The following is a 139,829-nucleotide window of genomic DNA, read 5'->3' on the forward strand; positions in this document are numbered from 1 at the left end:
TCAATCACTTGACAAATGAAGTTTTAATGCATTTGATTGGTATTTCTCCCTCACCCCTAACTTGTCTGTCTACCTTCAACAACTGCAGCTTTTGATTCTTCACTAGCTCTTCTTGTGAGGCAACTCTTTTAGTTTGCAGGTCTTTAAATGTTGATGGTGCTCTTATAGGTGAAATTCCTGTAGTTATGCAGTTTATAGGACTTCAGTATGTTTAAATACTTATCGCTATGGTGCTTCTAATTCTTCTAATACTTATTGCAATGTGTTGTCCCTTGTCTCTATGGAACTCTCATTAAAAGTTGTCTACTGCTAGTCCTGGCAGTATCTAGTTTTTCTTATTGTTTATTTTTTTTTCCCAATTCGTATATTTATTCGTGAAGAGTCGCATATACAGTTAATTTCGTTTGATATGCAGGTTCTCTGAACACCTGACTTTTGAAATTGCAAGGCAGCTCACGAAGTTAAAGAACGTGAGTTTCTTAAGATATCTATTGCACATTGAATGTGCCTGCATATTCATAAAACTGTATAGGTTTCTGGTCTTTTTTCAACTGACAGGCTCTGGCCAGCTGCCTTCTTTGTTTGATTCATGAACCAGGATTTTGGCTGCGGCTTACTTTTTCTTGAAGTTTTGTTGCTTTGCATTTTAGGAGCCTAATAGAATGTCTCATTTCATAAATCATTCTATGATGAACGTTGTAGAACATGAAAATAAAAAACAGTCTAGCCACTATATATAAGCCGGCTAAGTAACTTGATGCTTTCTGTTAGAAGTTTGACAATTATCCTGATGATGGGTACTGTGCTACTCTGCATCAATTATAAATAGAGATAGCAATTCTTCTTGTGAAACCAGGTATTTGGCTTACCCTTCGCTAAATAGAGAAGAGATTTCTCAATAAAAACGGGGACGGGGCAAAGATAAAAATAAATTACCTTTCCCTACATATTTCTTAAACTTTTAGATATTGAATTACCCTTAAAAGTTTTAAATTATTATAAATATATCTTAACATATTTATAAAATTATTTTTCTAGCAAGAATGGGGAGGGGAAACTTTGGAGAATTTTCCCTGCAGAGATGGGGGAAGAGGAGAGAAATTTTTCCCATGGGAGGGGTCAGGACAGGTTGAGGATGGGAAAAGGTATTCTCTGTGTCTGTGGGGACGAGAACGGAGATTAAGGTATTCGGTCTCTACTTACACGGTTGCCATCTCTACTTGTATATATATAGGGTTTTTCCATATGCGAATATAGTGTGTAATGTCTTTGAAAGCATATATAAAAAGGCATGTACGTTCTGCATGCAGAGATGAAGCTTATAGTAGATTTGTACAGAGATGATTGCTGAGACAGACCAAATTGAACACCAAGAAGGAAAACAATCCAAGCTACTTAAACCCAAAATCTCTCCGGAGCAATCATTGGTAAAGAAGCCTCAAACACCTTCATTCAGCTCAGAGAAGAAGAATGATGTTATTGGCCTGAGTTGGGAAAGCTATATCGTGGGTGGATCAGTCTTTGGTTGCAACTTCACCGCCTTTTCTAGAAGTAAACCAGTTTATTATGGAGTAACTAAGGAGTCGTTTCGAAGGAGACTTAAGAAGTAAGATCAGTATTCTGCCCATAACAAGTGAAGTTTTTGATGACTAGAAGTTAGTTTACAAAGTAGCTGCCAATAGTTATGTACACACTAAATGGTCCGGACCAGTATGTTTTTACTATAATTAAAATGGGTAAGAATTATTTTTGATGAGAAAGTAGAGTGTTCATATGATTTTCCTTCTAATTCTTTTTCTATTGTTGATTTTGTTGTTTAAATCATGATTATTGTTGTCTTAGTAATTATTCAATCAATAAAGCTATATGCATTCAGTTTTGAGTACCTAAATGATATATTATCATATGATTGGATGATTTTTAATTAAAAATAAAGTAATATCTAATCACATGATAACGTATCATCTTAGTATTCAAATAGGTACACATAACATTGCATGTGGGGGAAGAGTAGTTCATGAGGTATCTCTTGCATTAGAGTAGTTAATGGTAACTGGGAACACAGAAAAGTAATCCTAATTATTGCAATTCTGTGAAAAATGACCTGCCTTCTTTTTCACTTGATTTCACTCTATCAAACATATCATCCCACTCTACATATCATTACTAAACATCAAAATTTCAAAAAAAGATTAAAACAACTAACTTGTTTGTCAAATTCCAGGGATGCAATTGTCAAAAACAAGGCAAACCTCACACGATGAAGAATGTTATCAAACAATGCTACATACCGCATAGTAAGCCTTGGCTCATCTCCGAAACCACCTGTGCGGTCAAAACATTTAAAAACACACAATCACCTCACCTTTCAATAATGAAAATGCAATTCTGTTAATTTAAGATTAGTATAGAGTTGTTGACTTGCTCATCAGTGACAGTGAGGTTGTATTTTGTCTGTTTAGGGGTCCTCAAGGGAAAAGACATTCAGATAATTTCTGTAAACATTAGAATAATGATTCAAAATGGGTTGGTTATCAAGGCATATTTGTCTTGATAATATGAAAGTTAATCACAAATGAACAAGGGGTCCATAGCTCAGTGGTAGAGCAATTGACTGCAGATCAATAGGTCACCGGTTCGAACCCGGTTGGGCCCTTTAGTTTGTATATAAATTTATTTTTCCATACTAACAATGAATATTGCAATTTAAAAAAAATTTAAGTGATAAATTAATTTTTAAGTTGGTAAAATAAATGTATTTTGGTTATATTTTTTAGGTGTAATCTGGTATTAAATTTATAATATATATTTTTGTAAATTGGCAAAAATAACTTTTGACCGTTTAAACAAACATTTGAATTTTAATAATGTTGAAAAAACTGATTTTTTTAATTTATAGAATGTGTAAATGTCATCAGATAAACTGAGGGTGGGAAAGAGTAGGTAGTTACAATTTATTTAGATTTTACCGTCTTTAGTATTATTCTGACCTAATCGTATTATTTGAAGTATGATATAACTAAGATCGTATATGACTAATTTGTAATGAATGAAAGTCATGAATGACTTATAATATATATCAATTTGGGTATTTATAAGATTTATCATTATATGATTAAATATTATTTTATCATTAATTTAAAATCAATTAACTACATAATAACACATAATTATTAGAACTCAAATTGATATTTCTCGTAAGTGTATATAGCTTTATTTAAAGTGAAAACCACGGTTGCATAGAGGTAGCTAACAAAGAGATTGAAGGGCTTTTGTGGGTTACAATTTTGATATGCACTCATTCGAGGCTTGGTAGCGTACATAGCCAAGGCACAAGCATTTGCTAAGAGACTTTGTTGGCTACAATCTGGTGTGCACTAATTTGAGGCTTGGCAACATAGACCAGGCACAAGCATTAGTAGTGATTATTCCCTTCAATTTTAACATCTTTTCACATCCATGGTGACATGAAAGTTGAAATGGCTTTCGTGGGCTACAATTTGGGCATCCACTTATTTCAGGTTTGGTAGCATGGACCAGGCACTAACTTTAGGTAATTTTGTGGGCTACAATTTGGGTACGCACTCGTTTGATGAGGCTTGGTAAGATAGACCAGGCATCAGCATTAGTAGTGATTTTTTTTTTTTTTTAAACAAGTAAATCTTACTTGAGTAAGATCATTTATTTGGGATAGATTCAATTAAGATTGAATTGAAAGAGAGTTTTACTTGAACAAACTCGAAATTGAATTCGAACTAAAATATTTTTTAAAATCAATCACAAGCTTAAACCCATGTTTAACATATATGAGCCTGAGCTTGTGTTTAAATATATTAAAAAAATTTTTGGACGATGTCTTACAGTCACAAGAGAACTAAATTCGAGTGAACGAGTTCAATGAGTCTGAGTTAAGTTCAGCATATTTATACAAACACTCGATCCATGTAGTGAGCTGAACACAAACAAACTATTCTCCAAGCTTAGTGAGCCCGAGCTAAACATCTTGAAGACAAGCTGAAAATGAGTTTCACCCTATTTGGATTTGATTCGGTTCGAATTTAATCATAGATTTGATCATACCAAATAAATGAAATATTAAATTTAGTAATTAATTCAATAATCACTATACTAAATAAATCAACAATTTAATTTTAAAATATAATTAGAAACGTGGACCCATGTTTTTATGTTGGACGTCACACCAAGTAGTGATTATTGCTTTCAATTTTAACGTTGACAGGAAAGTTGAAAGGGCTTTTGTGGGCTACAATTTGGGCATGCACTCATTTGAGGCTTGATAGCATTGACGAGACACTAGCATTACTAGTGACTATCCATGGTGAAATATTGATGTCTCCTCATTCTCTTTCAGTCATTTCGTCGTGTGAACTCAAACAAGAAGTTAATTAGCAGTATAAGGGTGAGCCTGAAGAAGCTAAATTGAACATTGTTAATGGAAATTGGGATCTAACATGCAGAGACTGCAATGACCATATTACTCTTGTTATTTGACATAACCAGTCACTCAAAGATTGCAACCACGACGATGTCAAACGGCGTAAACTCTTTCTTCAAATCTTTGCTGGTATCCTCATTTTCATTTTTATTGCCTTATCACCATTCTCCTCACTTGGGTCACTCTCCACCTCACCAAACCAAAATTCATCCTCTAAGTTGCCACCAATTTACGCCTTCCATGTCTCCTCAGCTAACTTTATTACCTTCACTTTCTAAGTCGCCATCTCTTCGGTAATCCAACGACAAATTGGTGTTTCTTTAAACACCCAAAGTCACCCTTAAAGTCTGTCTAGATGTCATTTTGTCAAACACCCAAAATCACTTTATAAGAATTCAAATATCATTATTAGAAATTGAACTTGGACTTTCATCTTTTGTAAAGCATTGAAAAGTCACCAGTGGGTCTAGGGTTTAGGGTTAGTATAGTTTTTTCAGTACTAACTGAAACCTACACTGATTCAAAATTTATATAGTCTTCACCTTATTCCTATTGTCATCAGAGCTCCTAACATAAGAACTTCTAACATAGTAATAACACCTACGGTTAATAATTCCTACTCCTAACATAATAATAAAACTTCATTTAATTAAATTAATTAAACAAGTACTTAAGTAGTTTAAATAAAAGACTCTACTAATGACTATTTAGTTTCTCAATAAACTTCTAACATAAAGTAAGTGGAATTGGTCAACTTGGTGAAGTTTTGGAAGAAAATAATAAAAAGTAGATTGGAATGGAGTGACAAAGAGGGAAAAACAAAAAGACCCTACAAGCATCGAATCCAGGAAACATATTGACGTAAATGGATGGCGATCTCGTCAAGAGATAATGCTCCTGCCAGTAATTGTTTGTGGATGTGATTCCATCTTGGTTAGGTTTCACATTAACTCCCAACACGTCACATGATCAGCATGCTCCTGTTTATTTACACTTCCATGCCAATGCCTTCTTTCATCACCATCTTCATCATCATCCTGATGGTGCTTCATGGTGGGTTTCCTTTTGTTTTTAACCTAGCCACACATTTGATGACAAACTATTAAGCCGTGGATTATTCTCTCGCACAGTCCAGTCACTATGCAACACATTTTCATGGTGGTGACAAGGCTCTTTTCACCTTTTTTCTCACTTTAATTTCTTTGAAAGCAATACGTTGAAACACATTGCACAAAAAGCTTCTTTGTGGGCTACGTTGCACGCGTGAAAATAGAAATATTCAAACGTATTTTTTTATGGGAAACGAAAGTTTTTTTTTAATAAACATCAAATTTTATAAAAAAAATACAATGACCAACATTTCTTTAAAAATTTGAAAAATATAACTTTTTAATAATAAGATATATATTAAATCAACTTAGTTTATCAATCGATAACTAGATAAATATTGTATATCAAACCTAATAAAGAAGATTTTTTTAGCATTCGCCAACATTTGAGAAATTCGAAAACGGAGAGGAGATGAGTATTAACATGCTAAAGATGAGAAAAACTTCAAATGTTAAAGAGGAGAGGAAACAAAATTAAAGTTTAAGGTTTGAAAATGTGAAAGAGAAAATGGATCATTAAATTTATTTTTAATCAATTAAGAAATAAAGAAAGGAAACACGTTTTGAATTTTTTTATATTTCTGAAATGTCCCTAAATCGTTTTGTACTAGTTTCAAGGTGTATATCTATGCTTCCTAGTTTGTGGGTATAATTTGTTGTTTGGTTGCAACTCTTAATGGCATTAACATCATGTAAAGTACACAAATTAATTAATTAGAGTCTTGTAAAGAACGTAATTATCCGGATATAAAGATAAGATGATGATAATTTAAAGAAAGAATAGAACTATAATTTTATAAATAAGGTCATTTTCTGTAATGGACAAAGTGCTGAGTTTTTTCCTAGCACCATTAGTTGTTTGATGGGAACTCTTACCTGCCATAATTAGAACCAAAATAATAACTCTCTCTTTAACTTCTCTCCTTATTACTAACCTACCCATGTGCGTAAATGCTGAGGCTTCAACTTTAAATCCTTCAGTTTCAATCTTTGCTTTAAGAAATTAGAAAAGAGATCTGGAGAATTCCATATACAAATGAAAGTGGTTTCTTTCAGACGAAAAAAGGTGTTCCCACTCAAATTTCCATCTATTTTCTGCCTTTATTAAAGTTGAATTATTTTGATTATATACAAGCAAGTATAATGTGTGTGTGTGTGTGTCTCTCTCTCTCTCTCTATATATATATATATATATATAAACACCTATTGGCTTTGGTTGAGAAAATTCTTACTAGACTTGATTGTTTGTGTTACTTGATCGGGGTTTTATCATGTCAATTCGAATTTTAAGTTAAAAACATTTAATCTTAACCTAACCGTTATTAGAATTATATTAAAATTTTCAAATTCTAAATTCGATCTAAATTATATTCAAATTGATCTGACACAACTCAAATTATCTTAAAATTATCCATTGTTTTCACTGTCATGAGTGTGTTTAGCTTTTTAATTTCTTTTTCAAATTATCTCAATTTATACTATTAAGTAAACAAACAATATAATATTCTACCTTGTTTACAAAGGCCCAAAAATAAAATCCAACAGTAATTAGAGTAAACACAACTATATAGAGATATAACTATATACAATATATAAGGATTTACAATAAAGTGACAAATGTTTTCCTCGTGAGTTGTAAGCTTAAGTTAGTTTTATGGTGATGAAGATGATCAATACATGAAATCTTGGGAAGATGTCATGTTATAGTTTAAATCAAGGTTTTGAAGTTGTTCCATTAGTTGCAATCTTTTTTTTATTTTGAAGAAATCAAGACGAGTGCATAATTTTACATGAGCGGAAGTCATCGTTGATGTTTAACTAGTTATTTTTATTAGGCAATTGCTTTTACTCTAGTAGAATTAACCACTCATATTGATTTCTTCAAAGAAAGATTATCACAACTAATGGAACAACTCCACAACGTTGATCTAAACTATGACTTTCCAAGATTTCATTTATCAACCATGCTCACCACTATGAACTAATAAAAAATGATAACTTGGGAGGAAAAATGTTTGTCACTTTGATAAATCTTTATATGTTACATATAGTTATATCTTCATGTAGTCATGTTTACTCTAATTATTTTTTGTTTTCATTTTAAATTTTATTTTATTTTTAAATAGTGAGAATGAAATTTAACTAATTATTGACCGTAGGGTCTTAGTATGACATCTTTCGAGTCATTGTAAACAAGGCAAAATATTATGTTTTGCGTTTTATTAATATTAAACTAAGGTAATTTGAGAAAAAAAAATTAAATACTAAATACACTCGTAACAGTGGAAACCAATGATTTTTTATCAATTTTGAATTGTATGAGATCAAACTAAATATAGTTCATATCAAATTAGAACTAGAAAATTTTGAAAATGATTCAATTTCAGGTCATGTTAAAATTGAATTTTTGACCCAAAACCCACACTAATATAACTTGATAACATAAAGTGTCAAGTCTAACTCGAGATAATTAACATATGAAGCCATTAATGTCCTCTTGCATATGGTACCATTTAAGAACAACATATCACCACAAATTTTCACTCTGCATGATAAAAATCAAGAGACCTAGAAAAAATTTTTCTATAGTGAATATGAATAAAAATCCCCTACTAAAAAATAAGTTTTACCTTTGAAGACGCTAAAATCTGAATGGAGATATTATAGTAATCTCATAGAACGAAGGGAATATTTGAGGCTGTCTAACTTGGAACCACAGCAAGTGCGTGAACACATGACGTGCGTAACAGGCTATAGCCAGCCAAAAACAGCCCACCTTTCTTCTATCTCTTGTCTCTATAAATCAACAAACTTGCTGCCCACCCACTTCCTCAAACTTTCCCCTCTTCAAACTAAACCTCTCTTTTAATTATAAATCAACAAAATTCTACACAAATCAACTGAATTCTCTATAAATCTTTGCTTTTATTTAAGGTTTTAGTGCAGGTGGAGAGTTCCAAAGGGATCGCATTGATCTAATGCACTTACTTTGGAGGTATGCAGGAAAATATATAGATTATGTTAATTTGTTTATCGATTATTAGATCATGCGATCCCTTAGGAATTCCCCATCAATAGCTCTAAATTCATGTCTTCTCATCTCTTCCAGGTATGCCTTTCAGATTTATTTTTTCCCATTAAAAAAATTGCCCGGAATATATATGTATCGTATATACTTCTTTCTCCTGTGAAATATATATGTCTGATATAATCAGAATTGAACATATATATATATACATATAGAGAGAGAGAGAGAGAGAGAGAGAGAGAGAGAGAGATAGATAGATAGATATTACCACGAGTAATATGCTTAGCATGTAGATGTAGCTGATTTTTATGGAAGATTGATACTATAGTCTGTTGAGAAAGAGAAATATTCTTTCTTGCCTTCTGAATCTATGCTTGAAAATTTTGCATTATCCTTTGATGTTTTATTACCAGATAGCTATCCTTTTAAGTCAATGAATCCGCTGCTTTTGAGCCACTAAGTACGTTGGTTCACATTCTAATAGATAAGATTCTAGTTATTAAAATAATTCCCACTTCTCCTTTCATATACATGCCTGGTAAAATGATGTAAATGGTTTATAAATCACATCAAGATTTATCCTCTTTTTTCCCAGTTTTATATTTTGAAATCTGAGAATTGGTTTGTTAAAAATAGAGTATTTAAGAATGATTTGCCGTCTGAAACCATTGGCCAACTATAGGGCTTTATGTTAAACTTTATTCAGAACCAAGGATTTAAAAACCGGACCGGACCGGCCGATCGGACCGGTTGATCCGTGAACCGATACTGTAGCCGAGTACTATTGAAGGCAGAACCGGTATAAGGTTGAAATCGGATTGAACCGCGGTTGAACCTCCGATTCGAACCTAAACCGCGGTCCAAACCGGTCTAGGCGGTTCCACAAAACCCAACTGCAAAACCTCAAATTATCGTGAGAGAGGAACAACAACGTGGTGGACGACGAGTATCAAAGATCGAAGGATGATGGTCAGGCGACTGTGGTGGTCGTCGGAGAGGCAACGACGACTGCATAGATGGAGCTGGATGTGGCGTCCAGAAACCAACGATCATCGCAGGAACACAGACTTGCTCTTCCAGCAGCCACGACCGGAAGCAAACACAAAAATCATATATTGAAAGAGAATGCAGTTGTGCTTTTAGATTTTATATTTGAATTGGGATAGAAGTTGTATTGGTTTTCGCTTATGATTGCTGGAGATTGGTAATATTCTGTGGGTGTTTGATTTCAGCATTTTCAGTTGTGGGAGGTTTGTGGTTGTGTGTTTGTTGAATATCATGTGAAGATTTGCCCACCTTGTGTTTGATTTTTTGCCTGACTAAGGTGTGTTTTGTTTGGTTGGTGAATCATGCAGAGATACTTGCTTTATCATAACTTACAATTATCTACTTTACATGGATGGATAAAATAATATTAAATTATATAATAATATATATAAATATGTATAAAATTATATATACAAAATAAGAACATATAATATTATTCATATTGGATATAATTGTTTTCTATGGTAAGATATATGTTGTAACAATTAATAATGTATGTGTTTATAGAATTGGATTTGTTTAATGCATATATTTTGTTTTGATGTAAAGTTAATTGTTATTACTTATTACATTTATGTTTAATAATACATATATTTTGTTAATTGTGAAAACTGAAAAGTATGCATAGTATAAAATTTAATGTGTCAAATATATGTAATTACTAATTAGACATAATTTTTTATGTTTTTACATAAAACTGTAATTCCGGTCTAATCGACCGGTCCAATCGGTCCGACCGAAACCGGTACTTAAAACGGTTTTTATTCCGGTCCGGTTATGAAAACCTTGTTCAGAACAATCATAACATGCATAATATATAGAATACCCAATTATAGGTTAATTCAAAACACAGAATCAAAATTAAGAATATAAAACTATATATGTGAATCATGTTTTTGAATTTGCCGAGTCTTTGAGAATCACTTGAAAATTATAAATATGTAATGACTGATATTCTGCTCCTAAAACCTCTTTGATGATAGCTTTTAATGGAAAAAATTTTAACATTAAGATTTCAAAAAGGAGACTTAATAAATTTATAAAAGATTATTAAATAAATTCTCTCATAAAATATCTGATAACCCAAAGACCTGCTCTAAGCTACCAACTTAAATCATAATATGTAAGATATATTGGACTTATCTTTAATAATTACTTTATTTAGTTTTATTAACAGCAGCAATGTTAATTAATGTTGGTTTATATTGAAAATTTTCTAATGCTTTAATCTCCTGCTTGAATAAGACCTTGATGGGAATATAGCAAATCCAGCCTTAGGGCCTCAAGGGCATATTCAATTGTTTAATTTTTCTTTCCACGCAAACTCAGACTTTCAATTATTGTACTGTAAAATCACTTTTAGTCCCTCAGCTGATGCAGTCCAGTGGACTGCTAAAGATATTTTGGGTTATAACTTAATTTTTTTTTTAAGCTAAAAATTATATTTGAATTGAATTATCATATTACAAACTCCAAATCACTAGTTTGGTAATGATATATTATTAGAAAATATTTAAATTTATTTTTATATATATAATATCTTTTTTTATTATTTAAATTACCCAATTTTACTGTAATAAAAACCTTCCAAAACGCTAAAAGATATTCTTCGACAAACCCTAGCAACATCCAACAGAAGCATGGTCACGGGCAAGCCTCTGAGTCGCAATCAGGGCTGTCACGTTTTTTATTAATTTCCAGTGGCCACATGTTTATTTTACCTGTACTTGTGCACACTTGCCATGGAAACTTCAAAACATATATATATATATATATATATATATATATATATATATATATATATATATATATATCGCTAAAAAAGATTCTATTACTGTTTCGCAATAGTTGACATTAACAGTAAAATTAATAATTTCAGGTTTGCCTGGGACTCAAAAGCGCTTTCAAACAGTCGAAAGCAACATTTAATTATTGATTGTTTTTTGTGTTGTTTATGTACGGATGAGGACACATTTTTGTTTTTGGAAATTGCAATTTACGGGGTAATTTTATGCAACAAGTTGAAATAGAGGTGGAAGTGAATTAAATTAGATTGATCTGGCATGACGATTCACTAGACCCATGTATTGGGTCATATCAAGGCCTGTTACTTGATGGGTTTTAGTCTTTGACGGTCTGACAAAAATTCAAGATTTGGGACACGGCTAAGGGTTTTAAATTGTGTCTCTATGACCCTTTAAATAGTGGGTAATTAAGTATTTTGCAGGTTGGCCCAAAAAACAATTTTTTATTTTTTAATTATGTAAAATTAAAGTGATGGGTCATACCAAATGGATCAAATCATCAAAAAAATTAATTAAAAAATTAATACAATATTATTTATCTGTATCAAACTAATTTATAAGTCTTATCTCACAATTTAAAACATAACCTGTTAAGTATACAAGTTTGACATGCCTACTTTTTTTAATGTCAAACTTAGGCATGTTATGTCAAAATGCTCAAACCCAAATTGAGCTATGAGTAGATTTAACTTATTTGACACCTCTATATCAAATTAAAATTGATATTGGCGAACTAATAATTAAATATAAGGTTACCGTTTAACTTTAACAGTTAACCCAAAATAATTATAAAAATTAAAAGGATTTACCTCAAGAAATTGTAGAATTTTCATTTAATCCATAATATTTTATCTAGTTAAAAATGAGTTGCCTAAACAATTAGATTTTTTTGGCTTTTATACCCCCTAAACTATCAGTATTTAAAAAAAAAAAAAAAAAGGGAAATGATCAACTTAGTCCCTATAAATTAATGTTTTTCTCTATTGGTTCTTTAACTTCACATTTTGTCCCTTAGAAATATGAACTTTCTAATTCTTTCGATGCCACCTCATTTTTGGTGTTGGCACGGTTTCTTGTCACCAATCATAAGGCATATGCCATTTAGAGTTTCGATAATATTATATGCATAAATAATAACATGTCATTTTGTTGTTGGTTATTAGTTTATTTTTAATTTTTAATTATTTAATCATATAGTAACACATTATTATTTGTACATAAAATTATATATAAAAATTATGTATGTAGCATTACTCTTAGGGGGCGTTTGGTTTGGGTAATGTTTGATTACTAAAATATAAAGATTACCTTGAAGATAGATTACTTAGAATATTACTGGGTATAAATGATTACTATGTTTGATAAAATTTGATAAGTATAAATAATTATTGTGTTTGGTTAAAGGTAATAAAAGATTACTAGTAAATTATTTTACTTAAATGCTTTTAAATATAATTATTTTTAAATATTTTTTATATTATTTGTCATATTAATTAAAAATAAATTTATTTTTATCTCAAAAAATTAATGAATAATAATTTTTCTATAATAAACTCAAGATTACTCCAGTAATCTTTAAATACCTAAGGTGAAGGTGGTAATCAGATTACCACCTATATTACCTGTCACGTCAGCATTGGTAATAAAAGATTACTGTAATCTTTTATTACTGACAAACCAAACAAGGGAATAAAAGATAGATTACTAAGGTAATTTTAAAAACCGTCAACCAAACGCACCCTTAGAGTTTTGTGCAATACTAAAATAATAATTATTATAATTTGAAGAGAATTTGATATGTCTATAACTATGTTATACGAATGTGAATCAAATACATCATAAAAAAGAAAAAAAAAATCAAGACACAATTTTAAGCCTGCTTTAGCTTCCCGGTATGTATTTTGTAAGGAATATAATATGAGGGATTACCTCTAGTATCTACTATTTTGCCTCTGTTTGATCATACCTTCTTCTATTTCAATTTAATTAGAAGAGAATATCAACAAAATCGAAAATGTTTTGATTAGGAAAATGGATATATCTTTCTTTTGCTATTATGAATGCAGAACAGAAGAAATTCTATAGAAGATTTTAGACAGATTCTTTATTTGATGGATGTCTTCTTGTCATATTGAGTCGAGGAGTTCTCCTGCTTCCACAGTTTGATATTAGATAGGAAACAACTACAATGTTGTTGGGCTGTTGATTAGCATCTAATCACTAGTCTTGACACTAACTCATGCAGAAGTATGCCTTGGATAGAAATTCTCTCTGCGCATTTTTTTATGTTGCCATGGTTTTAATATTTTATCAAGTAAAATTAATATAATATTAAAATTTTTAAGATAAAAATTTAGGTTTGAATCTTTGTTACGTTTGTAAAACTTTGACTTATCTGATGCAGTGGTTGTAGGTCTGATCACTGTATTTCAAGTTTATCTATCTGACAAATACAGGTGTAGTTATTGATTATCAAAAAAATATAACTATATTTTATCGAGCACAAGCTATGACAATAGAGATGTAAAGAAAAATATATTTTTAAAAATTTATGTTTTTAAATAAAAGAAAATATGAAAATAAGTTGAATTGTAATGAAAAGGAAAAGTATAAAATTATATAGAGCGAGTGAGGTGAGTTTTTAGAATCTTTCGTATTGGAATTAGTTTGAGTATTTATTTATAGCGAGGAGAATGAATGGTTAAAGCATGTCTTTCCCATATAAGATTTTTGCCATCTTAATTCAATTTCCTTCCATGTTTCCTTTTATTAGGAAAAGCAAATTTAAAAAAAACTACAGTATAAATTCGACTCAGTCAAAACTCATCAAACTTGACTCACTTAAGCCCATTCAAACTCAAACAAATTCAAACTTAAACTCTATTTAGTTTGAATCTAACCTTATGATAAAGACTTTATTTATTAAGCCTAGTTTGAAATTTTTTGCTCCTCTTGTTATTTGATGTGATAATCAGAACACAAAAGCTTTGACCTCTAATATTGCTTTTCATACTCTTACTAATCATATCGAGATAGATGCATATCATATCAGAGATTAGGCTACTACTAAACAAATTGTTATCAAGAATATTTCTAGTGAATTACAAAAGGCTAACATCCTAACTCAAGCCTCAACCGCTCATAAATAATACTGTGTTTGATTGTGTTGAGGCTAATGACTTTGTTGTTCTTGATGGTTGAAGTCCAGGCTGTTCTTGTGTGATTTTTGAATGGATTGGAGGATGATGTAGTGACGGCTACAATTTGATATACTTTGTTTCCGACCATGTTAAGCATGCACTGCACTAGGTTAGTCTACGTAGTAGCACGGAAACAGAAAAATGAAAATGCATTTACTTAAAAAAAATAAAAATGTGAAAAAACTTATAAATATAAAAAATATTAAAGTTTTTTTTTTTAAATATCAAATTTTTTATTACAAAAATGCATAAATTTATATGGTATAAAAATAAATAATAATAATAATAAGAGGAAAAATACTATAAATAGGAATTATAGAACTTATTGTAAATTATTATAGTGTAAGCACATATAAATATCTAAGAAAAAATAATAATACACACCAATCCATATAACATGTCAGAGAAGAGATGAACAACACATCAAAGAGTGGACAGAAGATAAATTTAATATAAGATTTAGAGACACTTAGAGTTTGAAAATATAAAATATGTATGTTTAATTAATTTCATAATTTTTCTTTTAAAAGAAATGTTTTTTTTTTGCGGAAACGCATTTCAAAAATTCTGAAACGCCCTTGAAACATTTCATACAGGTTTTACAAAGTTTCGGAAGCCAAAACATTTCCAAAACACCGGAACGCACCCTATGGTGAGTTTCCATGCTTCCTATAGGTTAGTGAAAAGTTTAATTTTAAAATATCATCGGAAGGAATTTCAATCTTTATTCTCTTATACTTAAAATCTCTTCTATTATCACTCAAACTACCATTTAGGGGGCATGTTTTGTCTTATTGGTATTATTGTTTTGTTGTTCTTGGGAGTTGAATTTGAGACTAAAGAATGGTACTGCAATTGTTGTAGTCTGGTGATTGGAAGATGCCATTATTGATTGCTGAAAATTGTTGGTATAGTTGCAGCAGCTTGGTGGATATGGTATAGATGGTAGCTTTGAAAGCTGAAATGGTTGATATAGTCTGGTGGTTGGTGTTTATGTTAAAGATGTAGTCTGATGCTTGGTCTGTTGCGTTTCTGGCAATCTGATACTGGGTTTTCTGGCAATCTGACACTGGGTTTTCTGGCTGCTGAGTTTCTGGAGATGTTGTGTTAATTAGATAAAGTTTCGAGCTTTGTCTGTTATGTTTCTAACATTGTTTTCATGTTTTCAGAACTGGACCAGACGCAGAGAAAACCCAGTATCAGATTGCTAGAAACACAACATTTTTATTTTGTTATTGATTTGCCATCTCCAGAAACTCCTTCCAAGGCAAATAATTGACACATCTGTCCGAGTTTGCTGTCATTGTGGACTTGAATCAGTATGACAAAATTGACATATCTATTTGGGTTCTGTTGTCATTTGTACATAACCAAATTTGACTTCTTCATATGCTTTGACATCATTAAAAATGAATTTGGGCAGAACCCTACTCGACTATTAGGTAGAATTCTATTAATTTGAGTTAGTAAACAATTACATCATAGATAGAGAAAACTGACAAGAGAAGAAAAAAAAGAGAAAGCACTGACATGTCAAGTTTTGATGCAAATCACCAGTCAAGCACGAGCTCAACAAATTGAAAATATTTCAATTCGAGTTTTAGTTATTCAAACCAAATAATAATCCAAATTCAAGCAAATTAAACCAAATCCACACATTGGGGACAAAACTCACCAATCTAACCGGCTGTTGCTGTAGTCATTATAGTTACTGTTTTCAAGTTTTTGGGAAAAGAATTAAAAAAATTGATTTTTTATGTATTAAAAAATACTTATTATTTCCACCCAAGGTTTATAGCAACTCCCACTTCTTATTGCTATGTTTTAAAAATTCAAATATTCATCTATTTATTAAATATTACAGTTAGTATCATAAGTAAAAATATTATTTATAGATTTTATTTTAAAAAAAGAAAAATTTATCCCCTTTCTCACCTTAGTTTTAAAAACTAAAATTTTTTTAACTTAATTTTAAAAATCACTTTTTCACCCCTACTATCTAGGGTTTTCATATTTTAAAGTTAACAATTACTCCTTCAAAGTTTAAAACATTGACTTATATCCCAAAAAATACATTCGCCCTTTTTAGTGATCATTCTTCTCGATAATTCACTCCGATATGTCCACCCTTTCTCCCTCCCCAATGGTTTACTAGTATGGAAACCACTAGTCATCCGATTGAAATGGCTAGATGACGTTGTGCAAATCTATGCAATGAATCACACATTGTGCACCCTCTTTCACTCCTTGGAGTGAATCATTAGAAAAAACAGTCGTCAGAAAGAGAGAATATATTTTTTAGAAGTGTAAATGCAACATTTTGAATTTTGAGGGAGAGCAACTGTTAAACTTAAAATATGAAAATCCTAGATAATGAAGGTGAAAAAGTAACTTTTTAAAACTAAGATAGAAAAAATTGTTAGTTTTCAAAACTACTATAAGAAAATGGGATAAATTTTTTTTAAAATAAAATTTATAAATAATATTTTTACTTTTAATACTAACTACAAAATTTAATAAATAGGTGAATATTTGAATCTTCGAAACTTGATGGATGAGAACATGCGAATGCACTAAACCTTGGGTGGGAGCAAAGTCTTTTGGCCTTCTATTTTCTTGGTTAAGGTGCAACTGAGACTTTAGTTTTTAATTAATTAGAATGGAATCATAGTATTAAGGGTGCGTTTGGTTGGGGGAATTTATTATTACCTTGGTAATCTATTTTTTATTCTTTTGTTTGGTTTGTCAGTAATAAAAAATTACAGTAATCTTCTATTACCAATGCTGACATGACAAGTAATATAGGTGGTAATCTGATTACCACCTTCACCTTAGGTATTTAAAGATTACTTGGGTAATCTTGAGTTTATTATAGAAAAATTATTATTTATTAATTTTTTTAGGATAATAATAAATTTATTTTTAATTAATATGACAAATAATATAAAAATATTTAAAAATAATTATATTTAAGCACATTTAAGTAAAATAATTTACTAGTAATCTTTTATTACTTTTAACCAAACACAATAATTATTTATACCTATCAAATTTTATCAAATATAGTAATCATTTATACCCAGTAATCTTATAAGTAATTTATCTTCAAGGTAATCTTTCTATTTTAGTAATCAAACATTATCCAAACTAAACGCCCCTTAAATGTAATATTATATTCCCACTGAATCAACCTGATGGCCTTTTAAAGGTCAAAAAAAGAAAGAAATTTTTTCAAAACCTGTTATCGCATGATTTGTCTAGTCTTGAGAACCTGAATCCCGAGAATCAATAAAATTGACCCCTGGTCTTTTGGAACCGCCTAACTTTGAATTCCTTTATTTAATTAATCGTAATTCAGCCCGCTAATCACGGCTTAAGAATATAATTATTTTACTTGAATTCCTCCATAAATGACAAAATTTCACTGTTTTAATATAACAACCTCACTTCGCTACATTGACTTTATATCATTTAAAATTATACTTCTTTTTTTTAATGAAGTATTCTGCTTAAGTTAAAATGATATTTTTTACGATAAAATCAACCATATTAAATAGAATAAATATCAAATATGATAATTACAAATATATGTTATCTTGATTCATCTTAGTTTGAAAACTGTCATTTTTTTATGGTTTTAATAATAAATTTAATTTTACAATAAAACTATTTCGTTTTAAGTATTTAATTGGGTGTTTAAATAATATATCATTATGTGATTGAATGATTTTGAATGAATGATAAGTAACATTCAATTACATAATAACATATCATATAAATACTTAATTAGATACTTAAAATTAGGTATATATATTACAACTTTTAATTTTATTATCTATCATTTTAATAGAGTGAATACTTACTCTTGAAAGATTCATTATTAAGTTATTTTTTCATAACAAATTTTGTTGAAACTATTTCTTCGTACAATCAAAATATTTCAATCGGGCAAGGAAACTAGTATGAAATTTATTTATCAACAAAACTATATATACTAATTTTGAATATTTAAATGATATATCATCATATGATTAGTGATTTTGAATTCATGATTAAGAAACTATCACCCACATAATGACACATTATTTAAGTACCCAATTAGGTAAATAAAACTGGTTGCATATAACATTGCTATTCATTTATAAATAGCTTCATAAATTAAAAGAAAAAATCCACTTGGATTTTTTTTTAAAAAAAAAAAAAGACATGTAAAACTATGCAAGAAAAAAAATTGAACTGTTAAAGCAAACAGTTTTATATGGTAAGTTTTACACCAAAACCGTAGAGCATTATCATTATACATTCTAATCCCTAAACGGGTTTATCATTAAAAGGCATTTTTCATAAAATTATAATGTAAAAAATTTCATAATTTATATAAATAAAAAACATTCATTTACTTCAATTTTACATTGTGAATTTATGTTGACATAAATATTATTTCATGAAAAAATCAAGCATGATATGAAAAACCTCCATAAATTTCATAAAATTATATGTACTCACTTTGAGTACACAAATAAATATATATTAATATGTGTTATCATATAATTAGATGATTTTAAATTAAGCATAAAGTAATACTTAATCACATAATAATATATATAAGAGTGTATTTATTTATATACATAAAATAAGTAAATATAGTATTATTCTTATAAATTATTGCAAGAAGAAAATGAGGAATATATTATGAGAAAGCAAAAGAAATTATAAGACTACTAGCAACCTTTGTTTCATCTTCTAACTTCCAAGAATGATTAAAGTGTGTAAATTCAACAACAAAGTTAACATGCTTTCCTTGACTATTTCTCTTCTAACGTTGACAATATTTTCTGATGAAAATTAGCATTCGCGATGTCTATATGTTGTGTCAATTTTCTTCACCACCACCCAACACGTTTGAGGAAAGATATGATTAGAAGAAGACTAGCCCACAACTCCTAACGATTTCGAAGACTTTTTAAGAGTCGTATTAAGCTCAAATTACAATTTTAATAATCTAATCAATAATAATTCAATAATAAAATTATGGTTAGGAGTAATGTAATTTTATTTTGATAGGTATTTATCGGCACCAACAAGAAATATACAAGGTTAAACCAAGTGCATGAATATGATAGTAGGGATTGGAGTTAGTAAGATAATTTCATATTCACTATATATGATGATAAATGCGAATAATGATAAATAAATAAAACCCACGAGATTGTGTGATTAAGCGATAAACACAAGAAAATTTTTAACGTGGTTCAACCATTTGCTTAAGCATATGTCTATAATTATGTTACTGATGCACCTAAAAAGATTTTCATAAGAGTATCAATGAGCAGTATAATAAAATTATAGAGACGGGTTATGTGTGTCTCTTGGTAAGGATTTCGAATCCCCTTAACTATGTGCAATCCTGACAAAGAGCTAAAGTTACATATAAATAACATAGGATGGAATGTCGAAAATCTTTGTAGATGCATAAGAGTTAAAATATTAAATAATGTTCTTTTCAATGTCTTTGAATGATAAGATTTCAACCTATTTTGCAAACTGAAAGACAAATAGATAACATATCTAATCAGTGACTCAATAGTTTGTCATTTACTAGTTGTTTTTAGTGTGTCATTTTATGTGAGTTTGGTTAAAGAGATAATTATTGATTCGGCATTATTATGTTAACGATAATATTTTTTAAATTAATATTGTGGAGAATAATTTGGGTATAAAGTTAAATATGGTAGTTTTGTATAACATTACATAATCTAAATAAATAAAACAAAATCATGCATTTCGTTTAGTTTAATGTAATAGCATGTTTTCGAATTAAAAAATAATTGTAATATTATAAATAAAATATAATTTAATTTTTAAGTTAAAAAACTAGAAAAATGTGTTTCATATAAGCAATTGAAAACTTAAGATTGCATGAGTAGGTTGTAATTATTAAGAATAGCAAAAATATTTTTATTAAGAGTTTAAATTTATCATACTTATAAAAGTTTAACTTATCTGTTATAGTGATTGTAAATCTGATTACTGTAACTCAAATATATCTATTCAACTAATACAGACAATGTCTGTGATATATATATATATATATATATATATATATATATATATATATATATATATATATATATATATATATATATATATATATCCTTTGGTTCATTTCTAGGAACAATTTCTCATCCCACTACCCTTCTATTGGTACGAATTTCTTTGCAGCGTGGAAAGTAATGTTTCTAAACTACTTAAAATTACAAACATCCATTTTTCAAAATATGTTTGTAATGTTAAGCATGCTCATAAAATCTGGTTACAGTCTAAAGTCTAGTATAAAGAAGATTTTATATTGTATAATGTTTTTCAAAAGAGCCGAGTTAGATGACAAGTTGGTAGGGCGAAGTTGGCATTGCGCAACATGGTGTAGGTAGGCAAGGGAATGAATGGAGGAGAATGCTAGTTGCTTCGATTTTACCAACAGATAAGTAACTAAGCGAGATGTGCTTGATAGAATTAACATCAGTAAGGGAGTCTTGTTGTCGTCGCGACTATGAAACATGCTAGGAATTTAAATTTTATTAGCATGAGATATGTTTAGAAGCTCACTACTTTCTACTTGAAGTTGCTCTAACATTTTATAGTTGAACAGTAAAGATAAGTTGGTTGTGATATGATTTGTCGCACCTGAATCCATGTACCAAGAGTTATTTTGAAGAGCAACAAGAGTGGTCGATTGAGTTTCGAGCCTCATTTCATTTTTTTTGAGGCAAATAAAGAGCATTTTGTAGAGTTACAATGTTAATTTTGGAGTCAATTCGAGAAAGTAAGCTTACTACCACTAAATCATAATTTAAATCTAATCGATTTAGTATACAACTAATAAGTATTTTTTTCATAAATAACTTGTCCTCAAACAATCAACATCTTGGCGTAACCTTTCATGTTAAGTATGTAACTACTTATACTCAAATCATTCTTCTTGTTATCGTGAAGTAAATTTTGTATTTGCAACAATTATGACCTTACTTTAGTAAAAAATTTAGTTTCTCGACTTTGACTCCAAGGGTTGACTTGAATTGATGAGCTGTAGAATCCTTAGATAAAAAGATTTGATTTGAGAACCGATGATATCATGTCAAACAAAACCTTGAATTCACTAATGCAGTGATTATTCCTAAGGTTAGATTTGAGCTAAACCAAGCTCGAATAAAGTGAAACTCATTTTTAAGGAAGCTCAACTCAGGCTCGTCAAGCGTAAAGAATAACTTATTCGTATTCAGCTCGTTTCATGAACCAAGAGTTCGTGTTTGGCTCATACAAGGCTCGGGTTCGCCAAACTTATTCACTTAAATTTAGTTCCCTTGTGGCTTGTGCGGCGTCATTCAAAAAATTTTTTTAATATATTTTAGCTCGGGTTCAGGCTCGTAATCAGTTTTTAAATTTTTTTAAGCTAAGGTTCATATATGTTAGATTCAAGTTTGAACTCGTGATTAATTTTCAAATATATTATAATTCGAATTTGTATATATCATGCTCAAATACAGATTCATTCAAACAAAGCTCGTACCAAATCCGAAAAAACTCACTTTAAATCAAACTCTAGTTATCCCCCTCTATAAAAACAAGTAGCTACCTTTTGATAATTATACTAAAGAATCTACAGCTAACTTCTTCACATCTTCTCTATTCAAGAACTGTGCATTAAAAAATTGCCACTCACTTTTCCATCAACCGTAATCACCGGCGTAACATAAAAAAAAAAAAATTCATAATATTTTTCAATTTTCACTTTATCTTTGTAAAATTTTCGTTGCTCCAACAGTATTGTAATAGACCCTATTTGGAAACCGAAAATTAAGCAGTAGAAATGGGATTTTTTAGCATTACTATTTTTGTTATGACAGAGCTGAAAAGTAAACGTGCATGTTAATTTTATCAAACACGAGAACTAAAAAACCAGGCAGCCGGCATTGATAGCGCAAGACAAATTGACTTAACTGCTAAATGATGACTTATTTTGAATAGAAATCTAACCTACCAACCGCTTCCGTTGCTCCTAATTTTGTCGTAAATATATATTTCGTTATCAATATTTTATGTAATAAAATTATGTGTATTTATTTCATATATTATATATATCATTTTATAATTAAATAATTTTAAATTAATTATAAAATAATATTTAATCATATACTAATACATATAAAATATATATATATATATATATATATATAATTATGTATCTAAAATACGTGTTCATAGTATTATTCTATTTTATAATAAATAATACATATTTTATGATATTATATTATATTATATATGTAAAATATATATATATATAAAAGATATATAAAAATAATAAAATAAAATAAATATATTAAATAATATAATATGTACTTTATAATATAGTACATAAGATTTATATAGATAGATATATTTAAAAAAATGGATAATGTAAAAAATTGTATATATAAGAATTTTTATATTTTTTTAAAAATATTTATAATAATTTCTTAAATGTTAAGGTGTTAATCGAGTTTTTACACCTGGGCTATTTCAGAATCACAGTGGGGCATACAGGTAGACGACACCTTCGCGAACGTCTAAAGGAGGCAATCCCCAATCATCATTCAGCACGTTGCCTCCAAGTCCCCCATTATCTTCTTTGATTATTCTAAGCCACAGTGCCGGATGAAACAATATAAATCACCCTTCTCACCTGCCTATGAATCTTCACCCACACATCCCGAGCACACAGCTGCACCTGCCAACTTCTTCGTCCTTCATTCTACATTATAACTCTTCTCATGGCATCTTATTTGGGCCTCAAGACCTTGGCAGTCATCCTTGCAGTTACCTTCTTTGTTCAAGGAACTCTCGGTAAGCTTTTCTTCACTGAAAATCACAACTGGGTCGTTCATTATTGCAACACTTTTAGGTTAATCCCACACTGATAAAGTGGATGAGCATGTGCGTATTCCACAATAGTTTATAGGCTGTTAAACTGTCTAAATATGTTTTCGATAGATAGTATCTTAACTTCTTAACCTGTCAAAACTCTTGTCTTTGTTGTTACAATTATTCGCAGAATGGTCGACATGCATGGATGAATAAAACAGTGTTATAGATAAATGTTGATCATATATAAGTTTTGCAGGAGAAATAACATGTGAAAACCTTGACCAAGACACATGTGCGTACGCTGTATCGTCGTCGGGCAAGCGCTGTGTGCTGGAGAAGCGTGTGAAAAGGAGCGGCGAGGAGGCGTACACCTGCGGCACATCTGAAATCAAAGCCGATAAATCGACCAACCACATCGAAACTGACCAGTGCCTCTCCGACTGTGGCCTTGAGAGAAAAGTTCTCGGCATCTCCTCCGACTCCCTCCTCGAATCTAAGTTCACCCAAAAACTCTGCTCCTCTCAGTGCTACGACAACTGCCCCAACATCGTCGATCTTTACTTCAATCTCGCCGCCGGTGAAGGTGATTAACGTTCATTAACGCTTTCCTCAAAATCATTATCATTAACGTGTTTTAACATAAGTTTGAACAGTAGGATTTATTTTACTTAATAAAACTAATTCAACCGATTACCGCGGGACCTATGCATGGTAAAGGGTTTTAAGAATGCCAGCAACTTTCATATAATCTGAATCCGTAAAATTTTCGAAATTACCTATATTAAAATAGTTAGTTTTCTACTTCTCAAATCTCCTTTAAATGACAAGTATACTATATCGGTTTCAAAAAGAGAAATTAGTTAATATATAATAGATTAATAGACAAATTAATCAATATCTAATAAGTTAATGACCTCATTAAAGGTCTAATAAACATTAAGGTTCATATCAATATTGTCTACTTAAATCATAATCTAATGATAACTTTCAATCGATGGAAAATATTATATTCATTTTATAGAGGAATTTATCTAATATATAGTAAGATCACATCAAAACCCTAAACTGTAAGGTTCATACTAATATTATCTATTAAAATTATAACCTTTAAGTATATTTGATTAATTTTTTATTATTCAATTTTATTAAACCGAAATCATAATTAATGTTACTCTATCTCACAAAAATTTTTAACATAGACTAACTAAATTTCAGGTGTGTTTCTTCCCAAATTGTGTGAAACAAGAGGGAGAAACGTTCGAAGACAAATGTCAGAAATCCAAAGCTCTGGTTTTACTGCAGCTGCACCTGCCCAGGCAGTGAAATTCTTGTCTGATCCAGTTGCAGCTGCACCTAGCGTTTGATCTGATAGAGCAATGTGCTCTGGAATAGCCCTAGTTTTATACATATAGCCGTGTGTAATTTTATAATAAAATGGTGTTGTAATGAGAGTTTGACAGAAGAACTTGAGTGCAACTCCATTAACTTCAAGATTTTGTCTTCAAAGGTCACTTCCCAGCGATGGAGCTCCAATTTTAATGTATTTTAGCAAGGTTGCACAGTGTGCCATAGTTATCTCTGTTTGTTTTGTTCATGTAGTTGGCTTGCAAAACTAAGTTAATAAAAATTTAAAATCCTGAAGAGTTTGCTAGTATTATAATTCTATCCAAAATAGAATATCAAAAATAATATCTATGAATCAGAATCAAGGAATCAAAATCATATCAAATCAAAATAATACTTTTTATTTAACATATCCTTTATGAACACGTAAGACGGAAATCTTAATGTTAGATGGAAACATAATATACAATGAATCAAAATTACAACCATACATTTTTTTACGAAATAATATACATTTTTCACCACATAAATATAGCGATGATTTGAAAATTTCATTTTGATATCTCAAAAGAAACACATTGGTAGTTCGAGTAGGAGCTTTGAAAGCAAAATTAATAATTTTGAATTAGAGATAAAATAACATGTAATCATATTATTTGTATACTGAATTGTTTACCAAAAAATGTGTAAACATATCATTCTCTTTTTTTAACATATTATTAATTTTTTTCCATTAAGTTTTAGGAACATTTAATTTTTAATGTACTCAGTTTTAAGTATTCAATTATATACTTAGATGATATGTCAAATGTAATTAAGTATTACTTTATCATTAATTCAAAATCATCTAATCAAATTGTAACACATCATCCAATACCTAATTAAATACTCCGAACTGGATGAACGTAGTTTTGTCAATTTTTATATGAGCAATGCTATATGTATACGTTTGACACATAATTTGTGTATACATATAATGTGTAATCGTATAATTGGGCATTGTTTTATTTTTCATTCAAAATGACTAATCTCATGATGATATATCATCTGTATACGTAAATTATGTATAAAAAATTATATATATATATATATATATATATATATATATATATATATATATATATATATATAGTTTTATTATTTTTTATATCTAAGTGCATCTAAAATATTTTCAACAATGATGTATTATTATGGTGCATCCACGAAACACACATTCTTTTTGTTCAATCAATTTCCAACCACTACCAACTCAGCACCTTCTTTCCTAAAATATAAGCCTTACGGGCTGACCCGGCCAACAAAATTTTGTAGAAAATAAATATTTTTATTTCTTATTGAATTTAACACATTTCACACTGAAATTTCAATAGGTTAAGCATCAACTGCTTAACTTTTTATGTTTTAAACAATTTCAATCAGTTGAGAATCATCCGTCGCCTTCACTTTATTTCAACTATCAATGAATGTGTCAGATTCTAGAAAAACAACTGACTCTTGAATATGAGTTGAGCTCAAAATTCTATTTAAGTTTGAATTAGGGTTTCAATTTAAATAAAGGAATCAAATTTAAGCTTAATTTTATATAAATTAAATTGAACTTAATTTTAATTTAATTCAAATCGAACTCTAAATCTAGTGAAATTGCATTTTGTAGGAAGATTTTCCAGTGAAATTGCATTTTCTAAGAAATTTGGAAAATTCGTCTCCACTAAAAGGATTCAAGAGTTTTTGGGCCATCAATACTCGATTTTGGCCCAAATCATTAAATGTAAACAGAAGAATCAATGATAGAAATTCAATTGTATTTAAAATAATAAGGTCAATTTATTTATTTATTTATTTTTAAAAACGAGAAATCTCTTTTGAATTAGATTATCATTTTATGAGATTGAATTAATCACACTAGATATAATAAATCTGGGTCTAATGGTTAACCTTATAATCACTAAACTAACGAAGGTCAATTTTATTAAATTAGACATCTCATCGTACAATAATTAATTTTTTTTAATAAAAGTTTTTAGATAAATACAAAATTTAACTTTAAAATAACGTTAATAAGGATTTGCACCTTTCTCTTATGTTTGAAATCCATTTTCTTTACTACTCAAGCTATTCGACAGTTATATGATAATTAATTATTACAAATTTGGTACAATTTATGATTATTAGATTATGAATTACGATTGTTTGATAAATAATCTAAAAAGTTGATGGTTTGTATTAAAATGTTTAATACTTAGAGTAAAAATGTAAAAAATGTATTAAGCTAATAATCCAATAATTTAAAAAAATGAATAAATTGGTGATCTTTTATTTCTTTATATTTATATATTTTAAAATTTTATTTAAATTTTACTATATTGTATTATTCAAGGTCCCCTAAACCCTACTTTCTTAACAGCAAAAATTCCTAATTTTTTTCTTATGATCAAAAGACTATTGCCAACACTAGGTTTGCTAAAATGACAATTTTTCATTTTTTAAGTTTCAAAAGTACCGAATGATTATCTGTCATCCAATTCTATTTGTGAATTATATTAAGTCAAAGGGTAAGATAGTCATTTTACAATGATTTCTCTATTTTATATTTTCTTTTCGAAATGATGTCTGTTTGAGGGTAAACTGTAATTTTTTAAAATATTAAGAGTGTAAATGAAAATTTTTAGAGGGTTATTAGCAATTTTAAAAAAGTTATGGGGTTTTTTTATAGTTTTAAAAATTTTGATATACCCCTCAATAGTTTCAACTATAACAGTTATATCTTAAAAAAATTGAATAAAACATAACACATTATGGTTAGTTAAATTTCTGACATTTTTAAGGTTTGAAGGATTATTTTTTTAAAATTTATAATTTAATATTATATTAATTGTTAATGAAAGTTTTATAATTTCAATAGGAGAACAAATCAGTTATTTATAGAAAAATCAAATAGAATTCACTAACAAAAATAAATAGTAAGTAAGAATTTGTTTTTTGAAATTTATAAGGTGAGACGTTATGATTTTATCAAACCTTGGGTGGGAAATAGTCATTTGGTCTTATCTTTACATCCAAATGTGTACACATGTTAATAGAAGTTTTGTTTTTAGTAATAAAGAATCTCATCCAAATCAGACTATCTTTTGAAAACCAAACGAACCACACCCTAAGTTTAATGATTGGACTCACAACTATTACAATATATAAGTTAAGAGTTAAATATTGAAATATCATCAAAAAAAATTTAAACTTATACTCTTTTACATATAAAACTTCTCTATTACCGCTCAAACTAATTTTTACAGGTTAGATAGAAGTTATTAGATGAGATGTAAAAGTTGCCAAGTGCCTCACATTTATAGCAAGCATCGTTAATCTGGTGAGAAATATTAGTTTGTCAAGGGCTTTTTTATGAGCACCCCAATACTTTTTCTGAACTAAATGGCACCCCTAAATGATCTCCTTTAAGCATCAAATAACAGAGTATTTTATTTTGATCCCCTAGAATCAGAGTTTGTTATGTTGAATTTATAAATTCAAAATATTTAATCATTTCATCAAGCTTTAATAAGATTTGTAGTATATTCTCCAAATATCATCTGTGTCTATAATATTATATATGTCAGACTGGTCATGTTAGGCACCGAAAAAACAGCATGTTTGTCGAATTTGGCTTTGATGGATATGAAAAAAGTGACACGAGGTTCTATCAGGCGTTGAGATTAGGTCTGCCCTTACAGTTTGCAGGCGATTGTTGGGTAGAGGGGAACAGGAAGAAAAGAAAAATAAGTTGGGTTGGAAAGTGAAAGTTAAAAAAAGTTAGGGATAGGATGACAACGGGAAGGAGTAGGACGGGATCTCAATTCTTGTCCTCGTCCCTAAAGGGGATATTAATCCCCGTCCCTGACTCATCCTTGTTATGGGGATGAAAATGATTTGTTGTCTCCTTCTTGTGAAGAAAAATTACCTCCCTGTCCTCGCAGGGAAAAATCTCATCAAATATAAAGATGATTCGTTATCTTCGTCTTGATGAAAGCTGGAGATAGACTAAAATAGAGAGAGAACACAGTTGTAGTCATCTCCACCCATTAGTAGTGGAGATTGAAAAACCCTTATAAGAAAAAATGTCATTTTTCAAACTTTAAGTGGGATAAAATTGTTAGATTTTTAAATTAAAAAATGTGATATATTTTTAGTTTTTTTTTTTAATTTTACTCTTAACCTTAATAATAAATTTTAGTAAAAAAGTGATTGAATTTGTAAAAATTAACTGATGAAAACTTTGAAAAATAAACAATGATTTTAAAATTGGATTGAATTGGTCGGTTCAGCCGGTTGAATTGGAAACTGGCTCTAAGTTTGACCCGATTAATATAAAAAATAGTTTTTCATTGACTCGGTCAAACCCAGTCAAAAACTAAGTTTGACCAAATGAACCAGTCAAAATCGAGTTTGACCAAAATTTTTATTTTTTTAATTTTAATTATTTTTGAGTAATTTGGTTATTTTTCATTAGATTGAATGAATTTTTAAAGATTTGTAAAGAAAAATAAGCTCAAAAATAAAAAAAAAATAAAAAAATATTTCATATTTATTAAAATATCTTCTATAGGTAATAATTTATAAAACTATTATTTTTTTGAATCATGAGATTAAAACTTTTTTATTTTAATTGTTTTTATTAAAATCAAATAAATAATTATTACTCGTTAAAAATGATATGTTCTAATTTTTATATGTGTACGTATCTTAATTATTTTATATTTTTTACAAACTTTTAAATAAAATCTATTTATTATAATTTAATAATAAGATAAATTAATTAATTTTCTGATTAAATCAATTGAATCATAAAATAATGCTATAATTGATTCAATCACCAATTGATTTTAAAAACATTGAAAGTAAGTAAACTTTGAATAAGTTGGCCATCATTATTAGTTAAAAAAATACACCGTTGTCCACATCGTCAAACTTGCAACCAATAATTATCATAGCTTTAGGGACACGTGTAAGAATCTGTAACTACAAGTAAACTTATTACGTAAACCCAGTTCCACCAAATCACATCTTAAATTGGATCATTTTTGGAATCTTACAATTTTAAATTTTAAATTTTAAATCTAATTACTGTTATAAATATTGTTCATATTCATAAATTTTTTGATTTTATAAAGAATATATTAGGGTTAATCTTTGAAATTTCAGATTTAAATATTATCTCATATTTATAAAATAATTGATTTTACAAAAAAAATATTTAAATTAATTTTTTAAACTTTAAGTTAATATATTATCTTATATTTATAAAACTTCTAGTTTTATAATTAGTATTCAGAATATTATAGTATTTAAAACTTTAATTTTAATTATATTTCGGACTTTGAATCCATATTTTTAACAAGTTATGTAAATTTCATGCTACAAATATGATATAATCAATATAAAATAAATAAATATTTTAATAAAATTTGAGACTTCAAACTCATGTGTGTGTGTATATATATATATATATATAATATTCAAAATTTCAGGTTCAGATTTATAATTTTACAAATTTCATATAATAAATTATATTCAAGACTTTAAGTCTAGATTTATAATTTTATAAACTTCAAGTTATAAATTAAATTCAATTAAAAATAAAAAATTAAATAAAATATTTACTATTCATATTTGATAAATATGATAATATCATAAATAAGGTATTTGTATTTGTTATATATAAATAAAATAATAATATAATTAAAAAATAATTAATATTAAAATATATCTAAACTCATCCTATTAACACTATATTATAAATATGATAAAGAATTACATGAAAATGTTTTTGTAATTAAACAAAAGTTTAAACAGAAGAAGACGACAAACGAAGTAAACGTAAGAAAGAATGAAAAGAAAACGCAAGAGAGATGAAATGACAGGGGCAGTTCAGTATGCATTAAATACAGTCACACGAAACTTTCAAATTTTCCTCTCACGTGGCGGAAAAATCCACATATGTAACAACTACATTATATTCTATTAAATGTTTATGATAATTAAAAAGGACTGAAATTAGAATCAGGAATTTAAAGTCTGCATAGGGCTATTTTGAATTGCCACGTGGCTAACCCAGGCCAAATCCTGCCAAAACCAAGATATGGGCCATGTTGGCCCAATTCTCTCCAACACCCTGCGTATATAAAGAGATCGTCTCTGCCGAATGCACTTACCAAATTGTTCTCTGCTTTGTTGTCTATCTCTGTTCATTTCGGTGCTCTTATCCCTGGATCTTCTTCTGTTTTATTTATTATTTTAATTTTGAAAAAAATAAGATTTTTTTTTTACTGTATTTATAAATTAAAAGGATGGAAGGTGTTACGGTCAGTGGATTGTTTAAGCAGGCAGTCGAAAATTTTCCGTCACGGAGAGCTGTGTCGCTCTCCGGCAAGTTCGATTTGACGTATTCTCGGCTTCATGAACTTGTTGAACGCGCCGCTGCTTGCCTTGCGGCTGCGGGGATTAAAGCCGGCGATGTTGTTGCACTCACCTTTCCAAGCACAGTCGAGGTTTGGTTTTATTTATTTATCTAGGTTGAATACGTTCAACATTTGAAAATCTAAAAGACTGAATTGCAGATTTTGTTGTTACAGATGGTGATAATGATTTTGGCCGTAATCCGAGCACGTGCCACCGCCTTGCCGCTCAATCCAGCGTATACGTCCGACGAGTTCGAGTTTTACTTATCAGACTCAGAAGCGAAGCTTTTATTTACACCAATTCAAGGAAATCCTCAGGCTCAAGCCGCAGCTTCCAAGCTCAAAATTCAACAAGCCACGGCGCATTTCCCAGAGCCTGAATCAGAACTCTCTCTTTCACTGCCTCTGTCCCAGTCAAACTCCAACTTAATCGATAAACTCATCAATGATCCATCTGACGACGCAATTTTCCTCCACACTTCAGGCACTACGAGCCGGCCGAAAGGCGTCCCGTTAACTCAGCTCAATTTAGCTTCCTCTATGCAAAACATCAAATTCGTTTACAAACTCACCGAGTCTGACTCAACTGTTCTGGTACTCCAGCTTTTTCATGTTCACGGCTTGGTGGCCGGCTTACTGAGCTCTCTCGGAGCTGGTGCCGCCGTGGCTCTTCCAGCCGCTGGCAGGTTTTCGGTTTCAACATTCTGGAAAGACATGGTCAAATATAATGCCACATGGTACACAGCGGTCCCCACCATACACCAGATCATATTAGACCGCCACATGAATAACCCGGAAGCTTTTTACCCGAAAGTCCGATTTATCCGGAGCTGCAGCGCCTCGCTGCCGCCGAGTGTATTTACCCGGCTAGAAGAAACATTTGGTGCTCCAGTTTTAGAAGCTTATGCAATGACTGAGGCGAGCCATTTAATGGCATCCAATCCATTACCAGAAGACGGCCCACACAAGCCCGGGTCGGTGGGTCGACCGGTGGGTCAAGAAATGGCGATTTTGGATGAAAATGGTGCGCATCAGAAGACAGAAGTTCGAGGTGAAGTGTGTATTAAGGGACCCAATGCGACCAAAGGGTACAAAAATAACCCTGAGGCTAATCGGTCCGCCTTTCTATACGGGTGGTTTCACACCGGCGACATCGGGTATTTTGATTCCGATGGATATTTGCATCTGGTGGGTCGGATCAAGGAGCTTATCAACCGTGGAGGTAATTATATGATTTTTTTTTTTTAATCTTTAATTTTTCAAATATATGATTTAATAAAGAAATAACATGCAACAACTTTTCATTAAAATGCAATTGTAAAGTCCTAATGAATTTCAGGGGAGAAAATATCACCAATTGAAGTGGATGCAGTCCTTGTATCTCATCCTGATATTGCCCAAGCTGTTGCTTTTGGAGTCCCTGATGAGAAATACGGTGAAGAGGTAAGAACAAGAAACCGGACAGGCAGATTCGAGTTATCAAATCGTGTTGGTTCAGGTTTTAGGATAGACTCTAATTCGAACCTGATCATTAAATTTTTTAACCCTAACCCAATATAAATTATGTTATGATTAATCTAACACGGCTCGGACTCAGCTTGAATAAAAAAATATAAATAAAGAATAATTAAAGTAATCACAATAATACGAAGGCAATTTGGAAGGATTTTATTGATGCTTCAACATTTTTATAATCTGTCGCTAAGAAGGTAACATTGGTCAATTCGGCTTTAGATTAGTTCGATTATTTTCGTCTTAACACTATCACAATCCAATTTAGTTCATATTATATTGGGTGGACCCAAATTAGATTTCTTTAGAAAACATCAATCCCAATTCAATTCTTGTTATATTATATTAACAGATTGTATTGAAAATTAACACTTTATACGAATTGAGATGATTTCTCTCTTATTCCTTTCTAAATGTGTTTTTGTGATGGTTTGTTTCCAACAGATAAACTGCGCTGTAATTCCTCGACAAGGATCAAAGATTGATGAAGAAGAGGTGGTGAGTTTTTGCAAGAAAAATCTTGCAGCTTTTAAGGTCCCTAAGAGAGTTTTTATCACAAATTCATTCCCTAGAACTGCCACTGGAAAGATTCAACGGCGGATTGTGGCAGAGCACTACCTTTCTCAAATCTCAACTGCCAAAAGTTCCCAAGTTTGGAGCTTAACTTTAGAGAAAGTCGACTGATGGAAAGTGATCTGATGGGGGAAAGGATTGTATAATTTTTTTCGTATTGAATTTGATGGTCTATATAAATAATATAATAATGAAAATATTTCAATTCAAATTTGTGACCAAGATTTATAATTCGAATCCATAACTCATTAACAAAATAATGATAAGTAAAATAATATCATTTTAACTATTATTTAATATAATTCAAATCAAACCATAAAACATATCAAGTCATCCATCTGACTCTTACATCAAACCGAACCAAATTTTCTCAAACTAAAGTTTAACTTGATTTCAAAAAGCTTTACCAAACCTATTGAGACAAGCTGAACTGATTTTCAAATCCAAACTCTGTTTAAGTCCAACCCTAGAAGTAAACATCGAATTAATATTGAATTAAACCAAATCGAGCCAATTTTCAAACCTAAACTAACTCAATTCAAGTCTAGTTAAGTAAATTTAGATCTGGGCTTATAACACTACCTGATAGAATGCAATCAATCATACAAGTTAGAAGATTAAAATGAGAATGTAGCACGAAAAATTGCCAAAAGCATGCCCAGGGAAGAGCCAAAGGCAAGCGTTGAAACTGATTCTAAACACAAAATAGAGGGAGATGCCCATAGCCACTTACTATTAAAGGTGAATATGTTCTCTATAACCCAACACCCTATAAACTACAACACTAGAACCAAACAAGAAAACACACCACATAACACTAATCCAAAAATCCAAATAAGGTATTCGGATACGAAATCAAGTTCTCAACATAAATGCAGTAAATTGAACATCCAGACACTGAACAGATACAATACCTATCAATCCTCCTCTTGAACTTCATCCTCATCTTCATATTCATAACCTTCCTCATCTGCAGTTGCATCTTGATACTGTTGGTATTCAGAAACCAGATCATTCATGTTGCTCTCAGCCTCAGTAAACTCCATCTCATCCATTCCCTCTCCTGTGTACCAATGCAAGAAAGCTTTTCTGCGGAACATGGCTGTGAACTGCTCACTCACCCTCCTGAACATTTCCTGGATTGATGTGGAGTTACCAATAAATGTTGAAGCCATTTTGAGACCAGTTGGGGGGATATCACAAACAGTAGACTTCACATTGTTGGGGATCCACTCAACAAAGTAGGATGAGTTCTTGTTCTGTACGTTGATCATCTGTTCATCAACTTCCTTGGTGCTCATCTTGCCACGGAACATGGCTGAGGCAGTCAAATACCGACCATGGCGAGGATCAGCAGCACACATCATGTTCTTGGCATCCCACATCTGTTGAGTGAGCTCTGGAACAGTGAGGGCCCTGTATTGCTGGGATCCACGAGATGTAAGAGGAGCAAACCCAACCATGAAGAAATGCAGGCGAGGGAATGGAATAAGATTAACTGCAAGCTTGCGGAGATCAGAGTTAAGTTGACCAGGGAAGCGAAGGCAGCATGTCACACCACTCATGGTGGCAGAAATAAGGTGATTCAAGTCTCCAACTGGATGTAAACAGGAAAGATTGTTAGATTTGATGATTCTTTAAGCATAACATTGATCACAAAAACCTAAAAAAAGACAAATCAGAGATAACCATTCTATATAGAACAATTCTACCATCTCCCTCAACCCACAAAAAAAATGTTGCTCCAAACTCATTAGAAGTACCAACTACAGCAGCAAGTGTGCAGCATAGAATAAACATGTGAACCATTTAATGTAAGCATGCTAAAAAACTCTCTAATTTTCTTTTACAATGAACTAGTCAGCTAAAAACAATAGATGTATTAGCGAACTACAACCATTCATTTGGATATACTTATATATCTAGGCCAACTTACTTAAGTCCCAAGTCAGGATTCAGGTATCTACAAGTGGGAGAACAAACAGCACTATTTTCTAATGGTGCCTTCTGACACAATATATGCAGATTCAAGAATAGAAGAAAAGATATCTATTTTCCACACCATGAAGTACCCATCTTCTGACTTTTGGCTGCTATTGACAAGAGCATTCTTACAAATCATCACAAGAAAAATCAAATAATGAATCTTTGACAACACAAAATAGATAACATTTTCTCAAGTGCTAGTGCAATGCCACATATCAGACACAGCAATGAATTGAACCCTGCATAAGTTGCAAAACAGTAGCACCATCCACAATATACAATTAGCTTTTTAATGAAGCTCTTCAAACCTAAATTGAAAAGGTGAGATTAACTTACAGCTAGGAGTAGTGAGCTTCAGGGTTCTGAAGCAGATATCATAAAGAGCTTCATTGTCCAAAACCATACACTCATCTGCATTTTCAACAAGCTGGTGAACAGAAAGTGTAGCATTGTAAGGTTCCACAACAGTGTCAGACACCTTGGGGGAGGGAAACACTGAAAAAGTAAGCATCATCCTATCTGGATACTCTTCTCTGATCTTGGAAATCAAAAGCGTTCCCATACCAGAACCAGTACCACCTCCCAAAGAGTGGCATACTTGGAAACCTGAAACCAAAACCGAATGAAAACTTTGAGCCCCAATAAGCGAACAAACAAATGACATAAGGTTCCATGCAAGCCAAAGCAATTTAAAATTGACCCAATTCCACAATCATATCACTGTTCGTACAATATTATCAAATTAAAGAAAATCATGTACAAGCGCTCAGGTTACTAACTATTTAATATTCAATCGCCAATTCTTGTTTCTTACAGAACTTATGTATAGTTTCAATTTCCATAAAAAATAAAGAATAGAGAAAAAGCTTTCATGGACAGCATCCAAACAGAGCATAGATCAGATAGATATGCAACCCCAGCTATGAAAACTACTAAAAACGAAAATATAAGTTTCTTAACACCACCGAGTTAACTCTGATCCAGCGTTTACTATCACATTGAACAAAACTAAAAATGCAAAACAGGTAAATAAAAAATCTAAATAAGCTTCTAAAAATAAGAAAACAGTGAAACAAATACGCAATCAACAAAAATCAGAAAATATTTACAAAATCAACTTCTTAAAAACAAAAATGTACTAAAAGATACTGAAAACACTTAACTAAAACAAAATACCTTGCAAGCAATCACAGTTCTCAGCCTCTTTCCTGACAACATCAAGAACAGAGTCGATCAACTCAGCTCCTTCGGTATAGTGTCCCTTGGCCCAGTTATTTCCAGCACCAGACTGTCCGAACACAAAGTTATCCGGCCTAAAAATCTGACCGTACGGCCCAGATCTGAGACTGTCCATGGTTCCTGGCTCCAGATCCATGAGTACAGCTCGAGGAACAAACCGTCCACAACTGGCCTCGTTGTAGTACACATTCACCCTCTCAAGCTGCAGATCGTTGTCACCACCGTACCTCCCTGTCGAGTCGATCCCGTGCTCGGCGCACACCACCTCCCAGAACTTAGCTCCGATCTGGTTGCCACATTGGCCTCCTTGTATGTGAAGAATCTCACGCATTTTCAGAGAAAGTGAATCAGAGACTGGATTTTTGTTCCCTTTAAAATGAGTAAACGAGAGCTAAGCAAGAATGAGATGAGAAGAAGAGACTTCGAGATATTTATAGAAGGGAAGTACGGAGTGAGGTTTCGCCGTTAGATAGGGCAAGATTAGACGGAGATTGTGACGGAATCGTTGGTTTAAGGGGGAATTTTGAATTTTGAATTTTTTAGAAAACTGGAAATCTATTTTGGCTAATGTTAACAGAAGACCACGCGAATTTGTGAGAAGTGCAAACACGCGCTCGAGGCATGTGGGGAAGAAAGAAAAGGGAGGTGGATAGGGTTGTGTTGTAACCTGTTGGCGTGCACATGAAGAGAAGAAAGCGGCCACGTGATTGTCATGTGCCTAGCACTTTCTAAACAAATCCAAAAGTAAACACGTCGCCCCACCCGATTACAAACTTAAGGTCAAATTTTGATAATTTGTCTTATTTATTTTTCTAGGATCAAATAATTAGACAAATTTTATTTGAAACCTAGAAATTAATAAGAAAATCAAATATTATTGAAAGATACATTTGATTTTTTTTTTGTAACGAAATATTATATTCGAATCCATCTATGATAAGTCACCCAACCCGATTTACATCAATTGCCAATTAACAATTGGACTTATATATATAATATCCAAAACTACATTTTCTCTTCTCTGTTAATGCAAAATACAAAGAATGCAACCCCTAAGAACCAACAATACTGCAAACAGAACAATAAACAGTCTCCCAAATTTAGAATCCAAAAAAATGCAATATGCGGTCAAATTGTGTTATGAAAATTAATTAATAACAACGCTATAAACATCGTAGATCATCTAATAAACAGAATCGAAATATGGGTACGAAATAAATTTATTGCTCGATTTATAGAATTACAAAAATGGCATGTTTAATTTCTAATAATAAAAGGCCAAATGACCATTTCCCACCCAATGTTTGATATAAATCTAACTTCTCAATTGCTAATTATCGAAAATTTAAATATCTATTCATCTATTAAATTTTACTTTTACTATTATTATTAGGAATGAAATTATTATTTGTTAAAACATTTAAAAAATAAAAAATTTATCATATTTCCCTCCTAAGTTTAAAAATCTAACAAAGTTTCCCCATTCAAGATTTGAAAAGTGACAATTTCCCACTTTGGGTTTTATTTTTTACCTTGATTTTCCAATGAGCTTCTTCGTCATTGTCGTCATCGTCGATCTCTTCTTCCCAACTCTCTTTCTCACTCTCTAGCACTCCCTCTAGCTCCAAACGTCGCCAATTTCCACCGTTGACAACGAACAATTGTTGATGACAATGGAAAGCACACAAAGGAAGGTGAAGGGCGATGCACAAAGGAAAACAATGGACGACGGATGACAGACAACAAAGCTATTTGAAACCACGAAGGAAGACAGTTCATCTTCTTCGAAGACGAAGCTATTTCGTCTTTGTCAAAGACAAAGCAATTTCATCTGTCTTTAACGAAGGCGATCAAAAGGTGAAGAGAGAGCAATCAGGAAGGTGGGATGGAGAGAGCCGATGGCGATTGATTGTCACATAGATGGGTCTGGAAACTGTAGGGAGATTAAGGGTGAAAATGATATTTTTTAAAGCTTTGCAGGGCAGTTACATATTAAAAAGTATGAAAGTTTTGCAATCCTAAATTTGAGGAGAGGGGGGAGAATTAGTTTTTAAACCTATAAATAATAATGAGATTAGAGAATAAAAATAAAAATTTCAAAATTTAAAGATAATTTTAAAATATAAATTTAAATAAAAATTTTATTTCGTCTAATAATAATTAAATTTAATAGATAAATAAATATTTAAATTTTTTATCATTAATAAAAAAATTAAGTTTTACATATCAAACCTCAGATGAAAAATAATCATTTAACTTAAAAAAATCTTACTTAAATCAAATCATCTTTTCAAAAATAATTTAATTAAATCAAACAAATAAAACTTATTCCATCACTCAAACTATTCATCAGAGACAAAGATACAAAATTAGTTATAAGGTATGGGAAACTCATAATTGGTACCAAACGTAAGGGCTGAGAATTATCAAGTACAGAAATGGGGCCATCGGAGAAGAAGAGTGGAGTCGTTGAAATGGACAAAATTAGAAGCAACGTATTAGACAAAACTGACACAAAGCGAGAGCAGTTGTATAAATGCCACACTGCCACAATTCAATCCTTCCATGCCAAGCAAAGCAAAGCAAAGCATCTTCCTTTCTTTCAAACCCGCTCCACATGATTGACTTTTTATTTCCTTATAGTCAAATTTTATATCTAATACCGATAAAATTATATGTATCATATCTAAATATATAAATAAATAATTATTTATTGATAAATTTTATAATTATTAAATCAAAATTTTTATTTTTATATATTATTAAAAAATTTAAATCCAAACTTTTCATCTTAAAAACAAATCTTTTTACCGTCTAAATCATTTATTGGGAGACAAATGATATAAATATTATAATATAAAAAATAATTAAAATATAAATTATATTATTATATGTAAATATGTAACCCCTAAATTGACTAGGGGCATTTCAACTTTTTCTCATGAATATTTGTGTTTGATTCATCCTCTTTTAATATTCTAATCTTCGTTATAGTTTTTTTGTCTTTATTCGATTTAAATTTAAATTCGAATTGAATTATTTCGAGTTTGATAACCATCTCAACTCAATTTAGTATGAAATAAGTAATTATAACTTGAGCTAGAGTGATAAGGGGGCTAGGCTCAAACTTGTGTGAGCTCAATTATAAAAAGTTCTTAACATTTAAACATTATTTTGTTAAATTTATATATTTTAATAAAAGAAAATATTTAAAAAATGAATAGTGTTGAGAAAAGAGAATAATAATTAAGGTTTTTGAATGTGGGGTTATTGGAATTAATTGAGTTCATTTATAGATTTGACAATGAGGGCATTTAGTTTGAAAATCCTAAGTTAGTTGAATACTGACAAAGCGATTAGGGTAAAATCCAGCACAATGAAATTTTTGTTTGTAGGTCAAAAGACTTATTCCCACCAAGGTTCGATGAAATTTTAAATTTAAATTTATTAATTTTTTAAAATTTAAATATTTATTATTATATTAAAATTTATTGATAAGGTTAAAAAATGAAAATGTCATTTAGCTAAAATTATTAAAAAAATTAAAAATTTATATATTTTCCCAGGCTAAATTTAGAAAGCTTTACTTTTGCCTTCGAAGGTTTATTTTTTTCCTTTCTTCTTTGACAACCTTCTTTGACGTTATCTGACTTCAGCTTCCCACCCATCTTTTTCTCTGACGCTCTCTCCCCCTCCTAGTGGTCTCCCTGAAGAATAATGGTTGAAGAATCGTTGAATTGAAGCATAGGTTGTGCACTTCATCAACCCATGTTTTGATTCAATGATGATTGTGAAATAACGTGGCCATGGATGAATCAACGAATGTGGCAGGGCTAAAGACGTCTTGAACTTCATCTGGATGAATGAATATGCATGTGGCCGCACTAGAAGAATGAAACAAAGAGAGTGGGTCGACGATTCTGAGGAGAGACCTTGTCACACGATTTAAAGGAAAAGTCGATGATTCAAAGTAGATTCAATGAAGATAGTGGATTGATTGAGATAATGAGAGCGTCAATGGAGAAGATTAGCCAATAATAAGATTCTTTATAGTCACCAGAGATGAAACCCTATAAATAGAAATTGAAACAAAGTTTTTAAAAGTTTGGAGGGTGGTTACAAAAGAAAAACTTAAAAAGTATGAAATTCTAGAGTTATAGAAAAAAATTACTTTTCAAAACTGAAAATATACGAGACTAAAAGGAAAATTATTAATTTTTAATATAAAGATTAAAAAACGTAATAAAATATTAAGTTTTTAAATATTATTAATTAAATAACGTTCGTTCAGTATTAATATTATCGCGTAGTCTCCGAATACCTCTCTACTGTTGCATAAGCCCTCCAATTTCTCAGTCAGTTCTCGTTCACAGGTTTAGCCAAGATGGTGAGCGAAAGACAGAAAGTGGCTCGCAAACGATACAAAGAAGAGCACCCAGGACTATTCCCAAAGCCAGAGCCAACGGCAGCAAAAGACCCGAGCAAGAAGAAGAAAAAGAAGAGTAAATTCAAGCGCAAAAAATCAGAGGCTAAAGAACCCAGAGACCCCAGTAAACCCATTAAAAGGAGTTTCAAAAAACATCCACTTAGAGTCCCTGGCATGAAGCCTGGTGAGAGCTGCTTCATTTGTAAAGCTAAAGACCATATTGCTAAACATTGCCCTGAGAAAGCTCAGTGGGAAAAGAATAAGGTTTCTTCATTTTCTTTTTTAATTAAACACTGGCTCTGTGTTTGTATTTTATACGCGGGTTTGGAGTCAATTGATGTTGTACGGTGCTTTGTAGATATGCTTGTTTTGTAGGCACCGTGGACATAGTCTAAAGAATTGCCCTTCTAAGAATGAAGACACTGAGAGCAAGAAGTTGTGTTATAATTGCGGCGAAACTGGGCATTCACTTTCAAAGTGTCCTCAACCACTTCAAGACGGTAATTGCTCTTCTAATTAATTTAGGATCCTGAATATTGTTTAATCTTGTGTATGGAAATTAGCTTTCATTAAAATTTAGGTATATTGGTTTTTGATTTCTCTGTAGTTTGTTTGTAAAGTGCCTTCAGTTCAATTGATTGCTTTAAGGCGAATGATTCATGACAGTGACATTGCATTGCATCTTTTAAATACTGCATTTGATATGTGTAGAGAATACATTGAAAATTAATAATTGTTTGGGGTATGTTGGTACACTAATCTTCACAAGATAGGTCTTGTTTGTAGCCATTACAGGTTATGAAGAATGGTTGACTCTTTATTAATTTCAATTGTCATAGATTATTCAAAACTATGAAAACTTTTTGGGGTTTGGAATTGGCTTTCTATAGGCATATACCATACAATCACTAGGAGTGAGATTCAGCGAATAGTTTCGAGAGCTCTTTTAATTTAGTTATTTCACTTCTTATCTTTAGCACTTTTTCAGACATAGTCTCATTTGAGGCTATAGTTTCTAAGAGTATAAACAAGTTAGCACACCTTGAATTTGAGGTTGTGCATGATAAGCTTTGGTTTTTATCTGCCAACAGTACACAAAAAATTGTTTTCTGTAATTAGTAGCGGATTTCAGTTTCGAGATAAGCTAGGTCAGAGTTTTGAGAATCCTTCTCATCATATGTTGGTTTCAATCATATGTTTGCCAAGGGGACATTTCTGGGTTGTCAAGTTCTGGGCTTTGAAGAATAACTATTTATCATTCCGGAAAATGGGAAATTTCCTCTCTCTTTCACTCTTATTATATATTGAACAATCCTGTGGACATTCTTCTTCTCAACCTACAAAGTTTAGGGAAAGTTTTACCTAGGGGAAAAATAAGGGGAAAAAACAAGAGTTTGCCATTAATATTGTACACTTTGTGGCAGCATTGCACTCTTCATTCTTGACTTTTGTGACTGTGTTTGTGTAATCAAATGTTAAAAAGATAGGACAACTTATGCATGACCAGAGATAGAGCTGAACTTATCAAATGACATTGTTGAATTTGAGTTTTTTAATCATTTCTTCCATGGAACATGATAACACCTTGGCAATGTAGGTGGAACAAAATTTGCCAGTTGCTTCATCTGTAAAGAACAAGGACATCTAAGCAAGAACTGCCCTCAAAATACACATGGGATCTACCCGAAGGTATGTTTTGATTGTTTCCATTTCTTTGTTTCATTCAGAGGATGTGCCATAGTCTGATGTAACAACCAAAGTTTCTGGCTACATGCAAGTATGCAGGGGTTGATTCTTGAGAATGGCCTCTTCATGCTTAAATGCTGGATGCTAGGACTGTATGTAGGCCATTTCTTTAAACACCAAGCTTAAGTAAGACCAACTCTGGTAACCCATATGCGTGGTTGAATGGCATAGCTTTTAGTTTCCAACTAAGACATCATAGGTTCAAATTCCCTTGTGGCTGCCTATTAGAAGCTTCCAGACCACTGACAGGTTTAGTATCAAATGGTCCTAGTTTCAAACTGGGTAACTAGTATTATTTAAAAAAGGGCCTCTCGCTGTAAATGGACAATGAGCACTTCAGTATAATTGTTGGGAAATGGTTTGGGACATTCTAACATTCCTCTCATGTTGAGTCTGACCTGTTTTTACTTTGGCATTTTCTTAGGGTGGTTGTTGTAAGATATGTGGTGGTGTAACACATTTGGCAAAAGATTGTCCTAATAAAGGAAGCAGAAGTTCTGCCCCTACCAGAATAGAAGGTAACTTAATTTTCTCATTGCTATAGGTCAAATTTACTCTGATAATATTGTGATACCTATATATATGATCTCTTCGTTTCAGCGTTTGAAGATAGGCCAAGGGAACAGGTGACCAAATTTGTGAGTGGTGATGATCTTGATGGTGACTTTGTGATGGAAGAAACTTCTGGCGGTAACAAAGACAAGTCTGCATCAAAAGTTGGTTCTGTATCCAATTCTAAAGATGGTAATGTAAAGTCAAAGAAGAAACAAGAAACCAAAGTGGTAAATTTTATGGGATGAAAACTGTCTTGTGATGAATTCATGAGCCTGTGTTGCGATATGCACTAAGGGTTAATGTAAAATCAAAGAGGAAAGCTAGTCTCTATGGTGGTCAAAATTTTGTAGGATTTAAACTGTCTTGTGATAAAGGTTATGAGTTTGTCTTTCATATCCACCAAGATATGACAGCTATATTTTAGAGTACATTGGACACTTGAATTCTTTTTTCTCCAAAGTAACTTGACCATCTTTTCCTGCCTTCAATTTTCTCACTTGGAATGAATTTCTCATTGTGTTAGTTTTGTTCCTTGTTTTAGTTGTGAATTTTGTTGAGGTGATTTTTATCAAGTGATGTTGAGTACTACTGGTTGTTATACTTTATTGGCCTGATGGTTGTTCGGCCACAAAATTGGGTCTTCAATCTTCCCCTCCCCATTCTAAGGGGATTCTCCTATAAAGATGGAAATGAAGATGATTCAAATTCTCGTAATCGGGGTTAGGGCAAGGATGGTAATAAATATATCCTTGATCTGTCTTCTTCCTAGTTCATCCTCTTCTCGGTTCATCCTCTCTGCAACTCGTCTCTTGCTTGATTTCTTTTCCTCTTACATATTAAATTACTTTTAAAAATTTTAAATTATTATAAATATATCTTACACCTAATAAATATTTCATTATTTTTCTAGTGGGTGTGGTGTGTAGGAAATTTTTTTTGCGGGGATAGGAGGAAAAGAGGAGAGAAATTTTTTTGCAAGGGGAGGACAAGAATTTCCTATCATCTCCTAATCAAATACGGGGGAAAGGCAGAAAAGTTTCCCTTGCTGGGATGGGTCCACCCCATTGCCATCTTTAGGCCTAAGGTTAATGAATCCCAACCGGTTCTAATTACAGATTATATGATTAGTTACATACTAATTATTGTACATTATCTCAAATTATTTAGATGTGGCATGGCTAATAATAGGCTTGGTTAGGAAATCACATATCAATTCCCCTGTGAGGGAATAATTTTTTATGGCAAAAATAAATAATCAAAACCAAAGGAAGATGGCCATTGATTTAATCCTAACATGGTAATATATATATATATATATATATATATATATATATATATATATATATATATATATATATATATATATATATTCTTTCTACTTTGATGCATACATATATATATGTATGTATCTGTATATATACATACATGAAATGATTAGAAGATTGTCAGCCCTGGAAGCTCAGAGAATTCTCAGCCCTTTCTTTGTTCCTCAAATTTCTCTACTACACCGCATTCTTCTCATCTTTCATGTTTCCCTCAAATTCAGGATCTCTATTTTTCTTCTACCCTGTTATCCATTTTCTCACTTTTATTTTTCTCTGTTCTTCATCATCTTTTCCTTTCTTCATTTCTCATAAGGATCCGAACGACAAAATGGTACTTCTCTCTCACTCTGTTTCTTGTTAATTTTTGAATGGCATATCTTGTTATAGCTAGTGAACAAATAAAAATGGGAAATGCACCATTACTGAAAATTCTTGTAGGCAGGATTAGCTTCCCTTGTTATGTAGAAATAGCTAGATTTCATTGATTTGTAGTTGCATCAGATTCTACAGTTCTTTTGGTGGCTTAGCTTTGTGGGAATTTATGCATTAGTAACTTTTATTATTTATGAAGATTGTTCAACATTGACACCTCATTTTTTATTGAATTCTGAAAAGGAAAATTTTGATCAAGCACCTCAGAGGATAAAGCTTGTTGTGACACTTGCATTTATTCTGTAAAATTTCTTTTTTTAGTAAGTAATTTACAACGAAGGTTTGACAAACGAGACAGAGGATTGATCTACAAATATAAATTTGTAGTGTCACTTGAAATTTTCACAATTATATATGTTTATGATAGATACAATTTTATCTTTGATAACTTTTATAATATGTTTAGATAGAATTATTATTTTTCAACTATTTATTGTTTGAATGACACTTTTTTACCCTCGAATTTAAAAAATGACATTTTCTCAGTTCCTACCGAGATTTATTAGTAAATTCTATTAAATTTTAAGATAAAATGTGACAAAAAGAGGAAAATACCTTCCATAGCTAGCTTATAAAATTTAAATATTGATGTGATGGGTTTAATTATTTTTATACTTTTATAATCATGTTTATAATTACACAGTTACCATACTGCCCCCTTTCAAAACCGGCACCACCCTTTGTTGTCATCGATAACGCCACTTGCTTTAATTGGCTGTGTGTTGGAGGTGTGTGGGATGACACCTATGCTTGCTGTTGGTCAACAACCTGTCGTATTTCATCGACAAATTGGTTACTCGACCATAGCCATCCATCTAACCCACTGAGTCACCACCTACCTTCTTAACTTTGCTGACAATAGTCGGAGTTAGAAATTGCCACAGTGAATGTGTCATTTCCTCTTTAATCTTCTTGTTTCTCAAACAACAAATTCGTAAACCAGTGTGTGATTTGGTGATAATTGAATCAATTTAACTAGAAAAATCAACAAGCTGATGAGTGAAAATCTCGACATGGAGGCTAAGGAAGGCACAGTTTGAAAGGTCGCAGAGCTCTTTACTCTTCCCTAGCTTCTCTACTCTATCGCCAACTTGAAGGCTGATTACATTGCGTGCCAACAAAAGAGATGCAAGAAGGGATTATCATAGGGCGAAGGGGCTCAGTTTTGTGATGTTGGTGGTGAGAGAGTTTGTATTGTCGTAATTAAAAAATGCCCTTCCAAACAAACCTTTTTTTTAATTGAGAACCTACCTGTATTGGTTGAACTTTTAAGTGGGAATCCCATTTGTGTAGATTGAATTGGTAAACCCGAGTTACGATGATCAGATCGATAATAATTATACTAAATAAATCAGAATTTTACAAACGATACAAAAGCTCGAACCCAAACTTTCTCCCTATAAACCTTACAACAAGCGAAGCTTCTTAGGTGTTTAACTTTGGTGCAAAATTTGCATTCTGAAATTGATTCTTCATGTATTTATATATTGTATGGAACTGAAATGACATATATGCAAATGGAATAGGCGAACGCGGCATCTGGAATGGCTGTAGATGATGAATGCAAGCTCAAATTTCAGGAACTGAAAGCCAGGAGGAACTACCGATTCATCATCTTTAAGATTGAAAATCAGCAGGTTGTGGTAGAGAAACTCGGCAGCCCTGGAGACTCTTACGAAGACTTCACCGCATCTCTTCCCGCTGATGAATGCCGCTATGCCGTCTACGACTTTGATTTCACAACCAGTGAGAACTGCCAAAGAAGCAAAATCTTCTTCATTGCCTGGTAATTTTATGGAATTTTTTCCAGAGTTTGAAGTAAAGGTTAGGGGTCCATAATCCAGTTCAAATCATTAAATGGACCAAACTACTTTTAGTTTAGGTTGAAAAATTTTTAAAAACAGTTTTTCAGTTTGAGTTTAAACAACTCTGAAACTGCACCAACTCAGACGTGCACACTCTTGATAAAAGTAAACATGTTATATTTACAAAAATAGTTTCTTCTTGTGTTTGAAGGTCACCTGATACATCAAAGGTGAGAATGAAAATGGTGTATGCGAGCTCCAAGGACAGATTCAAAAGGGAGCTTGATGGGATTCAGTTTGAGTTGCAGGCAACAGATCCCAGTGAGATGAGCCTTGACATAGTAAAAGGGCGAGCAACTTAGCCCCATCAAGCTCCATTTTCTCTATCATTTTTCCTAACAATTGTGTCTTGAGAGATGCTTTTTATTTTTCTTTCAGTAATTGCTTCTTACATTTTGTTTTGTTTTGTGGGTTTCATACTATATGTTGCAGCAGCTCAATGTACTTTTATGTTTACTTTTATCATGTGAAAGTGAAATACATTTCCACCCCCTTGTGCTGAGTTCTTTGTTAGTTGTATTCTTATTTATTTTGTGGATTTATCATTGTGTGTAATAATTGGAGTCAACTGAACAGATCATTATCCATACAAACATTCTCTTTAGTTTCCTCCATATCCTATCTCCAGCTTCTAAACTGGAATCTGGTCTTATATTAAGATAGAGCTTTGACTTTTCTAAAATAGTAGTTATGGGATTAGTCTGTGTGATTGGTTTGACCCAAAATAACAGTTTAACTCAAGTGGGTTTTTCATTATTAAAAAAAAAAAAAAAGAATCTTCTAAACTAGAATTAAACATTTTGTAATATCTGAGTCTAATCTGTTGGTTGAAATTAATTGTTTTCAAGCAACTATCCATGAACATGTCAAATTAGGCAAGCTGTTCAGTAGAAGTCTAGAGAGACGGGTTTCTTGAGAAATCAAGAGATTTCAAAAATTTTGCTCTTGAATATATCCTCTGGCTTTCTGCCCTATCCACAGGCTATGGAGCACAAGTTCAAGAGACTTAAGAAACACAATTGCAGCAACACTCAAAATCTTATTGAAAATTCATCTGGATAACTTGTTAAAAACATCTTTGCTAATTGATAATGTCTTCATATTCTAATTTTCTTTGACCGGTTTTATTCAATATGTAAGAGTTTAAAAAATATATAAAAGAATGAACCAAAAAGAAAACAGATCAACGATATATTTATCTTTATGTCTGTTCTATCTCTGACCGCGGGGATTTTAACCATCTACATCCTTGTTTTCGTTTTTATAAGAGAATTTCCTCCTCATTCGAAGAGGGGACGGCCAGGCCGAACACCAGATTTTGCAGGTCAAGTTGCCATCTCTTTATCGTAGACAGAACTTTCAGGTTATTATTTCTCCAGTCTTGCTCTCTATGGTTCCTTTTTGGAAAAACAAGAAGTTCATCTGGATGTTTAAGGTGTACTACCTTTCCGAGATTGACCCATAAGCTCATTTTGAATAAAAGAAAAATTCTTTGTGAGTATTACTTTATGAAAAGAATCTATCAATACAAGGAACAGTGTGAAAATATACTCTAGCAAGATATAAATGTTCTATGAAGTGTAAACAAAGAAAATTGTTCCTATGACTGCCCAGTTTGATTGGCTGACTCCCAGTATTTCTTCTCCAATGACTCGACTCGACTTAATGTTTTTTCGTCTCTCATAAGAATGCTACTAAGAGATGAAGGATCATAAGGGGGAGGCAGCCTGCACGGGGTTGTTTCTGAGGGACTTGTCACCATGGATTCTATCATAAACTTCTGCAGTGGTAATCCTTCCGATGGGCAAGCCATATTTTCCGAACATAACTCAACAGCATTTTCTGGTATTGTGGGTGTGTATCTCAAAAGCTTCGAGTACTGACTTAACAGATGATACATGTAGTCGTACACATATTTCATCTGCAACTGCTCTTCGATGAATCTGCTCGCTGTCTTTCCCATGTCCTGTGCCTGACAGATCCACACAGAATGAACAGATGAGAAACAAAAATGTAATGATAAATCAGATTAAACAATATTTTCCATGATTACACATAGCACTAATTTAACATTAGTCTAGCGCAAATTAATTGTGGTTCTTTTGTATTGTACTGTATATAAACACCTCTTCTACTACTGAAATGACAATCTAGTTCACTTTCTTTCATTTTAAGATTAAGGAATAACGATTATCAGAAAGTTTAAATGCACTTTTACATGGACAAGATTTCTAATGAAGCAAAACTGGCGAAGAGTCTGATTATTGTTAGAATTTTTTACCTTAAGCTTGTGGCTATTGCCCCAATCGACTGCGAACTTAATAGACCGGCATTTGTCATCTTCCCTTATGGGCCAGTAATGGCGCATTGGTACTAAACCTCTTGTGAAGAAATCATAATAATGGGGTTTTACTAGTAAGGTGACAGAATCACAGGTAAGAATGTATTTCTCACTGACAGACCAGGCAGAACCTTCAATATAGATCTTATACCTGCATGTATATATAATGCATCCATTTTAAAGAAACCAGAATGAATTAGCTAGCCACAGAGAAATGAAAACATATGCACACAAATATTCACCTGTTAACACATTGGCCTTTTAAATCTGATGTCTTGAACCCTTCCTTTGTTGCTTCAGTCCAATTCTGAAAAAGTTTTACAGGTTTCACATAAATTGGTCCACAATACATAAATTAAAAACCCAGTATTAAAAATTACCTGGGCATACAACCGAGCATTCCAGTCTTGTTCCTCTGAGACATTACATTTAAGAAGGTCCTTCCTGGTATCAGCAACTTCTGGGTTACCTTTCCAGTAGGCAAAAGGTTCCCTATTTTCCCATTCCATTCTTTTGTTTCCTTCCAGTAGATCCGCCAATACTGGTTCCCATGGTCTCATATTGATCTCAGGCCTGTAATATCTTCCGGCATCAGGCTAACGCCCAAAAAAAAACGCAAAGAAATTTTACGAACTTTATTTGTACAAACTGAGTCTGACTTAACATACCATCCCCAGAAAGACCAATCAGGGAAAACGATATCCAGAGATTGATTGTCGCTGCAGTATCTAAACAAAGGCGGTGGCGTCGGAGCTTCAGGGCCAGTAAAATCTTTAGCCTTGATGACAGGCCAGTCAACACAGTCAAACATCATGTCCAGATCAGGGACTTTACCAGGGTACCGTCGTAACAACTGTACGATTCCCCACAAGGTAAAAATATCTCTTGTCTGAAACGACTTATCGTATGTCACCACGTAAGCCCTGCCTTTGAGGATAATCAGTCGGAAATTTGCGGTTGGTCGAGCCCTTTCAACCATGTCTAGGGTGATCCCAGAGTAGGCCCAGGGCCGAAGATCTTCATGGATCCAACGGAAATATTCAGGACACGTGGGAGAGGATGAAGGGTCAGGATCTTCAGAAGTATTAAAGGTTGCGCGGTAGTAATTTTTGGGACAGGTTTTTGTGCCGCGTAGAATTGTGCAGTTGAGTGGGAATTCTATTTTCCTCTTTTGCTCTTGGTCTTGGGGATACACATAAGTTTCGGAGCCAGTTATCCTCTTAGCAAAGCTGCTAGCTCCAATTGTCTGCAACGCAACAATACCACAACGTTATGAGTCAGCTCATAAAACACATAGACCGATCCGTGAAACCCTGCAGAAGCACCATCCGCAATACTATGAGTCAGATCTTGAACCTTACCGTTGAAGTGGGCTGGCATGATTTGTTTTTTTTTATGGGTCTTGACGTGACACTGAGGGACAACATCTAATTCAACCCGACATGGACCATCCATGGAGCGACTTACAAATAATTCATTAAAAATTCAGAATGGACTCTTCCGGTTTTCCTAAAAGGGCGATATTATATATAATTAAGTAGATAAATAATATATTATTATTTGATTAAATATTATTTATTTTTAATTTAAAATTATTTAATTATATAATAATACATTATTTATATACTTAATTATAAACTCAAAAATATGTAACATAGTTTTATTTATTCTAAGCAATATTATATATATACTTTTGAATATATAATTAGATATATAAATAATATATTATTATATAATTAAGTATTATTTTATTATTAATTTAAAATCACCTAACATATGATAATATATTATTTATATATTCAATTGTGTATTGGAAAATATATATAATTATACATCCTAAAAATAAATAAAATTTCTAAAGAATCTATTTTAATTAAAATCCTAGGAGAATCCAAAACCGATCATGATGAATTCAGCGGTGCAGATAAGTCAAAAGTATGATCCTATGTGTACATGCATGTAGCTAAAACTTAGTACACGTGTTCCGATTAGTTTGCCAACGTTTTATTTTCTACGTAGTTGGGTAGACCACCCACGCTAGAACTAACAAAGGGCCCAGGTGTCAATAAACAACAACACCCAGCCCAAGTCTACACGACGTCGTTTTCAACACGCCAACAGAATTATAACGAAGGCGCGACGGGAGAGACAATTAAATATCACATTAACATCAATAATTAAATGAACCATAATTTGAATACTTACAGTGGTGTCGAGCAAGCGCGTGGAAACCAACGCGCCGACGATGAGAACGAAGATGAAGGTGAAGAGACCGTAAGATTTTGCCGCTGTCTTCGAAAATGGGCGGCAGATAAAGTCTGTGGAATAATCAAGAGGCCTGGATCCTGATGCGTGCTGGATATTGATGTTATTCTCTCTCATTTTACCACTACAAATGAATCTCCGCAGGCGAGAAAAGTTGGTGGTTTCCTGAAACGGGTAGCTGAGGCTTTAGTTCATTTGAGCTCTATCTTCGTCCTTGAAGCTCCATGACCATGAAAGCTACAAAAGCTTAGACTCTGTGCGTCTGTTGAGTTCAAATTTCTAAATGTATGTTATTTTGAGAGGACAAGCATAAAGAAAAAAAACCTGACGTGAAATCTCTTGTGGGATGAACTTGGGCAACAAAGTTTAATTGACAGAGGAATGAACAAAATGAAAAGCTAGACAGAAAAGGAAGGAGGAAAAGAAAGTAAAAATAACAGAGAAAAGGAGAAAGGTGGGTGGGTACGCCAAGAATGAGCTGAACTATTTTTGAGTATATAAATAAATATATATATAATATATATTAATTATTTAATTAAATAATTTTAAATAAAAATAAATTAATATTTAATTAAATAATATATATATATATATTTATATTCATATTTATATTTATATATTTAAAATAAATACACAGATCATTACTATAATAACAAAGGTGGACTAATTCTCGATATGTTAATTTCCATTTTTATGTTTACACTGCAGACAGATGTTAGAGGACAAAAGGGTTCCAACATTGCAGCCCCACTGAAACGTTGAAATTATGAAAGGTCAAATTTAAAAAGGCCAATAACTATTTCCCACCCAAGGTTTGATGTATAATTCCCATAAATTAAGTTTCAAAATACTAAGTTCACACCCGTTATCTATTTAAATTAGTAATTTTTGTTTAATTTTACTAAAAAGAATTGATTTACGTTTTATTAAAATTATAAATCTTTTATTAATATTTAATATATATCAAATTATTAATATATTTTTATCAATTTAAAATTTTATTATTTAAACTTTAAAAAAAATTGAAACTTTAACAAACTTTAAAATGTAATGCATTTTCAATTTGTAGGATGTAATTGTTACATTTGAAATTACTTAAAGACATACTAAAAATTCAAAAATTTTAAAATTACCCATAAACCTTTTTAAATTTCCTAAAACCATCAAATATTTTTATTAAAACCTCTACTATTTTCATTAACACTTTTAATATTTTTAAAAATTATAATTTATCTTTAAGTATATATTATTTTGAATACAAAACAGAATAAAAAATTTTTATACAAAATAACATTTCTATTTTTGTACTTAATAAAATTCTTTAATGAGAGTGAATGATTGGATGAAAACCTGATTTTTTTTAAAACTTAAGAGTAAAAATTGTAATTTCAATAAACTTTAGTCTGGCACTAGTCTTTTTGGCATTTATAAAAAAGATAAATAATAAATAATTCAGAAGAGAACATAAATGAGGTCGCCATCTTTCTGACATTTCTCACATTTTTTGCACCGTATAGAGTACATCAGGGGTGGCAAAGTTGCGGTGGTGGATTTTTTTAACTTCTTATTTTCAAGTTATGGCAATGTTGAATTAATAATTTGTCGGCCAAAAGACTTCTTCTCGCCCCGGGTTTAGTCTTTCACTAATTCCAATTTTTAAAAATATAAATATTTATTTATAAATTAATAAAATCAATTAATTTTAATTAAAATTAATTATTTAACCAATAATAAGAAATAAATAAAATTTTATCTCATTTTTTTCACTCTAAAAACTAATAATTTTATTTATGATTAAATTTTAAAAAATTATATCTTCCCTTCCCACGGTTTTAATTTTTAAGAGACAATTTATCAGTGAACGACGTGTTTCTTCAACATTATCTATCCCTATTGACAATGTCCCTCCTCTCTGACAACTTGAAAGTCGTCTCTCTAAACATGATTTGTTTGGACGAAGACTCACCTTTTCTAATAAAGATAAGTTCGAAAGAAAAGATAGAGACGCTCAAAGGGTATTGATTGTCGAAGAAGGAGAGGTTTTGTTAGGTAAATTGAAACCTCAGAGAAAAAATATAATTATTCAAAGTTTACTCATGAAAAATGGTTAATTTTTCAAACTAATAAAAAAATAATATAAATTTTTACATATTTTAATATTAATAGTTAAATAATTATTTTATTCTTAAAATTAACATAAGTATATACTAATTTATATATTTTAATATAGATTTTGCCCATAATTTGAATATTCTGTTTTATATCTCACAACCTCGTATAAAATTCAACTATGAGAGAATAAAAAAAATTAAAAAAAAAACTTTTGTGCTACTTTTTATAGCTTGTAAAGACAAAATATTACTATTTTTTTTATTTATTATATTTTTCTTACATAATAAAAAGAAGTGGATAGAAAATTGGATCAGGATCCTCCATTCACGGAGAAAATAAATACTCATAATTTATTAATTTAGATCTTATTCTAGGTTTTCACATGTTTATATAGATTTAGATCCTATTAATTTATTTGACAATAAATTTAATAATTTAAAATCCAAGATCTATGTTTTCTTGAAAAATTGACGGAAAGAATGATAATGCAGAAGAACGGAAAGAGAATTTGCAGGATAAATGGAGGATTGAAATCTACTAACCTCAACGGTTGGATTTTGTTCTTGATCTTTCTTTATCACTCTCGATAGCGCAGAACTTCTCATCTTTCTACGAAGATTTCTGAAGAAAAATATACAGAAATTTCACCAGGTTTTTGTTTGTTTATTGAAGCTTTTGAAGAAGAAGAAGAAGAAGAGTTGGGCTGTAAATTAGATTATTTGGTTAAAATGAAAGAAAGAAGTCTTAAATCACGGGGTGATTTGCCATGGAAATACTATGATCTGAAAACCTTGCTTTCCTATAGACAAAAATATACAAATACAAACAGGAGCCAATCCCTCTTTTTCTCTAACCAACATAATTTATTCTGTTAAAATATTATTAATCAATTTTTATAAATAAGTGGGGTTGGATTCATGGTGGGTTAATTTTTTTATTACCTTGGGTAACACCGAAGGTAATATATAAAAACATTGATTTACTATAATTTATTTTTTATTATTAATATTATAATTTATTAAATGATAAAATTTTTTATTATTAATAATAATATGATAAATAATTTTTGAATAATTTTATTATTATCTCTTTTATAGAAATTAAAACGTTATTAATATAAAAAATATTTTTTAAAAATTATATTGAAAAAAAACTTTAAAATATAATTTTATTATTTAATTTCATATAATTTGATAACATGAGAAATTATAATTTATTATTAAAATAATAAATAATTGAAAAAATATCCGGAGTTACTATTTTAAGATATAAATAACAAGTGATTTTTTTAGTAAGTTAGATTGTATCATGGCCCGGCCTAGCTCGTTCTCTATTTTAAAATATAAATAACAAGTGCTTTTTCCAACAAGTTAGATTGTGCCATGGGCCGACATAGCTCGTTGGACATGTCAAGACTAAATTATTAGTTTTCCTATTAAAAAAAAAATTGTTAAAGAAATTATCAATTTTTGTTGTTTTTCTTATAGAAAATATCAATCGAACAAATATAATTAAAATTATTTATTTTATTTTAAAAGTAAGGTAAATAGTTTGAAAGCTTCAACATAAAATAATAAAAGTTTAAGTTTTTAATCAAAAAATTTAAAAATTTAATATTTTTAATAAAATAATTAAAAATTTTAACTACTTAAATATAAGAAAATCTAAGTTTTAACATTTAATAAGAAAAATCGATAATTTGATGTCTCGTTTCTCAAACATAACACCGATAATGGCCTTAACGCACAGATATTTGACAAAAGCCTGAAAAATGGTCTTCATGTGTGTCGAAATTGGGCCTAGAAAGAACTATGTCTAGGCCCACCAGAGGCCTTGAGTAAGGCCTAAATTCATTGCTTAATTTTGGTTTGTGACAATTTTATAGGGGTTCAAGAGGTGGAGATGGAAATGGAAATGGAAATGCAAAAGATAAACAGTAACAGGGTTTGGATTGGAAGAAAGAAAGGTGCTGAAAACCATTGAAAGAAAAAAAAAAAAAAAAAGCTGAAAAAGCAGCAGAGCCATAGCCGTTTCCAGGACACTCTCATTTTACTCCATTTTACAAGAATCCAAGCAACATTGTGAACCATTATTACCATACTCATGGAACCACTATCCTTCCACACTTTGGTCTCATAACAATTATATCAGATAAGTCAAAAGTTTTAATTCTAATATGTCATAAATAAATTTCAAACTTATGCTCTCTTGTTTCAATACCCTTTACTTTTATCACTCAAACTATTCTTTTACGGTTATTATTTGATACTCTTTTGCTTAGATATCATCGACTTTTACTATTTAAATGATCTTTTTGTGATTATTAATTGACACTCTTTTATTAAGACACCTTTTATTTTTACTATTTAAATTATCCTTTTATGGCTATTAGTGGACACTTTTTTATTTTTTCCATTCCAACTATCTTTTTTCCGGCTAGTGGTAGACACTCTTTCTTCTACCAGAATCATACATTTGATAAGCTGATTGACGATTGTGAGAGAGCAACATTGATGGGCAGTGCATGCTTCGCTGAGGAATTTGGGCAATCTAATACACTGTTATAGATTCTGTGGTCAGAATCATTAAAGAGAAAACAGATCTCTCGTCCTTCTGACCTTTTGAGTGGGGATATTCAAAAATCTTCTGTCCTTTAATTATTACCTTTTCAATTCTCACGATATTACCATTTGGATTATACAGAGAGAATCTTGAAAAAATTGATGGCCAGGCTCGCTCGCCCGACTTGCTCTTAACTTTTGCCAAGGTCCCAGCAACTAGTCAGCAAATTTCTTTTGAAAAAATGCGAAAAAGATTCAACCAAAAAGAGGCCAAAAGACTATTTCCCACTCATGCTTTGTCAAAAGAGTAATATTTTGGGATACTGATTAAAATAGTTGTTTTTTTAATTTTTTATATATATAATTACTTTTTTAATTATATAAATATAATTATTTTTTAAATTAATTTTGTTTTAAAAATAAAAAGATTATGAGATTTAAAGTTGATCGGATGGACTAATTGATCGACTATGACTAACAACCAAATACTTGACCAACTAATTTTTAAAAATAAATTGATTGGCTGAATGGTTGATCAACTATCCAACATTCCTTTTATATTTTCATCTCATTTCATTTCATATTTCAGTCTTGGTTAGACAAGCTTGTCTAAGTACAAAATCTAAGAGTATTTTAGATATTTTATGTTTTAGGCTATATATGTATACAAGAAAAAAAATGTTATTTTAATTAGTATAACAATATTATGTATATAATTTTTGTGTATAATTTAATATATAAATAATATCGTATTATTATATGATTATATAATTAAAAATTAAAGACAAAATAACACTCAATTATATGATGATATATTATTATTTATGTATAAAATTATACACAGACATTTATTATTGTTAAAATGAAAATTTTTTGTTTATATATACATTTTGAATTTACTGGAAAGAAGTTTAATCAACAATGTATCCTAAAGAGACCAAACATTAAAATTATATATAATTATTAAATAAAATTATGTTTATTTATTTTTAATACATAAAAAATAAATAAAATATATTATTATATAGTTAATTAATTTTATATTAATAATAAAATAATTTTAATTATATAATAATATATCATATATATATATATATATATATATATATATATTCAAAAATGTGTCACAAAAAGTTATTTTTAATCATTTTAACACTTGGTCAACAAAGTTTTTATTTTTCTTGACTTTTTGTTAAATTATTTTTTTTTCTAAAGGTTTTTCGCTTTTTTATGATTTATTATTATTTTTTAATATTATTATTTATCAATCGAATTAACGTAAACTCTAATTCATTATTTTTTATTTTGTCTACTTCGCTTTAATTTAATTCGAGCTTTATCCCTATCTTAAGAAAGGTTCTACCATTGGCCGTCTCAATTTCTAGAAGCTAAATAAATTGGTCAATTAATAGCTATCAAAATCAGAGAGAAAAAACAAAAGAGGAGGAATTCAATAATAATCAAGCGGCTGAAAACAACTCATCAAGTTTACCAAAAAGTGCCACGTGTGTCTGAGTAACCACTTGTTAGATGTAAGTATTCATTCACAGAATCAGAGGCATCCCACCTGAACCAAGAGCCTCAAATCTCACCCTCTCACCCTTTATAAACGCCACATGGTTCTTAAATTTTCATTTTTAATTGCATTTTCTTTTTCTCATCAGTTCTGATCTTCTTCCTGCAATGGCTCAGGTACTCTTTCTCACTCATTTGAATTGTTTGAAATTAAGTTACATGGAAATTGTCTCAAATTTTGATTCTTTCTCTGTGAAAAATGTGAAAGAAGAAGGTGGTGTTGAAGGTTTTGACCATGACTGACGACAAGACCAAGCAGAAAGCCATTGAAGGTGCTGCTGATATCTATGGTATCATCTCTCTCTCTTTCTTCAAAGTTTTAAAATTTTTTTGATGCATGAGGGTTTTTCTTCTTTCTTTCTTTCTTTCGTCTTTTGTAAATATATCTGAGCTGAAGCTGATTAGATCTCCAGTTGTCAATTATTATTATTTTTACCTTGATTTTCAGGGGTTGATTCGATTGCGGCTGATTTAAAGGACCAGAAGCTAACAGTGATAGGGCAGATGGATCCAGTGGCAGTGGTGAAGAAGTTGAAGAAAGTAGGGAAAGTGGACATCATCTCAGTTGGGCCAGCCAAAGAAGAGAAGAAAGAAGAGAAGAAAGAAGAAAAGAAAGAAGAGAAGAAAGAGGAGAAGAAAGAGGAGAAGAAGGAAGAGAAGAAAGAGGAGAAAAAATGAAAACCATATGTGAAATTTTTGCTCAGCAATTTCCAAAAGGCTTTGCCAGAATCGCCAGATTTGTCTCCTTGTAATATTAAAGTGACCGAAGTTTTTGTTTTTGTGCCCAGATATCTCACTTGAATGACACAAATCTATGATCAACTGTATCAATCATTCTTCAAACATCTATAGTTTAAAGCATTTAGTAGTTGAAGTTACGTACTCATTCGAAAATTGATTTACTAGAGAGGGTGACAGGTTGAAAAGAAGTCGATTACCTTAATTTCTAAAAGAAAAGCTTTTCCTGTCCCACCTCTATCTTGTCGAGAACTGATGAAAAATTTTAGTCTTGATACGGAATGATGAAAATTTCTTATCTTTTTCTGTGGTTGAATTTCTCTTCTTTCTCTCTCCCTCATAAGACATATTTTCTCATTATTAATTATTAAAATATATCTATAATAATTTAAAATTTTAAAAATAATTTGATCGATCTTGGAAAGTGACTAGCGATGTAGCTATCAAGGGTGAAGGTGGTTACGTTACGTATTTGTGAAGACTAGAGAACGCCACCAAATCAGATTGAACCTTGAACGGCATTCACCAGCCGCCTCTTCCCAATCAAGCATGTTGCCTTCGAAATTTATGGCAACTTTTCTCATTCCCGAGAACAAAAAGAAAAAGAAGAAGAATTTTGCGAAGCATGTAAGGCTGAAGTCCAAGGAGAGTCGGTGAGCGTGGATGCAGCATGTTTTACATGGAAGATAGCATTATTTGAATTGTTTATTATCAGCTGAAGAATCTGGAAGAGAATGACGAAGAAATAAAAATGAACAGAAGACTTATGTTTGTCCCGTATCGCTTGAAAGCATGTCATGTGACAGCTGAAATGACGCCATTGTTTGGACAGAAGAATATATAATAATAAAGAGCTTAGCTGTAACGATGATGGAAAAAACAATCACAGGTCATCAATCAATTATCACTACTCCTTTTTCACACCTAACAACCTGAAGAGCATTGGATAAGCTGTTGGCTCTTTTCAATCTCTTGCAAGTATCAACAAGCTTGTACCTGTAGAAAAAACTGAAGACGGCAAAAGAATTACACTATGCCCAACAAAATTGGTCTCTATTGTTATTTCAGTTAGTTTTACCAATAAATTAAGAATTTAATTTTAATATATTGTTAGCAGTCTTGAATCTAAACCCCTCACATGGAGATTCCAAAGTCCTTTATCACTCATGCTCCCGTTATGTCTGGTCTTCATCATGTTGATGATATTCCTGCTGCTTTCAAGGGCAGGATAAGAAGGTCCACAGCAATGATAGCCCCTGCTATACCACCTTTGGCAGGATCACAGAAACTTGGCTGCAACGGCATAATGGAAATGTCATCTTTGATAATTGCGACGTTGTACCTGGGCTGTGAGGGCTCTCAGCCACCTGGATAGTTCAATTTGCTCATCAGCCCCTGACCCTGAGATGCAACCATATTTCACAGCCACAGCCAGAAGCCAAAACACCACTCATTGCCCATTTCAACACAACTCAGTCTCCATTCACTTTCCTTCAGCATGTCTACGTCACAATCACCTCAACTTTGTTCTTATCCATGCTTTACTCAAAATTCTGTAGACCTTATGACTTAAAAACTCTCAATCCTTGAAAGTCTGAAATGCATAGGACCTGATAAAAAGCATAAAGATCTCATATCCATTACATAGTGATATTAATTAAAGGAAACTTTAAGTTTTAAACCAAAACAAGAATCTAGATTAAACAATGAAGCTAATGCTCCAGATACAACGTATATTATATGGAAAAGGTGGATCGATTGGAAAATGCGAACACCTCTATCAGTAAGACTAAAATAAGCAGAGAAAGAGGAGGGAAGCAAAAATGCAAAATAGAAATAAGTAGCTATATAAGTAAATAAAGGACAGCATTAAGCAAGACATTCTTGTAGTGATGTTAGACATTCTCTATAAACAAAAAACGAGCACCATACATCGCAAGCATTGCACAAAGTGAGTATATGGAGATTGGAGTGAAAAACAGAAAGATATAAAGTTATCTTATACTGAATAGTCTAGTGCACAATTAGTTCTTTTAACTTTCACCATGTCGAAAACAAAGAATAATATAGGAGTAGAAATCAATTTGGCGACCACGCTATTAATCAAGCACATAAAACAATTATTAATCACGCAGAGAATCCCAAACAGAGAACCCAGCCTAGAGTTTCAATGAATAAAGGAAAATATGACCTGCATGGGCACTTTAAACTCTTCAATGTCAAAAATGCGACCCAATTTGACACTTTCCAAATTCTATCAAACTTCCTTCTATCAATTTAATTTCTCTAAATTGATTCCAATTGAGGATTTATGGTCAACTCCATGGTCAAACAACTGCTACTGTCCTCAAAGAAAATTCACCAATATATTCACATGAAGGTCAGATTTCAAACTCTAGCAGGAATAACTTTCTTAAGGAAAATTCCATCTTGATCTCTCAATGGAAATTATGGTAATTAAAACTATATTTTGGTACAGAACAAATTATGCCGCATGCTGCATCATCATGATAAGCACCAAGTGCCAGGGACATTTTAATAATCTGATTACTCTAAAACTGGCATGCTAACACAAATAAATTTATCAAGAAAGTTGGGAAGAAAGCGTGAAAGACACAAGTTTAGCTTTTTTATATATCTCAAAATTTGACATGAAAAATTGGAGAACAGAAATGAATGTTTACCATTTGAGGCTATTACAGGCAGCAGGTACATGTGTTCAAGGGGCTGAACAAACAAGCATGTTCAGAGTAATCTGACAACCGAACAATTACATATTCCACAATTATGTGCTAGCATCTTCTATATCTTTTGAATTTTGGGACTAGATGTGCTTATTTCCCCTTTCCAAACGTATGTCTAATCACTTCATGTGCTTTTGACAGCTTTCCCGTGTTCTGCAAATTACTCACTAGGGTATTATCCACACGGAAATTTGGATTGCAACCTCTGGATTCCATTTGTTTCAGCATTGAACATGTCAAATTTCCCTGCCATGCAGAAACTGCGAATCATGATATTGTATGAATATACATTTGGAAGCAGAGTCCCTCGCCTTCTCCAGCTCCTCAGCAACTACGTAACCTGTTATCATAACAGTAAAACAAACCGCATCAGGCATGCACCCTCTCTTGATCATCTCATCAAAAAAATACTGGCATGCATCTAAATTTCCAGCTCGGCTCAGGCCATCCATCAATGTGGTGAAATGAAGGACACTTGGATAGAAACCCACTTCTTTGACGTGATTCAAGAGATTAAGCACTGCAAGTGGCTTATCCCCTTTGCCAAGGACACAGAGAAGGAAGTTATATGTATGAAAATTAGGGGAAAACCCACTTCTACCCATTTCATCAAGTAATCTGTGAAATTGGTCTAAACTCCCTAACCTCTATTTTGCACACGTAATAATGTTTTAAGTAAAAATATCTGGGAGATTACCCTCATCAGACATCTGCTGATATACCTACTCTATCAACTTATACTTCTTAATAGCAAGAAGTGAATATAGAATTGCATTATAAGAGTGTTTTAATGGCCTATAATTAAATGTCTTGGACTTAATAAACCTCTGCACAACTTTCCTTGCTAAACCTTCCTCACCACAAGTATGAATCAATATGTTAAACGTCTGTGCTGTAGTTGGGAACCCGTTCTCAATCATCTCATCGACCAGCCTCCACATTGTCTTAAACTCCTCACAATCTGCAAATATCTTCATTATCGAATGATAAGGGTTTGTCGTGTGCCTAAAATTTTCCTGTAGACCAGACCATACAAAAAACTTGTAGCCTAATTTTGCACACCTGGTCTTGTTTGCATTCTCTACATTCCTCAAAACTCCCAAAAGAACTTCTCTGACAAGTATCCTTGAAACCCTAATTCCCGAGTCGCTGAGAGCCAATTTTGCATCAAAATGAGGAGCATCATGCTGTAAAATTTCAAGTACTCTTCCAGCATCGGACTTAAGATTATCAAGAAACTTTTCCTCACCAAGAAGTGCCACTCTGAGGACTCGTAATCGTAAAAATGGGGGTTTTCAGTTGTAGCAGAATCGAAATGAGAAGTTTCCCACTCTTTAGTTGAACTCTCCTCAATGCAATAAAAATAAAACATGTAAATTTATTAACAATTCTTGCAACAAATAAAGCCATAGAGTTCATCGTTAAGACGATGAAGAGATCCCATTATCTTTGCGACTTTACCATACAAAACAAATCCAAGAAACCCAGTAACAAAATGATGTTTTTGAACAAATAGAATTGACGGAACGTTAAGCACCCACCCATCAAACTGGAAATACCCAACTGCTTAATAGGGCTCTAATGGAAGAGAAAAATGCCCATTGAACAGAGATTATGACCGAGCAAGGACTCACTTAGCGTTAAGCTGCTTGTGAAGGGCTATATTGGAGCCTGACTCGGTTATTCGAGGCTTTGATAGTGTAAGCCACCGAAGTGCTGGGGTGACAAACTGGGTATACAATGAGAAAGTTGAGGGAAACAAAGAGGGAACGATCTGGTGTTGCTTGTCAAAACAACATTACTGTGAACAGCCAATAGAGGGAAACGTAATAAACTCTTCTCAAATTGCTTTAGAATTACTGACTGAGGATCAGATGTTTTCCTGAGAATGAATGAATTTTTCACTCAAGGCTTGTTGTAAATTTGTAATTATATTTTTCACCCACGAATTTTACAAAATCAAGGCCGCTCAGACCCGTGGTCAGCTACGGCTGAATCCTAATCTACTCTTAGCCTTTGGAACCGCCGCTATGTTTAGCCTTTTGAGCCAGTGGGATCCTGGTTCGGTTCAACACATCATCCTGTCGATTAAAAATGTGTCGAATCCAACCCTAATATATAGTATTCATTTGATAAATTTTACATTAAATATAATTTTTTATTTATATTATATCATATTATACTATACAATATAATATATTAATATACCCAACATTGTAATAACATCTACGATGTTACACCTTAAGGGGAACATAAAAAAGTGATGTCCACTCAGAAACTATCTACACATACAAAATATAGAAACATCAAAGCAAACAACACTGAAAATACAATTATGTTTGAGTTCGGAGTAGGATTGTACCAATTGCCAGGCTCCCCAAGTCTTCTGTCAACAGTAATGCCGATTTCCTGACTTACCGAATGAGGAATCAAATTACTGCTGAGATCCCTTGGATTCATCCCCTTTTCTGAACCAAGAACCAACTGCTCCTTTGACCTTATCAACCACACCATTACCACAAGTACTGCTGTTATTACTAATAAAACTGGAATTTATGTTACTCTCCTTGGAAGAGTCATCATTTTCATGGGTTCCCAATCTCCTGGCCACGTCCTCGGACCCGGTCACTTTCCTCATAGGCCTATCTGTTTCATCAGGTTCTTCCTTTTGTTTGTGCAAAGCGTCTGAGATTACATCACTCACAGGCTTAGAGGTTGCTGTAGGTTTCTATTGATTCACTTCCTTTGTATGAAAAGCCTCAGATATCACCTCTGATAAAGCCCTATCTTCTTCTCCGGGCTTCAATTTCTCTGCAAGATAGTCCTTCACTGATATTCCTTTGTCTTGCCCTTCAACCCCGCGTTCCTGGGCATTTCCTCTGTGGTGTTTCTCGCCATATCCAAGCTTGGAAGTTATGGCATTCTTAGCAGAGACTGCTTTATCGGCAATTGCAGAAGTGGCAGATGAAAATTTCTCAGTATAGCTACCCTGGTTCGAGGGCCTGCCAAGTACGTTCTCTTGTGGATTGTCTTCTGTGCTCTTACGTTCTGGGGGAGATAATTCTGGCGAGAACTGGTCATGGCTTCCAGTTGGCAAACTAGTAAGAAAATCTCCGGTTCCAGTAGGTAAGCTCTGTTTTTCTCCTGAATATAAGCTCTGTTTCTCTCCTGAATTTAGTTTTGATTCGTCATAGATTTTCATTTTGTCAAAAGATTGAATAACTGGGGTAACTCCTGCTTTTTCACCACCTGCAAACGTATCGCTCCATTCAATCAATTCAATTTCACTATTAAAAACTGAAGTGTGTGTATAAGCTGTTAGAAAAAATTTTCGAAGGTAGGCAAACATTGATTTACAAATCCATTTTTACAATATTTCAATATTAGACTCTTGACTTTCATTTATTAGCTTCAATAGTTGTGGGGTCTGGAGTAAGATTTCTCATTTTAAAAAAATACCGTCGTATAGGAAGACCAGTTTTACTAAATTTAAGATATTTAATAGATTAATTGTATAAATATAGGGTACAAATTGTGTGGTTAATCTGAAGCGTATATATATAGAGTCTGGAGGAGCATTGTACAATTATTAAACTCACCTTTGCCAGTATGGTAACTGCCTTTGTTTTGATAATTCCCAGGAACATAAGCACCAGCAGTGTCCCTTGGAGCTCCAGGATCCTCTACCAAGCCTTTCGGTCTTTGCAAGTTCACTTTCGGTTGCCCTGAAAGTTCCTCTTCAGGATACAGAAAAGTTCTGATTGGGTCATCGTCTCTGGTGTGTTGAATTCCAGGATCAGTGCAAGATACAGGTGTATTTTGTGGTGCTGCAGGAATTTCACCCACGACCGTCGTCAAACCTAAATTGACCCTTTGATTTCCTTTACCTACGGCGTCGTTTACACTATCAACGTTTTCAAGATCAGCCCCTTCATCAGGATTCAGGCTCGGCAGCCGACGATCAACCTCCATGACTGTTGACTTTTCAGTATTGACTCGAGAGTCCACGACCCCAATGGTCTTAATGGCTGTGGCCTCGTATACTGTAAAAATTCATTACAAATCCTCAAACAAGGACATATATATATATATATATATAAACTAAGTAATTGACATACTTGGTGCACCATGAACTTCAGGGTCTTCGACCATTTCTTCCTCATCAAGATCATGATCATCAGGGATATGATCGTGGTCATGATTGTGATTATGACCATGTTTTGTGAGCGTGTCTTTTATCTTCCTTGCCTTTGCTTTCACCTTCTTCAGAACCCATTTCGTCTCCTGGTGATGCTTATCTTCCCCTTCTGTCAATGAAACAAATATTACCCACCATTAACAAAACCATAACATCACATAGTTAAAATTCTTCCCACAAGTTAACTTCTGATCAAACTTACCGCCACTGGTGTGATCCCCAACAATGTGAGGTTCTTGTTCTTGCTCGTGAGCTTTGCCATGGCCATGAGCATGAGCCATTTGGAAGTCCATCGAAACAGCGGTTGACACAGAAGAGAGCTTAATAAAATTGATAGTTACAAATAGAAATTGAGAATGTTCAGATATGATAAGGAGGAAGACAAGAACCGGAGATTTACACAGGGCACCAGAGCGCACCGTCTTTGCCACCTTTAAATGGGTTCACTGTATAGAAGCAGGACACGTTTCGTTCAACTGACAACTCTCCATCTTGTGCCACGCATTATGCGCTGTTTGTATACGTGGCGTTAAACCCGAGTAAAGTGGGTCATGCATTGGATTACCTTATCAAGATAATCCAGCAACTGCCTTTACGTGCAAATGTTTTTAATGAGTTGATTAGATACTGTTCAAAATAGGAAAGCCCCGTTGGAAGCAGGTGTCCGGTGCTGTGACACACGCGGCGTAGCTATGAGTATTAAAGCAAATCACATCTGTCTACCGTTCAGAGATGACAATGCCATTCGAAAAATCGGCTTTTTTATTTGTCCCTCTCTAGGTGAAGGGGGAGATTTTTGGAATAAGGACAGAGACAAAGACGTGAGTATGTATGATTATCGGTTTTATGGATGTTTTATTGAATTGTTGAGGACGCTCTAGTGATATAAGTCTAGCCAAGAGGCTCATTGAAAGGGGATTAAGTTATCTCTGGTTACAGAATCAGTGACTTTAAACTATAATATAGATGCATGTAAGAATGACTTTCAAACAGAAAATACTGAAGATGCCGAGAGGGCTAAGTTTAAGAAAAATTAGCCCGTGACGTATATGTCTGAAAGGTTAGTCATCTTGGGCAATCGGGTATTCAGCTGTCAACTTGGCTCGATGCATTCTCAAAGATCAGAGAAAGATCCATCCAGTCTTAGTCATCGCAAATGGTTCTATGGCACTGATGGGGTGATGTGTTCTTAAGTTTACCAGCCCAGCTCGGTATTGGGTGTCACCAATATTCATTTGATTGAGGAGGAGGCTCAACGCCTTAGGACGAGGCTCGAATTCTATCTTTTAAGGAATGTGTCCAAAAAGTCTATTTCGGTTGGCCTGCTAAATTCTTATTGCTTACTGGTATCTCATAAGTAAGCTCAAAACTTGGAAGATAGAATGGAACATTTTGGTTTAAACAATCCACCGGCGCGCTTCTATTCAAAGAGCACCAGCCTGTTGTAGTTTATCTATCAATATGTCTCAGTAATGAATGGTACTATTGTTCACTGTTTAGCTGTGAGGATTCTGAAGCAATGTATGGTAATTGTTTTCTTTCTCCTCAAGGTTGGTATCTGCATCTTTTCCCTTCAACAAATTTGGGCCCATCTTGGAATTTTCCGGTTCATATGGTTCATCTAGATTATCCACTCTTTCACCAAATTTATCTGGCTTGCCTTGTCTCCAGTTCTTAAAAGTGGAATCGGAGAACTCTACTGCATCCAGAGCACTTTGTGAAAGTGTTGATATGCCCCAAAAGATACAATTGGTAAGTCTGTCTTATCCATTCTACATGCTTGGGTACATAGAAAGTGTTCATATTCTTATTGATCAACTAAAAGCATTGCTATAGCCTATAGTTAATGAACTCCCTATTGCCAGTTCTTTAGAAATTCATTTCTGTTTCTACTTGCAAAAAAAGGCAGCACGAATTCGAAATGGATTTCCAGGATTCTGGATAAGTATAGTATTCTGTCATAATATTTCAACCAAAATTTGTTGGGTTACATGCATGTTTATAAGGGCATAAGTTAAAATTTGCTGCATATATAAAATCTTCTATCTAAGATATAATAGAATTTTACTGCTACAGATGAAGCTTCTTCATGTTTATCTCTGTGCGTAGAGAATATTGCAGCAAATGTTTTGTCATTGCTAAGCTTAACTTTCAGTGCCTGCATTCTGGTTATTGGGGCTTCCAAGATTCTTGGAAGGATTATGAGACAGTTGAAGATTATGATAAGCCTAGCTCATCTTTGAATGATTTGTTTGATAGAAAACTGGATCTGGATTTTAACATTAAGATGAAACCTTCTCAAGTCTCCCAGGTTTCCGATTGTCAGATCTTAGATGGTCCTCAGATCTTAAATGAAATAAATGATCCCAATTTTTCTTTGAAACGTATGTTGTTGGATCCAAGTCAAGCATCAGAAACTGCTAGGAGGAACAATTTGGGTCGGCATAACATCTGTAAGTCTAGCAATCTGCCAGAGGACATTATAGGTGAAGTTATAGGCTTCACTTGTAGTCAGCATCAGGTAAGGAAATCTATTCTGTACCTAAATCTTCATCCTTCCCTTTGGTGCCTGAGATGGAAAACAATTCCATAGGGAAGTCTAAAATTGCAAGAAGATTGTCATTTGGTAAAAGCAGTCACCCCACTTTCACAACAGCTACTGAGGTCAAATCTGGACAGAGTTTACAATTTGGATTGGCATAACATCAGATCTATTTTCTGGTAAACATCTGAGACACAGTTTACAAGGAACTAATGACCTTCCAGGTACTGATTATAAAAAAGGCAAGTTCCCTTTAGAGCACCGCAATGACCTCTTAGAGAAGGTTTTAGAACAGAGATTTTCAGATTCCAAAGGCTTGCCATTCATTCAGCAAATGCACAAAAAGGTTCGCCCTGGACAATGGAATTTATGAACAGAATCAGGGAACAGAGAAGGTTGCGGCAGTATTCCCTTCCATGTGATACAGTTGCCCCATGCTTTGGGGTTTCAGGGAATACCTCAAAAGTTAGTAAGAGAAGAAGTCCATCTATTCTTGAATTTTTCAAGTACTGAGGAGGCAGGACTCCTAAGATTTTACCAAAACAAAAGATGCAAAAGCGATCTATACAATCATCAAGCTCTTCTAAGAACAAAATGCCTTCAACTTCATATCTTCATATATGGGCTCCTATTGACAAGAGAACAAGACAGGTGTGTATGAACCATATATTGTTATGTGCGTGGATGCTGTGTGAAAGTATAATCCCATTCACATCACACACATACTCCTACATTGCATTATATTTTTATTCATTTAGTTTCCTGCAGATTCTGGCTTTTGCTACTAATGAAAATGGCTGCCAAACTAAGTTGGTGTGGAGTGAAGGAAGTGCTTAGGATCTGAGAAAAAGTTGCAGAGGCAATAAATGGAGTGGGAACAAGATCAGTGCCCTGTATAAGTACTCAGATCATTTTGAATGAAGTTATAATTTGGTTCTTTTCAGAACATAATATTTAACTTCTTATTGAAGTTCCATGCCTGCAGTTGCAAGTGTTAGCTTATCAGAGTCACCTGCGACAGTTGTTTGAAGTGTCTATCTAAGACTCCTATAAGTAAGCTCAAATATCACTAACTTTTGCCCTGTTTATGCCAAATATATCGAATTAACTTGACTGAAGTTCGTAGTCATATCTAAGAGAGATTGGCAAACAGATTCATTGTTGACACTTTGAAATGAATTTTCTAGAACGGAATGAATATTCTGATTGGCTAGTGTATAGCAGGCATCTTTAACTGTCTCTCTTGATGTGTACTTGCACTGAGTGTACCTGTGGCACCCTGGAGTGGAGAGTCTGTTAAAGTCGGCTCTATTTGCTGATAGCAATTGTAAACCTAAGATGCTTAAAACAGGTTCACAGGATAAGGACGAGGTCTTCCATCTACATGAATTGATGTCTTCTTCAAGAGTTCAAGGTAGAAAAAGGCAGATATTATAAATTTGTACACAAAGAATTCAGCCAGGCCACTTCATTCATTGAAAATTTTCAAAATTCAGTTCCTGCGTATTTTGCTAATTCTAGTTCTTCTTACCATTCTTGAGGTTTCTTACAATCATTACAAGTTGTTGCCTTTCACCTTCCACCTCAGCAAATTTGAGACTTATTTCTGAATATCTCTCTTGCATTTCTTTCAGCTCAGTTTCCATACTTTTATTTCTTTCCTTCAGTGTTGTTAATTGAGTTAACATTTCAGTGTTGCCCTCATCTCTGGAATGGGAAGTGGGCAATTTCAGACCTTTCTTAGAGAGCATTTCATCCTTCCTGTGAAAAATGAAGAGTAAAAATGACAGGACTGCGATTAGAATATGGAAAGCTGCATAGATCTGAGCACAAAAGGAGTGAACTAATATACCTAATTGAATGCTTGTACCCATCAAATGGTGGTACTTCAATCTGTTCCATGATGCTCACTAGTTCTTTAATCATGATACTGAGATTGTTTTCTTTCAGAAGAGCTGGATTCAATGGAGTTTCTGGTGCTGCTTCCTTCCCTTTTGATTGGTCCTGTTGACACGGTAAACTTGTCAGTTTAAGCTGCATGCTAGAACTACATGCCAAAAAACATTTACTTACACCATCTTGTTAAGTTATATCTTAAATATGACTTTCATAAGGTGTGACTATATTTTACGTCTGATTAAAGTCATGTAGAATAATCACCTTATGCAATCCCAATCTTGCTTTCAAAATTGATATAATTTGCATATCTGACATTGGAGCTTGACCGTTCTGTAGCTCGTCCTTCAACTGAGTTACCTGTTTTCTCAGGCTATCTTTCTTGAATTCTTCCTCAGTCAAGCTACTTTTCAGTTCACTTTGCTGAACTCTTAAATTCTCGACTTCTGACTGCAAATTTCCTATCATTATTTCCTTTTCATCCTTCAAAGACTTCATCAAAATGAATTCTTTATGTGCTTTTTCTGCTTCCTTCTTTGCTAAGGCAAATTTCTTCTCCAAATCGTCCTTTTCATTATTCCATCTTTGTATTAGAATATCAGTTTCATCTCCTTGCTTTGTGCATTTTTCTGCCTCAGAGAAGTTATGCTTCTCCCTTTTAAGGTTCTCTATCTTAGTCCTCAGTGTTTGAATCTCCATTGAGAAAGCTTCTTGCTGCTCTGACTTATGATCTAATTCCAAAGACATTTGCTCTATTTGGCTGGAAAGCTCAACATTCTGATTCTTAATTACACCAACCTCATCTTTGGCTTTCTGCAGCATTTCTTCAAGGGCTTTTTTCTGCATGCGCAGTTCATTTGCTTCTGTCATTGATTTCATTGCCACCTTCTCACTGTCATCAAATTTAGATGCCATTTCCACAGAAAGCCTCTTGAATTCATCCTGCAGCCGCTCAGCTGTAACAGCATTTTTCCACCTGGTTTTTCTTAGGGTCTCCTCTGCTTGAATAGCCCTCTGTTCCTGCTCAGTTTTGGCACGTGTCACAGCATCCAGATCATCTTCAAATTCTTGGGCCTGCTTCTCTAGTTCTTGCTTAAATTCCTTGACTTGACTTTCAAGTTCATTAATGACTATTAAAGATTCTGAGTACTCTTGTGACTGCTGCTTAATTTTTTCCTCCAGTCTCTCTACTTGTGATTCAAGTTCCTCCACAGTGGCCAAAAGTTCCAAGCATTCACTCGTCTTTATCGATTCTTGGAGCCAGTTTTCCTCTAACTTTGAAGAAAGATACTGATTTTCTTGTTTTAAGACCTCACATTCCTCGGTGAGTTGTTTCGCATGCATCTCTAGCTCCTTCGAATGTTTTCTGTAAAACTCTATTTCACCATTTTGGTCTATGATCTTTTGCTTCAACATTTCTACCTCTTCTTCATTATTTTGTACGTTGGCTTTGAGCTCTAATAGGTGTTCCTCTCTCATATGACCTTGGTTATTTGTTTCTTCAATCTTGCAGGAGAGAGCAGATATTTCCCTATTTTTCTGCTCCAACAATTCATTGAGATCTTTCACTGCAATGATCAACTCAGAGTTTGAATCTTGTGTCTTCTGCAGTTGCAACCGAAAATTGGCATTAATTTCTTTTTGATGGTTGAGCTCTTGTCTAATTTCTTCTTGCTCAACCCTTAAATGCTCCTTCTCAGATTGCAGTTCGCTTTCGGCTTCTGCCTCAGCAATAGAGTCTTGTCTCTTAAGTTGTTCACATTCTGTTTTCAGTTCATCTCTTTCCTCAATCAGGTCAGCGATTTGATTTGTCTGATCCTGCACTCGTTTGCTCTCCTTCACAACCTGTTTCCGAAGAGTTTGTAATTCTAGTTCCGATACTTCCACCTGCCTCAGCATAGCAGCCAATTCATTTTTCAGATGAGAAACTGAACCGTCTGATGCATCTTGCAAATCTCTTGGAAGGTTATCTTCAAGGCTATTTGTGGAGTCTACTAAACTTTCATCTGAAACTGAACCAACTGACCAGTCTGTGTTTAATCTCTGGTGCAAGTATTTTTTGGTTGAAATGGCATCGGCTGTTCCCTGAGGAGGTATAGAATTTTTTCTAACAGGTGGCTGGATGCCTGCAGAGTCCTGCTGATTATTCTGCTCCGAATCGCTGTCCCAGATGGATGCCAATGTAGCACCAGAACTGGTCGATGCTCTGAGGCTGTGTGTTTTGTTGGCATTCTGAGATGGATTAGTATTCAAATTCCCATCCTGTAAAAACAAGGAGCAATTATAATCACAACCTTATGTGCTTCTCTATGCTAAAGAAAATTTTCAAGGTAAATGCTAGGAGACAATACTTCTTCAGAATTTTGTTTTGCTCCATCTGTATTATAATCGCTCTCTCGATTCTTCCAACTAGGGGAATCTCCATTTCCTTCAATGCCTCTGAGATGATAATCTAGATTTTGTAAATTCCAATTGTTTAAGGCTGAAATCAAACAACTAAAGTATATCATAGAGCTGACTATTTAAAGTATTTATGTTCAATGTCACCTCTGATCAGTGGCTCCCTGCATCTTCTCTACTGTCACATGTAAAATTGCACCAGAATTTGCAAACTTAAGGGGCAGAGATACAGTCAATGGTTCTGTTTCGGCTGCAAAATCTGCAAAATCAATTGAAGCTTCACCGAGAAAACCAGATTTCGAGGATCCCTACAACAACCACAAGAATTAGAAACACCAGCAAAGATTCATTCAAGAGAGGAGAAGATAGTGTAGTGCAACACATACAGTTGAAACAACAAAATGGTAGATTTTTTCACGGATTTTTCCTGTTTTAGAATCCCTTATGAGTTTAACTGTTACATAGATTGGGCTTTCCCACAAACAGGTTCCATCCTTGACTGCAACTTTCTCCAGTTTAAAAGCTGTCTTTCCAACATCCTCAGGCACCAAAGATATCATCACAGCTGATTTTTTCAACCGTGGCACCTGCAAATTCAACAAACTCAGCTGAGATCTGGTACCCATCAAAGCTCTAAATCACTTTACCTCATCAAATATTATACTTTCCTTGTTCAAAATTTGGAAACCTTGAACATACCCATTACAAATTCAGCAACAAAGTCATAGTCATAGTGATACCTGAGTTGCTTGAAACTGCAATTTGAAAACAGCTTTGATCTTGTCCTTGTCTTTCCTCCATGCCTTGAACATTTTCTGGGTTTGGTAAAAGGCTTCCAATTTTTGTCAGTGAATCTTTGTTACAAGTCTCCACTCAATCACCTCATTGGGATTCTGGCAAATGATAATGCCGCTTGTTTGGAACTTTTTGCAGCAAAATTTAGAGTAAGACAAGACCAATTAGTTAAATTTTGTTTACAGCAGAGAGCAAAACAGAGGCTTCAGTCCAGTTCAGCATAACATGCCAAGGACATTAAAATAATAAATGTTGCAGAGACTTTGAAAACGAAAACTTAAGACGGCTTAAACCTCTCTCCAAAGTCAAAAAAAAATTGGCTTTATCACTGAAAACAGAACAAACTCAATAAATAGAGAAAGGTGAGGATTTTAGCTTAATAAAAACTGTATATATAGTCATATTACTGCAGGGAAGATGCAATATTGCTGGAGTCATGATGTGGTTTTCTTTTTCATGCAGTAGGGCACGAGGTGTCAAGCTTTTATGATAAAAGAAGACCCTTGAATTAATCACATTAAACAACTAAAACTCTAAATTCTTCTTAAATCTAAGCCCTTTTAGGAGGATAATTAGAAATTTCACATTTTAACCAGTTAAACTATCTTTCGTGAGCTTAATCATGTTAAGATTACTTTTCTTTCTTGTACATTATGATAGAAAAAATAAATAAAAATAGATCGTCATTTCATTGAAGAGAAAATACAAAGAAGAATTATTTCTTTGATCTACACTCTTTTTTCTCTTTAAACGGTCGATATCTTGACCAAAACATTAGCATACACTAACTTTAAAGATCGTAAATCCAAATAGGGAGTGAGTAACATTACCTATTTTGAGGATAAGTGTGAAAAATGGAGATTTTCTTTTCTTTTTTCTTGTATATATTTCTTTATGTAATTAGTCTTAATTGTGCGAGGTTGTGCTCATGAAATCAGGAATTACTTTCCTTGTGTTAAAATTAATTTCCTGATTTTTGAGTTTATTGTATGCTATTTATTCCTTTGAATCATGTACATAAAATGCACAAAAGAAAAATAACTCCAAAAATTATTCCAAGTTTTGCGAAAAGTAAGCTTTCTTTCTTTATAAAGTTGAAATATCATAATTTCATTCATGAGGTTCTATGTTTTATAGCTGTAAATGTCTAAGAAAAAGTTATTTCAATAGGATGATGCTTGAAATTTCTAAGGCTTAGGTGAGAGAGTTTTTTTTTTTTTTTTCGTGAAATCTTATCGGAATCAAATTCTCATATTGGACTAGAACCAATCACATCGAGTAAAATAAACTTTGAGTCCAATGTCGATTCCATAACCACTGAATCAGATAAAACAAGAGTTTGATTTTAATATGTCATCAAAAGAGATTTAAATTTATACTTTTTTATATATGAAGTCACTTCTTTATCACTCAAGTTACCGGAGACATCAAATGAAAGAGTTAGAAAAATTTATAGTCAAGATTTGTTAATACAGTAAGTTAATACAACTCTAATCCCATCTTCAAATCTCTTCTTCCAGTGCAAAACTACCCAATTAATTTAATTAGAGGTAGTTATGGAATATAATATTGTTTTAGAATAATAATAATACTCATCACGGTGACCAATATTTATTGAAAGTTGTTAGATTTGAATTGGGTTTTATTCAAATTCGAAAATAAGCTTGGTTTGAACATACTTGAAATAAATTTGATTTAAGCGAATTTGGGTTGAAGTTCAATTTGAGAGTTAAATGTTTTTCAGTTTGAGTTCAAACTCGAGTTTGAGAGATGTTTGAATTATCAAACTCATGAATATAAAAATATTCGATGTGAATTATTTAAAGTAATGTCGTTTTGACTAATATTTATTGAAACAATATCGTTTTAGTCATTTTTTACTCTAATAAAATACTGATTTAAACTCAAACTCAAATCAACTCAAACTTGAGCAGACTTCGAACTCCATTACTTTCAAATTAATTGAGCTCAAACAAGTTTAAAGGAAACTCATTAAGCTTGAACTCAAATTTAATTTTTATTAAATTGAGTCAAATTTAAGTTTAATTCAATTCAAATTTATCCCCGATTAAAAGTGCTAAATAATGGAAGAATGATTTCACTTAATTGAGAGGTGGGGGTTGTCAGAAGGTAAATCAATGGGAAAAATAAGATTGTGATTTCAGGAGACAAAAGTGGCCCAAAGGCATTGATCTCCGCATGAATGATATCCATAATAATACAAACAGACAGCCTCACCAAAGTTGCAGCATATTGCCAGAGACACAAACATGTTCCAAGTAATGACTGTGGAAGTCTAATCTAATCGGCCTCTTCTGACCAAGTTGGCCTGTAACCGTGTTGGAAGCACATGAGAACATGTGCTCTTCTTATTTTTATTTCTCTAACAGGTGAAAGCAGTTCAGATAAAATAATAGTTGAACTTGTTATCGAGAGAAGAGTCACCAATTTACTTTTTAACCAGAACCCAGTCTAACTTTCTGGAATTGTAAAATTTAAGACATAGTAATCAGGTTTATAACTATTATATCAGATCTGTTAAGAGATTTTTCTTGCCATCCAATCCCTTCATCCTATTTGAACTTTAACCTTTACTCAAGCTAACCCCTATGAATGGGTTTTCAACCCAGGAAAAAAAATCTGTGATGATGGCATTTTTATGATAATTTATATTTATTTAAAAGGGTGAAAACCAATGTGATTAAGTGGGCAGTGGAGTTAAAAAGTTTCACAAAATACCCAGGAGTGGCATTATTGCTGCATGTGTTATCTCGTGATTATTTACTCTTTTTATCTGTCTTCTTCATAACAAAAATGGCCACTTTCTAGCTAAATGACTATTTCCCACCAGACCTTTTATGAAAGTACCACTTCTCAACTTAAATCCACCCCGTTAGAATTATAAGGTTTCTCAGTTCTGATTGTCGTTGACAAACACCCAAAGGAGAGCTGATTGGTCAGGCCTGGCCCATCTGGAAAATTAGTCTTTGTTCCCCTGCAAGACCGGCATAGCCCTAATCTACAGGAACTGTGCCTTGATTAAATTAGGGGTAAGGTTGCCGTGATGCAAGTAAAAAAATTTCCAGGGAGAACATTGCATTTGTTCACTTTAAGGTTCGATCTTAAAATCTTCTCTTTTCTCACACAAACTACTCTTAAATTCCTTAAATCCTTTCCCATAATATAAAAACAATATTCTACCTGGGTTAATTTCAGGGGTAATCGTCATCCATTAATAAAGATATAAGGCGAAAATTTTCTTGAAATCCGTTTAACAAAAGCATCATCTGAAAAAGATAAAAATGTGGGGAAGATGATTGTTGAGCAATCAATGGTGGAAAATGAATCACAACTGCCCATCTTCCCCTGGTTGATTTTGCAGGGAACTCTTTCGGATACATAGTGCATTCATCATCGCACAACGCCGATACACACAATCCCTGCTGTACAAACATTTGAAAAAGAGGAAATCAACAGCCACTTCTTTAACACAAACAACTCAAACCAAGAACTTATTGGAGTTTCTCCCTTAAAAGGGACGACGAGTTCACTTGCTGGCTAACGAGAGGCGCAGAGAACATACATATATAGAACATAGAGGAAAATTAGGGTTTTGTCAATGTATGTAATTACTAAAATACCCTTGGAAAGAAATGGCTGATGAATTTGAGTTTGATGGGCTTTAAAGTAATTTAAAAAACCCATTGTCCAATTGTTATTTGGGCTAATGTTTGGAAATTGTAGACCCAATAGGCTCTGTAATGTTGGGCCAATTATCTCTACAGAAAGACATGTCCTGGGACCAGGCCACGAGCCTCTCGAAAAATCATGACCCGCGGAAGCCTCACCAAGGCCCTCTCTATCAGGAGAATTAGACATCACATGATATCGATGCAATATCATGATATTTGGTTGGGATGTCTCTTTCGTTTCTGACTGAGAGAAATTTTTGTTTGGTCTGATCAACAACTTGTCATGCTCTTCATTATTCATAAAAAGACTACAGAGAAATAGACGGTCTGTGATCAAAACTCCAAACAAGGTGACAAAATCCTCACCGTTGATTCCACCCAAAAAATTGGATGCCAATAGAATTGGTTTCGAGTCCGGCCCACACTCACATCCGTCAAATTGTATGATGTCATTGATTACTTCAATTTCAATTTGTCTCTGCATGCCATACGCCGTCGTACCACCCTGCCTCCACCTTTTCTGGTGGAATCCTAGGACATGCAAAAAACTACTAGTCTGCCACATCTTTTCACAGCCACCTCTGTCACCTGAATCCTTCCCATTCTATGTAAAATTTTAGGATATTTTATTTTTATAACAAAATCCACATATTAAATTTATTTGTCTAATTATTTTAATTAATATATTAAAAAATTTTCAGCACTGATCACCTGCCTCCTCTTCTGAATGTGGCCATTTTTCTGGTATCATACATTAAGATAATTAATTAAAATTGTCGTGGTTTTAAACAGATGGTGCCTGCCAATGTGACTATTTTATTACCTCCAATATAGTCATATTATGTGTATATAATTTTTAAGTATATAAATAATATATTATTATATAATTGATTAAATATTATTTTATTTTTAATTTAAAATCATATAATCATATAATAACGTATTATCTATATACTTAATTATTTACTCAAAAGTGTATATATATATATAATTTTATTGTTTTAAATAGAGTAATATTATGTATATATAATTTTGAGTATACAATTATATGCATACAATACATATATGATGTATCATCAGATAATTGTATGATTTAAAATTAAAAATAAAATAATATATAATTATATAATAATATATTATTTGTATACTAAAAAATGTGTACGTCCAATTTTATTATTTTAAATAGGCCAAAGGACTTATTCTCACCCAAAATATCATGTTTTTCTAATTTTTTATCCTTTAACTTTAAAAATTTCATTTACCACTTATAGGTTGTTGAAGTTAACAAAACTTTAACTCATTCAAATTTTATCTCTTTTCCTCCCTAAACTATAAAAATTAACCATTACATTTACCCCTTTTTGTTAAATTTTCGAACTCATGTGTCATATCTGAAGTCATTGTTAGCGGTCTCTCTCTTTTGATGATTCCTCTCTCTCTGATAATTTTTCTCCTCTCATCTAGACCTCTCCCGATGTTGATTGAAACAAGAAAGACAAAGACAAGATCTTCGTCTTCGTCTTTTTGACTTCAATCGACATCTGTTGAAAGCTTAGGTGAAAGGAGAGAGACCGTCGGTGATGACATCGAAATTTGAAAACTAAACTTGCGGGAGAATATTATTTTTTAAAATTTGGCTTAGGGGAAGAATAAATAGTTTTTATGGTAGGGTTGGATTCAAGCTGAGCCAGTTCGAGCTTGGCTTGGTTGAGCCTGAAACGAGCCGGCCTTAGCTAAGCTCGAGCTACTTGTCAGATTTTCTAATTAAAATTTTTGATACAAAATGACGTTGTTTTGACCAATATATATTAAAACGATATCGTTTTGATAACGAAAAATAAGTCGAACTGAATTCGAGCCCGAAACGAGTCGGCCTTAGCCGAGCTCGGTCGAGCTCGAGCCAACTATATATGAACCGAATAGCTCGGCTCGAATCTAGCCTATTTTATGGTTCTAGGGAAAAAAATAAAATTTAAATTTATTTTTAATATTATATATAAAATAATAATTTTATCCTTAAAATTAATGGACTTCACCACCCATCAATGGGTAAATGAAATTTTAAAAGTTAAAAGTGGAAACTTGATAAAATATGATACTTTGAGTGGAAATAAGTCCTTTGGCCTTTTAAATAACAATAATATTATGTACATACAATTTTAAGTAGGCAAGTAAATACGTAAATATATATTATTATGTGTTATTTTATTTTTAATTTAAAATTATATAATTATATAATGATATATCATTAATATATTAAATTGTATACTAAAAATTGTATACCCACAATTTTATTGTTTTAAATAATTAGGTAAATTTTGGATGAAAATTCACAAGGGCATATTTGGAAAGGCAAGTGAGAAGTCCAAGTCCAACCCTCCAAGGTGGAGGAAGAGACACGAAGATGCCAATAACAAGGGACAAAAAGTGCAGCAAAATTAATGCCACGTGGCATCATCCAAGATATAAACGAAAAACCTCCATTTCAACGGCCACGATCTCCTGGAATAATTGGTACCTACATCTAAAACTAAAAGACGTAGCAACAAGTCAAAGAAAAAACGTCAACTGCTGTGCGAGCAGTTTGTTTGCTCTGTCCTCTCAGAACTAAGAAGAAGAAGAAAAAGAAACGAGATGGCGTTAACAGTACCGGCTCTTCCGTTCACGTTTGTGGTACACGCGCTGGCCGTTGCCGGCGCAGTTTTGGTACTGGTTTGGGTACTGCACTTCAGAGGTGGAATAGCATGGGAAGCTTCAAATAAAAGTCTCATCTTCAACGTAAGCCCTCTCTTCTCTTCTCTCTCTCTCTCTTTCTCTTTTCCGATTCTGGGTTTTCTTATTTTTTGATTTTAATTATCAAACTTGTTTCTTTCCATTAAAATTGAAAGCTTTCTTGTTTATTATTTGTGTTTCTTTCTGCCAAGTTTCTGGGTTTGTTTTTCTCATTGAATAATGGCTGATGAAAGAATGAAGACTGTTGAGGTCTTCACACCGAGTTATCCTATGTACGTATATATATATATATATATATATTTTATATAATTTAGATTATCTAATTAAATATTAATTTATTTTAAATTTTAAATTATTTAATTATATATATATAAATTATATATTAAAAATAAATATACATAATTTTATTGATTAAAAATATAAAATTATCACGCGGAGTATCAATTCCTTGTGTTATTTGATTTCAGAATGTTATTTAATTGTCACATTGATGATGATTTTGGTATTGGATGCCTTTTATTTACTTTATTTATTAACAAATGCCTTTGGGGATTAAAGGCTCTTAAATTATTTATTTCTTTAATGCATGTGGAATCATTTTCTAATAGTGTGAGAGAGGGAAAACAAATACATTTCTGGCTTATTACTATTGTTACCATTTATGTTTTATGTCACTATAACTTTGTAATATTTTTGCCACCAACCACACCAAAATACTTAACAAACAAAATCTACTCTCCACGTGCACCAAACTTTAGTAATATTTTTTTTCTTTGCACCTACTCTTCAATTTCCCCTTTTCTTCAATAAATATTTAAGAAAAATCCTTTGGCTTCTCATAAAAATTATCTTAGCTCTGACTAATGTATGTCATTATATAACTGGAAGATTTTGAATTAAAAATAATATAACATTCAATCATATAATAACATATAAATTGTATATCCATTTATGTTCTCAAAGTGGGTACGTATAGTATTACTCTTCTGAAAATTAAGGTTTGTATTATCTACTTATTAGGATTAACTTATTAAAGAGAGTTAAAACAATAAAACTATGTGTCTAGTTTCTAATACTGAAGTAGTTACTTAAATTATATATCATCACGTGATTAGATAATTTTGAATTAATATAAATTAATATCCGATCATATGATAATATATTTTCTGAATATCCAATCAAATATATAAAATTGGAAGCACTTAACAGTTCTGACCTAAAATATGTGGATTTCACAGGATGTGTGGTGTGCCCACATCATGTTTATCCATTTTGGACTTATTTTGGTGTAACTCACATGTTCTGTGGTGTTAAATTTAGGATTAGCACATTTTGTCTAGTCATTTTGTGGCTTATTTGGTCGTCTTTTTCTTTATTATTTGGTCGTCCAGAATCCTCGACAACAAGTGCTTTGTTGTTTTCTTTCTTGGTCAAGGTGTAGATATATCTAAATCTTGATTATTTAGTATTTTTTAATATTATTATTAAAATAACGATTTTACTTTTAACTATAATTAAAAATTTTGACCGAAATTAATTCACGGATGAGATTAGATGGTTTTAAAAATAATTTATAAAAAAAGATTAGATAGTTTTGTTCTTATTATCCTTTTTTTTAACAGCTTCATCCGGTCCTGATGCTCATCGGCCTAATCATAATAGGGGGTGAAGGTAATTTTCGTCATTTTGTTCTTTGTAACTGTCTCATATTTATACCCAAAAAAAGCTGCAATCTTTTTATCTAATTTTGTTTTTCCACTTGATTAATGTAGCGATCATAAGTTACAAAGCTTATACTTTGAAAAAAGAAGTGAAGAAGCTGATGCATCTGGTTCTCCATGCAATTGCACTGATACTGGGCATCATTGGCGTCTATGCTGCATTCAAATATCACAACGAAAGCTCCATTGCCAATCTTTACAGCTTACATTCCTGGCTTGGGATCACTGTCATTGTTCTCTATGGCATTCAGGTAAATTCCCTTTTACAATTGTATCTATGGAGCTGAGAATTTTCTATGTTATCTGTTAATCTAACACGATATAAATTGGGTTAGGGTTGAGATCAACCAAACACAATTCGAAAACTAAATCAAATAGTATTAGAGTTGATACGAAAGTAATGCGAAAAAATTCGAACTTACTTGAATGTTTAGATAAATGTTATTTTAGTATAATTTATTAAGGATAAATTATAGAAATGTTGAAGGACAATATCAATAACAATTAAAATCGTTACTAATGATATATAGTTGTATATTTATATAGTTATAATTATTTATATTTTTTTTATTTAAATATTTTATTTTTTATTCGATAATGAGAATATGATTTGATCAGTTATATTATTAATATGTGTTTAATGGTCTTGGCATATAATTTTAAGCCAATTTATAAACAAAACAAAATGTTAGATTATATATTTTTATTAATTAATAGTAGGTTGAAGTAATTTGGTAAATTAGAAGAGTGAATACAATAGACAATTTTGGACAAATTAGATTGTGTTGGGTCAATCCAAATATTAACAAATTGGGTTCGGATTGAATAATTTTGATATGATTTTAATTCAAATCGAATGGGAGTTAAAAGTTTTTAACTTAAAATACAAATTAACATGACACGAACTGTCAAATCTAATCTTTTATATTTATGAAACGTTGATATGATCTAAACCTGGAGAGGTAATCTAATTTGTAGTGGATATATGGATTTGTGATATTCTTCTTTCCGGGAGGAACAACTCCATTGAGGAGCGAATCGCTGCCGTGGCACGTGGCGTTTGGGCTGTTCGTTTATGTCCTGGCAGTGGGCACTGCTGCCATAGGCTACCTGGAGAAGCTCACCTTCCTGGAGAATTCAGGCCTGGCTAAATATGGAGCAGAGGCATTGCTTGTCAACTTCACTGCTGTGCTTACAGTCATATATGGAGCCTTCGTTCTTCTCTCTGTAAGCTCCCAGGGTCCACCTGAAGATGAAAATGGCTATTCAGCTATATAATAATAAATGGTGAATGTCCTTTTTTATTAACATTGGGTGGAACTTGGAAGCATGCAACTAAACTGTGAATTATATATAAATAGTCACTTATCAACCAGGTGATCTATGTAATATTTTATTTTTTCGAAACAGTGGCATTGTTGCAGAGTTGAATGAAATAAAAATTGTTCTGTAAGAAATATAATTAAGCTTCCTCTGTATTAGCCCTTTCCAATTGATATATGTGCTAGTGATATTATAATTTACATTAATTAAAATGATTTAGGGTTGTTCAAAGCCGGTTAATCGAATTTCTTTGTCAATTTTTTGAGTCGAATCAAATTTTCGAATTGGAATAAATTATAACCCAATTTAAAGATTAATCGATTTTGAACTAAATCGAATTTTTTGTTAATTGGTTTTTTAATCCAATTTTAAAAAAATTTCATATTTTTTTATTTTTTTGAAGATATGTTTAATATTTTATTAATTTTTTATTTAACTCTTTTTTAACTGGTTTGGTTTGGTTTGGTTTAGTTAGGTTAATCAGTTTTGAAAATTAGACAAATTGATAACCGAATAAAAAAACTGGTATCTTAATCAATTTTCAAATAACTTATTTTTCAGTTTGGTTTTATGTTAAAAAATCGGTCTAATTCAGTTATCAGATAATTTTGAACACCCTTAACATGATTAAATCACATCGTGGTGATTGATTAGTGTAAATATAAAATAAAAATAATACTATACATATTTATTTTTAATACACAAATAGATACACACTTATGTGTTTTATTATGTGATTATGTGTTATTTTATTCATAATTTAAAATCATTCAATTATATGATAACACATATCTAGTATGTACATATTTATGTATTAAAAGTTGATACACAGTTTTATTAGTAAAATACTTCAAATTTATTTTGATTCATTATTATTTCTAATTTTATTTTCCCCCATCCAACCATCAATTGAACCGGAACACACCCTCAGTTAGGTCAATATCTGATCTAGTTTTGAAAATATTACACAATACAACTTGAGCTGAACATAGGCACTCTTGGAAAAGCTGGACACAAGCTATTAAGACAGATCGAAGGTGAGGATGACAATGGACAAAAATATCAAGCTGGACACAACGTACTATAAGTCCTGTATTTTTTACAGATCATGTAACAAAAATAACCCACAATTATGTGGACTGTGGGGTCAACATAACCTGTAGATACGATGGGCTGGCCCGGCACAGTCCACTGCCTGTCTACACAAACGTTTCATTGTTATGAATTACCTAAAATAAGTTTCAATTGCTACCAAAATACAAGTGTTTGAATAATGGTACCCCAAAAGTGATAGACATTAATTGTTTCCTCTAACCCAATTTGCTAGAGAGACAAATCTAATAGTAATATTATATATACATATTTTTATTATATAATTTGAATATATAAATGATGTGTTATTACATAATTACGTATTACTTTATCTTTAATTCAAAATTATCTAATTATGTGATAATATATCATCTGAATATATAATTATGTATTAAAAATATGTACACATAATTTTATTATAAATCTAAATCATTCTTTGGTTGCTACCTTGAAATGTACTCTTCAGATAATAAAACTATATGTATATTATTTTGAATACATAATTGAATATATAAATATATGTTCTTATACGATTGAATATTTTTTAATTAAAAATAAAATAATATATAATTATATAATAAATATATTATCAAAATATATAATAATATATTTAAAATTATGTTTATATAATATTACTCATTTTCAGAAGTAGTGGTCTCAGATTTTGAATAAGAACTTTCTCATTTAATAAGTAATTTAATTACAGAAATGTGATTTTTAAGGTAAAAACTAACCCCCCCACCCAGGCCGGGCCTTAGCTCCCTATGATTTCAGTCTACAGTGTTGGTAAAATTACTTGTTTGACCTTATGGCCTAACTTTTCATAAATGGTTTCGACCTCACCTCGGATACCAACTCATGTATGCATAGCTCAAGTTAATCTTTTTTATTTTATTTTTCTTTTGCACCATAAATAAATACTTCCAAAATTACTGTCTCATTTTTGCACCACTTAAGTATCACAATCCAAAATTTTTTCAATAAAATTATATATACAATTTTATATATAAATAAAATATATTATTATATAATACGATATTATTTTATTTTTAATTTTTAAATATTTAATCACATAATAACACGTTATTATTTATGTATAAAATTATATATATAATACTAATTAAATTTTTTTATGTCCTTATGCTTAAAAGAGGCATTGGGTCGGATTGAGTCGAGACTCACCATTTGGCAAACCTTCATATTAGGTTAGCCTAGCAAAACCTCAAGCTCGAGCATGGTCATGAACCAAGTTAGGCCTCGTGGACCCTGAGTGAATTAGTTGCATATTTTTACCGATTAACCTATTAAAATATATTTTTTAAATATTTTTAATGGCTTATATCGAGTTAACCCACGACCTTATCCCATAGCTCAGGGCAAAGCTCACGAGCCTAATACATCCTTTTTTTTAGTAGTGGGTCGACACAAGGAATGCCAAATATTTCAACTTGTAAATAGTGTAACCGCTTTTACATCTCTACTTGTGCTCAAATTAAAGCAATATTCCAAAAATAATTTTGGGATTAATACAAAATTAGCGTTTCATTACTTTCTAATCAAGTTTAAGATGAAAATGAATGTGTTTTGTTAAAGAGAAATCTCATTCAAATTAAATCACTCTTTTAGAGTCAAATCAATTATATTAAGTAAAACAAACTTCAAATTTAACAAAATAAAAATTAAAAAAATTTAAATTTATATCTTTTTATATATAAAATATATATTTTTTTAATTTTATACTTTTATACCTAAGACGTTCCTTTTTTTTATTTAAAAATATTATACAAACAGCCCATTTGGGTTGGGAACGAATGTGTTAAAAGCATTAAAACTTGTTTTCATATTTTAATCCTTGGATGAAGTCTCAGTCAGTACACGATTAGATCATGTGGATGTTGACGATTGCATTAAGGATGATGACTTACTTTACTTTGCGGCCCACAAAGATTCCGACTCCTCACCTCACCAGCACGAAATTGGAGGTGCGGGTGTTGAGTACCTCACAAGATACTCTTCTGGTGGTTGATGATGGATCTATAATGGATATGTACATATTCATGCGACGCCGTTTCATCTGGCTGAAATTTGGATTTTTATAAGGCCAAAGGACTATTTCCCACCCAAGGTATGCTTTTTGTGCAATTTCCCAATCTGTTAACTTTGGAAAACCCATTTACTTACCCATGGACTGTTAAAAAAACCGTCAGATTGACGGATTCAAGGGCAAAATCATCATTTTATTTGTAATATTAAAAATAAACTTAAATTTAATCCCCAAAACCCTAAAAACTAATAATTTCTTCTTAACCCAAGTTTTTAAAAACTGTATTTTCCCCTATAGGTTTTCCAAACTTTCATATTGAATTTTTTGACAACGACTGATGATCTCCAGGCGACGTCTCTTCCTCCCTGACGTCTCCTCTTTCCGACCGTATGTCGTCTGACGATCCTAGACATCGTCGTCGACTAAGACGATGCGTCTTCGTCTTCGTCGACGATGACGCCTAGGAGTGTCCGACTACTCACGGTCGGAAAGAGGGGCCATCGGAGAGAGAAAGTAGGTGTTTGAAGATCGCCAGTCGTCATCGAAAAATTTGGATCTAAATTTGGAAACCCTAGGGGGGAAAATACAGTTTTTTAAAACTTGGATTGGGGAGAAAGTGTTAGTTTTTAGGGTTTTGGAGGGAAAAATGATACGACTAACGGACTCAGTTAAGTTTAACGACTGATAGGTGGATAAATGGTATTTTTAAAGTTAACGAGAAAAACTTTGAGAATTCAAGATAATTTGGGTAGAAAATAGTCCTTTGGCCTTTTTATAACGATGTCGTTTTTTGAAGAGATCCTCTGCCACATGGGCTTCCCCTACTATTGTCTATTCGTATACAATAATATTATATAATTTTTATGTATATATATATATGATAATATATTGTATTATTTTTAATTTTTAATTATTCTATTATAAAATAATATATTATTATTTATATATAAAATCATATATATATATAACTACTATTAATATAAAAGGAGATAATTTTAGAATTTATTTATTGCATTATATGAATATGAATATTTTTTTAAAAAGCTAATGGCCCATTACGTAATTGATTCCAGAAAGCATTTTAATCAAGTTAGGCATATAGTATCTTTATTGATTAATAGTGGGAACAAATCTAATCGGAATCCACTTTTCATTTCGAATGAGTTAATCTCAAATTGACATTTCATTTTCAGAGTTTTATAATTTAGTTTAAAATTGTTTTGTTTGTTTATATAATAGTATTGTTCATTGTGTACGATAATATTATTCATGCGTTTAATAATATTATTCACTTAGTTGATAATATATAAATAATATTATATATTATTTATAAAAGAATAATATTATGAATACGTACTTTTAATACATATTTTGAACATACAGATAAAGTGTTATCATGTGATTATATATTATTTTATCTTTAATTTAAAATCATTCAATCATATAATGACATATCATTTATATATTCAAATTATATATCAAAAGTGTATACGTGTCTTAGTAGTCAAATCGTGTATCATGTTGTACATCGAAAATCTAATTTTTTGTATTATGTATTGAGTATCATATCATATGATATAACTTTTAAAAAATAAAGTAGTAAAAAATTATAATTGACACATTATAATTTTAAAAAATATGACAAACATCCTTAAAAATTTAACGTTTCTCGTATACAATCCTATTACATAATTATTTTCTCTAAAAAAAGTGTATCGATCCATATCGATAAAATGTATCAATCCATATCGATAAAATGTATCGTATCGTATTAATTCGATACACCTCATTATACATATGATTTTTTTTTCTATATCGTAAGATATCGATAACTATAATTTGTATAGTTTTATTGTTTATAAAATAATGTTTAAAGTTGAGAAAATATTTATTTATTTCTTTTTAAGTAATGGAAAATGTGGGTGGGGGAGTAATTATTGAAAACTATAAGAAGAGTTTTCAAATTTTAGGTATTAAAAATGAGGAAAGCATATTATAAGTTTGTTAAAAACAAGTTTTGTATTTTTAAATTATGGAAATTTTAATGTAGTGAAAAATGCATTGCTGATTGATGTAGACTGACTGTGATTGTTCAAATCATCCACATATCTTATTTGTTTTTATATATTTTTAACTTTGTTTGGACATAAAAATAAAATGAAGACTTATATAAGCATATTGAATGAAGATTTTAATTTGAATGAGATAATGTGTCACTAGTTAGGTAACAGCTAAGAACCAAAAACAATAATTGCACATTTCTTATCCATACACACTTTGGCCCATTTTAATGGGCATTATATTGTGATTAGGTATAGAGATGGGAATTCAATTTACGAAATCTAAGTCTTTGGTCGGTTGTTTATTAAAAACGGAGATTTTTTGATGAAGACAGAAAATAAATATCACTAAAATCTTTACCGTCACGAACAGACGGATATAAAAATAAATATATCTTTAATTCGTCTTTTCTTCTACATATTCTTTAAACTATGTTATATTGAATTGCCCTTAAGAAAATTGTATTGTTACAAAAATACCCTAACATCTCATAAATATCATTATTTTTCTAGCAGGATGGGGAGAAAAGAGTACGGGGAATTTTCTCTATTGGGATAGAGATAGAGGAAGAGAAGAGAAATTTTTCTTAGAGAGAAATAACAGAGATTTCTTGTCATTTTTGTAACGAGAACAAAACGGGGACAAAAATTAAGGTATTTGACCTCTACTCACTCTATTACCATATTTAATTAGGTTGCAAATAAGTCAAATTACTTCTAAATTACTTGTTGTTGAGCTATATTAAATGAAAGTCTAACTTGAGCAGCTCAAATATAATATCAATAAACTTTAAAAAAAATTAAAATCTAGCTTTTACGTTATCGAAATCTTATTTCATAACTTTGAATATAAAATAATTAATAAATATATTAATTATATGATTTAATTTTAATTTCTGAAACTAGAATAAACAATATTTATGTTGAGCTCAAGTCTAAAGCATCTAAATTTTGAACGGATCAAACTTGAGCTTTGCATAAATCTAGTTGAGACAAATTTAAACTATTTTATTTGGCTCGATTTCTTTAAAACTCCAACCATGATAGAAATACGAAAAAATTGTGTATTAAAATATGCTAAAACAAATAAATACAACGCGTAAAAGTTAAATAATACTAAACCTTTACTGAGTAAAAATTTGATTGGTTTATTATTATTATTATTACGAGAAAACCTTATTTGAGTGAAAATCATTTTTTAAAATTGAATCGATATATCAAATATATAAAATCTCAAATCTAGTAATTAATATTATAATCAACGTATTTAATTTGAAAATATAATTAAATAGAATTTAAACTTTTTTTTGGAATTTAAACTTTTTTTTGGGATTTAAAATCTCACTTTTTTTATCACTTAAATTACGGATTTGGACATCTTATTGTACCCTCGCGTCATTCTCTGCCACCGCATAATTTGAGTGTACCGCTACTACCTACCATACAGCTCAGTCTTTCAACTTACAGTTAACTCCAACTTCTAATCCCAACTGTATACCTTAACCTACGCCACTCTCTGCCAACTTTCTTCTTGATTTCTCTTCAATTCTCTCCTCACCTTCCTTTTCTCTTCTCCAAATTTAGCAACAACTTGCAGAAAGGCATGGCCGAAGAAGAACCAAAGAAGATTGAAACCGAGGCACCAGCTGAGCCACCTGCTCCAGTTACGGGGCCGCCTGCTGAAGCTCCCAAAGATATCGCCGAGGAGAAAGCTGTAATTCCAATTCCACCTCCACCTCCACCTGCTGAAGAGAAGCCCCAGGACTCCAAAGCTCTTGCTGTTGTTGAAAGTAATCACCATCTCTTCCTCTACCTCTGTGTTTCTGTTTTTCTAACTAAACTTTGTCATCGTTGTTATGTAAGACTGGAAAAATAAGTTGTTGGGTGAAAGTTATTTTGCGTCTCTTTATCGATCGTCTTTTTGATTTGTTGGCTTTTTTTTTTTTTTTTAAGATTCTGCGGAGAAAGATTCGTAAAATATCTGAATGATTTTTGCAGAAACTGAGCTTAATCTGTTCAAAAAAATTGACATAGCAATATTTTTTCAAAATTTAACACAATTATTTTCCATTTAGTTTTCATAAGAATATCTCGGAATATAAATTGAACAAGCTATTATTCATAAATGAATCAAGAGAATATCCAAGAAATCTACTAAATATTTGAATTCTCTAATTCATGCAGAGGCTTCTGAACCTGGTGAGGAGAAAAGTACAGAGGGGTCTGTCAATAGAGGTGATTTTAGATCTTAATTTGACTTTACTTTTATAATACTTGCGATTAATATGAGAACCAAACAATATGTTCTCCAGATACTGTGCTTGCAAGAGTTGAAACACAGAAGAGGATTTCGCTGATCAAAGCGTGGGAAGATAGTGAGAAGTCCAAAGCAGAGAACAAGTAAGACCCTTCTGAGTTTTATGGTTTCTTCTGAATTATGCGTTAGGTGATTCACCTTTCTATATATGATGGTTTATTCAATAAACTTGTTGGTGATAATTGTCTTTCAGTCCCCATTAAATTGTCATTAAGACAACTTCTTGAAGATGGGTTGGTTTCATGGAAAAATTTTGTACTTCCATATGGGATTTCATCTCCTAAATTATGCTTATTGGAAATTTTGACAGAGCTCATAAAAAGCTATCCGCCATTGTTTCGTGGGAGAACAGCCGAAAAGCATCTGTAGAAGCTGAGCTAAAACATATTGAGGTAACACCCCATTTTATAGAAGGCTGATATGGAAAGTTCCATCCATCATTTGCAGTTCTATAAAGCTAAATTATTATTTCTAGACAATTTAGTTCAGAATATATCCTCACTGTGAAATCCTGCTGCATTCATGTTCATATATTCGTAATGCTTAATTCATGAACAAATTCAACTTTGCTTTATTTTTTACAGAGATTCATGTTTCCCTCTTCAACTTTTATTCAGTGATTCTGCCTCCTCAGGGTGACCATTATAGTTGGAAAACCATGATATGATTAGTCCTACTTCTTTGTGCTTTGTTCGGTAAACATGTTTTTCGTGCAATTTTGCTCCTAAGCCATGTTCTATTAGTTAAATTACCACACTCAGTTAATTAATTAGCATAATAATGTCTCAAAATCACTCTCCGTTGATTTGGTAGGTGGGTTTTCTATAAAGACCTCAATGAATTTGCTTCTTGCTGAGTGTGAAAAACTTTAATATTAGAAGAAATATTAATGATGAGCTTCAAAATCTCTCCAGAATTCACACTTTCTGACAATTCTGTTATATTCTTGCAGGAAAAACTGGAGAAGAAAAAGGCACAGTATGCGGAGAAAATGAAAAACAAGATGGCACTGATTCACAAGGCAGCTGAAGAAAAGAAAGCAATGGTTGAAGCTAAGAAAGGAGAAGATCTTCTCAAAGCAGAGGAGACAGCTGCAAAATATCGTGCCACTGGAACTGCCCCTAAGAAGCTCCTTGGTTGTTTTTGAGGCTAAAATCCTGAAAGGTCAGATTGAAGAATTAAATTATATGTATATGCTCTTTGAAGAACATTCATTTGTTAACTAGTTTTGGTGTTTGGTTTATGGTGTGTTCCTCTGTATATACAATTTGTGAGAATTATTGAATTCGTATGAAAGAAGTTTGATATATTGTTGTATCTGAAGGTCATGGAAATATTGGTTGCGATCAAATGCTAGTGTTTTTGGTTATATTTGCTCAACAGTGAAAGACCTCCATTTCATATGAAAGAATTTATGGGCAAAGAAAGAAAGAGCATTTTAGATGAATTTGAGAATCTACTAGCCTATACACAAGACATAACACTATGAAACATTAAAGACAATGCTTCAAGGAGTAGTTTGTGTGATAAAAGAGAAGATTTCAAATATAATAGAGCATAAGTTTAAATCACTTAGACGACATATCAAGATTAAAAACTGCCTCATGAGAGTTTCCAAGGCCTAGTTTGATATGCTGAACCAATTTAGCATCTTCTTCAGGAGACCAAGCTCCTTTCTTTCACTCCATCCTTATTATAATCATATGCACAATTGTAGATAAGTCTCTGTCTTATAGTGATGTTCTTAATTGTATTGTCTTTTAACCAAATATGAATTGACCAAGATTATAAAACACTCAAACAAAATACAAAGGGTTTTATATAAACTTGATTCGGCCATTTCCTGAAGCAAATTAATTTGATATTGAAACTTCTGATTGATTATCAATATGTAACAAAGGTTTTCCTCCCTAATAATAGTCACTACAATGCAATAGTTTTTAGAGTGAGATGTAAATATTGTACGTTCTATTTGAGAATGAGCTCTAACTTTATATGATAGCAAATCTATTGACTCATTCTATTAAAAACCCAATAACTTATAATATTTTACAGTTATTACACAAATTAAGAAGTTCAATATGAAATGTAACAGACTTTTACAATATCATCACATAATATTTAATAAACTAATTTTAAACTATAAATCTATTTGGTTTTATTTTAATTAAATTAAAATGTAATTAATGTATGTCTACATAAGAAATTCCGATGTTGGCGGCTTGACTCCTAATCATCATTCTTCACCCCCATACCATTTAATATTTGGTCTTTTCGTTCTTTTCTTATCTGTTAAAAGACAGTAACCTGTATTTATCTAGCATAGTTACCAGGAGGGTATATCCTACTTTACCATTTTCCTTCGTTTTTTATCTTCATTTTTTTAACTGTAATTGTAAACGACGAAGCTTGGTGGGGGCATCCCTCAGCAGGTCAAAACCTACTTCTTCATAAATTCTTCTATGTTTGTTTTAGGTACATTTGGACACCACATTGGACTGATGCTATTCCCATCATTTTGACTTTGACTTAATTATAAAATGAACTGACAATGCCCACTGGAATTTTCTGGGTCTGTGTTCATTTCTAACTAATGTTTGAGGTAGCCTCTCTTCAATGACTTCTGTTTGTAAATGTTAACTTCTAAATACGTCTAAAAAGAGGAAGAGATAAGAGGAAATGAATATTCTTTTGCATACCAGAAAAGGAATTTCTCAATTTTCAAGCTAAAGCTTTGGCTCTGGCTTCAGTTTTCTGCCCACCAAAACCTGATGTTTATGTAGTGATTATGAGCGAGAGTTCCACACATCGATCATTAAGTTCATGAAGAACCATTGCGAATCTAGGACTGTCAATTGGGGCCAGGCCCAGTTGATTGGTCCAATAAATTCAGTTGAGCTGAATAGATTTCGGGTCTCGAATGGGTCTAGACAAAAAATTTGCCCATCAAGTTATTAGACTCAGATTTGAACAGGGGTTGTTCAAATTCGAGATCCCATAGACCTAAAAATATATTGTGGGCAAGAATGTATTCGTCAAGTTTTCAAATATATTAAGAGATTATAAAAATAATTTTGCAGGTTTTTAAAATTGTAAAACGAGTGTAAAATAGATCCAAAACAAGCATAAAACCCAAAATTTTTTGTAGACCTAAATTTAAACAAATCAAACCTGATTCAGTAGGTCTAATTGACAATCCTATGCGAATCTAACTATAGTTGGATGGGCGCATAAAGCCCCAGCCCCAGCTATATGAACCAAGTGAATAATAATACCTTCTTATTTTACAAGCAACTTCCATCCAAGATGACAACTCTTGTTGATCACAAACTCCTTTCAGTGTCCTTTTCTTCTCCATTTTTATTAATTAATGTTTATAATTCTTTAGATAGTTGCTTGAAATTGTGTTTAAAACATTGTTAATTTGCTTAATAAAATTCCAGTATTTAATATTGGGTAGTCTAAATCCTACGTCTTAGAATATAAAAAAGACAAATTCATTAAAATCAAAACATTTTATTTTTAATATTTGATCATGTGCATAGCATGATTATGACATACTGATATTTTCAACTTTTTATATGCAGTTCATTTGCCTTTAGGGAAAGTCTATGCACTCAGGCACTTTACCATTTCAGGATGTAGGGTAATTTGAAAAAAAAAAAAAAAAACCCATTTGAGCCGAACAATTTTTTTAGAGTTGAACCAACTATATCGATCAAATAAAATTTTTGGTTAAGAAATTGACTTTACAATCACTGAATCAATTAATTCAAGAGATTCATCTTGATTTAACATCAGTAGATTACGGATCAACCCGTTGGCCAATATACAGGGTAATGTTAGTTATCTCTTTTTCACAATATTTTTGACATTAAGCTACTTGACGGAAAATAGAATCTGCGTCATCACATTTTCTGCCTCTTCGTATCCAAGAAAACTAGCTTTCCCTATTCTCCAAAACTTGCAGAAGGAGTTGCAGAAGTTTGATAAGACCTCGTGGATAAAATTACAAGACCCTACAGCTTTTTAAATTTTGTAAGTACATTAATAACCGCTGCCATCGATGATCCTGTAAACCTCTTTAGTAATGTTTCATAACATTTATTGGAATCCATAAGCTAAACAAGGAGATCCTTCTTTTTCTCAGAATGTTTCCGATCTAAAACAGCGTATATTTGAACTTCTGCAGACAGTATAATTGGAAACATTCGAAAACACTATATTCATACTTGCACACCATTTAAATACTTAATTGAATTCTCAAAATTGGACACACATAATTATCCGTAAGTCTACCGAAACTTTAGAAAAAGCCTGAATCCTCGATATGAGGTTCCCCACTCCTTTAGGTGTATGTTTATTAATTCCTCCCCATTCTCAGATATTAATTATTTTCTCTGCAGGATATTGCGCTGAAATGGACACCCATAACAATCATTTTTGTCGTTGTTGCTGTTCTTTTCTGGGCCAACTTAGCCCTCAGAGAGGATTTCATAATTTGAAGTTCACAAAGAATCTGAAATTATTATAAATAAAATAACCTGCAAAAGATGCCATGGAGCTTGTATTATATGGATAGCTTTATCATCAAGTAAATCTCATAATTTTTTTATACAAAGATGCAACTTGCAGCTAATCATTAGCATTAAAATTAACACTACAACGGGCATCGATTAGGTTGATGAAACATCGGATTGATACATCATACTGTGTAGACTTTTAAAGGGAGTACCCAATGAAGAACGTGAACCTAAAAAAAAAGTTAACGAAACCTCGTAATGAGGTAAGCGAAGGTTTTATCCTTGACAACCCAATTATTAGCCTGCAATGACATGGCACTGTAAGATTTGTTATACACTAACCGAATAAAAACTTTTAATCATAATCTCACGTAATCTATATACAGAGGTATCAAATACTTAATTGAAATTTTACGTTATTAGAATACTTAAAATATCATACAATTTGAATTTGTTATAGGGGGAAAATATTGTTTTTAAAAACTTGGATTGAAGAAATTGTTAATTTTTTGGGTTTAGGGGGGAAAATAAAATCAAATTTAAGTTTATTTTTAATATTACAGATAAAATAACGATTTTACCTTTGAAACCGTTAATTTTAACTGTTCATGACCGGGTAAATGAGATTTTCAAAGTTAACGAAGAGAAACTTAGGAAATCAACATACTTTGGGTTGGAAATAGTCCTTTGGATATATATATAGTTGTTAGACCACATCAAATGTCTAATAAATTTTAAGATTCACATTAATATTATTGATTTTCTAATATAACATTGTTAAAATCATTGCTTTATATCCTATAATACAATGGTTTTTTTCACAAACGTGTCTTATTGTTAATTTTCTAATACAACACTATTAAAACCGTTATTTTATATTTTATAATACAACGGTTTTTTTGCAACTGTAATTTATTGTTAATTTCTTAATATAATACTATTAAAACCATTGCTTGTGTTATTTAAGGCAATGGTTTAAAAACTATAGCGAGTATTCAATTATTTAGTTTTATTAATGGTTTTTTTCACAACTGTGTCTTATTGTTAATTTTCTAATACAACACTATTAAAACCATTGTTTTATATTTTATAATACAACGGTTTTTTTGTAACTGTAATTTATTGTTAATTTCTTAATATAATACTATTAAAACCGTTGTTTGTGTTATTTAAGGCAACGGTTTAAAAACTGTAACGAGTATTCAATTATTTGGTTTTATTAAATCAAAATCATAATTAAAGAAAAGTTTAAAATAATCACTTCGTTCCCAAAAGAGTGAGCTTATAAGAAAGTCAATTAATGCCACTTGAAACTATTTAATTACATAAAAGTATGACTTTCCCGTAAATAATATTTAAAATGCAGGAGAGGTATCACCTAGGGGTAGATGAATAACAACTCATTACAGAGAACCCAACTAATTAATTATGATCAATTCCTGAAGTTTATTCATAAATAATTCTCGCCAAGGAAATTACAAGCTGTCGAATATTATGTAGAATAACAATTCCATGCAAGAAAAACCACTAATTAAACTTGTATGCTTTGTAATTTCTTGGGGTAAGATTATTCTGAGAAGTTCAATTAGAAGTTTTTCTTCATGCTTGCACTCAACTGTCCACCTATTAACAACATGCAAGCTCTTATAAGTACATTACATCATTGTTCATATTCAAACTGCTACATATGTCATCCCCAGAGATGGAATCCCCAAACCCAATTCCAGAAATCTGATCTTCGAACTTGAATTCTGAGTTCAATATTTCATCCATCAAACCATTGTGAAAACCAGCCTGGAAATCGCCACCAAATCCGCCCTCATTCAATAAATAACCATGGCTGAGAGAATCCTGGAGAAAGTTTGTGTTATGAGTATTAAAGCCATCCCTGGAAACCACCGGCTTATGGCCTGAATTTACTGAGCTCCCACTTTGAACATTCTCCAGGGATAGCCACTCTGCAAATAAAATCTTTGGCAGGGAACTTTTGTGACCCTCTTGAATTAAATCATTATTATCACTTGATGATTTCTCCATGTGATTCATCAAAGAATCATAGCCTGGCATTTGAGTTGTGAGATTATTGTTAGAAGAGAGGACTGAAGAATCTATATTCTCTGAGCTTGAAGTAGTTGTGGTGCACTGCGTTTTGATATGAACTTCCATTTCTTCAAGTTTGGCCAGTTTTTTCTTCAGATGGGAATGCCAGTAGTTCTTTATCTCATTATCAGTTCTTCCAGCCAAATGCTGAGCTATCTGTGACCACCTAAATCAAAACAATGGAATTGTCAACCTCAAATTTCAGTGGGGGCACAATAGTTAAAAAATTAAAAGAGATGGGTCCCTTTTTTCCATCACATTTAAACTTGGCATGCCAAACAATTTTAAGAGCTCATCAGCTATTTAAATGTGAGATGAATATACAAATTTAACATTTTTTTCATGTTTTATCTGTGTGAGATTTGTTTAAAGGTGTCACAGTTACTTACTTGTTCCCTAACACGCGATGGAGGGTCAAGATTGTTTCTTCCTCTTGCAAAGTAAACATCCCTCTTTTCAGTCCTGGCCTCAAGTAATTAATCCATCTTAATCTGCAGCTTTTACCATTCCTCTGCAATCCTGCATGCATGAAAATTACAACTCTTGAGGTCCTGAAAATAATAACTCAACTTCTAAAGGCCAGTTAAATCAATTAAACTACAAGTTATAATCAGTCTCTTTCTCTTAGTTTTTTATATGTTAATTCTTTATTTTCCCTTGAAGAATAATACAATAATTTCATTTTTTTTTTTTTTTTGTTGACTCGAGCTGCTATGCTGTCCAAATAAATACTGAAAATTAGTGAGACAACCAAAAAGGAAGAATACCAGAATTTTCTCGTTTATAGAAAACCAGAAGCATGGAAGATGTTCACAGAATGGGACCCCGTGGCCCTTTTTTTCTTTTTCTTCTGTTGAATTTAATAAATAATATATTGAAATGTCATATTATCTTTAAATTGAGAAGCTCTACCAAATAATGCGACTTTAATCATCTGGTTGAAAATAAAGAGATTAATGATCAAGAAACTGCAGAATTGAAAAGGGAGTTTTTATCTTTTCTGGGTCTGATCACAAATTCAAGCACATTCTTTAACAGCAAAGAAAGTCTTTGAAATGGCGCTTTTTTTTTTTTTTAACCAAAAATTCCATCCAAACTAGATTGTTCGTTTAAATGAAACTAACCACACCGAACAGGTAAAACCTCCACTATGATAACTGACCCACAATTAGTTGTCAAAAAAGGATTTGAACCCATGCCCACTTATGAATGAAACCTCTCATTGTTACTCAAGCTACCGTTTATGGCCAAAATGAGGCTATTTTAATCTTCTCATAAAATTAATGAAGAAAAGCAGCACAGAGAAGTTGGTAAACGAAATCAATAATCAACTATTTATATATGTAAGCATGTGCTCACCGGCATTAACAGGAACGGAGCTCCAGCAAGCGTGGCCGTGCTTAAGAACATGGTTTCTGAGCCTTTGATCTTCTTCCGGTGACCACAAACCCTTCTTGTGTTTTATCTTTGGTTTATCAGATGACTTACACTTCATTTTTCTTCAATGGATAAAGTTAATGACAGCTTAAAAGATGAGTGAGAGAAAGAAAGAGAAAGAGTTTGCGATGGTGAAAAGAATAGCAACAGAGGAGGCAATAAATAGCCGACCACAAAGGCTAAAGAACAAATTAGTTGTAATTCTACTATTATAAAAAAGCAAAAAAGCAAGTATTTTAAAGCAAAAAACTTTGTCTTTGAAGAATAATATATTTATGGAGAAGTGAAAGTAAGATTATATAGTTAGACCTGTTGGTTTAAACACCAGAAATGTAAGTGTTACCCTCTGATTAAACCATGCATTTGACTTTAGATATGAAACCTACTTCATATTCTGGAAGAGGGAAGAAAAGTATAAGAAAGAAAGAGAGAGAAGAAAGCTATATATTTATATAAATATATATTTATTTATTTTCTCTGGTTTGGTAAAAGAGAACTCGAGGAACACGAGGTAGAAATTTTACCTTGGATTCTTAACAAAACTAGATAAATTATAATATCTCTTTTTCCCCCAACCTCTTCTGTTTATCCGAATTTACAAAAAGAAGAGCTGCTTGCATCTTTTTTCTCTTCTCCAATTTCTTTCTTTCTTCCTTCCCAGCATTCAGATTTCTAAAGTCATGGGAAAGTTTATAAAAGTTACATTGGAATGAGATTCTCCTAAGGAATAACATGAACATCATGAAATTAAAGTTTTTTTTTTTTTTTTTCATCTGGGCAGTTAAATTTTATGAATTAATTTACTTTGGATAATGACGAAATTGTGATGCAGATGGTCCAGCTCCTCATTATTCTAGCCAATCCGATGAAGAATCTTGGAAGGAACTGGCAAAACTCTGAAGAAAAGAGTTGACGTCAGTGAAAGCTAGACCTAGTAGTGTAAATTAAAAATTAAAGACTTGGATACAACTATATGACAACTCTAGGAAAATAAATTAAAAAATATTAAAAAAAAAAACTAGTAGTAAACTATGAGGAATTATTCTTAATCTGGGTGGAGTGAATTGAACTAGAGATGATAGTTTGGTTCGTAAAATTAGTCTTTAGCTCGTCCTTTCTCAAATAAAGATGAAATTTCTTGATAAAGATGTGGACGGAGATTGGGATAGGATGAACAAATCCCTATAGTCAGGGATAAAGTGTAAACGTACATAAATATATCTTTGATCCGTTCTCTCCTTGGTTTATTACCTTCTGAACATATTCTTTAAACTCTTACATATTAAATTACTCTTAAAAATTTTGAATTATTATAAATATATACTAATATATAATAAATATTCTATTATTTTCTAAGAAATGACAAGAGAAAAGTGTAAGAAATTTTATCCGTTAGAAGGGGACAAGAATTCCGCATAATCCCTACATCGGGGATGTGACAAGAATGGAAAAAGATTTCTTTTATAAAAATAAAGACAAAAATTAAGATATTCGACCCCCCTATTCATTTCATTGCTATCTCAAAATTGCACAACTTGCATAAGATACATTAGGGGGAAATTAATTAAAATAGGCACCCAGTTTGCCATATAAACCTTTTTCGGTACGAATTCTTAGCTTTTACTTTTTTAAGCAAATCATATTTTTTATTCCGAAAATATCCCTCTTCCAATTTCTCAGCTTTTACAGTAATTTTCACAATATTAATCTCTTATATTTCAAACGATACGCATTAAACTTAATTTTTCTGTAATGAATAATATCTACAGATGAAAAACAAATTAATTTTTTATATAATAATTGATTATTATATACATTTATACAATTATAAAATGATAGATATACCCAACGTTTTCTCAAAACGGTACGTTTTTTTTTTTAGCAGGTGCAAAAATATGCAAAATGATGTGTGAAAGGGTGCGCGAAGAGTTGCGGGTATGTGAAAGGGTGCGACAATTTGGAAAGGGTGCGTGAAGGGGTGCAGGTACGTGAAAGGGTATGACAATTTGGAAGGGTGTGGGAAGGGGTGCGGGTGTGTGGAAGGATGAGGCAAATTTGGAAAAGGTGCGTGAAGGGGTGCAAGTGCGAGTGCATGGAAGGATGCGACAAATTTGGAAAGGATGTGGGTGCGTGGAAGGGTGCTGCAAATTTGGAAAGGGTGCCTGAAGGGGTGTGGGAAGGGGTACAGGTGTGTGGAATGGTGCAAGAAATTTGGAAAGGGTGCGTGAAGGGGTACAGGAATGGGTGCGGGCACGTAGAAGGATGCGAGAAATCTCTACGCACCCTTTTATATTATATAAAGGGGTGCATGAAATGCAAATATACATATATATATATATATATATATATATATATATATATATATATATATATATATATATATATATATATATATATTATTAATAATATATATATTATTAATAATATATATTTTTTATATTTCATGCACCCGCACGCTTTCATGCACCCTTTCCAAATTGTTGCATCCTTCCATGCATCGGTACCCTTTCACGCACCATTTTCAAATTGCTGCACCCTTCTATGCACCCGCACCCCTTCACATATCTTTCCAAATTGTCGCACCTTTTCATGCATCGGCACCCCTTCACGCAACTTTTCCAAATTACTGCACCCTTCCACGCGCACACACACACACATACACACAAGCACCCCTTCAGCGTTGTCGCACCCTTCTACGAACCTGCACCATTTCACACATTTTCGCACCTGTTTGAAAAAACGCATCGTTTTGAGAAAACGTCTAGTATATTCATCATTTTATAATTGTATAAAAGTATATAAGAATCAATTATTATATAAAAAATTAATCTTATTCATTACAAAAAAAAATTAAGTTTAATACTTATCCTCTGAAATATAAGAGATTAATCTGTGAAAATTGCTGTGAAATCTATTGTAAAAGATAAGATATAAGATGAGGGGTATTTTTAGAATGAAAAATATGATTTGTTTAAAAAGATAAAAACTAAAAATTCTTATTAAAAAAAATTTACATAGCAAACTGAGTGCTTATTTTAATTAATTTTTCCCCATATTAGGAGACAAAAATTAGCTTCAAATTTTCAACATACAAAATTGTTTGTCACCATTATTATTATATAATCACTTTTAGGTTGGTAATTTGGAGGATCAATGTGAACAAAAATTTTCCCTCCACCGACGAAAATTTGACCTCTAATCATTTTTGACTCTACCCTAATATTCAGCATAATAATTAATTCTATAAATATTTATTTTCATTGGAAACTTGTAGGGTTTTGAATAGAAAATGTCTCCCTCCACCGACAAGTTAAATTTGTCTAATAATTTTTTCTATTATTCTCATCGATGATTGGATTAAGGTAATCAATAATTAAGACACTAAACTTAATTAAGACAAATAATCTTGGCCTTTCATTTCAATTGGACATTAAAATCCTTTGAAATCTTCATAAACAATTTAATTTTAATTGCCTTTCTTTTCTAATTGCGTGTACGGATAATATTCAATCATTTATTAATCATTGCCAATAACAAAAAAACCAAAAAATAAATAAATAAATAATGAAAAAAAAAAAAAAGATTTGATATGAAGCCCCACTGCCAGATTTTATTTATATATTGGCAAGAATAATATCATTTATTTATAGTAACAAGTCATCGAGCATGAGAAGCTTCTCTTTAATTAAAAATATTAAAAATATTAAAAATAATTTTGTCTTGTCAACTGTAAGCTCACATTTTTCAGTGAAGAATCAAATTAAATAGAATAAGGTTAGGGAAATAAATAATATGTATAATTTTTTTATATAAATAGTAATATATTATTATATAATTAAATAATTTTATATTAAAAATAAAATAATATTCAATTAAATAATTTTATTGAATTAATTAAACTGATCACCAACAAATCTTAAATATTTCTTTAAGAAATCTCTCATTAAGCGTCAAAGATGTAATGTAAACCCAACTTTCTATATTACATGTGCCATAATTAGCAGGCTTAATTATAATTTTCTGAATTGTAAGCTAAGTCTGGTTTAAAATGCCACCTAAAGCTAACTTGTTTGTATTGAAAAACAGAAACCACATATAATAAAATTTGCTCAAAAGGTTGGGTTTGAGTCTCCGTCATACTTTTAAAACTCTAACTTATCTAATGTAATAATAATGAATTTGATCATTGTATTTTGTGATTTATTCATCGAACCAATTCGGACAGCGTTTCCATTTAAAAAATAAAATAAAATCCAGTAGGTGGAGAGGCTGAAACTTTTGTTTTAACCCAATTACAATGTTTTAATGTGGCTGCTATGAGACCAGACTGAAAATTATTTTAATGAGGAGGCAGTAACTTGGAAAAGAAAGCAAATGTAAAGAATGACTTGGACCAACATATATTATTTCACTGGAATCAATAGGATGCATTGCTTCAGTGAAGCAGATAGACGCATGATATTATTAAACCTTTTTCTTCCCAAAAGTCGTAGTAGAATTACATACAGATAATAGTCTAGTTGCTTTCATATTTTGGAAGCAATCAGGTATATGATAAAATCAATAAATTACAGAGATTTCTCCAGTATTGGTGACTTTTCAACGACCAGATTAAGTTCAAGCCTAGGGCTCCGTGTTTGGCTTGATTCAAGCCAAATTCAATGTTTCAAATTTGGTTCGAATATTCTTTTAATAAAATTATTTATCATATTAATAATATTATTTATCTTATCGATAATATAATTTACTCTGATAATAATAATATTTATCATATTCATATTCTCTAATGATATCTCTAACTAGCTCGTATAAGCTAAAACCGGCTATTATGAATTTAACACCAACCATTTTCATTTTCAGCCTCGACTCAACCAACCCTAGTCAAAAGATGGTTTGCAACTGTAATTTTCTGGCCAGTCTGGTGGATTCTTCTGGCATTAGTACAGAAATGTTTGAAAGAGATTTGTTTTTTTACAGTAAATAATTAAAAACCAAGAGGAATTTTCAGTATTCACTTGTAAATTTTTCTTTGTTCTCTTCAAAATACTGGCTCTGGCTTATATCGATCTCTTTCATACAAGCTTTATCGACAAGTCTATAACCACTTAATCATTAGGTATAGAAAAGCCAGCCGACGCTACAATGTCAAATATTAGCAGCTGAAGAGTTTTTTTCTTTCCTAAGTATACGTTTTTTTTTTTATAACGAAAAAATCTTATTTGAGTTATATTATTTTTTGAGATTAAACCGATTGTATCAGAAAAATAAAACCTTAAATTTAGTAATCAGATTTATAATTATTATACTAAAATAAGTCAAAAATTTAATCTAGAATTATCGCAAGAGAAATTTAAACTCTTGTTTTCATGTTCAGAATCTCTTTTTTATCATTCAAATTATCTCTTGACGGCTTTTACAAGTATATTATAAATAAATTGTTAATTTCTTTCCTTAAAATCAAGTGAATTAATTGGCCCACCGTTTTCCTTGAACTTTTGCATCTTGGTGATGAAAAATATTGTTAATTTGGTGATAAGTTTACATATGTACAATAGTACGGGCTTGTTTCTAGATGGTATTTACTGTGTATAGATAAGTCGTTTTTACTAGTCAGCTTTGAAATGCTGTCTCTCTCTGATTTCATATTTCTCAATGACTTGTTTAATAATTAAATCAGCTTCTTCAAGTCTTCCAAGATTACCTTTCATATATAGAAATCTAAAGAGTAGGTAGAATTGTATAGAATGATTCAAACACAAGGGAATAAAAAAAATAATCAAACAAAGAATAAAAATTTTTTTTATTGTATAGAAAGTTGAATTGCAATTTTTTTTATGTCCGGGAACCTACCCAACTTTACTTAGGATACAATGATTAGATCTATAATCATTGTACCGAATAATTTAAGCTTTAACTTTGTTATAACATCTCTCTATTTAATCTTAATAAAAAAAAGAATAAAAATGTTGTTAAAAAATTGAATTGTATTTTTTTTAATAACTGAGAAACTTTACCCAACTTTGCCAGAAAAAAAAAAGTAACTACTAAGATACAGTGACTAGATTCATAATCATTGCACTGAATAATTCAGAGTTTCATTTTGTTATAGCTCCTCCTTATTTGGTCCCAATAAAAGAAAGAGTAAAAATATTGTTTGAAAGTTGAATACTCTATCAGACAGATAACCCCCAAGGTAAAGTGACTAGACTCACAATCACTGTATCAGTTAATTCAGACTTTCATTTTGTTGTAACACTTCTTTATTTGATCCCAAATTAATCGGTTCGAGTTTATCACATGGGTGTTGAATGCATTTACATGCATATATATATATATATATATATTTCATACATTACAAGTTGAATTATGACATTTGGAGTTCAAATTTATGTTAATTATAAATTTGTTGTCCCCAGCTACAAGAAAGATTAAATGGAATTTAATTTTTCTCCAATTTCCATAGCTTAAAATTGTTGTATTTCTTCCTAGAGTGGCCTTATTAAGTGATTTGTAGGTTAATAAAAACGTCTTCATTTTGCATTTCTTGCGAGCTACGTTTGACGAAAATGGAACGAATTACTTAAGAAACAATTTTGTAATTGTTGATTGAAAGAGAATACTAGTCAATGGGTCTCATAAAATATTCTTTCTAATTAATCCGCAGTTATCAGTTTGGTAATAAGATGGATAAGTTTGTGACCACGGTTTGCATGTGCCTTGAGCCCCTTGACAACCAGTAAACACTTCTTCTTAATTAACATCAGCAATCATCAATGTTTATAATTAATTTACTTCTTGCCTCTTGGTCACCCTAACCGTTGGATTCAAACTAAACTTGTTTAAATTTGAAAAATGAGTTCAGTTTTAATGAGGTTGTAGCTAGAGCTTGAAAGTTGAATATTTTCGAGTTTGAATTTAAATTTTAAAGGTGTTCAGTTTGTCAAACTCAAGAGGTCGAAAAATTTGATGCAAATTGACTAAAAGGGTATCGTTTTGTTCAAATGCGTATCAAAACAACGCTATTTTAGTTATTTTTTATTGGCTACAATATTAAACCAAGCTTGAACAACTAAGGGTATGCATAATTTAATTTAAATTATAAAACCGAAATAAACTGTCTAAAAATTACCATTTAATTTAGTTTGGTTTGGGTTAATAATTTTTTTAAAAATAGTTTTCAGTTTGGATTGTAATTTGGGCGATTTTTAAATTGAACTAAGCCGTAAACCATATTTTTTTAAAATACATATATATAAATATATTTAACAAAATTTTTCAATAGATAATTAAGGTATACAACTTATTTTTTCATATTTATTTTATTTTTTTATATGTATATTGTATATACATTTTATATTTATTTTACATATTTATATTATGTTATAGAAAACAATAATTCAATTAATTTTATTAAATAATAAATATTTACAAGTGAATTACTTTAATAGATTCAAACCATAATCTAAATTAGATTAAACTAATTTTTAAATTTAGTTTGATCGGTTTGAAAAAAATTTTAAAATACACTAAACTAGATCATGTATATCCTTACGATTGAATTTTAAGGGGAGTTAGACGAACTTAAATTCAAATTCTAATACCACTCAAATCAAATTGAATTCAAACTTAAATAAATTTCCGATCAACGTGGGTGCATCTTCTTTAGTTTAGCGGCCACAATGATACCACGATACCTTCACAGTACAATTATTGACAGGGTTGAAAATTTTCCTGTAGATTAAGGTGGCAGGTGAGACAAGGATAATCAAATGCGTTGACTTGACAGATTTGTTACAGTATTGTTTTAATTTATTTTACTATTACTGACCAAAAATACAAATCAAAACATCTCCAATCATAAGCTTATTGTTTATAAAATAAAGGCTATGAATTGGGATATTAATTAAAATAATTTATTTTATATATATATAATTATTTTTTAAGATAAAATCAAGTTAAAAAATAATTATATTTGTATAATTAAAAAAATGATTTTATATATATAAAACAAAAAGAATAACTGTTTTAATTAATATCTCTTATAAATTTAAATTTATAATAATAATAATTAGCCAAAAAACTATAAATATTTATTTATTGTATATACTCTTAATATTCATTTTAAATATAATTCAAAGTTAGGACTTCTCCTAATTAAGATTAATATAAATATGAGAGAAGTAATAATTTATTCAATGCTCCCACGGTCCCTCCTTGGATACATGCATCTCTTCGAGATGCTCTTGAAAGGACAATTATTTTTCTTTAATAACATTAATTAAATTAATTATTTTTCTTTGAAAAATAATATATTCTCTAAGTATCCTTCTGTTCTGTGTCTCAATTGTATACGAAAGAAAGAACAATAATTTAGCTTCTGTTACTAATTGTTGATTATCAAACAATATTTAATTATATTTTAGTACAAGTTAAGAGGATAAAAGATTGATTTGATAATAGTGACGGTTCGATGAAATATAATTTTCCGAGGTTTTTTCATCTCGATATAATTGATTTTGATTTAATATGACGGTTCAGTCTAAGCAAAGATCTTCTTTCCAAATATATATATATATATATATATATATATAAAATTAATGTATATATATTTTATTGTTTAAAGAGTTGTATTTTGATATGTTTCGTAAATTGACTTGATTTTATGCTCCTACTCAAATTATTTGAGGATGATTGAAACAAAAATGTGACACAACATTCACGCCAAACAGTTAAGCAAATGATCAAATATGATTTGATTAATGTTGATGCACCAAATTGGGGCAATAGAATCAAAATAGATTGATTACGTGAGAGTTTTGGTTAAAATATAATAGAGAATGATTGCTTTTGGGAAATATAAAATAATGGAATAGTAACGCAAGAGAATTTGTATGGAAGTTTGATTGTTCATTGTTATCTTATTATTTTTTTTATGGAATGTTTTTGGAGAATAATTATAAAAAATATTTTTATTTTTTATAGTTAAATGAATCTGCAATGTTACCTAAGAAATTCTAGGGAGAATTTGAAAAATGTTTTCCTAAGTTTGAAAAAAAGATCAGTTTAGAAAGAAGAGCCTTTGCCCTTATTCACCTTGTGGGTTTTATGGCCAAGTGGTAGGGCATTGTCATCATCCGAAGGCACGTGGTGTTTGAAGGCTAGACTAAGTTTGCATGTTCATCTGATTGGTGGTGATACTTACACAATCAAGACCAATATATGTTGGAAATGGTTGGGTGTAGTGCTGCCACTTGATATATAATAGGGTGCATGTCGTTTGATCAACTTAATCATTTTACATATAATGCGTTGTCAAAATGTTATACCGACTTTGCATTAATTGCAACGTAATATGTTTGGTTGTTATGGTGATAATTATGCCCAATTGCATATTTCGACAACTTGAGCACCTTATTAGGTGGTGAATGTGTGGTCATGATTAAAAAACTTGTATCTCTTCCCACTTGAAGGATATATACTTGACTCATTGCTTTAAGGTGGGTAGGGCTGGATTCAAGCCGAGCCGAGCTCGGCTCGCAGCCAGCTCGGGCTCGCAGCCAGCTCGGGCTCGGCTCGGCTTTTTGAGGGCCGGCTCGAGTTCGGCTCGAGCTCGACTCGAGCCAAATTCGGCTCGGCTCGAGTTCAGCTCGTTTTCAGTTCGGTTCGGTTCGGCTCATTTTTTATATCAAAACGACACCGTTTTGTATATATATAAAAATCAAAACGACGCCGTTTTGTATAAAAAAATTTTTAAAAAAATATACCGAGCCGAGCTCGAGCCCGAGCTGGCTCGGCTCGAATCCAGCCCTAAAGGTGGGAACCTATATATTCTTGTTGTGTGGTAACATGCATCTAGGTTATGTGAGGTATTTGCATGCACATATGAGAGTTATCAACAAGCGTTAGATGACATTTTAGGTCACTAGAATACTAAACGCATAATAACTAAATAAAAGTATTTAAAATCAGTTAATCAAATTAGTTTAACAATTTTTTGAACTAAATCGATTTTTCAGTTTATAGAAAACTTTGAACTAAAATCAAACTAGTTAAAAGATCAATTGTTTTTGAATTGAACCAAAAATATCAAATAACTTAATTAATTTTTTGGTTAACCGCTTTTAATTATGAAAGGACGATAATTCCAAACTTGGAAAAACTATTTTGACTTTAGACTAGCTTTCTTATCAAAAGCCACAACAATTGCTCTAAAATGCAATTGCCTCCCTTCTTTCACCACTTACATGTAATACCCATAAGTATGTTTTTAAGGTCATTTTAGTTATTTCTTATTTATTATTAACTTATATGTTAATTGGATGATATGTGTGTGTATATGAATTCTTAGGTTGGACTGTGTTATAATCATTTGTATATGTTTGAAAAAGGACCTTGGATGAAGTGTTGTTGATATCACATGGAATGGTTGATCCAATAGAAGGAATGCTCGCTCCAAAGTAGTGATATTTGTCCTTAGGGCTGGATTTGAGCCGAGCCGAGCTTGAGCTCTACTCGGTTCACATATAGTTGAACTTGAGCTCGAGCTCGTGAAAGCCAAACTCGAATTTGGTTTGACTCATTTTTCGTTATTAAAATGACATCATTTTAATACATATTAGTTAAACGATGTCGTTTTGTATCAAAATTTTTAATTAAAAAATCTGACAAGCAGCTCGAGCTCGACCAAGCTCGGCTAGGGTCGGCTCATTTCGGGTTTGTCCGAGCGGAGTTTGAGTTGGCTTGGTTCGAATCCAAGCCTATCTATCCTCAAGGATTGCCCATTCCAAAGTCAAATTAACCTCCCTTTTCTAATGTTTCATTGAAAATAGTCACCTTTATGATACAATATTCAATCAACTGTGATCTCAACGAAGAATCAAAATCAATATTTTTTCTACCATTTTTATGAACAAATACCCATAGTTCAAGCCATGATGCACAACATATTGAACAAAACATCATTATACTCATACCAAACCAATTGTCATACAAATATAAATCTCAAATATATGGAGGTTCCAACTTACCTCTAATTTGAAGAAGAATCAAACTTTTGCTACATGGCAGCCTTGGAACCACAAACTTGAGCGATCATGGGTTGAATTTGGCAATCTAGTGTTTGGGATCCCTATTTAGACTAGAGGAAAAATAATGTGTGAAAGATGTACACTTTATATGGTCCACCCTATGAGTGTGAAAGATGTATTAGGATCCTATAAATGTAAAAGATGTAGTAAGATTTAAAAAAAAATTATTGGCAGTCTAGTATGAAGAAAGATGTGAGTGAATACGTAACTAAATGTTTCATCTATCAACAAGTTAAAGTTAAGCATCAATAGTTTAGAAATGTCATGCTCTCTCAATATTTCATAATATAAATGGGAACACATATAGATGGACTTTATAGTTGGCCTTCCAGGGGTTCATACGGGGTATGTAAGATTGCTTGTTAGGAAGGTAGTAAGATCAACATTCTTAATTTATCTTCTCCAATTGACATCTAGCCAACAAAGCAGCCGCAAAACCTTCAACCATACTTCTTGATGGAAAATAATCTACACCTTTTAGCAAGAGTAATACTATATATACAAACCAATTATACAAATTTTTATGTACAATCCAATATGGTTAATCGAATTGGATGATTTTGAAGTAAGAGAAAACGTAAATAATCAATTCTTCCAATCATAAACTGTCATCTCAGATTACATACAGAAAATTATATAATTTGTTTGTATGTATAATTTTATTTATTTAGCAATAAAAAAATTACCTTTTCTTTCTGGCAATGTCCCCAGCTTCAGTGGGAAAATGTACTTCACCCAATAAAATACAATCAGTTTAGCCGTCTGCACCATTGAATATTGATATGTGCCCCAATTTGACTTAATTTTTTTCCTACTAACTCAAATTATTTGAAGATGAATGAAACAAAACTGTGACACAACATTCAACACCGACAAGACAAGCAAGTTTTGGTATATTTAACTATAAATAAAGCCTTAGAATAACTTATAGTAAATGAGTTTTCTGGTAAGCCTCGAGTAAACTATACTTGTATTATGTAAGAATGATGATGCAACTCGGACACATATCCCTAACTGTGTCGTAATTTCACTTGTCTGCAACTGAGATTAACTCATGAATATGAAAGCAAGTTTATCATTGCAGTGGGAGAATCTATAACATACATATTCATCAACTACTCTAATATAATGTATAGAGAGAGTCTTGGGAATACCCTTTTGATATTTTCAATTTGCTTTGACGGATTTTCTGTTAAAAACTTTTCTAACTTGAGTTAATATTAATTGTGATTTTGATTCAATAAAACTGGATAATTAAATAGTTTAAATATAATTTATAAATTAGTTTAAGTAATCAATAAAGATAAATATAATACACTTAAAAATTATAATATGATAAACTGTATTAATGTAAGTCTTAAGTTTTATTAGATCACTCTAATATACTTAAAAACTATGATCTGGGTAAAGTGTATTAATATGAGTTTTAAGGTTTATTATATAGGGTTTATTAACCTATTATATATTGGTTGTATCTTCTTTCTAAAACCAATACAATATACTTTTATCCATTAAAAATTATTGTCTTGAAAGGTTTCAGGAGGGAAGACCATTATTTTAATGCAAGTAATTTTGAAAGTTCTACAGATTCAGATTGTATAACGTTCCAGGTATTCATTTCTATAATCCTAAAGAGTTTCGATTCAGTAATTTATAATTCATATGAATGATTTTATATTCCATTCATATATATTAAATCTTGCATTTTCATCTCATTTCAAAGCTTAAAGTATCAGTTTCTGGTGAAATTTAAAGTTCAAACCTCTTTCTTTTATATAAATTTGCCGACTTTCATTTGCGTAACTACAAATCAGTTCTATTTTCTAATCTTTATAAAGAAATCTAAAAAAGTCGACGAAGCGTAAGAAAAAAAAGAACTTGGGCATTAACTTCATGTTGCATGCTAAAACCAATACCAGAACCAGAGAATTTTTATTAAGCTGCAGGTTTCTCACCGCCGACCTGAAATTGTTCTATGAAAGACGAAAGAAGAAATCTTCTAGGATTCGTTATCAGCTGATAAATTAATGGTGGAAACAATATGTATAGTTGAGGTCAAGCAATACAGAAACTCCAGTGTCAATGATATTATTATAAAGCAAAAGTCTCTCTCAACACAAATGAAAAAACTTTACACTGCTATCGTATGTGATTACGGCAGTATAATAATTTATAGCCGAAAATATGTGTATGGCTACAATACACCCTCTATCAGGGGTGGATACGAAATGGGTCTAGCCTGAATATTTCTTGTTTGAGTTTGGCTTAAATAAAATAGTTAAGTTCAAGTTTTAATGGTAGCTTGAGTTCAGTTCGAATAAAAATGATTCTGCTTAAGTTTAATTTAAATTTATGGTTCAGATTCATGGTTTGAATTCATGACTCATTAATAACACGACGTTATTTTATCTGAGAATAGGTACAATAATGTAGTTTTAACAATTGGTTAACATAATTCAAATCAAGTCACGAACTAAATTTAAATCAAATCGAGTTATCCATTCAATTCATGAATCAGAGTAAGTTGAACTCTCTCCAACTCAAATTCAATTTGATTAAAAAATAAGTCAAACATCCTAATTTGGACTTGGTTTGACTTCAAGGTAAACACATTCGAATCAAATGAACTAAACAAAACCGACTTTCGAACCTAAACCAGTTCGGTTCAGGCCCAGCTCTACACTCTATTTATACGTTGAATTCACTATGAAGCATGAAAAATAGGATATCAGAGGGAGTTTCTGTAACCTCTCTCTATTAACTATTTTTGGGCGTTTAATTACCTTAATTTGTCAACCTTCAATAAACCGATGGATGGCATGACGATTGATAGATAATATCCCTCTCCTAGTTACTGTTTCCATATATGACCATGCATGGAAAGAAGAGGACCATATAATAAAGGCAAGGCACAGAAGGTATCCATAAATGGATTTGAACTTAATCAAGCCAAAATAGAGATTAATTTGAGTTTAACTCAAATCTGAAAAACCTAGTTTTAGCTTAAGTTAGTAATGAGATTGTCAAAGAAATCGTTAAAAAACCGTTAGAGAAAATAAAGAAAGGCCGTCAAAGATAAAAAAGAAGAATAATTTTCAGAAAAAAAACTAAAAAGGAAGAAAATACATTAAAAAAAAAAGAAAAATAGTTAGAGAAGATAAGAAAAATATCAAAAAAGATAAATTTGTCAATAATTTATTAAATTTAAATCAGTTTAATTCGAATTCGAACTAAGGCCACTTAACTTAAATTTGACTTATTCAAACCTCAACTTAGCTTGGATCAAGCCCTAAAGATAATGTTTAAGGGGTTACATATGAAAATAGTATAATTTACATTTTATTTTATTTTATAAAAAACCTAAAATTTTGTTAATTGGCATGTGTGTGTTAAAAATAATTAATTTTAAAACTTTAATTAAAAAAAATGACTTAAATATTTAATAACATTAATTTTATTCAATACAAATAAAATTTTCCTTTGACTTAATATCATGGTTTGAAAACTGTATATAATTAATTGAATTATTTTCAACACTATTAAATAATATTAATTACAAATAAAAAAAGTAAAACAAACAAAACACATGGGAATAAATTATAAAGAAAAAAAATAAAAAGACCTAAGCGATTATGACAGCAAAGTGAACAGAAAAAAAAAATCTGCGACCTTTTTTTTACTGCTATTAGAATTTTCTTTATTATTTGTAAAAAACAAGAGTAATGCTATGGACTCCACTTTTTTTGACCTTTATTATCTATTTGGATCCATTTAAAAAAAAATGATGATATAATAAAAGTATATATATATATATATATATATATATATATATATATATATATATATTGTTATTGAGAATTCAATCTATCCAGAGAGATAAGTAAACCCTAGATTGATTTATATTTTTAGAAAAAATGATAATATAATAAAAGTCTATATTTTTTTTTGTTATCAAGAATCTATCCATTCAAAGAGAAAAACAAACCCGAGATATTTGTGTAAATTGACTCTGTTTAATTATACTCCAAATATTTATTGCCTTTTTTTTTTTTTTTTCTATTGAATGGGATGGGAACGTGAAATTTATTAATTAAAGGTCCAACCTAGGTGGGAGTTATTATAAGGACAACCCTAATAGACAATATCCTAAATGATATAATACAATAAAATATTAATAAAACATAATACATATTTTTTAAATGTCAAATAAATATGATACACTAAATATATAATATATATCTTATGATATGATATATCTTATAAATATAGATAAATATACTTTTTTTAAGAAAATAATGATATAATAAAAAAATTTATTATATTTTTCTAAATGATAATATCTTAAACAAAAATTTTTATTATTTTATTATATTATTTTCAGTTAAGGATTTATGATATTATTTTTTTAAAGATGTATCTAATAATATGATAGATGTACCATACAAAAAATTTAATTTTTGATACACGATACGATACAATTCGACTTCCATGATAAAAAGTACAATTTCAAAATCATCCTATTCTGGGTTTGGAGAGAACATTCTTTGGGATGGTGTTACAACAGCAGCATGAAAGCTACAGTGGTGATACAATGGTGGCATAATGAGCAATGCCAGGATAATTTTACAAAGAGACCTCGCCTCCACCACAGACCATAAATCCACAACACACAAATCCTTAACAACATTCTACCATTAATACTACCAAACAATTCATAGACCATGTAAGCCTCAATTTGGCTCTACAAACTCGAAAACGGACCAAGATTTATCCAAGAACCTAAGCTCAATCAAATAACATAATATTTAAAATAGTACCAAGTTACCAAATAGAGATGATTCGTCATAATGTTAATCTTCTGTCATTAAGAACCATCCAGGTATCAGCACCAGCTCTTGAAATTTATGCATTTATAGCTACTAGAATCTATGCAGTACCAGGAAGGTGAGAGCTCTAGAAATCTAAACGCTTATGTGGTGATCATATTGAACTGGAATCTAGAAAGCTGCTGAGGAATGGTTGATATAACTGGCCCATATCTCTGCCCAAAAAAAAAAAAAAAATTTTAGAAAGTTACAAGTAACAATGAATCTCTCATTTCAGAATACTGATGCAAATTTACTAGGACGAAAATATATGTGCCACTCAAATTCAAGAAATTAGTGGCAGGTTGTTAAGGAGGGACATATATTATTGGAGCTACAATAATAACAGATTCCAATATTTGCCTATGAATCCCATGTTGAGCATCCAGTACTTCCCATTCAACTGATTGGTGAATTTTCAATTCAAAGCCATTTTTAGCTAAAGCATTCATACTGGGCAAAACAAGCAATTTGGAAGTTAAATCTCAAAAATCATAATCAACTGAGTAAAATTCCGAGATACCATTAAGCTAGTAAACGAATGAATGGTCAGATTTTCTCCATACCTGGACATTATCATAGAGTTCAAACAATGGTACAGCAAGAAGTTTCAAATTTTTGGGCACTGCAAAGTACTCTCTTTCAGACAAGTGAACAAGGAAAAGCTTCTTACACTCCTGCATTACCAAAAAAGGGGAATGAGATGAGAAGGTAAAAGTGTAACCCACAATATCGACAATTGGAAGAAAAATAGGATGAAGAATGACTCAAGTTGCCTCCAACAGGTAAAATCAACAAGTCAGTCTGACCACAAACTACCTTGGGTTTTGTAATGTGGGGAGGGCAATATGGATACATAATGGTTTCAAAGTTTGGCCTCCACCAGATTGCTACACATTCACCAATCTGCAACATGAAGCCAACAAAAGGATGAGGATTAATGAAATCAGATTCCATACTTCAAGATTATCCAGCAAACTTTAAAGAGAGCTTTATAATGACAGCCACCGCATTCCTAATTGAAATAAATGTGTTCTATTAGCTTTTTCACAATAACATATTCATCCGAAGAGATATTTTCTTAGACTTTACCTTGAAATTGATCCAAGAAGTCTTGAGTCTATGCTGAACTAATGAAACTAAAATAGGATACAATACCTGCCAATCTGGTACAAGAGCGGGCGAATTGGCACCAAGCTTGCTGGTTAGCTTCCTTTTCAACCCCTCAATTTCTGCCAAAAAAGTGAAGGTATAGACATAAACAAGAGAATATTTCTGAGCAAACAAATATAAAAAGTACTGTCAAGCACATGACAGAATTACACAAGATCACTATGACCTATAAAAAGTAAAATGAGGATACCATTCTCTCCTGGCTTTAGACGCCCACCAGGAAGTTTGCAGAATGTGTTCCCTATCTGCAGAAGAAGTATGTGGGGATGATTATGTTCCTGAACCTGCATAATACAACAGCATGCTAAGGCTAGTGAAAGAAAGAAGCTTGTTGACATGTCAGTTAACAGAAATCAGAAAAACATATTTTCTAGTCCACGTAATTGGGATTCAGTCAAACGACTTTCAACAGACAGCTCCTTGCTGGCCAAATTATTGTTTCTATATTTAGCAAGTTCCATTCAATGAACAAACTATATAACTCAAACCCTTATAAATCTGCTAGTTACAGTTGTATTTTCCATAAGATTCACTACTGTTATAATGAGCAGACATATTCTAATGAAGTAGAGATACAACTAAGAAGATAAAAAAATATGCATCTAATTTCTTGCAGAAAACTTAGCAAGTTTAAGCTAGTAAGATATTTCAACAGTTATAGAAGATACAATAACAAAATCAAAATTATCTGCACAAAGCTTGCATTATGGGGAGAAAATACTTGCTATAAACCATAAACTGCAAGTTCATACCATGTTGATCAAGCCAACCCTTCCTCACAAGTACGTGCACCCAACTCACTTTAGTATAATAAAGGTGAGCTGATCCAAACAAATTAGACCTTATGCATCCATTTTGGGCTATTCATTAATATTTAGTGCATGGACACTACATTAAAGGATAAACATGTATTGATAACTATGTTAGAACCATTAAACAATGTTGAACTACTTTGATAACTTTCAAAAACTTCGTTAAAACATATCTTGAAATGAATAAGAGACCATACAGTAGAAAAATATGTAGAACACGAAATTAGCATATTGTAGGAACAAAGAATTCACAACAATTTAACTTTAGAACATGATGACAATATCCCTCCCTAAAAGAATTTATATCACTGAGTAGTGCTAATTCCTCCCTGTTCAGAACCATTAATTTCAGTGAAAAAATGTATAACCTCCTTGATAACTTTCAATAATTTTGTAAATACATATCTTGAAATGAATAAGAAAACATACATGAGAAAAATATGTAGACCAAGGATAAGATGCATCTGTGGAACTGAGAACTCACACCAATTTAACTTTAAAACAAAATGACAGAATCCCGCCTAAAAGAACCTATATAACTGAGTGGTGCTAAATTCTCCGCCTTTCAGTTCAACCAATGCCACGTAGAACACTAGGACAGCAATCATAGAAAAAGTTGCAGGCTGCACAAGCTTCCCCTTACTCATCTAGATGATTAACATGTAGTCCACAGTATATATTGTCTTAGGACAGAATTGCAGGGCATATTAAAGAACATGCAGAATTATTGCACATTGTGGTGATGACTTACACAAGGAATTACATAAAGATATGCAAATGATACATATGAAAAAAGTTACCTCATACTAAAATAAGCCAGTTAGATGATAACTTAAAATAATAATAGCAATAAGAAAAGCAACAATGATGCAGAGTACTTCAATTAGAATTATGACATAATGCATTCCAAGGCTAAAATCAACGGGTACCTAGAGAATGATGATGATAAGGACCAGTCAATTTCCTATTAACCGATACCTTAATCAATTTTTTCATCTTACATGCAATGATAACTCAATAAGAAATTCAACATAACAATGGCAAACATTGATAACACTTATAGGCCAAAAAAAAAAGTGCACATGATACAAACTCTCATCCATGATTAACAAAACTTAACCATCATACAGAGAACTCTTGAAATGAGACTACAGCACAAAATTGTTAAATGTAACTCAAACAAACGTACCAATAAAATCGCTTCCACACTTGTCCTCATGCCCTCTTTCATGTAGCTACAACCCACATTAAAGAAATTAACATATTGTAGGGGCATACATCAAAGAATCAATTCAAACCATATAATACAAAAATTCTCAGAGTCATAACCTAATTTATATTATTTTTTCCCCAAATAAAATCACGGGGACAGAGCTCAATCAATATTGAAAAAGCATTCTGGTATGTTAAGTTTTAAAAAATAAAGAAAACCACAAAAAAATTAAAAAAAAAACAATTTTTTGGCAAATTCCCAAGCCCTCTCAAAGAACAAGAATGATTATTTTCTCTAAACGACGAAAAAATGTGCTTAAACTAGGGTTTTATTTCCGAATATTGGATCCTTCCACTAAGCTAGCTGTTGACACAGAGACAGCTACCGATCAATTAACCGTCCAAATTAGGGTTAGTTTAAGCAAAGCATGAATCGATATAAAATACGGAAATTAACTTTAAAGTGTCAGGTTAATGAGGTTTATCTAGGGTTTTTACGACAAAGAAACCATTAATTTAAAAAACACAAAAAATGAAATAAAAATCGTACTTGACTTTCATGCGAGCGAGACGATCAGCGACGGAGGTGTCCTTCTCCATCTTCGGCTCCTTTGTCCCAAATGTGTAGCTTGACAGTGGATACGTATTCACTACCGGTGACGTCACCATCTCCCCCTTTCTCCCTGTGAAAATTTTGTGTAAAAAACTCTCCTTCCTCTGTTTTCCTCTTTCTGGATCAGGCAAGTGTTACTGTTGCCGCGCCGGCGCTGGTTTTTTTAATTTTGTAAGGGTTTTATTTATTTATTTTCGTGCTCGACTTTAAACCCATTCGACAATCCTTTTAATATAGGCCCAGGATACATTTCACCCAAATTTCAACTCAAAAAATAAATATTTATAAAATTTGAAAAATTTGCTACACACGGTGGATTTTTCCACCACATGAATTTAACTTTGGTTAAAAGATAATGAGAATGCATTAAATGCCTTAGAAAATTGCTACTTTTGTTGACTGGAGGACGGCAAAATTTCCTATAAATACCGCCCTTCTCTCTTCATGTAACATACATTTTCTTCTCTTCATCCGAAAATTATATTTCCCTCGATTGCTTTTGCTCTCTTCCTCTCATTTCTTCTCAATTCTTCTTTAATTATTTGTCTTTTTATATTTGTATATTATATTTATAACACGTTAATAGCACGATCAACTCAGGTATATTATAATTTTTTCATTATATCGTTATGTTATTTATATATTATATATACAGATATCCCAGTTAATTTTTAATTTTTGTTATGTTTCTATTTAATTTTTTAATTATAATTGTATCATATTTACAATCTGAAATTTACAAAATTATAAATTTGAATATAAAGTTTGGAATATCATAAATATAGAGTTGAAGTCCTAAAACCCTTGAATCTAGACCTGAAGTCTAGAATATTATAAATCTGGACATGCAGTTCTGAATATTATGAATCTAGATCTGAAACCCTTGATATCATTCGTAACTTGAAATTTACGAAATCGTAAATTTAGATATGAAGTCATACATATTATTTGTAACCTGAAATTTACCAAAACCATGAATCTGGACCAGAAGTCCTGATACTATTTGAATATTTATTTTTATTATAGTAATTGTATTCAATTTATTTGAATATTTATTTATTTACATTTTTAGTTATTTGAATATTTATTTATCTGAATATTTATTTTTATTATGATAATTATATCCGATTTACAACCTGAAGTTTATAAAATTGTGAGAATATATATATATGGCCCCGAAGTCCTAAGTTTTACGATTTGTAACTTGAAGTTTGTAAAATCATGAGAATACATATATATGGGTCGGAAGTCTCAAGTTTCATCAAAGTCTTTATTTTATAATAATGATATCACCTTTGCAACTTGAAGTTTGCATAAAGTGTGAAAAATATGGACTTGAAGTCTAAAATATAATCAGAATACTATTATAATATTTTGAATACTAATTACAAAACCAAAAGTTTTGTAGATATGAGATAATATATGGACCTGAAGCTTCCAAATTAATCTTAATATTTCTCTTACAAAATCAGTTATTTTGTAAATATGAGATAATATTTAAACCTAAAGTTTCAAAGATTAACTCATATATATTGTCTACAAAATCAGAAGTTTTGTAAATATGACAATAATCGAACCTGAAGTTCCTAAAATTGGATGGATAATATTAAATGAGCTTTTTGCATGAGTCTCCACCTAGAATTTATAAGCTTTGAAAAACTAACTAAATAAAATGTCCCAGAAGGACAAATACAAGACTATTATCTTTCGATATCATATCCTTGACAGATTACAAGCTGAAATATGGATATAATGATAAATCCATTAAATTTGTGGAGAAATTTGAAAGATACATTTGAATATCAGATTCAATAATACTCCCAATAGCTTTATAATTTAGTATAACTCTACAATATTTAGAATCTTTTTCTGAATGTGGAAGATAAAATATTTTCCACATTTTATTTTATGCTCCTGTAGTAGCAATATCGGAAAAAGAAATTTTGAATTAATATTTTCTCGTTATACATCGTTTCCTAAAGTGAACACAACTACTAGAAGTAGTTATCATGAGTATGAGTAACTCGCCCTATAAGTATTACATCGTTCCTTGAAGTGAATGCAACTACCAGAAATAGTTATCATGGATGTGAGAAATAATAGAAAATCTCAGTCACACCACCAGAAGTGGACTAAGATTGAGACGAAGTATATTATAATGTAGAGTAAACCACAAAACAATAAGTATGGTTATAAATGTCATTGGTGGTGTACCTGTAGTACACACAAACATTGGGTGGATCTATATTAAGCACCCACAAGAATTAAATTTTTGATAAGTTAGATCCTATCGATCTAATGATTCTTGATGTTTCAAATCTTCTTTCAAAAAATAACAATATGGGTCACTTGAATAATGACAAGGATGCTCAAGATTTTTATAAGTCCATCATATATATTTATTTTGGAGTTATAAATATTATTTTATCTTTCAGTATCATATTTTCTTCCTTTCAATATTTTGTGCATGTTATAATTAACGTAATTTTTAAATAAAAGGAAATGGACTCCAAAATAGAAGCGTTGACTTCAAAACCTAATGAGAGAGACATGTGTTTGGTAGATAATGTAACAACGCACACAATTCTCAAGGAAAAGAAATTTTTCTTAACTTCAGCATTAATTGAAGCTAAAGTAAATACCATATTAAGATCAATTAATCTGATAGAAGGCTCCGAAAGAGCCACAATTATGTTAAACAATGAGACCAAATTAAGCATCAATGATGCATTATATTCAAGTAGATCCAGAAGAAATCTACTGAGTTTTAAAAATATAAGGAAAAATGGTTATCATCTTAAAACTATGACTGAAAATGGTGTATAATTCATCTATATAACTAGTAATGCCTCTAGAAGAAGGCTTATACTAGAGAAATTGTCTTCTTTATCATATGGATTGTATTATATAATCATAAAGACAATTGAAACCTACGCAGTATCGAACCAGAAGTTCATTGATCTAAAAGTATTTATGCTTTGAAATGATCGTTTAGGCCACCTAGGGTGCGTAGGATTATCAAAAATTCACATGGATATACATTATAGAATCATAAAATTTTATTGTCTAGTGAACAATTCTGCACTGCCTGTTCTCAAGGCAAATTAGTAATAAGACTATCTCTCTCTAAAATTGGAGGTGAATCCCCATCATTCATGTAAAGGATTCAAGAGGATATATGTGGACCCATTCATCCACCAAGTGGGCTATTTCGTTATTTTATGGTCTTAATTGATGCATCTGCACAATAGTCTCATGTTTGTTTATTGCCTATTCGAAATGTTGCATTTGCTAAACTGTTAGCACAAATTATCAAATTAAAGACACATTTCACAGATTATTTGATCAAGTCAATAAGATTAGATAATGCTGGTAAATTCACATCCAAAACATTTGATGATTATTGCATGTCCATAAGGATTGAAGTTGAACATCCAGTCTTGCATGTCTACACACATAATGGATTAGCTGAGTCTCTTATCAAACGACTCCAGGTAATTACACGTACTTTATTACTAAAAAGTCAATTACCTACTTCTATGTAGGGACATGCTATATTACATGCTGCAACGTTAATTCGCTTGCAACCTTCTTCTTATCATCAATATTCTCCTCTACAATTAGTCTTTGGTTACCAACCTGATATATCTCATTTGAGAATATTTGGTTGTGTTGTATATGTCCCTACTGCATCTCCTTAATGCACAAAAATGAGACCCCAACATCGCTTGAAAATATATGTTAGATATAATTCACCATCATTATCAAGTACCTGAAACCATTAACAAATGATCTTTTTACTGCATAATTTACAGATTGTCACTTTGATGAGATAACTTTCTCGTCTTTAGGGGAAAAGAAAATGCCTCATGAGGTTAGACATGAACTTACTTGGTATGTATCTACCATGTCTCATTTAGATCCTCGCACATCCCAAAGTGAAACTGAAGTATAGAGGATAGTGTGTTTACAAATTATTACCAACCAAATGCCTGATGCATTTGTAGATACGACAAAAGTGACAAGATCATATGTTCCAGCTGCTAATGCACTAGCAAGAATCAATGTGACTGCTGAAAGTCCATTCGAGCCGTGATTGATCAATCTACCTCACGCCAGAAGCGTGGTAGACCTGTTGGATCGAAAGACATTATTCCTCCAAAAAGAAAGGTAAATAAACAAACAAATATCAATCATGATGATCATAAGATAAATGAAAAATCCACACCCTCTAATACTCCTCCAGAAGAGGTTATGGTCCCTGAAGAGACTCAAGCCCCTGAAGAGACTCAAGCCCCTAAAGTGACACAAACCCCTGAAGTAACACAAACCCCTGAAGTGGTACAAAACCCTAAAGAACAGAAAAATAAGAATATTAAAATATCTTTAAATTATGTTCATACACGAGAGATATGAAATCATGAAACAATTATAATTGATGATATATTATCATTTGTAATAGCTACTGAAATTCTGAATGATGATTGGTCTAAATGGGAAGAAGCAATTCAAGTAGAATTAGCTTCTCTAGCAAAATGTCAAGTGTTTGGGCTTGTAGTTCCAACACCTAAAGACGTACAACCCGTTAGATATAAGTGGGTATTTGTGAGAAAAATGAAATTGCTAGATATAAAGTCAGGTTTGTAGCCCAAGGCTTTTCCCAAAGGCCTGGTATAGACTTTGATAAAACATATGCACTTGTGATCGATATAATCACATTCAGATATTTAATCAGTTTAACAGTCTCTGAAACTGATTAAACATCTAATGGATGTAGTTATTACTTATTTGTATGGAAATTTGGATACTGAAATTTATATGAAACTCTTTAAAGGATACAAATTGCTTGAAGCAAAAAAGGTCAATTCAAAAGACATATACTCAATTAAATTACAACATTCATTGTACAGATTAAAACAATCTGGACGTATGTGGTACAATCGCCTCAGTGAATATTTAAAAAATAAGGACTATGTGAATGACCCTATATGCCCATGTGGCTTTATCAAAAGATCAGAATCGAGATTTACTATTGTAGCAGTTTATGTTGATGACATGAATTTAATTGGGACTCCTGAAGAGCTCTAAAAAATTGTTAAATATTTGAAAAAAGAATTTGAAATGATTTAGGGAAAACAAAATATTGTCTCGACTTACAGATCGAGCACAATTCAAATGAAATATTTATCCATTAATCAACGTATATTGAAAAATTATTAAAACGCTTTAATATGGATAAGACTTATCTTTTGAGCACCCCAATGGTTGTTATGTCTTTTGATAAAAAAAAAGACCCATTTCATCCTAAAGAAGAAGATGAAAAAATACTTGGTCTTGAAGTACCATATCTTAATGCCATTGGAGCCTAAGGCCTAATGCACGAGACCAAATATATCTTTCACAGTTAATTTATTAGCCCGATTTAGCTCTGCACCAACTTATCGCCACTAGAATAGAATCAAACATATACTTCGTTACCTATATGGAACTAGAGATTTGAGATTATTCTATTCTATCAAATCCCCTAAAAATCCTAATTTTGTTGGATATACAGATATTGGTTATTTTTCTAACCCCCATAAGGCCCGTTCACAGACAAGATATGTTTTCACTTATAATGACACAACTATATCATGACACTCCACCAAACAGACCTTGGTTGCAACTTCTTCAAATCATTAAAAAATTTTAGCTCTTCATGAAGCCAACTGAGAATGTATATGGTTTCGGTCTGTTATCCATCATATCCGAAATGCATGCAGTCTTCCTTCTACAATAAACACTCCTTCCACATTATATGAAGACAATGCAACATGTATTGCCCAAATTAGAGGTAGATACATCAAAGGAGACAAAACCAAACATATTTCACCACAGTTTTTTTACACTCATAAGCTCTAACAGAGTAAAAAGATTGATATCAAGTAAATAAGATCTAATGAGAATCTTATAGATTTGTTCACCAAGATATTACCGACATCAACATTTGAGAAGTTAGTGTATAACATCGGTATGTGATGACTCAACAAATAATCAAATTAATCTTACTACAAAAAGGGGGAGCATTTGTCAGGCAAATATTTAAAGTTTATCACATACTGGACAAAAGGTACACTGTACTCTTTTTTCTTTCACTAGGTTTTGTCCCACTAGGTTTTCCTAGTAAGGTTTTTAATGAGGCAGTTTAAGCACGTCCAACACTAACTTACAGGACCTTAAATAATTATAATTCTTTGCATTGGTTTTTATCCCATTGGGTATTTCCTTAGCAAGATTAATATAATTATCTATAAGTGGCGAAACTCCAAGAGGGAGTGTTATACATGGTGGATTTTTCCACCACATGAATTTGACTTTGGCCAAAAGATAATGGGAAGGCATTAAATGCCTTGGAAAATTGGCTTGGAAAATTGCCATTTTTGTTGACTGGAGGGACGGCAAAATTTCCTATAAATACCCCCCTCCTCTCTTCATGTAATATACATTTTCTTCTCTTCATCCGGAAACTATGTTTCCCTCAATTGCTTTTGCTCTCTTCCTTTCCTTTTTTCTCAATTCTTCTTTAATCATTTATCTTTTTATATTTGTGTATTATATTTATAACATATACCTATTTATAAACTAATTTTAATTAAAATAAAAAATAAAATTTTAATTTTAATATAAACTAACTCATATATGAATATTTAAGTTTTTTAAACCCTACAAATGTGTAATTATCTTTGTATTAAATGTTTGGTGGGAAATAGTCCATTGGCCCTTTATATATATCATAAATAATTACTTTTTAATTTTGGCTGAAATTGAACCACTGCTCATCGGGGGAACTGGCATGGCAGCAGGGGCAGGGGGTGTAACCTTTTGCCCTGTGGTCTGACCAAACCTCCTTCTCACAAAAACCTTTGCCCTCAAAGCTCTATCGAGGGCCTCTGCATAAGTCCTGGGTGGTTACGCCCCCGTCATAACATCTCGGGCTATCTCTGGATCTAACCCGTACATGAACTTCTGCATATGCCCCATCTCTGTATTAGCTATCTCAGGGGCATACTGGGATAATTGATTAAACTTTTTGGAATATTCCTTGACTGAATTTGTCCCCTGCACTAGATTAATAAACTCTTGGGCCTTAATGCAAGTAACATCGACACCTCTATACTCTGCTTCAAATAGGCGCTTGAACTCAAACCATGTCATCTTTGAGACATTGATCGTCTCCCTAACTAAGTTTCACTATATTCTTGCCTATGACTGGAAAAGATAGGTGGCATATCTCACTCTCTCTTGATCGGTCATGTCAAACAGGGTCATTATACTCTCTACTAATTTCAACCACTCTTCAGCTGCTATTGGGTCCTTTGCACCATCAAATTTTTGAGGTTGATACTAGAGATGTTAAAAATAGGATGCAACTGAGTCCTCACTAGAGCTGCTGTAGATGCTGAAGTAACTTCCATCATATCATGTCCCTAGGTCGGCAATGTATGTGCTGTCTCACTTTTCTGCATAGGAGCACCTCTATGCTCTCTCATCATCTCTCTGAAAATCTCTCGCACATCATGTGCACTAAGTGCCCCCTAGGGTACTTGGGGAACTACTCTTTCACTTTGGATCCTCTGAGAAGGATCTACTGGTGTTCAGTTCATAGGTCTTGAAAATGAACACATTAGTCCCATAAAACTCAGAAGGTATAAGTAAAAACTTAACTTACAATGATCGGTTGCGAGGGTGGTCAGCGTGGCTGGAAGGTATTTCATCTCTGTGTTACTTGGATTACTCTATTTTGTTTTAGAAAACATCTTTTAGGTTCCCAAAATTATGTTTTGATACCAACTTGTAACATCTTTTTCCAGAAGTATTACCCACCGAAGGAGAAATGTTACAAATTAATATCCGGAGCATATATTATTATTATTTTTTTAAATAATTTAAACTGAACGCATCACTAAAAGTTTTTAGAAATTAGTCTAAGAAAATTTAAAAGTGAACAAAATATGTATATATCCCATATGAAAACTCATCTGAAACATTTAAGATCATAGAGTAATCATATATATGCCCCTAGATACAACTATACAACTATCTGAATAGGCCAAAAATCAACAATATCATATGTATATAACAAAACCATAGGTAACCAGCCCCAGCCTGGGTCTATCTTTGCTGACCTGACCCTACCTCACAGCTACCTCGATCACCTATACCTATAATCATGAAAGAAAATGAAGTGAGAGATAAGAATACTCAGTAAGGGGAAAGAATTAAGTAAACTATCTCATTTCCTGTTCTAACTCATTCTCGGGACTCAACCTCACATCATAACCTCCATAAGAAATCAAAGGGATAATCTAGTTCATTCTTTACTATTTAGGTTATACTTTCTCCCATCTAGTATCTATTTGATATTTTCTAGAAGCTAATTATAGGGATTTGACACTTTTCTAAGCTCGAGCTCTCTTTTTTTCTCTCACTACACCAAACCATTTTTGGATCTGAATTAAACTCTACTATGAGTATGTTCTACTGCGAGCGGACCTTAATTGGGGTTTATGTCCTACTAAGGACATGTCCTACTGTAGACGTGCCCTACTACAGGCGGTGTAGTGTATAATGCCCCTTTATAGTTCATAACATGCATACGTGCATTATATTTTACTAATCTTGCTTCCATCTAAAACTATCTATAACTCACCAAACCATACTCTTAGGACAACCCTTGAATTTTGAGCCCAAATTCCTTTTCTTTCTTTTCTTTTTCTCTTATTTCTTTCCTTTCCTTTCTTTCTTTCTTCCTTTCCATTTTCTCCTCCTTTTCTTTTCTTCTTTTTTTCCAAAAACTGTGAAATACTGTTCACGGAACTGTTCATATGGTAGGGCAACCTTCTTTTTCATACAATTTAACAGTCCAAACGATCTTTAATTCATACAAGTTATACATCATTGGAAAGAGGATTGAAATAGCTTTACAACAAGATATCATAACACTCATGATTCATTAGATAAGACAGTCAAAACGTGAGATGAAATCAATGGCAAAAACTGTCTTCACTGTTTATTTGGTAAAACAGTCTTTTTAGTTCATACAATATTTAATAGTCCACACGATCTCTAATTCATACAAGCTATATATCATTGGAAATAGGATTCAAAGAGCTTTCCAACAAGTTATAATAGCACTCATGATTCATTAGATAAGACAGTCAAAACGTGAGATGAAATCAGTGGCAAAAAACTGTCTTTACTGTTTAGTTGGTAAGACAATTTTTTTGTTCATGCGATTTAACAGTTCAAACGGTCTCTAATTCATACAAGCTATATATTATTGAAAAGAGGATTTAAAGAGCCTTCAAACAAGCTATAATAGCACTCATGATTCATCAGATAAGACAGCCAAACAATGGGACGAATTTAGTGGCAAAACTGTAAATATTATCTAACTCTCTGCCATGAACAAAATCACACACATAGGTACCCCAAATGGCAAAACAACATTTCTCAACTTCAAAATCATCATTTATAACATAGATTCAAGGAACCAAAAACATAAAACATAAAACATATAAAGGATAATATCCCTTACCTTGTTTCAAGCTAAATCTTTACAAGTTGGTTTCATTCTCTTTGTTTTGCTTCCTTTATCACCAAAACCACTTTAAATCAACACCAAAACACACCAAGATCTTTATATAACATGCATCCAATATATATACACATAGGAAAAGGGAAAAACAAAGAGATCTTTTGGTTACCAAGGCTTCCAAAGTGCTTTCTCTTCTTTTCCTTCCTTATTTATCTTCCAAAACCTTTCCAAATCACCCACTTTTCTTCAAAAACACAACAAAGAAAGGAAAAAAGCTGCCTTCTTCTGGAAGAGATAGGAGAATTATGGAAAAAGGTAAAAGTTGCCTTTTTTTGACTTTTCTCTCTTTATATATATATATATATACATACTTTATATAGATATAATCCCGATAGCTCACTCAGAAACACATCTAGAAACTCTCGTACCATTAGCGTCTCATCAATAGTCGGGTCTGACTCAACCTTGCTCACTATATGAGCCAAATATCTCGTATACTCGTTTTTCAACATTTTACTACTTTTAATATATTGATCATCAAACTCCGGATATGACTCTTATCGAACTCAAATTGATCTCCAGAGTCCAGGTTAAATCTCACTTTCTTCTTTTTGTAATCAATCTCAGCACTGTATCTCCCCAAAAAGTCCATCTCTAAAATCATGTCAAAATTTAACATATCGAACACAATCAGGTCCATCAGTAACTGTTGACCTTGAATTACAATACTCTGTCCTAGCAGCATCATTTCACTAATGACTGACCTCACATCAAACAGCTCGATCATAATCCTCTAGGCTATTCTGATGGGTGGCATTTTTAGCCTCTTAAGCAAACTCTTGGCTACAAAACAATGAGTAGCCCCATAATCAACTAAAACATAAATGAGAGTATCAAGATAGAGAATCTGACCCTTGACAGCTGATGAGTTAGCCTCTGTTGGGCTTTGAGTAATGTATAAACTTTGGTTGTGGCCCCTCCTACAGGTTGTTGCTGCTCTACTCTCACTGGGGTAATTGTACAAAAATGAGTGATATGCCCAGGTTGACGACATCTGAAACAAACTGCTTGGCCTGTCAGACACTCTCCTCTATGTTGTTTCCAACATTTTTGGTAAGCTGGTATCTCAGGTCCTCTCTGTTTCTTTCCACTTTTCCAGTTTTTTTTTTCATGCCTATAAACTAGAGAGGTTGTTTACCTTTCCTATCTCAGTCTAGAGGAGGGTCTCTTTGTGCTGAAACTGAACCACTGCTCATCAGGGGAATTAGCATGGCAATAGGGGCAGGAGGTGTAACCTGTTGCCTTGTGGTCTGACCAAACCTCTTCCTCACAAAAATCTCTGCCTTCAAAGCTCTATCGAGGGTTTCTATATAAGTCTTGGGTGGTTGTGCCCCTATCATAATATCTCAAGCTATCTCTAGATCTAGCCCGCACACGAACTTTTGCATACACCCCATCTCTGTACTAGCTATCTCGAGGGCATACTGGGACAATTGATTAAACTTCGTGGAATATTCTTTTACTAAATATGTCCCCTACACTAGATTAATAAACTCTTGGGCCCTAATACAAGTAACGTTGGTGCCTCTATACTCTGCCTCAAATCGGTGCCTGAACTCAGACCATGTCATCTCTGAGACATTGATCATCTCCCTGACTAAGTTCCACCATATTCTTGCCCCTGACTTGAAAAGATAGGTGACATATTTCACTCTCTCTTGGTCGGTCATGTCAAACAGGGCCATTGCACTCTCTACTGATTCCAACCACTCTTCAGTTGCTATTGGGTCTTTTGCACCATTAAAATTTTGAGGTTGATGCATACTAAAGAGGTTAAAAATAGGATGCACCCGAGTCCTCACTGGGGTTACTGTAGATGTTGAAGTAACCTCTATTATATCATGTCCTTGGGCCGACGGTGTATGTGTCATCTTACTTCCCTGCGTAGAAGCACCTCTATGCTCTCTCATCATCTCTCTGAAAATCTCTTGCACATCATGTGCACTGAGTACCCCTTAGGGTACCTAGGGAACTGCTCATTCACTCTGGCTCCTTTGAGAATGATATATTGGTGTTCGACTCATAGGTCCTAAAAATGAACATATTAGTCCCATAAAACTCAGCAGGTATAAGTGAAAACTTAACTTACAATGATCGGTTGCGAGGGTGGTCAATGTGGCTGGAAGGTATTTCACCTCTATGTTACTTGGATTACTCTATTTTGTTTTATAAAACATCTTTTGGATTCCTAAAATCATACTCTGATATCAACTTATAATATTCATCCCCAGAAGTACTACCCACTGAAGGAGAAATGTTACGAATTAATATCCGGAGCATCTATTATTATTATTATTATTATTATTTTTAAATAATTTAAACTGAACGCATCACTAAAAGTATTTATAAATTAGTCTAAAAATACTGAAAATCTGGAAGCGAACAAAAGATATATGCATCCCATATGAAAACTCATCTAAAACATCTAAGATCATGGAGTAATCATGTACATGCCCCTAGATACAACTATACAACTATTTGAATAGGGCTAAAAATCAACAGTATCATATGTATATAACAAAACCATAGGTAACCAGCGCTAGCCTGGGTTTATCTTCATTGACCTGACCTTACCTCGCAGCTACCTCGATCACCCATAACTGCAATCATGAAAGAAAAGGAAATGAGAGATAAGAACACTCAGTAAGGGGAAAGAATTAAGTAAACTATCTCATTTCCTGTTTTAACTCACTCTTGGGACTCAACCCCACATCATAACCTTCATAAGAAATCGAGGGGATAATCTAGTTTATTCTTTACTATTTAGATCATACTTTGTCCCATCTAGTGTCTATTTGATACTTTCTAGAAGATGACTATAGGGATTTGACACTTTTCTAAGCTCGAGCTCTCTTCCTTTCTATCATTACACCAAACCATTTTTGGATCTGAATTGAGCTCTACTACAAGCATGCTCTACTGCGAGCAAACCCTACTGGGGGTCTATGTCCCACTACAGATATGCCCTACTGCAACAGTGTAGTGTATAATACCCCCTCATAGTTCATAGCATGCATGCGTGCATTATATCTTACTAATCTTGCTTCCATCTAAAACTATCTATAACTCACCAGACCATACTTTTGGGACAACCCTTGAATGTTGAGCCTCAAATTCTTTTTCTTGCTTTTCTTTCTTTTCTTCTTCATTTCTTTTTCTCTCATTTCTTTTCTTTCTTTCTTCCTTTCCTTTTTCTCCTCCTTTTCTTTCTTTCTTTCTTTCCAAAAACTGTGAAATACTGTTCACGGAACTGTTTATATGGTAGGGTAGCCTTTTGTTTCATATAATTTAATAGTACAAACGATCTCTAATTCATACAAGCTATACATCGTTGAAAAGAGGATTGAAAGAGCTTTCCAACAAGCTATCATAGCACTCATGACTTATTAGATAAGACAGTCAAAACATGAGATGAACTCAGTGGCAAAAAACTGTTTTCATTGTTTATTTGGTAAAACAGTCTTTTTGGTTCATACAATATTTAACAACACAGACGATTTCTAATTCATACAAGCTATATATCATTGAAAAGAGGATTCAAAGAGCTTTACAACAAGCTATAATAGCACTTATGATTCATTAGATACGATAGTCAAAACGTGAGGTGAAATCAGTGGCAAAAAAATTGTCTTCACTGTTTAGTTGGTAAGATAGTTTTTTTTGTTCATGCAATTTAACAGTCCAAATGGTCTCTACTTCATACAAGTTATATATCATTGAAAAGAGGATTCAAAGAGCTTTCCAACAAGCTATAATAACACTCATGATTCATTAAATAAGGCAGTCAAAACGTGGGACGAAATTAGTGGTAAAACTATAAATATTATCCAACTATCTGCTATGAACAAAATCACACACATAGACACCCCAAATGACAAAACAACATTTCTCAACTTCAAAATCATCATTTATAACATAGATCCAAGGAACCAAAAACATAAAACATGAAACATATCAAGAATAATACCCCTTACCTTGTTTCAAGCTAAATCTTTACAAGTTGGCTCTCTCCTCTTTGTTTTTCTTCCTTTATCATCAAAACCACTTTAAATCAACATCAAAACACACCAACAACTTTATATAACATGCATCCAATATATATAAACATAGGAAAAGGGAAAAAGCAAGAGATCTTTTGGTTACCAAGGCTTCCAAAGTGCTTCCTCTTATTTTCTTTCATTATTTATCTTTCAAAACCCTTTCAAATCACCCACTTTTCTTCAAAAACACAACAAAGAAAGGAAGAAAGCTGCCTTCTTCTGGAAGAGATGGGAGAATGATGGAAAAAGGTAAAAGTTACCTTTTTTTGACTTTTCTCTCTTTATATATATATATATATATATATATATATATATATATATATATATATATATATATATATATATATATATATATATATATATATATATATATATATATATATATATATATATATATATATATATATATATATATATATATATATATCTTTGTTTTTCCTTGTAATTGCTTTGTATATAACACACACACATACATTTCAACATATACATTTAAAACTGGAAATGTCTCAAAGTAGGACCAAAAGACACAAATGCCCCTGAGGCTATTACACTCTTGTTCAAAATCAAGTTCTTCTCAAGGTATCTCTTACATAATCTTTCATTCACATTTTGTCAAAGCACTCTCTAAGAGTTATCAATAATATAACCATAGAGTAGACTTCCAATCATTATATCGAATTGTATTAAAAACTTAATTATGTCTAATCCTACTTTTATTTGTTTTAATGGATGACATTAACGATTAATCGATCTTCGTTGTTGCTATCATATCAACAAACATCATAAGTGTTGAATTATTAAACATTTTTTATCATCAAAATTAGCTTACAAATTAAGGTATCTATTGTATAGTGACTAATCAATTTAGTTTAACTATAATGTCATTTTAAATTATTGCTCTTTGGTAATTTCCTAAGAGCATGCACATATGCATGAGTTCATACATAAGAATTATGGCATAATGAATCTACTCAATGACAATTCACTGACTGTTTTAAACTCTTTCATGTGAAATTTAAGCTTTAGATCTTGCAAAAATGAAAACACATATTCATGGAAGAGAAGACTCTGTATACATCACAAACTTTAATAAATGTAAAAAAAAAAAAAAAAAATGCAATCAAAGATTAAGGTTAGTGTAAACTATGATACAATGTACATTCCACCCAATTTGAATAGTTGATACATACTTATATCTTAGAATATTATAAAAACAAATTATGTAGCATTATACAACAGTGGTTGTTATCCGCAAAACTTCTCCTTAAAAATTACACTCTATAAAATGACAAGCCACAAGAATGACAACTGGAAATAGGGTTGGATTCGAACTGCATGAAGTTCGAGTTCATTTAAGTTCAAGTTCGGCTCGATTTGAGAGGAACCCAACTTGTCTCAAAGTTATTCGAGCTTGACTGGTTTGAGAGAACTCAAGTTCAAGTTCGGCTTGAGTTCAAATTTGAATCAAGCTTTAACCTCAACTCAATACTTAAACGACGTTATTTTGATGTGTATTGATCAAAATGACATTATTTTAGTCAACTCATATAGAATTTTTTAGGCTCAAAGTTTAACGAGCTAAACCACCATGAAGAGACATCTCTTCGTTGCACTGTGCAATGAAGAGATGAAGATCTCTTTATCGCACCGCCTACCATTGGCTTAGGAGAAGGAGAAGGTTGGAGAGGACGGTGGAAGGGACATTGGAAGCTGAAGCTAAAGAGTGAGGGTGAAACTACTGTTTTTGAAAGTTATGGGGGGCGGTTGAGTTTGAAAAATATGGAAACTAGGTTTAGGGGTGAAAATATTACTTTTTAAAGTTTGAAAACATTAGGTAAAAATGAAATTATTAGTTTCTAAAACCCAAGGGGGAAAAAAGTAACAAGTTTTATATTTTTTAATATAAACAGTAAAATAACCATTTTACGCTTACCTATAACAGAAAAAGTTAACAGAAATTAGGTTATGGGTAGGAGCTTGAGTTTTTTAACTATTATGAGTGTGATTTTGAATTTCAACTAAAACTTAGGTGGGATATAGTTCATATATATATGTATATATTTACAATAGTTCTACAAAAGAGTATCATTGTTAAAAATGTCAAAGGACTATGTCCCACCCAAGTTTTAATATAAAGACAAATATACATTCATGGGGTTCTAACTATTGTAAAATTTTTTTGTTAAAGCTAAGAGTAAAATTGTTATTTTATCAATAATATTAAAAAATATATAATTTTATCTTTTTTTTTTTTCAGGTTTTAAAAACTCACATTTCTCTCTTCAACCTTCACTTTGAAAAGTAATTTTTTTCCCATCAAATTCCTAGGGTTTTCTCTCTTCTCCGGCAACAACAACGATGACAGTGACAATGGCCACCACTAAGGATGACAATAAGGAGGAGATCTCAATCCCTATTTTCATCCCCCCAGAGGGTATCAATTTTCATCCTCGTTCCCTCTCCGTAAAGAAAAATTCTCTCATCTTCTTTACGGAGAAAAATCCCCTCCTCGTACCCGTGGAGAAAAATCCCCTCTTCACATCTACTAAACATAATATAAATATATTAAATAATAAAATTAAGTAAAATTAAAACCAATCCACTATTTCGAATGTCACAAATATCATATACTAACTACTTTAATATGCACAATAAAAATCTAAATAAATTTGAAAAACATAAATAATATAAAACTATAAAGATATATTAGCATTTAAGTAAATATATTAATATAACAAGACAGAAACATACGAAGATAATGACAAGGCAGGGGCGGGGACGAGGAGAAGACACATGTATTCTCATCCTTGATTGAGATGATTTTTTCATCTCTATCTCCATCTTTTTTTTTTTTTGTTTCTATTAGAGAATTTCTTCTCTGTTAGGGTTGAAACCTGTAAATTTGGACAAAAATTGTCATCTCTAGCCGCAACCATCTCCACCTTTAGCTCAACTATTTCCCTTCTCAACAAACAATGTCAATAAATATGAGATGAAGTCGTCTCATCTCTCCATCAAGGAATTCATCTTTGTTTCTTCGTCAACAAAAACAGTAGATGAAGAAGATTCTTCATTTTCCGTCTCTTCCTAAATGGAGAGCCAAGATGACTTTGTCGATGAAGACAAATTTCTTTGTTTTCATCGACGTTGTCTACCAAGGAGGGAGATGGTGTCAACCACCATCGCAGTCACCATTATTGTCAGAGAGAAGAGAAAACCTTAGGGATTTGGAAGGGGGGGGGGGGGGGGCGAGGGCAAAGTTACTTTTCAAAGTTAAGGGTGAGGAGTGAAATACACCTGAAGGAAAAATAAAATAAAATAATATATTTTTTAATATTATTAGTGAAATTATGATTTTACTCTTAGTTATAACAGAAAATTTTAACAACAATTAATTCATAGGTGATTGTTTAGATTCTTGAAATCCCATATGTATATTTGTTTTTGTATTAAAATTTGGATAAGAAATAGTCCTTTGGCCTTGTTAAAAAGATATCAACAAACAAATAGTAAACGAGGTTTCCAAAAATAAATTCTTGCGGCGCCCGCATTCAGATTAAAAATAGTTAGACCTACAGTTAATTACTACCACCAACAAATTGATATAGCACAGTGCTTAATAATAGAGCTAAGAGAAGAACAAAATAGATTTAAAAAAAAAAGCAAAGAGAAGCAAAATTCCCTATAAAGCAAGACTTTGCAGCAATTAGAAGGTGACAGCAGTTAGTAAACTGCAAAATGTCATATATGATGTATATAAATATGGAACATTCATCTTCTTATCTCCCTGTATATATTTATTAACCTCTGATGAATTATCATATTGTGTGTAAATGATTGAATGGAAGATTGAGTACTCTTTTTAATGACTAGATGAAGAAGAAGAAGATGGTAATGATGATGATGATTTCCTTTTGCCCACAAAAACTTGCAGAGCCCCATCTGATCCTGCTGCAACAAGTGTGCACTGATCCTCTCCCGCTTGTCTCCAACACACACTGCTCACAAACCCAGTCTCGGTTCGACCAACAGCCACTGGCTTGAACCCATGCACCCAAATGGGCTCGCCCCACCTCTTGTCGTAGACAAACACTTGATTTGTCTCTGATCCACAGCCCAGTAATCCCCCGTTTCTCCACACTGATAACCCAACAAAGCTTCTGCTGTTCACATGTCCTTTGTAACTCCTGATTATTTGGGTTTCATTTATGTTCCAGAGCTTTAAACAGCCATCTGTTGCTGCTGTTACAAGAGCATATTCATCCATGAATCGAATGTATGTTACTGTTTTCTGGTGCCCATCAAATACGAACACTGGGTCAGCCATGTGCCGCACATCGTACGCATAAGCTTTCTTGTCAGCGCATCCAAGGGTTACCAATGCTCCGCCAAACGGATTAAACTCAACGCAACAGACCGAACTGCGTGCCAAACTGGGCTGCACAGTCGCTATACATTTACCACCGTCGTAACGGGGATCCCACATTTGCATAGTGCCATCGGCGGATCCGGAGGCGCCCACCACTGGATTCCATTGTGAATAGTCCACGCTCCAAACCCGTCTCCCACCATGCTCGTCTCGTTCAAATATCGGCATTTTTCTCTCTAGATCATACTCCATCACGACTCCATCGTAGTCTCCGGATCCCAAGACCCGCCCGTTTGTCCCAGGTTTCCACCGCAGGCTACTCAGCTTAGCCGGGGTGCAAATATAATACTCGTATGCGCTCGAATGGTCTAACCAATTAACATCTGTGAAATTATTTTCCTCTAGCAACAAAGACTTTATATTGTAAACTCTAATCTTTCTCGCGATTCCTCCGGTTGCGAAGATTGAATCAGAGGGGTCGAATTCAATGACTCCGAGGGTATCCGATACGGCTCCTTCTGTGGTATTTGAAGAAACAACGGTGCAGAGATTGAAATCCCATTCAATTTTAGTTCTTTCTTCTTGTTGCTCTTTTCTTTCAGCGGGTTTATCTTCTTCTGTATTTCCTTTTCCTGCGAAATTTCTTTCAGTGTCTTTTTTCATTTCCCATTCATATGAAGTGAAGATGAAACTAGGGAGGTTTTTGGCTTGGAGTTTTACATCCAGCGAAAGGCTCTCCGTAAACCTAATCTCAGCTAGCTGCAAAGTTGATATTTGTGGACAAATATGAACAAATTATTCTGAAATTTCGTTATTATTGAGTAAATTCTATATTCACCCAAGGTTTGAGGAAACTCCCCAAGGTTTGAGGAAATTGTTTTTCCACCCCTTGAATGGTTAAACAATAAACTTTAGCCCAAATTGCAGCTCCCTTGGAAAAAATTATTGGTAGAAGAATATAAAGTCATTTTAGCTTCCCTAAACCTAAATTAAAAATAAAAAAAATAAGTTGGCTACCAAAAAATGTGTGATATGACTTGAGTTAAATTAGATTGGGTGCGATCTAGTCGGTATGATTGGTTTTAATTGTCATAAGTCACCTTGGCTGGTGCGATTCAAATCGAATACCACCCAAAAAGTTTCAATCTAGCTGAAAACACATTAGGTTAGGTGCGATTTGACAAAATTGCATACTTTCATTTGTAATTATAGTTGATACAATTTGACCCAAATTTTGGAATTGCACCAAGTATGATGCGATTCCAATAGTGCAATTTGGCCTTAGTAGTAAGATCATATCTTGTTTAGTGTAATTTAGGTTGAATTACACTTAGAAATGTGCAATCTTATTGGAATTATATTAAACCAAGTACGATTTAACAAGATCACAACTTTTTAAGTGTAATTCAAATCGAATTCAATAAAATCATTAGCAACCACAATCAAGGTCAAAATGGAAATGCACAAAAGTGAAATAATTAGGGGTAATATAATAATTTACTTATTTGATATTGGTCAAGATTATTTTTCTATTAACGTGATTACGTTTTGGGTTGGTATTTAGAATTTAAACTTCAATAGGGTACCCACTTTAAATTTGCCCAAACCTCGGTTGAGAAATAGTAATCTATTCTTTATTATATCTTTCCATATTGTCAACGTTTGACTTGTCAAATTCAAGATAAATTTAGAGAATAAAATTTCCCCTATGTTTACTGTTAAACACAAGCAATGTGTGCATGAACACAAAAATTAAACTGCTAATGCCCAAGGGGTAGCTTAACTTGGCAAAAACTTGTAAATCTCCTTGCAAAGCTCACAAGAGGAGAATGATTTGAGATTTGAGATTTATTGGCATTAGAATAAAATAAAACTCTTAAATTATTTGATTTAATAATTATGAGGTCAATTATTAAATTTGAAGTTTTATCTATTTGATCTGATTAATCAGAATTCAATATAAATATATTAAAATTATATATATATATATATATATATATATATATATAATGTTGCTACTATATAAATACTTGTAATTCTTGCAAGTGGGGCGGCTCGGGCATTTAATAGGTTTGAAAAGGAAAAAAAAGGATAGGAATGACACTTAGGAATTTAGAGAAAGTTATAGGAGCAGGGTATTGAATGCAAATTATAATGGAAATTTGATGGGAATAAAAGAGCGTGCTGGTTGCTTTTGTACCTCATTTTTATGCATGGGATGTTTGTGGATACGGGCTCTCGCCTACTCTGCATTACGTGGTTTAAGGCTAGCCTTTTGTCTTCCCAAACTCTTCGGCCTGGCCGTCAACCCACTTGAAGTACCTCAAATTATCTTATGATAGGGTAAATTTCAACTGAATTATATAAAGCTAGTTAAAATAGGCTTAGAATGAGTTTAAGTTAGAAAGTTAAATATATTTGAGTTTAACTTAAGTTCGAGTTTTAAAAGTTTTTAATTTATTAATTTATATGTTTCAAAATTTTAATACAAATTTACTAAAATAATATTATCAAAATGATATTATTTTAATTATTTTTACTTAACTATAGTATCGAATCAAATTTAAAACTCAGTTAAAGTTTTAAACTAAAACAATTTTGAAGTAAGCTCAATAAACTCGAGGTTATCTTTATGTTTAAGCTTAAATTTGATTTGATTTAAATTTACCGTAATCACATGACTGGATGTAAATGGTTTTTTCAATTTTACATTGCATTTCCCTTCTTTCTCTCCACCTTAAAAATAATTTAATCTTATAAAAGGAAGTCATTTCTAAACTTTAGGAATTAATGAATGATTAATTAGACAGTTAGCCCTCGTTGTCTCGTTCATGGTAGTTAAATTATGTATCATATTATATATCAAAAACTTAATTTTATATATCGTGTATCGAGTATTATATCGTATTATATGATATAACTTTTAATAAATAAAATAATAAAAAAATAAAGTGACACATCATTATTTTAAAAAATATGATAAACATATTTGAAAATTTAAAATTTTCCATAGATATCCTTGCTATATTATCATTTTTTTTTAAAAGTGTATCAATCTATATCAGTAATACATATCATATCATATAATATGTTTACTATATCGTATCAATTATGATATACTTTGTAATATATATAATTTTTTATTTATATCATATCGTATTATCTATTATATCATACTTATAACTATGATATATACCAAATTCATTACAATATTGTATAATTTAATGCAAATGACAATTAACCACTTATTTCTTTTTTTTTTTAATTTTCCTTTGGTTTGGTGGGCTATATTGAATTGTCATCTACATCAACTCATTAATATGGAACCCAAAACAAAAAGGAGACACATGAATGACACTCTTTTTAAGGATTATTTATAAATAATTATATTTTGAGGGGTTGCATGGAAAATAACTAACTCTTTGAGGACTAAACAGTACAACAAAATAATTTAAGTGAATAAAATTTTACTTTCCACCGTAACCTTAAACGAAAACCGTACAATCCATCAACCCTAGCTTTTGTTATTTCAAACAGACAAACTCATATCCATTATCTCACACAAAAAACACAAATTATATATAATGAGGGAAATCTTTAAATCTATGTGATAAGATCAATATTTACTTTCTTTTTTAATCTTAGGTTAACGAATTGTTATATTTTGTAAGAAATAACTATTGTCTTGTTCTACTTACCAAAAAAATATAATAAATTATATATGCAACTTTTGTATATAACTTTATATATATATATAATAATGTATTATTATATAATTATGTGTTGTTTTATCTTAAATTTTTAATTATTAATC

General features: G+C 31.9%; 13 protein-coding genes, 2 long non-coding RNA genes, 2 other non-coding genes and 2 pseudogenes across 18 annotated transcripts; 10 read left to right on the forward strand and 9 right to left on the reverse strand.

Annotated features, from left to right (window-relative positions):
• The first annotated feature begins 2,584 nt into the window (after positions 1-2,584).
• Positions 2,585-2,656, forward strand: TRNAC-GCA. The gene has a single exon. It is a non-coding gene; the product is annotated as a tRNA-Cys (tRNA).
• Positions 2,657-8,156: 5,500 nt separating this feature from the next.
• On the forward strand, positions 8,157-9,888 carry LOC123197686. Its single transcript, XR_006497900.1, has 2 exons — positions 8,157-8,674; positions 9,276-9,888. It is a non-coding gene; the product is annotated as an uncharacterized LOC123197686 (long non-coding RNA).
• A 13,475-nt stretch (positions 9,889-23,363) lies between these two features.
• LOC123197696 lies at positions 23,364-25,203 on the forward strand. Its single transcript, XM_044612032.1, has 3 exons — positions 23,364-23,525; positions 23,803-24,129; positions 24,762-25,203. Exons 1-3 carry the CDS (start codon positions 23,453-23,455, stop codon positions 24,908-24,910), a joined length of 549 nt encoding a protein of 182 aa, XP_044467967.1. The 5' UTR covers positions 23,364-23,452; the 3' UTR covers positions 24,911-25,203.
• A 5,650-nt stretch (positions 25,204-30,853) lies between these two features.
• Positions 30,854-33,591, forward strand: LOC123197694 (annotated as a pseudogene).
• A 476-nt stretch (positions 33,592-34,067) lies between these two features.
• LOC123197695 (tubulin beta-1 chain) lies at positions 34,068-37,061 on the reverse strand. The gene is made up of 3 exons (XM_044612031.1): positions 36,587-37,061; positions 35,747-36,016; positions 34,068-35,021 (listed from the first exon to the last, which is right to left on the reverse strand). Exons 1-3 carry the CDS (start codon positions 36,978-36,980, stop codon positions 34,342-34,344), a joined length of 1,344 nt encoding a protein of 447 aa, XP_044467966.1. The 5' UTR covers positions 36,981-37,061; the 3' UTR covers positions 34,068-34,341.
• A 3,878-nt stretch (positions 37,062-40,939) lies between these two features.
• LOC123198048 lies at positions 40,940-47,487 on the forward strand. The gene is made up of 8 exons (XM_044612623.1): positions 40,940-41,339; positions 41,434-41,575; positions 42,673-42,764; positions 43,246-43,339; positions 43,422-43,619; positions 44,818-45,032; positions 46,660-46,919; positions 47,150-47,487. Exons 1-8 carry the CDS (start codon positions 41,034-41,036, stop codon positions 47,298-47,300), a joined length of 1,458 nt encoding a protein of 485 aa, XP_044468558.1. The 5' UTR covers positions 40,940-41,033; the 3' UTR covers positions 47,301-47,487.
• A 988-nt stretch (positions 47,488-48,475) lies between these two features.
• Positions 48,476-54,562, reverse strand: LOC123197291 (O-glucosyltransferase rumi homolog). Its single transcript, XM_044611514.1, has 7 exons — positions 54,259-54,562; positions 51,545-51,866; positions 50,008-50,585; positions 49,720-49,912; positions 49,582-49,646; positions 49,280-49,490; positions 48,476-48,970 (listed from the first exon to the last, which is right to left on the reverse strand). Exons 2-7 carry the CDS (start codon positions 51,719-51,721, stop codon positions 48,599-48,601), a joined length of 1,596 nt encoding a protein of 531 aa, XP_044467449.1. The 5' UTR covers positions 51,722-51,866; positions 54,259-54,562; the 3' UTR covers positions 48,476-48,598.
• A 3,252-nt stretch (positions 54,563-57,814) lies between these two features.
• Positions 57,815-58,683, forward strand: LOC123198220 (heavy metal-associated isoprenylated plant protein 39). Of its 2 annotated transcripts, none has more exons than XM_044612885.1 (3): positions 57,815-57,969; positions 58,064-58,142; positions 58,301-58,683. In XM_044612885.1, exons 1-3 carry the CDS (start codon positions 57,961-57,963, stop codon positions 58,528-58,530), a joined length of 318 nt encoding a protein of 105 aa, XP_044468820.1. In that variant the 5' UTR covers positions 57,815-57,960; the 3' UTR covers positions 58,531-58,683. The 2 variants fall into 2 exon arrangements, with proteins under 2 accessions (XP_044468820.1, XP_044468819.1); XM_044612884.1 differs by having other exon boundaries at positions 57,819-57,969; positions 58,061-58,142.
• Positions 58,684-59,478: 795 nt separating this feature from the next.
• On the reverse strand, positions 59,479-62,629 carry LOC123198049 (annotated as a pseudogene).
• A 925-nt stretch (positions 62,630-63,554) lies between these two features.
• LOC123198221 (low-temperature-induced 65 kDa protein-like) lies at positions 63,555-66,014 on the reverse strand. Its single transcript, XM_044612886.1, has 5 exons — positions 65,735-66,014; positions 65,453-65,641; positions 64,934-65,377; positions 64,075-64,583; positions 63,555-63,999 (listed from the first exon to the last, which is right to left on the reverse strand). Exons 1-5 carry the CDS (start codon positions 65,823-65,825, stop codon positions 63,769-63,771), a joined length of 1,464 nt encoding a protein of 487 aa, XP_044468821.1. The 5' UTR covers positions 65,826-66,014; the 3' UTR covers positions 63,555-63,768.
• Positions 66,015-67,597: 1,583 nt separating this feature from the next.
• Positions 67,598-69,274, forward strand: LOC123198222. Its single transcript, XR_006497987.1, has 2 exons — positions 67,598-68,725; positions 68,843-69,274. It is a non-coding gene; the product is annotated as an uncharacterized LOC123198222 (long non-coding RNA).
• Positions 69,275-69,512: 238 nt separating this feature from the next.
• LOC123198218 (cingulin-like) lies at positions 69,513-73,527 on the reverse strand. The gene is made up of 7 exons (XM_044612883.1): positions 73,111-73,527; positions 72,757-72,957; positions 72,518-72,678; positions 72,322-72,409; positions 70,235-72,232; positions 69,927-70,078; positions 69,513-69,835 (listed from the first exon to the last, which is right to left on the reverse strand). The coding sequence occupies exons 1-7, from the start codon at positions 73,180-73,182 to the stop codon at positions 69,592-69,594; spliced, it is 2,916 nt and encodes a 971-aa protein (XP_044468818.1). The 5' UTR covers positions 73,183-73,527; the 3' UTR covers positions 69,513-69,591.
• Positions 73,528-76,465: 2,938 nt separating this feature from the next.
• LOC123198450 lies at positions 76,466-76,612 on the reverse strand. Its single transcript, XR_006498032.1, has one exon. It is a non-coding gene; the product is annotated as a small nucleolar RNA snoR135 (small nucleolar RNA).
• A 2,776-nt stretch (positions 76,613-79,388) lies between these two features.
• LOC123198223 (transmembrane ascorbate ferrireductase 1) lies at positions 79,389-82,777 on the forward strand. The gene is made up of 4 exons (XM_044612888.1): positions 79,389-79,635; positions 81,213-81,261; positions 81,363-81,562; positions 82,290-82,777. The coding sequence occupies exons 1-4, from the start codon at positions 79,492-79,494 to the stop codon at positions 82,587-82,589; spliced, it is 693 nt and encodes a 230-aa protein (XP_044468823.1). The 5' UTR covers positions 79,389-79,491; the 3' UTR covers positions 82,590-82,777.
• A 6,509-nt stretch (positions 82,778-89,286) lies between these two features.
• On the forward strand, positions 89,287-91,464 carry LOC123198224 (remorin-like). The gene is made up of 5 exons (XM_044612889.1): positions 89,287-89,620; positions 90,015-90,065; positions 90,143-90,230; positions 90,458-90,539; positions 91,100-91,464. Exons 1-5 carry the CDS (start codon positions 89,434-89,436, stop codon positions 91,292-91,294), a joined length of 603 nt encoding a protein of 200 aa, XP_044468824.1. The 5' UTR covers positions 89,287-89,433; the 3' UTR covers positions 91,295-91,464.
• Positions 91,465-93,453: 1,989 nt separating this feature from the next.
• LOC123198051 (25.3 kDa vesicle transport protein) lies at positions 93,454-94,652 on the forward strand. Its single transcript, XM_044612624.1, is given in 5 exon segments — positions 93,454-93,474; positions 93,476-93,486; positions 94,027-94,139; positions 94,142-94,185; positions 94,554-94,652. Coding segments are annotated over 5 exon segments (288 nt in total).
• A 1,444-nt stretch (positions 94,653-96,096) lies between these two features.
• Positions 96,097-98,571, reverse strand: LOC123197655 (transcription factor LAF1-like). Its single transcript, XM_044611996.1, has 3 exons — positions 98,130-98,571; positions 97,160-97,289; positions 96,097-96,936 (listed from the first exon to the last, which is right to left on the reverse strand). Exons 1-3 carry the CDS (start codon positions 98,263-98,265, stop codon positions 96,315-96,317), a joined length of 888 nt encoding a protein of 295 aa, XP_044467931.1. The 5' UTR covers positions 98,266-98,571; the 3' UTR covers positions 96,097-96,314.
• Positions 98,572-113,734: 15,163 nt separating this feature from the next.
• Positions 113,735-118,182, reverse strand: LOC123198213 (pre-mRNA cleavage factor Im 25 kDa subunit 2). The gene is made up of 7 exons (XM_044612879.1): positions 117,907-118,182; positions 117,334-117,379; positions 115,523-115,616; positions 115,318-115,391; positions 114,979-115,065; positions 114,726-114,836; positions 113,735-114,335 (listed from the first exon to the last, which is right to left on the reverse strand). Exons 1-7 carry the CDS (start codon positions 118,023-118,025, stop codon positions 114,264-114,266), a joined length of 603 nt encoding a protein of 200 aa, XP_044468814.1. The 5' UTR covers positions 118,026-118,182; the 3' UTR covers positions 113,735-114,263.
• Positions 118,183-135,369: 17,187 nt separating this feature from the next.
• Positions 135,370-136,785, reverse strand: LOC123197707 (WD repeat-containing protein RUP2-like). Its single transcript, XM_044612043.1, has one exon. It carries the CDS (start codon positions 136,676-136,678, stop codon positions 135,509-135,511), a length of 1,170 nt encoding a protein of 389 aa, XP_044467978.1. The 5' UTR covers positions 136,679-136,785; the 3' UTR covers positions 135,370-135,508.
• Positions 136,786-139,829: the final 3,044 nt, after the last annotated feature.

The sequence above is a fragment of the Mangifera indica genome, chromosome 15, assembly GCF_011075055.1.
Source record: "Mangifera indica cultivar Alphonso chromosome 15, CATAS_Mindica_2.1, whole genome shotgun sequence".
Classification (NCBI taxonomy): domain Eukaryota; kingdom Viridiplantae; phylum Streptophyta; class Magnoliopsida; order Sapindales; family Anacardiaceae; genus Mangifera; species Mangifera indica.

Bases quoted from the DNA above. Each gene is read 5' to 3' on its own strand.
- LOC123197291 (XM_044611514.1), bottom strand. From the start codon at position 51,721: ATGAGAGAGAATAACATCAATATCCAGCACGCATCAGGATCCAGGCCT. The intron at 49,491-49,581 runs GTGAATATTTGT...ATATACATGCAG, and splicing joins AAAGGCCAATGTGTTAACAG to GTATAAGATCTATATTGAAG. The intron at 48,971-49,279 runs GTAAAAAATTCT...TGGATCTGTCAG, and splicing joins GCAATAGCCACAAGCTTAAG to GCACAGGACATGGGAAAGAC.
- LOC123198224 (XM_044612889.1), top strand. From the start codon at position 89,434: ATGGCCGAAGAAGAACCAAAGAAGATTGAAACCGAGGCACCAGCTGAG. The intron at 90,231-90,457 runs GTAAGACCCTTC...AAATTTTGACAG, and splicing joins AAGTCCAAAGCAGAGAACAA to AGCTCATAAAAAGCTATCCG. The intron at 90,540-91,099 runs GTAACACCCCAT...ATATTCTTGCAG, and splicing joins CTGAGCTAAAACATATTGAG to GAAAAACTGGAGAAGAAAAA.
- LOC123198218 (XM_044612883.1), bottom strand. From the start codon at position 73,182: ATGTTCAAGGCATGGAGGAAAGACAAGGACAAGATCAAAGCTGTTTTC. The intron at 70,079-70,234 runs GTGATTATTCTA...CCGTGTCAACAG, and splicing joins CAAGATTGGGATTGCATAAG to GACCAATCAAAAGGGAAGGA. The intron at 69,836-69,926 runs GTATATTAGTTC...CATTTTTCACAG, and splicing joins GGGTACAAGCATTCAATTAG to GAAGGATGAAATGCTCTCTA.
- LOC123198048 (XM_044612623.1), top strand. From the start codon at position 41,034: ATGGTGAGCGAAAGACAGAAAGTGGCTCGCAAACGATACAAAGAAGAG. The intron at 41,340-41,433 runs GTTTCTTCATTT...GGTGCTTTGTAG, and splicing joins CTCAGTGGGAAAAGAATAAG to ATATGCTTGTTTTGTAGGCA. The intron at 43,340-43,421 runs GTAACTTAATTT...TCTTCGTTTCAG, and splicing joins TGCCCCTACCAGAATAGAAG to CGTTTGAAGATAGGCCAAGG.
- LOC123197707 (XM_044612043.1), bottom strand. From the start codon at position 136,678: ATGAAAAAAGACACTGAAAGAAATTTCGCAGGAAAAGGAAATACAGAA.
- LOC123198221 (XM_044612886.1), bottom strand. From the start codon at position 65,825: ATGGACTTCCAAATGGCTCATGCTCATGGCCATGGCAAAGCTCACGAG. The intron at 65,378-65,452 runs GTATGTCAATTA...GAATTTTTACAG, and splicing joins TGAAGTTCATGGTGCACCAA to TATACGAGGCCACAGCCATT. The intron at 64,584-64,933 runs GTGAGTTTAATA...ATACGTTTGCAG, and splicing joins CAGTTACCATACTGGCAAAG to GTGGTGAAAAAGCAGGAGTT.
- LOC123198223 (XM_044612888.1), top strand. From the start codon at position 79,492: ATGGCGTTAACAGTACCGGCTCTTCCGTTCACGTTTGTGGTACACGCG. The intron at 81,262-81,362 runs GTAATTTTCGTC...TGATTAATGTAG, and splicing joins AATCATAATAGGGGGTGAAG to CGATCATAAGTTACAAAGCT. The intron at 81,563-82,289 runs GTAAATTCCCTT...TCTAATTTGTAG, and splicing joins TTGTTCTCTATGGCATTCAG to TGGATATATGGATTTGTGAT.
- LOC123197695 (XM_044612031.1), bottom strand. From the start codon at position 36,980: ATGCGTGAGATTCTTCACATACAAGGAGGCCAATGTGGCAACCAGATC. The intron at 36,017-36,586 runs GTATTTTGTTTT...TTTTGGTTTCAG, and splicing joins GAACTGTGATTGCTTGCAAG to GTTTCCAAGTATGCCACTCT. The intron at 35,022-35,746 runs GTAAGTTAATCT...GTTTACATCCAG, and splicing joins GAAGCTCACTACTCCTAGCT to TTGGAGACTTGAATCACCTT.
- LOC123198220 (XM_044612884.1), top strand. The intron at 58,143-58,300 runs GTATCATCTCTC...CTTGATTTTCAG, and splicing joins AGGTGCTGCTGATATCTATG to GGGTTGATTCGATTGCGGCT.
- LOC123197655 (XM_044611996.1), bottom strand. From the start codon at position 98,265: ATGAAGTGTAAGTCATCTGATAAACCAAAGATAAAACACAAGAAGGGT. The intron at 97,290-98,129 runs GTGAGCACATGC...TCATGCATGCAG, and splicing joins CTCCGTTCCTGTTAATGCCG to GATTGCAGAGGAATGGTAAA. The intron at 96,937-97,159 runs GTAAGTAACTGT...GTTTTGATTTAG, and splicing joins CATCGCGTGTTAGGGAACAA to GTGGTCACAGATAGCTCAGC.
- LOC123198213 (XM_044612879.1), bottom strand. From the start codon at position 118,025: ATGGTGACGTCACCGGTAGTGAATACGTATCCACTGTCAAGCTACACA. The intron at 115,617-117,333 runs GTACGTTTGTTT...TGTATTATGCAG, and splicing joins GTGTGGAAGCGATTTTATTG to GTTCAGGAACATAATCATCC. The intron at 115,066-115,317 runs GTATTGTATCCT...TTCATGTTGCAG, and splicing joins CTCTTGTACCAGATTGGCAG to ATTGGTGAATGTGTAGCAAT.
- LOC123197696 (XM_044612032.1), top strand. From the start codon at position 23,453: ATGGCATCTTATTTGGGCCTCAAGACCTTGGCAGTCATCCTTGCAGTT. The intron at 23,526-23,802 runs GTAAGCTTTTCT...TAAGTTTTGCAG, and splicing joins CTTTGTTCAAGGAACTCTCG to GAGAAATAACATGTGAAAAC. The intron at 24,130-24,761 runs GTGATTAACGTT...ACTAAATTTCAG, and splicing joins CAATCTCGCCGCCGGTGAAG to GTGTGTTTCTTCCCAAATTG.